At 46.0% G+C, this 144,179-nt stretch overlaps 3 protein-coding genes across 3 annotated transcripts; 1 reads left to right on the top strand and 2 right to left on the bottom strand.

Annotated features, from left to right (window-relative positions):
* Positions 1-24,475: 24,475 nt before the first annotated feature.
* LOC116374103 (EF-hand and coiled-coil domain-containing protein 1-like) lies at positions 24,476-79,649 on the bottom strand. Its single transcript, XM_031823892.1, has 7 exons — positions 79,475-79,649; positions 79,334-79,402; positions 79,153-79,219; positions 78,697-78,910; positions 67,184-67,294; positions 39,133-39,271; positions 24,476-25,519 (listed from the first exon to the last, which is right to left on the bottom strand). Exons 3-7 carry the CDS (start codon positions 79,191-79,193, stop codon positions 25,314-25,316), a joined length of 711 nt encoding a protein of 236 aa, XP_031679752.1. The 5' UTR covers positions 79,194-79,219; positions 79,334-79,402; positions 79,475-79,649; the 3' UTR covers positions 24,476-25,313.
* A 13,205-nt stretch (positions 79,650-92,854) lies between these two features.
* On the bottom strand, positions 92,855-94,566 carry LOC116374102 (EF-hand and coiled-coil domain-containing protein 1-like). Its single transcript, XM_031823891.1, has 2 exons — positions 93,791-94,566; positions 92,855-93,548 (listed from the first exon to the last, which is right to left on the bottom strand). The coding sequence occupies exons 1-2, from the start codon at positions 94,508-94,510 to the stop codon at positions 92,931-92,933; spliced, it is 1,338 nt and encodes a 445-aa protein (XP_031679751.1). The 5' UTR covers positions 94,511-94,566; the 3' UTR covers positions 92,855-92,930.
* Positions 94,567-96,099: 1,533 nt separating this feature from the next.
* On the top strand, positions 96,100-142,735 carry LOC116374131 (uncharacterized protein KIAA1257-like). The gene is made up of 5 exons (XM_031823932.1): positions 96,100-96,426; positions 114,520-114,737; positions 137,010-137,164; positions 138,675-138,736; positions 142,725-142,735. Exons 1-5 carry the CDS (start codon positions 96,114-96,116, stop codon positions 142,733-142,735), a joined length of 759 nt encoding a protein of 252 aa, XP_031679792.1. The 5' UTR covers positions 96,100-96,113.
* Positions 142,736-144,179: the final 1,444 nt, after the last annotated feature.

Genomic DNA, 144,179 nt, shown 5'->3' with positions numbered 1-144,179 from the left:
GGGTGCCATTAAGTGTTGAGGAGGATCAGTTGAAACTGAAGATTCCCGGTGTCTGTGATGCCCACTGTTTGGTGCGACGGAGACCCGGTGGAGAGCGTGGGGAAACAGAGAAGACATGGTCTACCCTGCTGAGTTTTGACGTAGATTCTTTGCCAGATAAGGTCAAGGTAGGAAGTGTAAGTTCTCTTGAGAGGGTTTGTTCATAAAATACTAGTGTTTTAAGTGTCAAGGTTATGGGCATGTTGCAGCAGTGTGTAGGAGGGAGAATACTAGATGTGAGAAGTGTGCAGGAGGGCATGAGACAAAGGAATGTGTAGTATCAGTGGAGAAAGTTGTGTTTCTTAGCTGTGGGGGTGCCCATGAGACTGGAATGTTGGGTGAGAGAGAGGCAGGTTGAGGTTGGTAGGGTTAGCGTAGTACAGAAAGTGTTCTATGCCGAAGCATTGAAGAGTGGTAGAGGAAGATGGGTACAGGGTGAGGGATCCTGAGAGGATTCCTGTGAGTATGCAGAGATCAAAGAGACAGTGATGGGAAGAATATGTGCTTCAGTAAGCTGGGCTTTTTAGCATTCATAGCCATGGTTGTCAATTGTACTGTAGAAATGGATCAGAAGTCCCTGAAAATATAGGTTGTGGTGGCAATGGCACAAAAGTACTTAGGGTTATGAGGATTTACTGCAGAACAGCTGCAGGGGGTGTTGAGTGGGAGTCTTCTGTCCTCTCAGACCGTTGGTCTGGAGTCGAATTAAATAGGGTTAAATAGTGGAATGGGGTTTTTTTTTTTTAGAGGGATAATAGTTGATAGGGCAATTTTCCTTTTTCCCCAATGTATTACTGTATCAACAAATTTAATGTAGGTAGGCCGTGACTGGCCTCACACACCACCTCTACACACCACCTCTACTTCCGGCGCCGACAGAGATGACCGCCTCGCTTTGCGTTCCTAGGAAACTATGCAGTATTTTGTTTTTTTACGTGTTATTTCTTACATTGGTACCCTAGGTAATCTTAGGTTTCATTACATACAGTCGGGAGGAACTACTGAATATAAGAGCAACGTCAACTCATCATCATTACGACCAGGAATATGACTTTTGGGAAGCGGATCCTTTGTTCTGCCTTCCACCCAGTACAACGGATCGGGTCCCAGCAGGCAATCCAAAACAACGACGTCGTAAAAGAGGCAAACGAAGCGGTCTTCTGGTCAGGCTCCGGAGACGGGCACATTGCGTACCACTCCCTAGCATACTACTCGCCAATGTCCAGTCTCTTGACAACAAGGTTGATGAAATCAACCGGCAGGGTAGCCTAGTGGTTAGAGTGTTGGACTAGTAACCGGAAGGTTGCAAGTTCAAACCCCCGAGCTGACAAGGTACTAATCTGTCGTTCTGCCCCTGAACAGGCAGTTAACCCACTGTTCCTAGGCTGTCATTGAAAATAAGAATTTGTTCTTAACTGACTTGCCTAGTTAAATAAAGGTAAAATAAAAAATATCCGAGCTAGGGTAGCATTCCAGAGAGACAGAGACTGTAGCGTTCTTTGCTTCACGGAAACATGGCTCACTCGAGAGACGCAAACGGAGTCGGTGCAGCCAGCTGGTTTCTTCACGCGTAATGCCAACAGAAACAAACATCTTTCTGGTAAGAAGAGGGGCGGGGGGGTATGCCTTTTGATTAACGAGACGTGGTGTGATCATAAAAACATACAGGAACTCAAGTCCTTCTGTTCACCTGATTTAGAATTCCTCACAATCAAATGTCGACCGCATTATCTACCAAGGGAATTCTCTTCGATTATAATCACAGCGTATATATTCCCCCCCAAGCAGACACATCGATGGCCCTGAACACACTTTATTTGACTCTATGCAAACTGGAAGCCACATATCCTGAGCCTGCATTCATTGTAGCTGGGGATTTTAACAAGGCTAATCTGAAAACAAGACTTTTAGCAGCATATCGATTGCGCAACCAGGGCTGGTAAAACCCTGGATCATTGTTATTCTAACTTCCGCAACGCATATAAGGCCCTCCCCCACCCTCCTTTCGGAAAAGCTGACCACGACTCCATTTTGTTGCTCTCTGCCTACAGACAGAAACTAAAACAAGAAGCTCCCGCGCTCAGGTTTGTTCAACGCTGGTCCAACCAATTTGATTCCACGCTTCAAGACTGCTTCGATCACGTGGATTGGGATATGTTACGCATTGCTTCCAACAACAACATTGACGAATACGCTGATTCAGTGAGCGAGTTCATTAGAAAGTGCATTGACCGATGTCATACCTATAGCAACGATTAAAACATTCCCAAACCAGAAACCGTGGATTGATGGCAGCATTCGCGTGAAACTGAAAGCATGAACCACTGCTTTTAACCAGTGCAAGGTGAACGGAAACATGACCGAATACAAACAGTGTAGCTATTCCCTCCGCAAGGCAATCAAACAAGCTAAGCGTCAGTATAGAGACAAAGTAGAGTCGCAATTCAATGGCTCAGACACGAGAGGTATGTGGCAGGGTCTACAGTCAACGGCTCCCAGATAGACTAAATAACTTTTTTTACCTGCTTTGAGGACAATACAGTGCCACTGACACGGCCCGCAACCAAAACCTGCGGACTCTCCTTCACTGCAGCTGACGCAAGTAAAACATTTAAACGTGTTAACCCTCGCAAGGCTACAGGCCCAGACGGCATCCCCAGCCGCGTCCTCAGAGCATGCGCAGACCAGCTGGCTGGTGTGTTTACGGACACATTCAATCAATCCTTATCCCAGTCTGCTGTTCCCACATGCTTCAAGAGGGCCACCATTGTCCCTGTTCCCAAGATATCTAAGGTAACTGAGCTAAATGACTACCGACTCGTAGCACTCACTTCAGTCATCATGAAGTGCTTTGAGAGACTAGTCAAGGACCATATCACCTCCACCCTACCTGAAACCATAGACCCACTCCAATTTGCTTACCGCCCAAATAGGTCCACAGACGACGCAATCGCAACCACACTGCCCTAACCCATCTGGATAAGAGGAATACCTATGTGAGAATGCTGTTCATCGACTACAGCTCAGCATTTAACACCATAGTACCCTCCAAACTCGTCATCAAGCTTGAGGCCCTGGGTCTTTACCCCGCCCTGTGCAACTGGGTACAGGACTTCCTGACGGGCCACCCCCAGGTGGTGAAGGTAGGTAACAACATCTCCACCCCTTTGATCCTCAACACTGGGGCCCCACAAGGGTGTGTTCTGAGCCCTCTCCTATACTCCCTGTTCACCCACGACTGCGTGGCCATGCACGCCTCCATCTCAATCATCAAGTTTGCGGACGACACTACATTGGTAGGCTTGATTACCAACAACGACGAGACGGCCTACAGGGAGGAGGTGAGGGCCCTCGGAGTGTGGTGTCAGGAAAATAACCACACACTCAACGTCAACAAAACGAGATGATTGTGGACTTCAGGAAACAGCAGAGGGAGCACCCCCATATCCACATCGATGGGACAGTAGTGGAGAGGGTAGTACGTGAAGTTCCTCGGTGTACACATCACGGACAAACTGAATTAGTCCACCCACACAGACAGCATCGTGAAGAAGGCGCAGCAGCGCCTCTTCAACCTCAGGAGGCTGAAGAAATTCGGCTTGTCACCAAAAGCACTCACAAACTTCTACAGATGCACAATCGTGAGCATCCTGTCGGGTTGTATCACCGCCTGGTACAGCAACTGCTCCACCCACAACCGTAAGGCTCTCCAGAGGGTAGAGGTCTGCACAATGCATCACCGGGGGCAAACTACCTGCCCTCCAGGACACCAACACCACCCGATGTCACAGGAAGGCCATAAAAACATTTTTTAAATGTTAAAATTTCACCTTAATTTAACCAGGTAGGCTAGTTGAGAACAAGTTCTCATTTGCAACTGCAACCTGGCCAAGATAAAGCATAGCAGTGTGAACAGACAACAGAGTTACACATGGAGTAAACAATTAACAAGTCAATAACACAGTAGAAAAAAAAGCGAGTCTATATACATTGTGTGCAAAAGGCATGAGGAGGTAGGCAAATAATTACAATTTTGCAGATTAACACTGGAGTGATAAATTATCAGATGGTCATGTACAGGTAGAGATATTGGTGTGCAAAATAGCAGAAAAGTAAATAAATATAAACAGTATGGGGATGAGGTAGGTAAAATTGGGTGGGCTATTTACCGATAGACTGTGTACAGCTGCAGCGATCGGTTAGCTGCTCAGATAGCAGATGTTTGAAGTTGGTGAGGGAGATAAAAGTCTCCAACTTCAGCGATTTTTGCAATTCGTTCCAGTCACAGGCAGCAGAGAACTGGAACGAAAGGCGGCCAAATTAGGTGTTGGCTTTAGGGATGATCAGTGAGATACACCTGCTGGAGCGCATGCTACGGGTGGGTGTTGCCATCGTGACCAGTGAACTGAGATAAGGCGGAGCTTTACCTAGCATGGACTTGTAGATGACCTGGAGCCAGTGGGTCTGGCGACGAATATGTAGCGAGGACCAGCCGACTAGAGCATACAGGTCGCAGTGGTGGGTGGTATAAGGTGCTTTAGTAACAAAACGGATGGCACTGTAATAAACTGCATCCAGTTTGCTGAGTAGAGTGTTGGAAGCTATTTTGTAGATGACATTGCCGAAGTCGAGGATTGGTAGGATAGTCAGTTTTACTAGGGTAAGTTTGGCGGCGTGAGTGAAGGAGGCTTTGTTGCGGAATAGAAAGCCGACTCTAGATTTGATCTTAGATTGGAGATGTTTGATATGAGTCTGGAAGGAGAGTTTACAGTCTAGCCAGACACCTAGGTACTTATAGATGTCCACATATTCTAGGTCGGAACCATCCAGGGTGGTGATGCTAGTCGGGCGTGCGGGTGCAGGCAGCGAACGGTTGAAAAGCATGCATTTGGTTTTACTAGCGTTTAAGAGCAGTTGGAGGCCACGGAAGGAGTGTTGTATGGCATTGAAGCTCGTTTGGAGGTTAGATAGCACAGTGTCCAAAGACGGGCCGAAGGTATATAGAATGGTGTCGTCTGCGTAGAGGTGGATCAGGGAATCGCCCGCAGCAAGAGCAACATCATTGATATACACAGAGAAAAGAGTCGGCCCGAGAATTGAACCCTGTGGCACCCCCATAGAGACTGCCAGAGGACCAGACAGCATGCCCTCCGATTTGACGCACTGAACTCTGTCTGCAAAGTAATTGGTGAACCAGGCAAGGCAGTCATCCGAAAAACCGAGGCTCCCGAGTCTGCCGATAAGAATATGGTGATTGACAGAGTCGAAAGCCTTGGCAAGGTCGATGAAGACGGCTGCACAGTACTGTCTTTTATCGATGGCGGTTATGATATCGTTGAGTACCTTGAGTGTGGCTGAGGTGCACCCATGACCGGCTCGGAAACCAGATTGCACAGCAGAGAAGGTGCGGTGGGATTCGAGATGGTCAGTGACCTGTTTGTTGACTTGGCTTTCGAAGACCTTAGATAGGCAGGGCAGGATGGATATAGGTCTGTAACAGTTTGGGTCCAGGGTGTCTCCCCCTTTGAAGAGGGGGATGACTGCGGCAGCTTTCCAATCCTTGGGGATCTCAGACGATATGAAAGAGAGGTTGAACAGGCTGGTAATAGGGGTTGCGACAATGGTGGCAGATAGTTTCAGAAATAGAGGGTCCAGATTGTCAAGCCCAGCTGATTTGTACGGGTCCAGGTTTTGCAGCTCTTTCAGAACATCTGCTATCTGGATTTGGTTAAAGGAGAACCTGGAGAGGCTTGGGCAAGGAGCTGCGGGGGGGGCGGAGCTGTTGGCCGAGGTTGAAGTAGTCAGGCGGAAGGCATGGCCAGCCATTGAGAAATGCTTATTGAAGTTTTCGATAATCATGGATTTATCAGTGGTGACCGTGTTACCTAGCCTCAGTGCAGTGGGCAGCTGGGAGGAGGTGCTCTTGTTCTCCATGGACTTCACGGTGTCCCAGAACTTTTTGGAGTTGGAGCTACAGGATGCAAACTTCTGCCTGAAGAAGCTGGCCTTAGCTTTCCTGACTGACTGCGTGTATTGGTTCCGGACTTCCCTGAACAGTTGCATATCACGGGGACTATTCGATGCTATTGCAGTCCGCCACAGGATGTTTTTGTGCTGGTCGAGGGCAGTCAGGTCTGGGGTGAACCAAGGGCTGTATCTGTTCTTAGTTCTGCATTTTTTGAACGGAGCATGCTTATCTAAAATGGTGAGGAAGTTACTTTTAAAGAATGACCAGGCATCCTCAACTGACGGGATGAGGTCAATGTCCTTCCAGGATACCCGGGCCAGGTCGATTAGAAAGGCCTGCTCACAGAAGTGTTTTAGGGAGCGTTTGACAGTGATGAGGGGTGGTCGTTTGACTGCGGCTCCGTAGCGGATCCAGGCAATGAGGCAGTGATCGCTGAGATCCTGGTTGAAGACAGCGGAGGTGTATTTGGAGGGCCAGTTGGTCAGGATGACGTCTATGAGGGTGCCCTTGTTTACAGAGTTAGGGTTGTACCTGGTGGGTTCCTTGATGATTTGTGTGAGATTGAGGGCATCTAGCTTAGATTGTAGGACTGGCGAGGTGTTAAGCATATCCCAGTTTAGGTCACCTAACAGAACAAACTCTGAAGCTAGATGGGGGGCGATCAATTCACAAATGGTGTCCAGGGCACAGCTGGGAGCTGAGGGGGGTCGGTAGCAGGCGGCAACCGTGAGAGACTTATTTCTGGAGAGAGTCATTTTCAAAATTAGTAGTTCGAACTGTTTGGGTATGGACCTGGAAAGTATGACATTACTTTGCGGGCTAACTCCGCCCCCTTTGGCAGTTCTATCTTGACGGAAGATGTTATAGTTGGGTATGGAAATCTCTGAATTTTTGGTGGCCTTCCTGAGCCAGGATTCAGACACAGCAAGGACATCAGGGTTAGCAGAGTGTGCTAAAGCAGTGAGTAAAACAAACTTAGGGAGGAGGCTTCTGATGTTGACATGCATGAAACCAAGGCTTTTTCGATCACAGAAGTCAACAAATGAGGGTGCCTGGGGACATGCAGGGCCTGAGTTTACCTCCACATCACCCGCGGAACAGAGAAGGAGTAGTATGAGGGTGCGGCTAAAGGCTATCAAAACTGGTCGCCTAGAGCGTTGGGGACAGAGAATAAGAGGAGCAGGTTTCTGGGCATGGTAGAATATATTCAGGGCATAATGCACAGACAGGGGTATGGTGGGGTGCGGGTACAGCGGAGGTAAGCCCAGGCACTGGGTGATGATGAGGGAGGTTGTATCTCTGGACATGCTGGTAGTAATGGGTGAGGTCACCGCATGTGTGGGAGGTGGGACAAAGGAGTTATCAGGGGCGTGAAGAGTGGAACTAGGGGCTCCATTGTGAACTAAAACAATGATAACTAACCTGAACAACAGTATACAAGGCATATTGACATTTGAGAGAGACATACAGCGAGGCATACAGTAATCACAGGTGTTGAATTGGGAAAGCTAGCTAAAACAGTAGGTGAGACAACAGCTAATCAGCTAGCACAACAACAGCAGGTAAAATGGCGTAGACTAGGCAACGGGGCCAACAGATAGAACAAACAAGCAGAATGGAGTACCGTGATTAATGGACAGTCCAGCGTGCATCAGCTATGTAGCCAAGAGATCAGTGTCCAGGGGGCAGCAGTGGATGGGGCAGGGAAGCTGGCCTGGCGAGTGTTATCCAGGTAAAAAAAAAACTAACAATGACTAAATAGCTTGTAGCTAGTTAGCTGGTTAGCTTCTGGAGGTTCTTGAGTGTGTTCTAAAAAAAAATAAAAAAAATAGCGATTCCGTATCACATTGGGTGAGGCAGGTTTCCGGAAGGTATAAACAAATTAAAAGTCAAAAGAGATAGAAAGTAAATATGGGTCCGGTGAGCGTTTGAGACGCGGCGATTCAGGCGGTTAGCAGGCCTGTGCTAACAAGCTAACAGTTTGTAGGCCCGGGCTAGACAAGGTAGCAGTTAGCGGGCCGGAGCTGGACAAGCTAGCAGTTAGCAGGCCGAATTAGCAAGCAGGGAGATAGCGAGGGCTAGAGAGTTAGCCTTTGGGGGACGTCGCGATGGGGTGAGTCTGTTTATTCCTCTTCATGCGATGACATCGGTAGACCGGTCATGGGCCCGGGTATTGTAGCTCAGGAGTATGCTACGGTGGTAGCGCAGGTGCTACGGCCTGGCTAGCTTCAAGCTAAGTGGGTGGAAACGCTAGCCAGGAGTAATCCGAGGTTGCGGTTTAGCTAGATAGCTAGTTGCTGAAAAATCCAGCTGAAAGATGTTCCGTTTGCAGGGTGGGAATCCGGGGATGAAAAATAAATAGGTCCGTTGTGCTCTGGTTAAAGTCGCGTTGTACGAACAGGCGAGAGCTTTCCGAACTACAGGTTAGCTGATGACCGGTTAGCTGGAGACCGCTAGCATACCCGCTGGTTAGCTGGCTAGCTTCAGTTGAGGGGTCCCGAAGTAAATATAAATACTTTAGGAAAAATAGCTACATTGGGTGAGTCGGGTTGCAGGAGAGTATTTGGAAGCTTAGGGTTTAGCAAAATGTTTTCAAAGAGATATGTGGAGAAAATATGTAAAAAACGAAAAATAAACGATATATACAGGGACACGACAGGACAGGACGACCTACTGCTACGCCATTAACATCTGCTAACCATGTGTATGTGACCAATACACTTGATTTGATTTGATTTAAAGTAGGTGGCGGTGTATGCACCTAAAAGTTGGATGCAATCAATTCCTAAAGAAGAAGCCCAGGTGCCAGCAGTGGGAGAAGATGGAGCGAAATTCTGCACATTTTCCTATTAATGAAACATTTGATTTCCATACAGTTTCTGTTCCCAAAACTAGAATCTGTTACGAACAGTGGACTGCGTTTTGTAGACTTTACCTTTTCCCAAAGTTTCTAAAAAGTGAGATGTTTAGAAGGTGTGCATGGGCAAATTGAGTTATTTAACACGCACATTTCACAGAGTAGGCGTTCCCTAACAGAAATATGCAAATACATGATAGAACACGTCAATACGATCTCGCTAGCTCGTGCTTGGCTCTCCCCATTTCCTTGCTTGTTCTGCCCAGTCTACATTGGGTTAGGTATTAAAAAAAATCTTTGCCTGTACTCCTGCCTTGTCTTCTCTGAGTTTGCTCCTCCAACCCAAAGGGTTGCCAAAGGCAGTTTAACAAAGTACTGACTAAAGGGTCGGAATACTTATGTACATGTGATATGTTTTTTATTTCTTATTTGCAAAAAAAAATCCTAAAACCTGTTTTTGCTTTTTCATTATGGGGTATTGTATGCATTTCTGCTGTTTCCCTGTTAAATGTTTATTTAAATAATATCACCAGCTTTTCTGCTGTTTCCCCTGTTGATGTTTATTTAAATAATATCACCAGCTTTTCTGCTGTTTCCCCTGTTGATGTTTATTTAAATAATATCACCAGCTTTTCTGCTGTTTCCCCTGTTGATGTTTATTTAAATAATATCACCAGCTTTTCTGCTGTTTCCCTGTTGATGTTTATTTAAATAATATCACCAGCTTTTCTGCTGTTTCCCCTGTTGATGTTTATTTAAATAATATCACCAGCTTTTCTGCTGTTTCCCCTGTTGATGTTTATTTAAATAATATCACCAGCTTTTCTGCTGTTTCCCCTGTTGATGTTTATTTAAATAATATCACCAGCTTTTCTGCTGTTTCCCTGTTGATGTTTATTTAAATAATATCACCAGCTTTTCTGCTGTTTCCCTGTTGATGTTTATTTAAATAATATCACCAGCTTTTCTGCTGTTTCCCTGTTGATGTTTATTTAAATTCACCACTTTTCTAATTCTATATTTTCATTCTTAATGTTGTATATTAAACAAAACAATTGAATAGCATAAATATATCCTTCTGTTTTCTTTAAAAAAATGAGTTGAATTATTTCCGTTTGTTTAACATTGTGTGGTTTACATAATAATACAGACAGCAGTACTGTGATGCTTTATTGGAAGTGTTTTTGACAGGTATTTTATGACATTAACAACAAAACAAATGCATCATATAGCAAGTGAAACAAAGTACTACGATGTCCTTACTGTCAGTACTGTAGATAACATCAGAAACAGATGTCTTCAACTAGCAGGTTCTGTATATTTCACCGTATCTGAAGGCTAAGACTCAATCAGATCAAATATTAACCGACATGCCACCAGAGGTCTCTTCACAGTCCCCATGTCCAGAACAGACTATGGAAGGCACACAGTACTACATAGAGCCATGACTACATGGAAACTCTATTCCACTTCAAGTAACTGATGCAAGCAGTAAAATTAGATTTAAAAAACAGATACAAATGCACCTTATGGAACACCGGGGACTGTGAAAAAACACAAACATAGGCACAGACATGCATACACACATACGATAACATACGCACTATACACACACATACACATGGATTTTGTGTTGTAGATATGTGGTAGTAGAGTAGGGACCTGAGGGCACACAAGGTGTTGAAAATTAAGACAGTTATACAATTGTAAAAATATATTAGAATATATTCAAAACAGATTTCACCTGGACCCCAGGAAGAGTAGCTGCAAATATAAACCGGGCCAAGCTTCCTGTCGTCCAGGACCTCTATACTAGGCGGTGTCAGAGGAAGGCCCTAAATATTGTCAAAGACTCCAGCCTGCCAAGTCCTAGGCTGTTCTCTCTGCTATCGCATGGCAAGCGGTACAGGAGCACCAAGTCTAGGTCCAAAAGGCTCCTTAACAACTTCTACCCCCAAGCCATTAGACTGCCGAGCAGAGACTCAAGTTGCTACAAGGAATATTTGCATTCACCCCCTTTTTTAAGCTGCTGCTACTGGCTGTTTATTATCATCTATGCATAGACAATTTACCCCTACCTACATGTACATATTACCTCAACTACCTCGACTAACCTGTACCCCCGCACATTGTACCTATACCTCCTGTATATAGCCTCGTTATGGTTATTTTATTGTACCTATACCTCCTGTATATAGCCTCGTTATGGTTATTTCATTGTACCTATACCTCCTGTATACAGCCTCGTTATGGTTATTTTATTGTGTTACTTTATTTGATTTTTTTATGTATTTTTGTAGCAAATATTTTCTTACTTAAAAACTGCATAGTTGGTTACGGGCTTGTAGGTAAGCATTTCATAGTAAGGTCTGCACCTGTTGTATTCAGCACATCGTTGGTTACGGGCTTGTAGGTAAGCATTTCATGGTAAGGTCTGCACCTGTTGTATTCAGCACATCGTTGGTTACGGGCTTGTAGGTAAGCATTTCATGGTAAGGTCTGCACCGGTTGTATTCAGCACATCGTTGGTTACGGGCTTGTAGGTAAGCATTTCATGGTAAGGTCTGCACCTGTTGTATTCAGCACATCGTTGGTTACGGGCTTGTAGGTAAGCATTTCATGGTAAGGTCTGCACCTGTTGTATTCAGCACATCGTTGGTTACGGGCTTGTAGGTAAGCATTTCATGGTAAGGTCTGCACCGGTTGTATTCAGCACATCGTTGGTTACGGGCTTGTAGGTAAGCATTTCATGGTAAGGTCTGCACCTGTTGTATTCAGCACATCGTTGGTTACGGGCTTGTAGGTAAGCATTTCATGGTAAGGTCTGCACCTGTTGTATTCAGCACATCGTTGGTTACGGGCTTGTAGGTAAGCATTTCATGGTAAGGTCTGCACCTGTTGTATTCAGCACATCGTTGGTTACGGGCTTGTAGGTAAGCATTTCATGGTAAGGTCTGCACCTGTTGTATTCAGCACATCGTTGGTTACGGGCTTGTAGGTAAGCATTTCATGGTAAGGTCTGCACCTGTTGTATTCAGCACATCGTTGGTTACGGGCTTGTAGGTAAGCATTTCATGGTAAGGTCTGCACCTGTTGTATTCAGCACATCGTTGGTTACGGGCTTGTAGGTAAGCATTTCATGGTAAGGTCTGCACCGGTTGTATTCAGCACATAGTTGGTTACGGGCTTGTAGGTAAGCATTTCATGGTAAGGTCTGCACCTGTTGTATTCAGCACATCGTTGGTTACGGGCTTGTAGGTAAGCATTTCATGGTAAGGTCTGCACCTGTTGTATTCAGCACATCGTTGGTGACGGGCTTGTAGGTAAGCATTTCATGGTAAGGTCTGCACCGGTTGTATTCAGCACATCGTTGGTTACGGGCTTGTAGGTAAGCATTTCATGGTAAGGTCTGCACCTGTTGTATTCAGCACATCGTTGGTGACGGGCTTGTAGGTAAGCATTTCATGGTAAGGTCTGCACCGGTTGTATTCAGCACATCGTTGGTTACGGGCTTGTAGGTAAGCATTTCATGGTAAGGTCTGCACCGGTTGTATTCAGCACATCGTTGGTTACGGGCTTGTAGGTAAGCATTTCATGGTAAGGTCTGCACCTGTTGTATTCAGCACATCGTTGGTTACGGGCTTGTAGGTAAGCATTTCATGGTAAGGTCTGCACCTGTTGTATTCAGCACATCGTTGGTTACGGGCTTGTAGGTAAGCATTTCATGGTAAGGTCTGCACCTGTTGTATTCAGCACATCGTTGGTTACGGGCTTGTAAGTAAGCATTTCATGGTAAGGTCTGCACCTGTTGTATTCAGCACATAGTTGGTTACGGGCTTGTAGGTAAGCATTTCATGGTAAGGTCTGCACCTGTTGTATTCAGCACATCGTTGGTGACGGGCTTGTAGGTAAGCATTTCATGGTAAGGTCTGCACCGGTTGTATTCAGCACATCGTTGGTTACGGGCTTGTAGGTAAGCATTTCATGGTAAGGTCTGCACCTGTTGTATTCAGCACATCGTTGGTGACGGGCTTGTAGGTAAGCATTTCATGGTAAGGTCTGCACCGGTTGTATTCAGCACATCGTTGGTTACGGGCTTGTAGGTAAGCATTTCATGGTAAGGTCTGCACCGGTTGTATTCAGCACATCGTTGGTTACGGGCTTGTAGGTAAGCATTTCATGGTAAGGTCTGCACCTGTTGTATTCAGCACATCGTTGGTTACGGGCTTGTAGGTAAGCATTTCATGGTAAGGTCTGCACCTGTTGTATTCAGCACATCGTTGGTTACGGGCTTGTAGGTAAGCATTTCATGGTAAGGTCTGCACCTGTTGTATTCAGCACATCGTTGGTTACGGGCTTGTAGGTAAGCATTTCATGGTAAGGTCTGCACCGGTTGTATTCAGCACATCGTTGGTTACGGGCTTGTAGGTAAGCATTTCATGGTAAGGTCTGCACCGGTTGTATTCAGCACATCGTTGGTTACGGGCTTGTAGGTAAGCATTTCATGGTAAGGTCTGCACCTGTTGTATTCAGCACATCGTTGGTTACGGGCTTGTAGGTAAGCATTTCATGGTAAGGTCTGCACCTGTTGTATTCAGCACATCGTTGGTTACGGGCTTGTAGGTAAGCATTTCATGGTAAGGTCTGCACCTGTTGTATTCAGCACATCGTTGGTTACGGGCTTGTAAGTAAGCATTTCATGGTAAGGTCTGCACCTGTTGTATTCAGCACATAGTTGGTTACGGGCTTGTAGGTAAGCATTTCATGGTAAGGTCTGCACCTGTTGTATTCAGCACATCGTTGGTGACGGGCTTGTAGGTAAGCATTTCATGGTAAGGTCTGCACCTGTTGTATTCAGCACATCGTTGGTTACGGGCTTGTAGGTGAGCATTTCATGGTAAGGTCTGCACCTGTTGTATTCAGCACATCGTTGGTGACGGGCTTGTAGGTAAGCATTTCATGGTAAGGTCTGCACCTGTTGTATTCAGCACATCGTTGGTTACGGGCTTGTAGGTGAGCATTTCATGGTAAGGTCTGCACCTGTTGTATTCAGCACATCGTTGGTTACGGGCTTGTAGGTAAGCATTTCATGGTAAGGTCTGCACCGGTTGTATTCAGCACATTGTTGGTTACGGGCTTGTAGGTAAGCATTTCATGGTAAGGTCTGCACCGGTTGTATTCAGCACATAGTTGGTGACGGGCTTGTAGGTAAGCATTTCATGGTAAGGTCTGCACCTGTTGTATTCAGCACATAGTTGGTGACGGGCTTGTAGGTAAGCATTTCATGGTAAGGTCTGCACCGGTTGTATTCAGCACATCGTTGGTTACGGGCTTGTAGGTAAGCATTTCATGGTAAGGTCTGCACCGGTTGTATTCAGCACATCGTTGGTTACGGGCTTGTAGGTAAGCATTTCATGGTAAGGTCTGCACCTGTTGTATTCAGCACATAGTTGGTGACGGGCTTGTAGGTAAGCATTTCATGGTAAGGTCTGCACCTGTTGTATTCAGCACATCGTTGGTGACGGGCTTGTAGGTAAGCATTTCATGGTAAGGTCTGCACCGGTTGTATTCAGCACATCGTTGGTTACGGGCTTGTAGGTAAGCATTTCATGGTAAGGTCTGCACCGGTTGTATTCAGCACATCGTTGGTTACGGGCTTGTAGGTAAGCATTTCATGGTAAGGTCTGCACCTGTTGTATTCAGCACATCGTTGGTTACGGGCTTGTAGGTAAGCATTTCATGGTAAGGTCTGCACCTGTTGTATTCAGCACATCGTTGGTTACGGGCTTGTAGGTAAGCATTTCATGGTAAGGTCTGCACCTGTTGTATTCAGCACATCGTTGGTTACGGGCTTGTAAGTAAGCATTTCATGGTAAGGTCTGCACCTGTTGTATTCAGCACATAGTTGGTTACGGGCTTGTAGGTAAGCATTTCATGGTAAGGTCTGCACCTGTTGTATTCAGCACATCGTTGGTGACGGGCTTGTAGGTAAGCATTTCATGGTAAGGTCTGCACCTGTTGTATTCAGCACATCGTTGGTTACGGGCTTGTAGGTGAGCATTTCATGGTAAGGTCTGCACCTGTTGTATTCAGCACATCGTTGGTGACGGGCTTGTAGGTAAGCATTTCATGGTAAGGTCTGCACCTGTTGTATTCAGCACATCGTTGGTTACGGGCTTGTAGGTGAGCATTTCATGGTAAGGTCTGCACCTGTTGTATTCAGCACATCGTTGGTTACGGGCTTGTAGGTAAGCATTTCATGGTAAGGTCTGCACCGGTTGTATTCAGCACATTGTTGGTTACGGGCTTGTAGGTAAGCATTTCATGGTAAGGTCTGCACCGGTTGTATTCAGCACATAGTTGGTGACGGGCTTGTAGGTAAGCATTTCATGGTAAGGTCTGCACCTGTTGTATTCAGCACATAGTTGGTGACGGGCTTGTAGGTAAGCATTTCATGGTAAGGTCTGCACCGGTTGTATTCAGCACATCGTTGGTTACGGGCTTGTAGGTAAGCATTTCATGGTAAGGTCTGCACCGGTTGTATTCAGCACATCGTTGGTTACGGGCTTGTAGGTAAGCATTTCATGGTAAGGTCTGCACCTGTTGTATTCAGCACATAGTTGGTGACGGGCTTGTAGGTAAGCATTTCATGGTAAGGTCTGCACCTGTTGTATTCAGCACATCGTTGGTGACGGGCTTGTAGGTAAGCATTTCATGGTAAGGTCTGCACCTGTTGTATTCAGCACATCGTTGGTTACGGGCTTGTAGGTGAGCATTTCATGGTAAGGTCTGCACCTGTTGTATTCAGCACATCGTTGGTGACGGGCTTGTAGGTAAGCATTTCATGGTAAGGTCTGCACCTGTTGTATTCAGCACATCGTTGGTTACGGGCTTGTAGGTGAGCATTTCATGGTAAGGTCTGCACCTGTTGTATTCAGCACATCGTTGGTTACGGGCTTGTAGGTAAGCATTTCATGGTAAGGTCTGCACCGGTTGTATTCAGCACATTGTTGGTTACGGGCTTGTAGGTAAGCATTTCATGGTAAGGTCTGCACCGGTTGTATTCAGCACATAGTTGGTGACGGGCTTGTAGGTAAGCATTTCATGGTAAGGTCTGCACCTGTTGTATTCAGCACATAGTTGGTGACGGGCTTGTAGGTAAGCATTTCATGGTAAGGTCTGCACCGGTTGTATTCAGCACATCGTTGGTTACGGGCTTGTAGGTAAGCATTTCATGGTAAGGTCTGCACCGGTTGTATTCAGCACATCGTTGGTTACGGGCTTGTAGGTAAGCATTTCATGGTAAGGTCTGCACCTGTTGTATTCAGCACATAGTTGGTGACGGGCTTGTAGGTAAGCATTTCATGGTAAGGTCTGCACCTGTTGTATTCAGCACATCGTTGGTTACGGGCTTGTAAGTAAGCATTTCATGGTAAGGTCTGCACCTGTTGTATTCAGCACATCGTTGGTTACGGGCTTGTAGGTGAGCATTTCATGGTAAGGTCTGCACCGGTTGTATTCAGCACATCGTTGGTGACGGGCTTGTAGGTAAGCATTTCATGGTAAGGTCTGCACCTGTTGTATTCAGCACATCGTTGGTTACGGGCTTGTAGGTAAGCATTTCATGGTAAGGTCTGCACCGGTTGTATTCAGCACATTGTTGGTTACGGGCTTGTAGGTAAGCATTTCATGGTAAGGTCTGCACCGGTTGTATTCAGCACATTGTTGGTTACGGGCTTGTAGGTAAGCATTTCATGGTAAGGTCTGCACCGGTTGTATTCAGCACATCGTTGGTTACGGGCTTGTAGGTAAGCATTTCATGGTAAGGTCTGCACCTGTTGTATTCAGCACATCGTTGGTTACGGGCTTGTAGGTAAGCATTTCATGGTAAGGTCTGCACCTGTTGTATTCAGCACATCGTTGGTTACGGGCTTGTAGGTAAGCATTTCATGGTAAGGTCTGCACCGGTTGTATTCAGCACATTGTTGGTTACGGGCTTGTAGGTAAGCATTTCATGGTAAGGTCTGCACCGGTTGTATTCAGCACATTGTTGGTTACGGGCTTGTAGGTAAGCATTTCATGGTAAGGTCTGCACCTGTTGTATTCAGCACATCGTTGGTTACGGGCTTGTAGGTAAGCATTTCATGGTAAGGTCTGCACCTGTTGTATTCAGCACATCGTTGGTTACGGGCTTGTAGGTAAGCATTTCATGGTAAGGTCTGCACCGGTTGTATTCAGCACATTGTTGGTTACGGGCTTGTAGGTAAGCATTTCATGGTAAGGTCTGCACCGGTTGTATTCAGCACATAGTTGGTTACGGGCTTGTAGGTAAGCATTTCATGGTAAGGTCTGCACCGGTTGTATTCAGCACATCGTTGGTGACGGGCTTGTAGGTAAGCATTTCATGGTAAGGTCTGCACCTGTTGTATTCAGCACATCGTTGGTTACGGGCTTGTAGGTAAGCATTTCATGGTAAGGTCTGCACCGGTTGTATTCAGCACATCGTTGGTTACGGGCTTGTAGGTGAGCATTTCATGGTAAGGTCTGCACCTGTTGTATTCAGCACATAGTTGGTTACGGGCTTGTAAGTAAGCATTTCATGGTAAGGTCTGCACCTGTTGTATTCAGCACATAGTTGGTTACGGGCTTGTAAGTAAGCATTTCATGGTAAGGTCTGCACCTGTTGTATTCAGCACATAGTTGGTTACGGGCTTGTAAGTAAGCATTTCATGGTAAGGTCTGCACCTGTTGTATTCAGCACATCGTTGGTTACGGGCTTGTAAGTAAGCATTTCATGGTAAGCTCTGCACCTGTTGTATTCAGCACATCGTTGGTTACGGGCTTGTAGGTAAGCATTTCATGGTAAGGTCTGCACCTGTTGTATTCAGCACATCGTTGGTTACGGGCTTGTAGGTAAGCATTTCATGGTAAGGTCTGCACCTGTTGTATTCAGCACATCGTTGGTTACGGGCTTGTAAGTAAGCATTTCATGGTAAGGTCTGCACCTGTTGTATTCAGCACATAGTTGGTTACGGGCTTGTAAGTAAGCATTTCATGGTAAGGTCTGCACCTGTTGTATTCAGCACATCGTTGGTTACGGGCTTGTAAGTAAGCATTTCATGGTAAGGTCTGCACCTGTTGTATTCGGTGCATGTAACAAATACAATTGGATTTGATTTGATAGCCGACACCCGCATAGCTGATGTTTTGGTGGTGTTTGAGGTGGAGTTGCATTGGAGCTGTCAAATCGGTGAGCAGCTGCTCTTGTGTTCAATGTGGGAATTTGATTAATCTGGCTCGGGCGCCTGGGTACTGTAGCTGTTTTTTGCACCGGATGAAAGTTGATTGCATTCATTCTGGGAACCAGGCTGCCTCCCGGGCATGAACCAGGTGCCCCATTCAAAGCCCATGGCAAAGACGGCGCAAAACAAAACTGAAGTAAATCATTTCATTAATTAATGGAGGAGTAAGTGATTGCTTTTGATGAAAACGCTTTATCTGCCTTCCCAATGAAAACCAGTTTGAAAAATCAATCCTACATTTATATTTGATGTTAAATAGATGTTTCTGGACAATGCACCATGCTGCCTTGTTGACTGAGTGGCACAGATTACTGTTCCATTTGAGAAGGGCTCTCCTCCCTCATTTCTTTTGCCCGTTGACATCACGGGCCATAGACCGGTGCCCCACGGCTCAGCATTATCAAATCCTCCCATTGTCACCAAGCCACACCCGTCCCACTTGCGTTAGAAGTTCAGAAGGAGAAAGTGTAGGCTATATAGAAATAATGACGCTCAAATTGAAAATCATGAAACTAAATAATGAGGATTTCTAACATCCTAATGGAGGTGTAGATTACATCTCACATTATAGTGTTGGAACTACTTGTAAACAAGACTGCATGAGGAATATCTCAATTGACTCTGCAGCAAATGGCAATGTCTGCTTTAGGTATAATGCCGGGAGTCGTTTTGGATTTGACAGCTCTAATGCAGTTCCATCTTCAACACCGTCAAAACATCAGCTAAAGTGAATCTGATTGAAATGGGCCTGAAGGTTCTAATGAGAATGCTGTAGTTAAAGAAAGAAAATCAACAGTTCTATAACTTCTCTTAACAGAGGCATAGAAAGGAACATGACAGATATACGGTACACTATATATACACCCCTTCAAATGAGTGGATTTGGCTATTTCAGCCACACCCGTTGCTGACAGGTGTATAAAATCGAGCACACAGCCATGTAATCTCCATAGACAAACATTATCAGTAGAAGGGTCTTACTGAAGAGCTCAGTGACTTTCAACGTGGCACCGTCATAGGATGCCACCTTTCCAACAAGTCAGTCGGTCAACTGTAAGGGCTGTTATTTTTTTACAAATTATTATTATTATTATTTTTTGATAATTACTTATTACAAAAAACACAGGGAAGGGGGAACATTAAAGTATTAGAACATGAAGGACAACCAATACAGCATCAAGACACTATCAAACATGTATCAGTCTTTCTGCAGCAGAGCCATCCTTATGTGTGAGGGTGCATGTGCATGATAGTGATATAAAATAAATGTCATATGTCATTTCCTTTTTCATGATCACAATCTGTGAAACCCAAACCCTCCAAGATCCCCCCCACAGTTCCAATAGCTGTCCCTCAACCATTCCAGACCCCTCCCACAGTCCACCCCAGAAGAAGAAAAAATATATACAATTGATTCCATTCCCCACCCCCAATAACCCCCCAATGCACCAACAACCAAGAGAATGAACTAAAGAGAAAAAAGGAAAAGACAGAAGAAAACAGCGAACAACAATGCAAAATAAAACAAAATAATTCATTTAAAACAAAGGACATCAAGGACAACTGAAATCATAACAGCAATGCCTACTTTATATGTTTGTGTGCATGTCTGGCACTATTACATGTATGTGTGTGTTCTTACATGTGTTTATTTGAATGAGAGTGTGTGTATATGCATGTGTACACCACCTGCACTGCATCAGCCTCAGGCAAACCGGCATTAGTTGTAAAAACTCTGCCCCTCAGTGTCATTCAAATGCACTTTTATTATGTTTATTTAGACTTTTCCCCCTTTATCTTTTGACCATCATTCTCTCTCTCACACAGCAATTCCACTCCCACTTGTCTCCAATTCCACATACCAACCCTCAGCCCATCTCATTTATCTCTGTTGGTGTCCCACTTCGTGTTTCTACGCAACACATATCTTTCAACAATGCTATAATGTTTAACGCACAATTTCAATCGAATTGAATAGAATCTACAGATTGCGTGTTGAAGATAAATACTTTAACTAAGAGTATTAGTATATTAGTAATTAACTGACCCGGTCTCTCCCGATCTCTTAACAGTACTGTTTCCAGGGTCAATTTTAGATCAGCCATTCCTGAACCAGAGACCAGAAACAGTCTACCTGGGAGCAATACCAAAATAAATGGTCTATTGATTCTGTATCCTCACAACAAAATATGCAGAGCTTCAATGATTTTATGCCCCAAATATTCAACATTTTGTTGGTGGCAAGAATTCTATGTAATAATTTTAGCTGAAAAGCATGAAGTCTTAAATCTTGCGTTTCATATATCAACTCATACACCCTGTACCATGAAATCGGTACATCAAATCTCTTCCCAACTATTTTGCAATCTGTTTGGCACAGTTGTCAACATCCTGGTCCTCATATGGAACTGGTATACTTTCCTATTTATGCTATTATTATTCCTCCGCCAGTTCGATCCTTTATATTGGGCAGACAGACCAGTTCCCCACCTCCTCCCACTACCACCCGCCTCCTCCATTTTTGGGGCAATGCTGTACTCAATTGGTTGTACTCTTGGATTGAGCAGACCTTCCTGTACAATTCTGATAACTCCATGAAGGACATAACTCTTCCATTCCAATATTATTTAAGAACAAAATACCCTTTTCAAACATCTTTCCCATAAATACAGGTATTTTATCAACCAGCGCATTTGAGTTCAGCCATAATATTTGTTGTAATATTTGTTCTGTCTTTTCAGGGGGAGGAAATTGAAATTGTAGCCAGCTCTGCAATGCTTGTTTGAAAAAGACAGATACTTTGAAAAGTATCATTTTCAATGAATCGAAAATGAGACATGGCAATCTGCACAAAGACAAAAAGGCAATTTTTAAACAATGGATGAGCTTTTCTTATTAATCTACTTGAGAATTTAGGGTTCAAATAAAACTTTTGAATGACTGAAGCTTTCAGAGAGAGGTTTAGTGCTTGAATATATTTAATAATCTCAACCCACCCAATTCATATTCATTATACAGATAGGCACGTTATATTTTGTCTAGTTTAGCGTCCCAGATAAAGTGAAATATGTTTTGCTCATATGATTTGAAAAAACGAATCAGGAGTAGGCAGCGCCATAAGTAAGTGAGTAAACTGAGATATGACTAAGGAGTTAATCAGGGCAATTTTTCCATAAATAGACAGGTATTTACCTCTCCATGGTTGCAGGATCTTGTCTATTTTTACAAGGTTTCTATTGAAATTCATTGTGGAGAGCTTATTTATATTTTTTGTGATATGAATACCGAGTATGTCTACTTCACCATCAGCCCATTTTGTAGGTAAACTGCAGGGTAATGTAAAAGTTGTATTTTTTAAGGATCCAATACGTAATATTGCACACTTATCATAATTAGGTTTTAGTCCAGAGAGTACAGAAAAGTTATCTAGATCTTTAATGAGACATTGCAGGGATCTAACTTAAGGACTCAACATAAAACTTGAGTCATCAGCATACATGGACACCTTTGTTTTTAAGCCTTGGATTTCTAATCCTCTAATGTCGTTCTTGGATCTGATTTTAATGGCTAGCATTTCGATGGCCATTAACGAATAGATATGGTGACAGCGGACACCCTTGTTTAACTCCTCTTGACAATTCAAAACTCTGAGAAGTAGCCATTATTTACTATTTTACACCTGGGGTTGCTATACATTATTTTCACCCATTTTATAAGAGAATTACGGAAATTGAAAAAAATCTAGGCATTTATAAATAAAATCCAGTCTTAATTTATCAAATTCCTTTTCAAAATCTGCTATAAATACCATTCCTGGCTTCTTATGTTTCATGATGTTCTATGATTTCTAGTAGATTTCTAGTAGTTGTCGTATATTATACCATGATCTTCATTCAGTGGGAGAGGATGAGACGAAAAAGAGAACATCTGCCTAAAATAATTAGCTTCCTCTTTTAAAATATAATTCAGAGAATTATAGATGACTCCGCCTTCAGTAACGAGTTTCTGTGTTACGGTTTTCTTCCATCTCCTCCTCTGAAGATGAGGTGTAGTAAGGATCGGACCAAAATGCAGCGTGGTAATTTTCATACATGTTTAATAACGAATAAACACGAACAATACAAAAACATACCGTGAAAACCAACCCAGCCTATACTGGCGCAAACTAACACAGAGACAGGAACAATCACCCACGAAACACTCAAAGAATATGGCTGCCTAAATATGGTTCCCAATCAGAGAAAACGATAAACACCTGCCTCTGATTGAGAACCACTCCAGACAGCCATAGACTATACTAGATAACCCCACTAAGCCACAATCCCAATACCTCAAAAAAAAACAAGACAAAACACACCACATAATAAACCCATGTCACACCCTGGCCTGACCAAAATAATAAAGAAAACACAAAATACTTAGACCAGGGCGTGACATTCTGCAAATTCTTTTTGTGAGCGTTCCTGTATTGGAGATTCAGGAAGAATTTTGTGCATTTGTCACGCCAAATTTGACAAATTTATTCCGTACAATATGTTATTATTCCACAATGCCCCTATTCTGATATCTTCCCCTTGCTTGTTGTAAACATTAATAAACTTGTAGACAAATACATCAAAAAGATAGACAAACAATAAACACGTTAAATTATAAAACAATTCTCGACAATAGAGAGGAAGAGAAGAGAGAAAGAGCGAGTGAGAGAAGAGAGCGAGATCAGGTGTGTGTGTATGTATAAGTCTGTATGTGTCAGCAAGCAAGTTGAGTACGTGTGTATTCATATTCACTTCATAATGTTCTGATATTTTAAACATTTCCCATACCTTTTTTTCATAACCTGAAGTGCCTGTAGAATTTAGTACAGCCATGGTGTTATGGAGCTGTCTCAGAACAGCTGTCCATCTATAAAGAGTTTGTCCACAATGATAAAGGCACGCCGACCATCCTTCCTTTGTTGCCTTTGTTCCGGATACAGTCTCTTACGACGTTCATTTATCTCCTTTGGAAATTGGTCATTGAGACTGAATTTGGTCCCTTGAAGCTCCCTTCCTCTGCTTTTGATCAGCTCCTTTTGTTGGTAGTGTTCAAATTTTGCGATGATCGGTCGGGGACCCTTGGTCTTGTAGCTCCGAGCTCCAAGTCTGTACCCGGTGAAAAGCCACCTTGTTTACAGTCTCTATAGGAAGTTTCAATGCGGATTTCATGAATTCTCTGATTGCGCCCTCTGGATTATTGGATGCGTCCTCAGGAATACCAGAAAAAAATAGATTTTCACGCTACTACTTTGTATGTCTAGTAGCGTCTCCTTCATCACCCTGTTTTCCCTGAGTAGACAATCCATGTTGGAATCGTGGATTTTTACCTTGGCTGTGAGTGTCTTGTTTTCTCTTTGGAGCCTGAGAATTTCACCGTGCCTGAACTCCAAACTCCCCCTCAGCTCTGCTACATCCTCACACAACTTTTCCATTGTTGCATAGATTCCAGCCAGAGCACTAGCCTCTACCTCAATGGTAAGTAAATCTTCCGTGTCTGCAGATTAATCTGTTTTTCTTTGTTTTGTTGGGTTAAAGTTATTTTGTGAGGTGGTCGGATCTTTCCACGAAGGAGTATGTTGTTCCTCCATAGCGTAAAGCTGTTGGTACTCGTAGATTCCCCCAGGATCTGCTTGGTATCCAGATTGGCTCTATACTGCAACCAGTTGTTTTACGAGAAGATAACAGTGAGTCTTTCCCACGATGACGACAGGTGTCTGTAGTACAGCCAGCTAGCACTCGCGGAATCCACGCAAAAAAAAGGAACACAAACTTGCAGTCCGTTAGCTAAGGCTAACTGCGTTGTAGAATCCTTAGTAACAAAACTTTAGTTCGGATTAAAATCAATTTAATGACAAAGTTTTAATGTAAACAACAAACTGAGTGTAGACAGTACAGTGTCCTGTTGCGCGCTCTGATGACGTTTCTCTCTCATCAGCTAAGTGCTGTTATTGTGAAGTGGAAACATCTAGGAGCAATCATGGCATTAACAGAAGTGATAGACCACACAAACTCACAGAACGGAACTGCAAAGTGCTGAAGGGCATAAAAATTGTCTGTCCTCAGTTGCAACACTCACCACCAAATTCCAAATTTCCTCTGGAAGCAACGTCAGCACAATAACTAATGCTAATAACTAATAACTTAATGCTATAGCATACAATTACATTTTAGACGATTCTGTGCTTTCAACTTTGTGTCAACAGTTTGGGGAAGGCCCTTTCCTGTTTCAGCATGACAATACCCCCATGCACAAAGCAAGGTCCATACAGAAATGATTTGTCGATAACGGAAGAACTTGACTGACCTGCACAGAACCCTGATCTCAACCCCATCGAACACCTTTGGGATGAATTGGGACAAAGACTGCAAACCAGGCCTAACATCAGTGCCCGATCTCACTAATGCTCTTGTGGCTGAATGGAAGTGAGTCCTTGCAGCAATGTTCCAACATCTAGTGGAAAGCCTTCCCAGAAAAGTGGATGCTGTTATGGCAGTAAAGGGAGTACCAACTCCATACGGATGTCCATGATTTTGGAATGAGATGTTTGATGAGCAGGTGTCCACATACTTTTGGCCATGTAGTGTAAATAATGCTGTACATTATGGTCTGACCAGGAACCAATTGTAGTTACTGAAGTTCCCCTGGGCGCTGACGTGAGAAGGCTTGGACCCTGGCATGGGGAACATCTCAATTGCATACTCTCTCGTCTCCTTCTCAAAACCTACTTGAGGAAAAGGTCAGAGGGGAGGGACATCTGGGTTTGTCAATCAATGGGTTTTGAGAAGGAGATGAGGAGAGAGGACGCAAGGAGTATGCAATTTAAATGTTTCCCATGCCAGGGTCCAAGCCTCTTCACCTCACCGCCCAGGGGAACTTCAGTAACTACTAGGGTTGTTCAGTAATTACTAGGGTTGTTGAGGGACTGTGTTCTCTAAAGAAGGATGCTGAGGGACTGTGTTCTCTCCAGAGGGTTGCTGAGGTAATGCGTTTTCTCCAGAGGGTTGCTGAGGGACTGTGTTCTCTCCAGAGGGTTGCCGAGGGACTGTGTTCTCCCCAGAGGGTTGCCGAGGGACTGGGTTCTCTCCAGAGGATTGCCGAGGGACTGTGTTCTCTACAGAGGGTTGCCGAGGGACTGAGTCTTCGCCAGAGGGTTGCCGAGGGACTGAGTTCTCGCCAGAGGATTGCAGAGGGACTGTGTTCTCTCCAGAGGGTTGCTGAGGGATTGTGTTCTCTCCAGAGATCCGCTGGTGGTCAAGACCTCAAAGGCAGCCAGCTCGTGGTACAGAGCATTCAGAACCTCCAGAATGTGGTCTTTCCCTGAGAGAGAGGAGATAGATGGTTTATATCTATGTTATTGGTTAAAGAGACTCTGAGAGAGAGGGGAGATAAAAACACATGTATATATCTCTCCTAAGGCAGTCTCTTTATCCAATAAAACATACAGTACTAGTCAAATGTTTCGACAAACCTACACATTCAAGGGTTCATTTTTTATTTGTACTATTTTATACATTGTAGAATAATTGTGAAGACATCAAAACTATGAAATAACACATATGGAATCATATCGCAACCAAAAAAGAAACAGACAGAACCTCACCCAGAGAGCTGTGCATGTCAGTGTGTTTGACAGACAGAACCTCACCCAGAGAGCTGTACATGTCAGTGTGTTAGACAGACAGAACCTCACCCAGAGAGCTGTATATGTCAGTGTGTTAGACAGACAGAACCTCACCCAGAGAGCTGCACATGTCAGTGTGTTAGACAGACAGAACCTCACCCAGAGAGCTGTGCATGTCAGTGTGTTAGACAGACAGAACCTCACCCAGAGAGCTGTGCATGTCAGTGTGTTAGACAGAACCTCACCCAGAGAGCTGTGTACCTTTAACCACACTGCTAACCCTAATGCCTAACCCTAACCCTAATGCCTAACCCTAACCCTAATGCCTAACCCTAACCCTAATGCCTAACCCTAATGCCTAACCCTAACCTTAAATTAAGACCAAATAGCAAATGTTTGTTTTAATAATCAATTACCATTTTGACTTTGCAGCTGGCCCGTCTAGCGGAAATCGCTCAGTTCTGCCTCAAGGACAAGACTCATCCCAATAAACGTCAACCTGTGTATATTTGACTGTAACGTCCCACCTAGCCATCTTAAGATGAATGCACTAACTGGAAGTTGCTCTAGATAAGAGCATATGCTAAATTACAAAAATGTCAAATATTAATATTTTACATATTGATCTCATATTACTGTATTGAATACTGTATTGAATACATTTTTTATTTAAAACAATATTAACGTCACAAAGTATCATTTCTACAGTTCTTTATCAAAAATGTAGTGCAGGCGGATAAATAGCATTTAGCAAAAAAAACAATTATTTTACTCTGAAATGAAACTATCAATTATAAACAAATACATGTCTGTCATTGGAAACCCCATGCCATGATTAATTAGTGAAAAAACACACTAATCCATTTCACAAGTTAGGGGAAACCCCATGCCATGATTAATTAGTGAAAAAACACACTAATCCATTTCACAAGTTAGGGGAAACCCCATGCCATGATTAATTAGTGAAAAAACACACTAATCCATTTCACAAGTTAGGGGAAACCCCATGCCATGATTAATTAGTGAAAAAACACACTAATCCATTTCACAAGTTAGGGGAAACCCCATGCCATGATTAATTAGTGAAAAAACACACTAATCCATTTCACAAGTTAGGGGAAACCCCATGCCATGATTAATTAGTGAAAAAAACACACTAATCCATTTCACAAGTTAGGGGAAACCCCATGCCATGATTAATTAGTGAAAAAACACACTAATCCATTTCACAAGTTAGGGGAAACCCCATGCCATGATTAATTAGTGAAAAAACACACTAATCCATTTCACAAGTTAGGGGAAACCCCATGCCATGATTAATTAGTGAAAAAACACACTAATCCATTTCACAAGTTAGGGGAAACCCCATGCCATGATTAATTAGTGAAAAAACACACTAATCCATTTCACAAGTTAGGGGAAACCCCATGCCGTGATTAATTAGTGAAAAAACACACTAATCCATTTCACAAGTTATTTAAACAATAAAAGCAAATTGACCAAATATACCATATTTCCATTCTGAAAATGGATATATAGATTTTCTGGGACAAAACGCAATTTATAGTCAGTCCCTCCAGGATTTTTTTGATATCTGCGTGCTAAAATGCTTGATTTTACTGCTGCAATTATGCCATTTTGCATGGCAATAAGCAATGATTTTGTCCAAATTGTCACGAAAATGTGCTGATGAGGGAAAAAGTTAGTTGCCGTGTACCCTGATTGAACCATATTTTGCGGTAATGTGGGTTGATTGGTTGAAATTGCGAGCCCTCTTTTTGTACTGTGGTGATGGGTCATGCAATAAAATTGCGATGATTAGACTCCTTTATGCTGAAATAGTTCGGTGATTGGTCAAATATGCCCTTTCATAATATACGGGGAATTGTTGATTTTGTAAAAAACTTGTCAATCACAGAGTCCTGGAGGAGTTCACTGCTTGTAAAGTATTTCTCTTATTCTTGATGATTCACATTGTAACGGCGTTCTTCGTTTGTCGAAAGAGAGTCGGACCGAAATGCAGCGTGGTGGTTACTCATGATCTTTAATGAAGAAAAAAGTGACGATACATGAAATAACTAATAAATACAAAACAACAAACGGAACGTGAAACCTAATACAGCCTATCTGGTGAAACTACACAGAGACAGGAACAATCACCCACCAACCTAATTACAGCCTATCTGGTGAAACTACACAGAGACAGGAACAATCACCCACGAAAGACCAAGTGAACTCAGGCTACCTAAATACGGTTCCCAATCAGAGGCAACGAGAAGCACCTGACTGCTGATTGAGAACCGCCTCAGGCAGCCAAGCCTATACAACACCCCTAATCAGCCGCGATCCCAAATACTACAAACCCCAATACGAAACACAACACACAAACCCATGTCACACCCTGGCCTGAACAAATAATTAAAGAAAACACAAAAATACTAAGACCAAGGCGTGACAGAACCCCCCCCCCCCAAAAAAACATAGGGAGGGTCCGGGTGGGCGTCTGTCCATGGTGGCGGCTCCGGCTCGGGACGTGGACCCCACTCCATAAATGTCATAGTTCCTCCCCTTCGCGTCCTGGGATAATCCACCCTCGCCGCCGACCATGGCCTAATAGTCCTCACCCAGAACCCCACAGAACTGAGGAGCAGCTCGTGACTGAGGGGCATCTCGGGACTGAGGGACAGCTCGGAACTGAGGGACAGCTCGGGACTGAGGGGCAGCTCGGGACTGAGGGGCAGTTCGGGACTGAGGGGCAGCCCGGAACTGAGGGGCAGCTCGGGACTGAGGGGCAACTCGGGACTGAGGGACAGCTCGGGACTGAGGGGCAGCTCGGGACTGAGGGGCAGCTCGGGACTGAGGCAGCTCGGGACTGAGGGGCAGCTCGGGACTGAGGGGCAGCTCGGGACTGAGGGGCAGCTCGGGACTGACAGGCAGCCCGGAACTGAGGGGAAGCCCAGTACTGAGATGAAGCTCAGGTAGGTAGTAGGCTCCGGTAGATCCTGGCTGGCTGGCGGATCTGGAAGATTCAGGTTGACTAGCAGATCTGGAAGAATCTGGTTGACTGGCAGATCTAGAAGATCATGGCTGACTGGCGGATCTAGCTGCTCTATGCAGACTGACAGCTCTGACTGCTCCATGCAGGCTGACAGCTCCTTGCAGACTGGCTGCTTCATGCAGACTGACAGCTCTGACTGCTCCATGCAGGCTGACAGCACACTGCAGACTGGCAGCTCCTTGCAGACTGACAGCTCCTTGCAGACTGACAGCTCCCTGCAGACTGGCAGCTCCTTGCAGACTGACAGCTCCTTGCAGACTGACAGCTCTGACTGCTCCATGCAGGCTGACAGCTCCTTGCAGACTGACAGCTCTGACTGCTCCATGCAGGCTGACAGCTCCTTGCAGACTGGCAGCTCCTTGCAGACTGGCAGCTCCTTGCAGACTGACAGCTCTGGCTGCTTCATGCAGACTGACAGCTCTGACTGCTCCATGCAGGCTGACAGCACCCTGCAGACTGGCAGCTCCTTGCAGACTGACAGCTCCCTGCAGACTGGCAGCTCCTTGCAGACTGACAGCACCCTGCAGACTGGCAGCTCAGGCTGCTTCAAACAGGCAGGAGGCTCCGGCAGCGCTGTAGAGAATGAAGGCTCTGATAGCGCTGAACAGGCGGGAGACTCCGACAGCGCAGGAGAGGAGGAAAACGCTGGCTGCGCTGAACAGGCGGGAGACTCCGACAGCGCAGGAGGGAAGGAAGGCTCTGGCTGTGCTGAACAGGCGGGAGACTCCGACAGAGCAGGAGAGGTGAGGCGCACTGTAGGCCTGATGCGTGGTGCGGGCACTGGTGATACTGGAGCGAGGACACGCACAGGAAGCCTGGTGCGGGGAGCTGCTACCGGAGGACTGGTGTGTGGAGGTGGCTCTGGATAGACCGGACCGTGAAGGCGCACTGGAGCTCTTGAGCACCGAGCCTGCCCAAGCTTACCTGGCTCGATGCCCACTCTAGCCCGGCAAATACGAAGGGCTGGTATGAACCGTACCGGGCTATGCACCCGCACTGGAGACACCGTGCGCTCCATAGCATAACACGGTGTCTGCCCGGTCTCTCTAGCCCACCGGAAAGCACAGGGAGTTTGCGCAGGTCTCCTACCTGGCATAGCCATACTCCCTGTAAGCCCCCCCCCCCAATAATTTTTTGGGGTTGCTTCTCGGGCTTCCTTGCCAACCGTGTTCCCTCGTATCGCCGGCTCCGATCTCCTGCTGCCTCTGCTTCCTCCTTGGGGCGGCGATATTCACCAGGCTGAGCCCAGGCTCCTCTTCCGTCTAATATCATCTCCCAAGACCAGAAGTCCTTATATCGCTGCTCCTCCTGATTAACAGGGAGAGTTGGCTCAGGTCTGACTCCTGACTCTGCCACTCTCTCCCTGAGCCCCCCCCAATACATTTTTTGGGGTGACTTTCGGGTTTCGCTCTGCGCCGCCGTGTTTTCCTTTTCGACTCCATTTGCCTATAGCCTTCTTCGCACTGCTCAAGCGAATCCCATGCGGGCTCCTGCACTCTCTCTGGGTCGGCCGCCCACCTGTCGATTTCTTCCCACGTCGTATACTCCATTCCATTGCTGTCCATAACGTCCTCCTTTCGCTTTTCCTGCGGTCGCTGCCTGTAACCACGCCGCTCGGTCCGTGTGTGGTGGGTGATTCTGTAACGGCATTCTTCGTTTGTTGAAAGAGAGTCGGACCGAAATGCAGCGTGGTGGTTACTCATGTCTTTAATGAATGAAAAGTGACGATACATTAAATAACTAATAAATACAAAAACAACAAACGGAACGTGAAACCTAATTACAGCCTATCTGGTGAAACTACACAGAGACAGGAACAATCACCCACGAAAGACAAAGCGAACTCAGGCTACCTAAATACGGTTCCCAATCAGAGGCAACGAGAAGCACCTGACTGCTGATTGAGAACCGCCTCAGGCAGCCAAGCCTATACAACACCCCTAATCAGCCGCGATCCCAAATACTACAAACCCCAATACGAAACACAACACACAAACCCATGTCACACCCTGGCCTGTGACATGGAAAGAAAACATGGAAAGAAAACACAAAAATACTAAGACCAAGGCGTGACACACATGTTGTTATTGGTGTGTAGTGATGTTTCACATGTTGTTATTGGTGTGTAGTGATGTTTCACATGTTGTTATTGGTGTGTAGTGATGTTTCACATGTTGTTATTGGTGTGTTGTGATGTTTCACATGTTGTTATTGGTGTGTAGTGATGTTTCACATGTTGTTATTGGTGTGTAGTGATGTTTCACATGTTGTTATTGGTGTGTAGTGATGTTTCACATGTTGTTATTGGTGTGTAGTGATGTTTCACATGCTAATCATCTACATAACATAAAAGGGGTACTTCAAACAACTGCTATGCCATTTAAATAAACTAATGCACTGTTAAAAGGCTGAATATGAGAACAAACATCCCCAACATTGCAAAACACTGTACAGTGTGTTTGGGACTAGGACCATGCCCCAGGACTACCTGACATGATGACTCCTTGCTGTCCCCAGTCTACCTGGCCATGCTGCTGCTCCAGTTTCAACTTCCACCTGACTGTGCTGCTGCTCTAGTTTCAACTGTTCTGCCTTATTATTATTCGACCATGCTGGTCATTTATGAACATTGAACATCTTGACCATGTTCTGTTATAATCTCCACCCGGCACAGCCAGAAGAGGACTGGCCACCCCACATAGCCTGGTTCCTCTCTAGGTTTCTTCCTAGGTATTGGCCTTTCTAGGGAGTTTTTCCTAGCCACTGTGCTTCTCCACCTGCATTGCTTGCTGTTTGGGGTTTTAGGCTGGGTTTCTGTACAGCACTTTGAGATATCAGCTGATGTACGAAGGGCTATATAAATAAATTTGATTTGATTTGATTTTGTTATTGGTGTGTAGTGATGTTTATGTTTCACATGTTGTTATTGGTGTGTAGTGATGTTTATGTTTCACATGTTGTTTTTGGTGTGTAGTGATGTTTCACATGTTGGTATTGGTGTGTAGTGATGTGTGTTCCAATGGTACGTTGTGTTAGCTAATGCAAGTTTATCATTTTAAAAGGCTAATTGATCATTAGAAAACAATTTTGCAATTATGTTAGCACAGCTGAAAACTGTTTTCCTGATTAAAGAAGCAATAAGAAGAAGCTACTGTTGGCCTCCTGGGTCATATACAGCGTTCCTCACTGAATTCCCTGAATTCCTATCGGACCTTGTAGTCATAGCAGATAATATTCTAATCTTTGGTGACTTTAATATTCACATGGAAAAGTCCACAGACCCATTCCAAAAGGCTTTCGGAGCCATCATCGACTCAGTGGGTTTTGTCCAACATGTCTCTGGACCCACTCACTGTCACAGTCATACGCTGGACCTAGTTTTGTCCCATGGAATAAATGTTGTGGATCTTAATGTTTTTCCTCATAATCCTGGACTATCGGACCACCATTTTATTACGTTTGCAATTGCAACAAATAATCTGCTCAGACCCCAACCAAGGAATATCAAAAGTCGTGCTATAAATTCACAGACTACACAAAGATTCCTTGATGTCCTTCCAGATTCCCTCTGTCTACCCAAGGACGCCAGAGGACAAAAATCAGTTAACCACCTAACTGAGGAACTCAATTTAACCTTGCGCAATACCCTAGATGCAGTTGCACCCCTAAAAACTAAAAACATTTCTCATAAGAAACTAGCTCCCTGGTACACAGAAAATACCCGAGCTCTGAAGCAAGCTTCCAGAAAATTGGAACGGAAATGGCGCCACACCAAACTGGAAGTCTTCCGACTAGCTTGGAAAGACAGTACCGTGCAGTACCGAAGAGCCCTTACTACTGCTCGATCATCCTATTTTTCAAACTTAATTGAGGAAAATAAGAACAATCCGAAATTCCTTTTTGATACTGTCGCAAAGCTAACTAAAAAGCAGCATTCCCCAAGAGAGGATGACTTTCACTTAAGCAGTGATAAATTCATGAACTTCTTTGAGGAAAAGATTATGATTATTAGAAAGCAAATTCTGCTTTCTGCTTTAAATCTGCGTATTCCTTCAAAGCTCAGTTGTCCTGAGTCTGCACAACTCTCCCAGGACCTAGGATGAAGAGAGACGCTCAAGTGTTTATTAATATATCTCTTGACACAATGCTGAAAATAATCATGGCCTCTAAACCTTCAAGCTGCATACTGGACCCTATTCCAACTAAACTACTGAAAGAGCTGCTTCCTGTGCTTGGCCCTCCTATGTTGAACATAATAAACGGCTCTCTATCCACCGGATGTGTACCAAACTCACTAAAAGTGGCAGTAATAAAGCCTCTCTTGAAAAAGCCAAACCTTGATCCAGAAAATATAAAAAACTATCGGCCTATATCGAATCTTCCATTCCTCTCAAAAATGTTAGAAAAGGCTGTTGCGCAGCAACTCACTGCCTTCCTGAAGACAAACAATGTATACGAAATGCTTCAGTCTGGTTTTAGACCCCATCATAGCACTGAGATGGCACTTGTGAAGGTGGTAAATGACATTTTAATGGCATCGGACCGAGGCTCTGCATCTGTCCTCGTGCTCCTAGACCTTAGTGCTGCTTTTGATACCATCGATCACGACATTCTTTTGGAGAGATTGGAAACCCAAATTGGTCTACACAGACAAGTTCTGGCCTGGTTTAGATCTTATCTGTCGGAAAGATATCAGTTTGTCTCTGTGAATGGTTTGTCCTCTGACAAATCAACTGTAAATTTCGGTGTTCCTCAAGGTTCCGTTTTAGGACCACTATTGTTTTCACTATATATTTTACCTCTTGGGGATGTTATCTGAAAACATAATGTTAACTTTCACTGCTATGCGGATGACACACAGCTGTACATTTCAATGAAACATGGTGAAGCCCCAAAATTGCCCTCGCTAGAAGCATGTGTTTCAGACATAAGGAAGTGGATGGCTGCAAACTTTCTACTTTTAAACTCGGACAAAACAGAGATGCTTGTTCTAGGTCCCAAGAAACAAAGAGATCTTCTGTTGAATCTGACAATTAATCTTAATGGTTGTACAGTCGTCTCAAATAAAACTGTGAAGGACCTCGGCATTACTCTGGACCCTGATCTCTCTTTTGAAGAACATATCAAGACCATTTCAAGGACAGCTTTTTTCCATCTACGTAACATTGCAAAAATCAGAAACTTTCTGTCCAAAAATGATGCAGAAAAATTAATCCATGCTTTTGTCACTTCTAGGTTAGACTACTGCAATGCTCTACTTTCCGGCTACCCGGATAAAGCACTAAATAAACTTCAGTTGGTGCTAAATAAAGCTGCTATAATCCTGACTAGAACCAAAAAGTTGATCATATTACTCCAGTGCTAGCCTCTCTACACTGGCTTCCTGTCAAAGCAAGGGCTGATTTCAAGGTTTTACTGCTAACCTACACAGCATTACATGGGCTTGCTCCTACCTATCTCTCTGATTTGGTCCTGCCGTACATACCTACACGTACGCTGCGGTCACAAGACGCAGGCCTCCTAATTGTCCCTAGAATTTCTAAGCAAACAGCTGGGGGCAGGGCTTTCTCCTATAGAGCTCCATTTTTATGGAACGGTCTGCCTACCCATGTCAGAGACGCAAACTCGGTCTCAACCTTTAAGTCTTTACTGAAGACTCATCTCTTCAGTGGGTCATATGATTGAGTGTAGTCTGGCCCAGGAGTGGGAAGGTGAACGGAAAGGCTCTGGAGAAACGAACCGCCCTTGCTGTCTCTGCCTGGCCGGTTCCCCTCTTTCCACTGGGATTCTCTGCCTCTAACCCTATTACAGGGGCTGAGTCACTGGCTTACTGGGGCCCTCTCAAGCCGTCCCTGGAAGGGGTGTGTCACCTGAGTGGGTTGATTCACTGATGTGGTCATCCTGTCTGGGTTGGCGCCCCCCCTTGGGTTGTGCCATGGCGGAGATCTTTGTGGGCTATACTCGGCCCTGTCTCAGGATGGTAAGTTGGTGGTTGAAGATATCCCTCTAGTGGTGTGGGGGCTGTGCTTTGGCAAAGTGGGTGGGGTTATATCCTTCCTGTTTGGCCCTGTCCGGGGGTGTCCTCGGATGGGTCCACAGTGTCTCCTGACCCCTCCTGTCTCAGCCTCCAGTATTTATGCTGCAGTAGTTTATGTGTCAGGGGGCTAGGGTCAGTTTGTTATATCTGGAGTACTTCTCCTGTCCTATTCGGTGTCCTATGTGAATCTAAGTGTGCGTTCTCTAATTCTCTCCTTCTCTCTCTCGGGGGACCTGAGCCCTAGGACCATGCCCCAGGATTACCTGACATGATGACTCCTTGCTGTCCCCAGTTCACCTGGCCGTGCTGCTGCTCCAGTTTCAACTGTTCTGCCTTCTTATTATTCGAACATGCTGATCATTTATGAACATTTGAACATCTTGGCCATGTTCTGTTTTAATCTCCACCCGGCACAGCCAGAAGAGGACTGGCCACCCCACATATGCTCTCTCTAATTCTCTCTTTTTTTCTCTCTCTCTCGGAGGACCTGAGCCCTAGGACCATGCCCCAGGACTACCTGACATGATGACTCCTTGCTGCCCCCAGTCCATCTGACTGTGCTGCTGCTCCAGTTTCAACTGTTCTGCCTTATTATTATACGACCATGCTGGTAATTTATGAACATTTGAACATCTTGGCCATGTTCTGTTATAATCTGCACCCGGCAAAGCCAGAAGAGGACTGGCCACCCCACATAGCCTGGTTCCTCTCTAGGGTTCTTCCTAGGTTTTGGCCTTTCTAGGGAGTTTTTCCTAGCCACCGTGCTTCTACACCTGCATTGCTTGCTGCTTGGGGTTTTAGGCTGGGTTTCTGTACAGCACTTTGAGATATCAGCTGATGTACGAAGGGCTATATAAATAAATTTGATTTGATTTGATTTGAATAAAACTGGTCTTCTTCAGACTAGTGGAGTATCTGGAGCATCAGCATTTGTGGTTTCGACCACAGGCTCAAAAAGGCCAGAAAGAAAGTATTTTCTTCTGAAACTCGTCACTCTATTCTTGTTCTGAGAAATGAAGGCTATTCCAAGTGAGAAACTGCCAAGAAACTGAAGATCTCACCAACATCTTTCACAGAACAGAGCAAAGTGGCTCTAACCAGAATAGAAAGAGGAGTGGGGGGCCCCGGTGTACATCTGAGCAAGAGGAAAAGTACATTAGAGTGTCTAGTTTGAGAAACGGACACCTCACAAGTCCTCAATATCTCAGACTGGCCAATAAAATGGGGCGGCAGGGTAGTCTAGTGGTTAGAGCGTTTGACTAGTAACCGGAAGGTTGCAAGTTCAAACCCCCGAGCTGACAAGGTACAAATCTGTCATTCTGCCCCTGAACAGGCAGTTAACCCACTGTTCCTAGGCCGTCATTGAAAATAAGAAATTGTACTTAACTGACTTGTCTAGTTAAATAAAGGTAAAAGAAAAAAAGAAGAAGAAAAAAAGAAAAGATTAAGATGGGCAAAAGAACACAGACACTGGACAGAGGAACTCAACTCCCGGAGTTGCCTCTTCACTGTTGACGTTGAGCCGTTTCCAAATACAATAGTAATTTACAACATTAACAATGTCTACTCTGTACACATTTCTAAGTGACCCCAAACTTATGAACGGTAGTGCACCTGTGATGGGTGTCACCCTGGTAGTAGTTGTACGTTGTTATACAGTACCCAGTAGTAGTTGTAGGTTGTTATACAGTACCCAGTAGTAGTTGTAGGTTGTTATACAGTACCCAGTAGTAGTTGTAGGTTGTTATACAGTACCCAGTAGTAATTGTATTTCCACCATTCCCGTGGATTACCAGGTCCTCCGGGAGGTGTTCAGTAGAGCCCGGGCTACTTCGCGGCTCCCGCACCGACCATATGACTGCGGGATTGATCTTCTGCCAGGCACCACTCCGCCCTGGGGATGACTGTACCCTCTGTAGGGTCCGGAGACCAAGGCTATGGAGACCTATATTGAGGACTCCCTAGCTGCTGGGTTCATCCGTTGTTCTGCCTCTCCAGCCGGCACAGGGTTCTTCTTTGTGGAGAAGAAGGACAAAACCCTGCGCCCGTGCATCGACTACTGAGGTCTCAACGACATCATGGTGAAGAACCGCTACCTGCTGCCTCTCATCTCCTCGGCCTTCGAGCTACTCCAGGGAGCCACTATGTTCTCCAAGCTGGACCTACAGAACGCCTACCACCTGGTGTGGAGATGGGAAGGGGATGAGTGGAAAACTGCCTTCAACGTGGCCAGTGGTCACTAAGAGTATCTGGTCATGCTTTTTGGCCTCACCAACGCCCCTGCTGTGCTCCAGGCTGGTTAATGATGTTCTCCGCGACATGTTGAACCGTTTCGTCTTCGTCTACCTCGATGACAACCTCGTCTTCTCCCGCTCCACCCAAGAACACTTCCGACAGGTTCTCCAACATCTCCTGGAGAACCAGCTTTTTGGAAAAGCAGAAAAATGCGAATTCCATCGCTCCACCATCCCCTTCCTTGGTTACATCATCGCTGCAGGGAATGTACAGATGGATCCCAGGAAGGTGAGAGCAGTAGTTAGTGGATTGGCCCCAGCCTACATTCAGAGTACAGCTGCAGCGTTTCCTGGGATTTACAACTTTTACAGCCGCTTTATCCGGGGTTACAGACCCTGGCGTCTCCCCTGTCTGCACTCACCTCTCCTAAGGTTCTGTTCACATGGTCCCCAGCTGCTGAACGGTCATTCTGGCATCTAAAACACCGCTTCACCACAGCTCCCATCTTAGTTCATCCTGACCCGTCCCACCGGTTAGTGGTGGAACCGATGCTTCGAATGTCGGAGTGGGGGCTGTCCTGTCCCAGCAGGCAGCCCTGGACCTCAAGTTACTTCCCTGCACCTTCTTCTCCCACCACCTTAACGCCACGGGGAGGAACTACAATATGGGGAATCGTGAGCTTCTCGCAGTGAAGATGGCGTTGGAGGAGTGGAGGCACTGGCTGGAGGGGGAGGAACATCCTTTCATTGTGTGGACCAGCCACAAGAACCTGGAATATCTCTGCATTGCCAAGCGCCCCAATTCCAGGCAAGCTAGGTGGGCCCTACTGTTCACCTGGTTCAACTTCTCCCTCTCATACTGGCCGGGATCCAAGAATGTCAAGCCGGATGCGCTGTCATGCCGCTATAGCCCCACGGCTACTACCTCTGAACCATCTGTCCCACTTTGTGCCTGGCAACGGCACTCAGCTGGGGAATAGGGAAGCACGTTCGTGAGGCGCAGCGTTCCCAGCCGAACCCTGAGGGGGCCTTGATAACCTGACGCGGTCCCACTCCTCCAGACTTGGGGAATAGGGAAGCATGTTCGTGAGGTGCAGCGTTCCCAGCCGAACCCTGAGAGGGCCTTGATAACCTGACGCGGTCCCACTCCTCCAGGCTTGGGGAATAGGGAAGCATGTTCGTGAGGCGCAGCGTTCCCAGCCGAACCCTGAGGGGGCCTTGATAACCTGACGCGGTCCCACTCCTCCAGGTTTGCCTGCCACCCGGGCTCCAGTCACACCCTTGCTTTTGTGCGACAACGCTTTTGGTGGCCTACCATGGTCCCTGACATCTCGTATTCATCGCCGCTTGCATGGTTTGTGATCAAAACAAGACTCCTCAGCAAACTCCGACTGGTCTCCTCCAACCTCTGCCGGTCGCTCACCGTCCCTGGTCTCATATCCCCCTGGACTTTGTCACGGGTCTTCTCCCACCTGATGGCATCACCACCATCCTGACTGTGGTGGATCGGTTTTCCAAAACCGCCCACTTCATTCCTCTCCAAAACTACCCTCTGCCAAAGAGACGGCCCAGTTCATGGTGCAGTACGTCTTCCGGATCTGAGTTAATTTGGGGTTCTATTTAATCCGTATCGCTGAAATGTTACAATTTAAAGGGAATTTCTGATTGAGCCGATATGCATCATTTCCCGTGAATGCAGTCTACTCTAATGCTGGAACATTTTCTCAAATGTCAATCAGGCTACAATGCAGAACTTCAGCTTTACAGATTGAATTGAGTCCCAGTAGAAAATGTGCCCAACTAGCCCGGGTGCCCAAAAAGATATGGTCTACTGGCCTGGCTGGCCAGTAGGTTCCATCTAGGTTCCATCTGTGGTATAGTAACTACAGTATAACTCATGTTACTACATCATGGTCACTTCCTGATTTCAATGGGCAGTACTACTGCGTTGAGGGCTGTGGTATAGTAACTACTACTCACCATGTTGTGGGTCGCTGCAGGACTCCAAGGTGCTCAGTAAGATCTTCCCCAGGGAGCGTCGGGACACGTTGAGGTCTCTGAGCTGGTGGAGGAGCTGTAGAACATCACGCAACTTCTCCTCCACTAGGGACAGACACACCTATAGGACCAACACAACAATAAAATATATGATATGTATGATGGACATAAACATATCAATATGTTATAACAACAATATAAAGCATGTATACTAGACCTGTCTCCTCAGCTTATATACAGTGGGGCAAAAAAGTATTTAGTCAGCCACCAATTGTGCAAGTTCTCCCACTTAAAAAGATGAGAGAGGCCTGTAATTTTCTTCATAGGTACACTTCAACTATGACAGACAAAATGAGGAAAAAAATCCGGAAAATCACATTGTAGGATTTTTTATGTATTTATTAGTAAATTATGGTGGAAAATAAGTACCAGTCAAAAGTTTGGACACACCTAGTCATTCCAGAGTTTTTCTTTATTGTGTCTTTGTGAGACGCAGAGCAAGTGAAAGGATGATCTCTGCATGTGTCGTTCCAACCGTGAAGCATGGAGGGGGAGGTGTGATGGTGTGAGGGAGCTTTGCTGGTGACACTGTGGGTGATTTATTTAGAATTCAAGGCACACTTAACCAGCATGGCTACCACAGCATTATGCAGCGATACGTCGTACCATCTGGTTTGCACTTAGAGGGACTATCATATGATTTTCAACAGGACAATGACCCAACACACCTCCAGGCTTTTTGACCAGGAAGGAGAGCAATGAAGTGCTGCATCAGATCACCTGGACTCCACAATAATCTGACCTCAACCCAATTGAGATGGTTTGGGATGAGTTGGAACGCACAGTGAAGGAAAAGCAGCCAACAAGTGTTCAGCATATGAGGGAACTCCTTCCAGACTGTTGAAGCTGGTTGAGAAAATACCAAGAGTGTGCAAAGCTGTCATCAAGGCGGCTATTTTGAAGAATATAACATATAAAATGTATTTTGATTTGTTTAATTAACACTTTTTTGGTTACTATATTTGATTTGATTTATACCACCTTTAGTTAACCAGGTAGGCTAGTTGAGAACAAGTTCTCATTTACAACTGCGACCTGGCCAAGATAAAGCTGCTGCGCCTTCTTCACGATGCTGTCTGTGTGAGTGGACCAATTCAGTTTGTCTGTGATGTGTATGCCGAGGAACTTAAAACTTGCTACCCTCTCCACTACTGTTCCATCGATGTGGATAGGGGGGTGTTCCCTCTGCTGTTTCCTGAAGTCCACAATCATCTCCTTAGTTTTGTTGACGTTGAGTGTGAGGTTATTTTCCTGACACCACACTCCGAGGGCCCTCACCTCCTCCCTGTAGGCCATCTCGTCGTTGTTGGTAATCAAGCCTACCACTGTTGTGTCGTCCGCAAACTTGATGATTGAGATGGAGGCGTGCGTGGCCATGCAGTCGTGGGTAAGCAGGGAGTACAGGAGAGGGCTCAGAACGCACCCTTGTGGGGCCCCAGTGTTGAGGATCAGCGGGGAGGAGATGTTGTTGCCTACCCTCACCACCTGGGGGCGGCCCGTCAGGAAGTCCAGTACCCAGTTGCACAAGGCGGGGTCGAGACCCAGGGTCTCGAGCTTGATGACGAGCTTGGAGGGTACTATGGTGTTGAATGCCGAGCTGTAGTCGATGAACAGCATTCTCACATAGGTATTCCTCTTGTCCAGATGGGTTAGGGCAGTGTGCAGTGTGGTTGAGATTGCATCGTCTGTGGACCTATTTGGGCGGTAAGCAAATTGGAGTGGGTCTAGGGTGTCAGGTAGGGTGGAGGTGATATGGTCCTTGACTAGTCTCTCAAAGCACTTCATGATGATGGAAGTGAGTGCTACGGGGCGGTAGTCGTTTAGCTCAGTTACCTTAGCTTTCTTGGGAACAGGAACAATGGTGGCCCTCTTGAAGCATGTGGGAACAGCAGACTGGTATAGGGATTGATTGAATATGTCCGTAAACACATCGGCCAGCTGGTCTGCGCATGCTCTGAGGGCGCGGCTGGGGATGCCGTCTGGGCCTGCAGCCTTGCGAGGGTTAACACGTTTAAATGTCTTACTCACCTCGGCTGCAGTGAAGGAGAGACCGCATGTTTTCGTTGCAGGCCGTGTCAGTGGCACTGTATTGTCCTCAAAGCGGGCAAAAAAGTTATTTAGTCTGCCTGGGAGCAAGACATCCTGGTCCGTGACTGGGCTGGATTTCTTCCTGTAGTCCGTGACTGACTGTAGACCCTGCCACATGCCTCTTGTGTCTGAGCCGTTGAATTGAGATTCTACTTTGTCTCTGTACTGACGCTTAGCTTGTTTGATAGCCTTGCGGAGGGAATAGCTGCACTGTTTGTATTCGGTCATGTTACCAGACACCTTGCCCTGATTAAAAGCAGTGGTTCGCGCTTTCAGTTCCACACGAATGCTGCCATCAATCCACGGTTTATGGTTAGGGAATGTTTTAATCGTTGCTATGGGAACGACATCTTCAACGCACGTTCTAATGAACTCGCACACCGAATCAGCATATTCGTCAATATTGTTATCTGGCGCAATATGAAACATGTCCCAGTCCACGTGATGGAAGCAGTCTTGGAGTGTGGAGTCAGCTTGGTCGGACCAGCGTTGGACAGACCTCAGCGTGGGAGCCTCTTGTTTTAGTTTCTGTCTGTAGGCAGGGATCAACAAAATTGAGTCGTGGTCAGCTTTTCCGAAACGGGGGCGGGGCAGGGCCTTATATGCGTCGCGGAAGTTAGAGTAACAATGATCCAAGGTCTTTCCACCCCTGGTGGAACTAGGCCATGGTGGCGAAGTAATATAGCAATTACAATATAGCAATTAAACACTGGAATGGTAGATGTGCAGAAGAAGAATGTGCAAGGAGAGATACTGGGATGCAAAGGAGCAAGATAAATAAATAAATACAGTATGGGGTGGAGGTAGATTGGATTGGCTATTTACAGATGAGCTATGTACAGGTGCAGTGATCGGTGATCTGCTCTGACAGCTGGTGCTTAAAGCTAGTGAGGGAGGTAAGAGTCTCCAGCTTCAGAGATTTTTGCAGTTCGTTCCAGTCATTGGCAGCAGAGAACTGGACGGAGAGGTGGCCAAAGGAAGAATTGGCTTTGGGGGTGACCAGTGAGATATACCTGCTGGAGTGTGTGCAACTATTGTGACCAGTGAGCTGAGATAAGGCTGGGCTTTACCTAGCAGAGACTTGTAGATGACCTGGAGCCAGTGGGTTTGGCGATGAGTATGAAGCGAGGGCCAGTCAACGAAAGCATAAAGGTCACAGTGGTGGGTAGTATATGGGGCTTTGGTGACAAAACGGATGGCACTGTGATAGACTGCATCCAATTTGTGAGTAGAGTGTTGGAGGCTATTTTGTAAATGACATCGCCAAAGTCGAGGATCGGTAGGATGATCAGTTTTACGAGGGTATGTTTGGCAGCATGAGTGAAGGATGCTTTTTTTGCGAAATAGGAAGCCGATTTTAGATTTCATTTTTGATTGGAGATGTTTAATGTGAGTCTGGAAGGAGAGTTTACAGTTAACCAGACATCTAGGTATTTGTAGTTGTCCACATATTCTGGGGCAGCAGCATAGCCTAGTGGTTAGAGCATTGGACTAGTAACTGAAAGGTTTTAAGATTAAATCCCCGAGCTGACAAGGTACAAATCTGTTGTTCTGCCCCTGAACGAGGCAGTTAACCTACTGTTCCTAGGCCATCATTGAAAATAAGAATTTGTTCTCAACTGACTTGCCAAGGTAAATACAATTTTAAGTCAGAACTGAGTCTGTGTAGTGATGCTGGACGGGCAGGTGCGGTTGAAGAGCATGCATTTAGTTTTACGGAATGAGAGTTGTATGGCATTGAAGCTCATCTGGCGGTTAGTTAACACAGTGTCCAAAGAAGGGCCAGAGGTATACAGAATGGTGTCGTCTGCATAGAGGTGGATCAAAGAATCACCATCAGCGAGAGCGACATCATTGATGTATACAGAGAAGAGAGTCGGCCTGGTTCTACATTTTTTGAATGGAGCATGCTTATTTATTTACTTTTAAAGAATAACCAGGCATCCTCTACTGACGGGAAGAGGTCAATGTCATTCCAGGATACCCCGGCCATGTCAATTAGAAAGGCCTGTTCGCTGAAGTGTTTTAGGGAGTGTTTGACAATGATGAGGGGTGCTCGTTTGACCGCAGACCCATTACAGACGCAGGCAATGAGGCAGTGATCGCTGAGATCCTGTTTGAAGACAGCAGAGGTGTATGTAGAGGGCAGGTTGGTCAAGATGATGTCTATGAGGGTGCTCAGGGTTACAGATTTGTGTGCAGAGGGTCCCTGGTTCGAGCCCGGGTATGGGCGAGGGGACGGTCTAAAGTTATACTGTTACACTAGCACTAGAGATGCAGTGTCTTAGACCACTGCACCACTTGGGAGCAGTACCACATAAGGACAAAGAAAAAACTGGCTTTTAGACATTTTTCCAAATGTAACAACACATCCACCACGCTAATCCTCACCAAAATACGTCATGAAGAGGGCACGACAACTCATCTTCCCCTTAGGAGGCTGAAAAGATTTGGCATGGGCCCTCAGATCCTCAAAAAGTTCTACAGCTGTGCCATTGAAAATATCTTGACTGGCTGCATCACCACTTGGTATGGCACTACATACGCTGCTCTCTCACACACACACACACACACACACACACACACACACACACACACACACACACACACACACACACACACACACACACACACACACACACACACACACACACACACACACACACACACACACTACATACGCTGCTCACACACACACACATGCATATTGGTGCCACACACACTCACACAGACACATCTGTTTATTATCTATCCTGATTGTCTAGTCACTTTACCCCTACCTACATGTACATATTACCTACCCTACTACCAACACTGCTGTTACTCTGCCGGGGCGGCAGGGTAGCCTAGTGGTTAGAGCGTTGGACTAGTAACCGGAAGGTTGTGAGTTCAAACCCCTGAGCTGACAAGGTACAAATCTGTCGTTCTGCCCCTGAACAGGCAGTTAACCCACTGTTCCCAGGCCGTCATTGAAAATAAGAATGTGTTCTTAACTGACTTGCCTGATTAAATAAAGGTAACACATTATCTATCCTGATTGTCTAGTCACTTTACCCCTACCTACATGTACATATTACCTACCCTACTACCAACACTGCTGTTACTCTGTTTATTATCTATCCTGATTGTCTAGTCACTTTACCCCTACCTACATGTACATATTACCTCAACTACCAACACTGCTGTTACTCTGTTTATTATCTATCCTGATTGACTAGTCACTTTACCCCTACCTACATGTACATATTACCAACACTGCTGTTACTCTGTTTATTATCTATCCTGATTGTCTAGTCACTTTACCCCTACGTACATGTACATATTACCTCAACTACCAACACTGCTGTTACTCTGTTTATTATCTATCCTGATTGTCTAGTCACTTTACCCCTACCTACATGTACATATTACCTCAACTACCAACACTGCTGTTACTCTGTTTATTATCTATCCTGATTGACTAGTCACTTTACCCCTACCTACATGTACATATTACCTCAACTACCAACACTGCTGTTACTCTGTTTATTATCTATCCTGATTGACTAGTCACTTTACCCCTACCTACATGTACATATTACCAACACTGCTGTTACTCTGTTTATTATCTATCCTGATTGTCTAGTCACTTTACCCCTACCTACATGTACATATACCTCGTACCCCTCCACATTGACTCAGTACCGGTACGTTTTGTATATATCCTCATGACTACCTCGTACCCCTCCACATTGACTCAGTACTGGTACTCCTTGTATATATCCTCATGACTACCTCGTACCCCTCCACATTGACTCAGTACCGGTACGTTTTGTATATATCCTCATGACTACCTCGTACCCCTCCACATTAACTCAGTACTGGTACTCCTTGTATATATCCTCATGACTACCTCGTACCCCTCCACATTGACTCAGTACCGGTACGTTTTGTATATATCCTCATTACTACCTCATACCCCTCCACATTGACTCAGTACTGGTACTCCTTGTATATATCCTCATGACTACCTCGTACCCCTCCACATTGACTCAGTACCGGTACGTTTTGTATATATCCTCATGACTACCTCGTACCCCTCCACATTGACTCAGTACCGGTACGTTTTGTATATATCCTCATGACTACCTCGTACCACTCCACATTGACTCAGTACTGGTACTCCTTGTATATATCCTCATGACTACCTCGTACCCCTCCACATTAACTCAGTACCGGTACGTTTTGTATATATCCTCATTACTACCTCGTACCCCTCCACATTGACTCAGTACTGGTACTCCTTGTATATATCCTCATTACTACCTCGTACCCCTCCACATTGACTCAGTACCGGTACGTTTTGTATATATCCTCATTACTACCTCGTACCCCTCCACATTGACTCAGTACTGGTACTCCTTGTATATATCCTCATGACTACCTCGTACCCCTCCACATTGACTCAGTACCGGTACGTTTTGTATATATCCTCATGACTACCTCGTACCCCTCCATATTGACTCAGTACTGGTACTCCTTGTATATATCCTCATGACTACCTCGTACCCCTCCACATTGACTCAGTACCGGTACGTTTTGTATATATCCTCATGACTACCTCGTACCCCTCCACATTGACTCAGTACCGGTACGTTTTGTATATATCCTCATGACTACCTCGTACCCCTCCACATTGACTCAGTACCGGTACGTTTTGTATATATCCTCATGACTACCTCGTACCCCTCCACATTAACTCAGTACCGGTACGTTTTGCATATATCCTCATGACTACCTCGTACCCCTCCACATTTACTCAGTACCGGTACGTTTTGTATATATCCTCATTACTACCTCATACCCCTCCACATTGACTCATCACTGGTACTCCTTGTATATATCCTCATGACTACCTCGTACCCCTCCACATTGACTCAGTACCGGTACGTTTTGTATATATCCTCATGACTACCTCGTACCCCTCCACATTGACTCAGTACTGGTACTCCTTGTATATATCCTCATGACTACCTCGTACCCCTCCACATTGACTCAGTACCGGTACGTTTTGTATATATCCTCATGACTACCTCGTACCCCTCCACATTAACTCAGTACTGGTACTCCTTGTATATATCCTCATGACTACCTCGTACCCCTCCACATTGACTCAGTACCGGTACGTTTTGTATATATCCTCATTACTACCTCATACCCCTCCACATTGACTCAGTACTGGTACTCCTTGTATATATCCTCATGACTACCTCGTACCCCTCCACATTGACTCAGTACCGGTACGTTTTGTATATATCCTCATGACTACCTCGTACCCCTCCACATTGACTCAGTACCGGTACGTTTTGTATATATCCTCATGACTACCTCGTACCACTCCACATTGACTCAGTACTGGTACTCCTTGTATATATCCTCATGACTACCTCGTACCCCTCCACATTAACTCAGTACCGGTACGTTTTGTATATATCCTCATTACTACCTCGTACCCCTCCACATTGACTCAGTACTGGTACTCCTTGTATATATCCTCATTACTACCTCGTACCCCTCCACATTGACTCAGTACCGGTACGTTTTGTATATATCCTCATTACTACCTCGTACCCCTCCACATTGACTCAGTACTGGTACTCCTTGTATATATCCTCATGACTACCTCGTACCCCTCCACATTGACTCAGTACCGGTACGTTTTGTATATATCCTCATGACTACCTCGTACCCCTCCACATTGACTCAGTACTGGTACTCCTTGTATATATCCTCATGACTACCTCGTACCCCTCCACATTGACTCAGTACCGGTACGTTTTGTATATATCCTCATGACTACCTCGTACCCCTCCACATTGACTCAGTACCGGTACGTTTTGTATATATCCTCATGACTACCTCGTACCCCTCCACATTGACTCAGTACTGGTACGTTTTGTATATATCCTCATGACTACCTCGTACCCCTCCACATTAACTCAGTACCGGTACGTTTTGCATATATCCTCATGACTACCTCGTACCCCTCCACATTTACTCAGTACCGGTACGTTTTGTATATATCCTCATTACTACCTCATACCCCTCCACATTGACTCATCACTGGTACTCCTTGTATATATCCTCATGACTACCTCGTACCCCTCCACATTGACTCAGTACCGGTACGTTTTGTATATATCCTCATTACTACCTCGTACCCCTCCACATTGACTCAGTACTGGTACTCCTTGTATATATCCTCATGACTACCTCGTACCCCTCCACATTGACTCAGTACCGGTACGTTTTGTATATATCCTCATGACTACCTCGTACCCCTCCACATTGACTCAGTACTGGTACTCCTTGTATATATCCTCATGACTACCTCGTACCCCTCCACATTGACTCAGTACCGGTACGTTTTGTATATATCCTCATTACTACCTCGTACCCCTCCACATTGACTCAGTACTGGTACTCCTTGTATATATCCTCATGACTACCTCGTACCCCTCCACATTGACTCAGTACCGGTACGTTTTGTATATATCCTCATTACTACCTCGTACCACTCCACATTGACTCAGTACTGGTACTCCTTGTATATATCCTCATGACTACCTCGTACCCCTCCACATTGACTCAGTACCGGTACGTTTTGTATATATCCTCATGACTACCTCGTACCCCTCCACATTGACTCAGTACCGGTACGTTTTGTATATATCCTCATTACTACCTCGTACCACTCCACATTGACTCAGTACTGGTACTCCTTGTATATATCCTCATGACTACCTCGTACCCCTCCACATTAACTCAGTACCGGTACGTTTTGTATATATCCTCATTACTACCTCGTACCCCTCCACATTGACTCAGTACTGGTACTCCTTGTATATATCCTCATTACTACCTCGTACCCCTCCACATTGACTCAGTACCGGTACGTTTTGTATATATCCTCATTACTACCTCGTACCCCTCCACATTGACTCAGTACTGGTACTCCTTGTATATATCCTCATGACTACCTCGTACCCCTCCACATTGACTCAGTACCGGTACGTTTTGTATATATCCTCATGACTACCTCGTACCCCTCCACATTGACTCAGTACTGGTACTCCTTGTATATATCCTCATGACTACCTCGTACCCCTCCACATTGACTCAGTACCGGTACGTTTTGTATATATCCTCATGACTACCTCGTACCCCTCCACATTGACTCAGTACCGGTACGTTTTGTATATATCCTCATGACTACCTCGTACCCCTCCACATTAACTCAGTACCGGTACGTTTTGCATATATCCTCATGACTACCTCGTACCCCTCCACATTTACTCAGTACCGGTACGTTTTGTATATATCCTCATTACTACCTCATACCCCTCCACATTGACTCATCACTGGTACTCCTTGTATATATCCTCATGACTACCTCGTACCCCTCCACATTGACTCAGTACCGGTACGTTTTGTATATATCCTCATGACTACCTCGTACCCCTCCACATTGACTCAGTACCGGTACGTTTTGTATATATCCTCATGACTACCTCGTACCCCTCCACATTGACTCAGTACCGGTACGTTTTGTATATATCCTCATGACTACCTCGTACCCCTCCACATTAACTCAGTACCGGTACGTTTTGCATATATCCTCATGACTACCTCGTACCCCTCCACATTTACTCAGTACCGGTACGTTTTGTATATATCCTCATTACTACCTCATACCCCTCCACATTGACTCATCACTGGTACTCCTTGTATATATCCTCATGACTACCTCGTACCCCTCCACATTGACTCAGTACCGGTACGTTTTGTATATATCCTCATTACTACCTCGTACCCCTCCACATTGACTCAGTACTGGTACTCCTTGTATATATCCTCATGACTACCTCGTACCCCTCCACATTGACTCAGTACCGGTACGTTTTGTATATATCCTCATGACTACCTCGTACCCCTCCACATTGACTCAGTACTGGTACTCCTTGTATATATCCTCATGACTACCTCGTACCCCTCCACATTGACTCAGTACCGGTACGTTTTGTATATATCCTCATTACTACCTCGTACCCCTCCACATTGACTCAGTACTGGTACTCCTTGTATATATCCTCATGACTACCTCGTACCCCTCCACATTGACTCAGTACTGGTACTCCTTGTATATATCCTCATGACTACCTCGTACCCCTCCACATTGACTCAGTACCGGTACGTTTTGTATATATCCTCATGACTACCTCGTACCCCTCCACATTGACTCAGTACTGGTACTCCTTGTATATATCCTCATGACTACCTCGTACCCCTCCACATTGACTCAGTACCGGTACGTTTTGTATATATCCTCATTACTACCTCGTACCCCTCCACATTGACTCAGTACTGGTACTCCTTGTATATATCCTCATGACTACCTCGTACCCCTCCACATTGACTCAGTACCGGTACGTTTTGTATATATCCTCATTACTACCTCGTACCACTCCACATTGACTCAGTACTGGTACTCCTTGTATATATCCTCATGACTACCTCGTACCCCTTCACATTGACTCAGTACCGGTACGTTTTGTATATATCCTCATGACTACCTCGTACCCCTCCACATTGACTCAGTACCGGTACGTTTTGTATATATCCTCATTACTACCTCGTACCACTCCACATTGACTCAGTACTGGTACTCCTTGTATATATCCTCATGACTACCTCGTACCCCTCCACATTAACTCAGTACCGGTACGTTTTGTATATATCCTCATGACTACCTCGTACCCCTCCACATTGACTCAGTACTGGTACTCCTTGTATATATCCTCATTACTACCTCGTACCCCTCCACATTGACTCAGTACCGGTACGTTTTGTATATATCCTCATTACTACCTCGTACCCCTCCACATTGACTCAGTACTGGTACTCCTTGTATATATCCTCATGACTACCTCGTACCCCTCCACATTGACTCAGTACCGGTACGTTTTGTATATATCCTCATGACTACCTCGTACCCCTCCACATTGACTCAGTACTGGTACTCCTTGTATATATCCTCATGACTACCTCGTACCCCTCCACATTGACTCAGTACCGGTACGTTTTGTATATATCCTCATGACTACCTCGTACCCCTCCACATTGACTCAGTACCGGTACGTTTTGTATATATCCTCATGACTACCTCGTACCCCTCCACATTAACTCAGTACCGGTACGTTTTGCATATATCCTCATGACTACCTCGTACCCCTCCACATTTACTCAGTACCGGTACGTTTTGTATATATCCTCATTACTACCTCATACCCCTCCACATTGACTCATCACTGGTACTCCTTGTATATATCCTCATGACTACCTCGTACCCCTCCACATTGACTCAGTACCGGTACGTTTTGTATATATCCTCATGACTACCTCGTACCCCTCCACATTGACTCAGTACCGGTACGTTTTGTATATATCCTCATGACTACCTCGTACCCCTCCACATTGACTCAGTACCGGTACGTTTTGTATATATCCTCATGACTACCTCGTACCCCTCCACATTAACTCAGTACCGGTACGTTTTGCATATATCCTCATGACTACCTCGTACCCCTCCACATTTACTCAGTACCGGTACGTTTTGTATATATCCTCATTACTACCTCATACCCCTCCACATTGACTCATCACTGGTACTCCTTGTATATATCCTCATGACTACCTCGTACCCCTCCACATTGACTCAGTACCGGTACGTTTTGTATATATCCTCATTACTACCTCGTACCCCTCCACATTGACTCAGTACTGGTACTCCTTGTATATATCCTCATGACTACCTCGTACCCCTCCACATTGACTCAGTACCGGTACGTTTTGTATATATCCTCATGACTACCTCGTACCCCTCCACATTGACTCAGTACTGGTACTCCTTGTATATATCCTCATGACTACCTCGTACCCCTCCACATTGACTCAGTACCGGTACGTTTTGTATATATCCTCATTACTACCTCGTACCCCTCCACATTGACTCAGTACTGGTACTCCTTGTATATATCCTCATGACTACCTCGTACCCCTCCACATTGACTCAGTACCGGTACGTTTTGTATATATCCTCATTACTACCTCGTACCACTCCACATTGACTCAGTACTGGTACTCCTTGTATATATCCTCATGACTACCTCGTACCCCTCCACATTGACTCAGTACCGGTACGTTTTGTATATATCCTCATGACTACCTCGTACCCCTCCACATTGACTCAGTACCGGTACGTTTTGTATATATCCTCATTACTACCTCGTACCACTCCACATTGACTCAGTACTGGTACTCCTTGTATATATCCTCATGACTACCTCGTACCCCTCCACATTAACTCAGTACCGGTACGTTTTGTATATATCCTCATTACTACCTCGTACCCCTCCACATTGACTCAGTACTGGTACTCCTTGTATATATCCTCATTACTACCTCGTACCCCTCCACATTGACTCAGTACCGGTACGTTTTGTATATATCCTCATTACTACCTCGTACCCCTCCACATTGACTCAGTACTGGTACTCCTTGTATATATCCTCATGACTACCTCGTACCCCTCCACATTGACTCAGTACCGGTACGTTTTGTATATATCCTCATGACTACCTCGTACCCCTCCACATTGACTCAGTACTGGTACTCCTTGTATATATCCTCATGACTACCTCGTACCCCTCCACATTGACTCAGTACCGGTACGTTTTGTATATATCCTCATGACTACCTCGTACCCCTCCACATTGACTCAGTACCGGTACGTTTTGTATATATCCTCATGACTACCTCGTACCCCTCCACATTAACTCAGTACCGGTACGTTTTGCATATATCCTCATGACTACCTCGTACCCCTCCACATTTACTCAGTACCGGTACGTTTTGTATATATCCTCATTACTACCTCATACCCCTCCACATTGACTCATCACTGGTACTCCTTGTATATATCCTCATGACTACCTCGTACCCCTCCACATTGACTCAGTACCGGTACGTTTTGTATATATCCTCATTACTACCTCGTACCCCTCCACATTGACTCAGTACTGGTACTCCTTGTATATATCCTCATGACTACCTCGTACCCCTCCACATTGACTCAGTACCGGTACGTTTTGTATATATCCTCATGACTACCTCGTACCCCTCCACATTGACTCAGTACTGGTACTCCTTGTATATATCCTCATGACTACCTCGTACCCCTCCACATTGACTCAGTACCGGTACGTTTTGTATATATCCTCATGACTACCTCGTACCCCTCCACATTGACTCAGTACTGGTACTCCTTGTATATATCCTCATGACTACCTCGTACCCCTCCACATTGACTCAGTACCGGTACGTTTTGTATATATCCTCATGACTACCTCGTACCCCTCCACATTGACTCAGTACCGGTACGTTTTGTATATATCCTCATGACTACCTCGTACCCCTCCACATTAACTCAGTACCGGTACGTTTTGCATATATCCTCATGACTACCTCGTACCCCTCCACATTTACTCAGTACCGGTACGTTTTGTATATATCCTCATTACTACCTCATACCCCTCCACATTGACTCATCACTGGTACTCCTTGTATATATCCTCATGACTACCTCGTACCCCTCCACATTGACTCAGTACCGGTACGTTTTGTATATATCCTCATTACTACCTCGTACCCCTCCACATTGACTCAGTACTGGTACTCCTTGTATATATCCTCATGACTACCTCGTACCCCTCCACATTGACTCAGTACCGGTACGTTTTGTATATATCCTCATGACTACCTCGTACCCCTCCACATTGACTCAGTACTGGTACTCCTTGTATATATCCTCATGACTACCTCGTACCCCTCCACATTGACTCAGTACCGGTACGTTTTGTATATATCCTCATTACTACCTCGTACCCCTCCACATTGACTCAGTACTGGTACTCCTTGTATATATCCTCATGACTACCTCGTACCCCTCCACATTGACTCAGTACCGGTACGTTTTGTATATATCCTCATTACTACCTCGTACCACTCCACATTGACTCAGTACTGGTACTCCTTGTATATATCCTCATGACTACCTCGTACCCCTCCACATTGACTCAGTACCGGTACGTTTTGTATATATCCTCATGACTACCTCGTACCCCTCCACATTGACTCAGTACTGGTACTCCTTGTATATATCCTCATGACTACCTCGTACCCCTCCACATTAACTCAGTACCGGTACGTTTTGTATATATCCTCATGACTACCTCGTACCCCTCCACATTGACTCAGTACCGGTACGTTTTGTATATATCCTCATGACTACCTCGTACCCCTCCACATTGACTCAGTACTGGTACTCCTTGTATATATCCTCATGACTACCTCGTACCCCTCCACATTGACTCAGTACTGGTACTCCTTGTATATATCCTCATGACTACCTCGTACCCCTCCACATTGACTCAGTACTGGTACTCCTTGTATATATCCTCATGACTACCTCGTACCCCTCCACATTAACTCAGTACCGGTACGTTTTGTATATATCCTCATGACTACCTCGTACCCCTCCACATTGACTCAGTACCGGTACGTTTTGTATATATCCTCATGACTACCTCGTACCCCTCCACATTGACTCAGTACCGGTACGTTTTGTATATATCCTCATGACTACCCTCGTACCCTTCCACATTAACTCAGTACCGGTACGTTTTGTATATATCCTCATGACTACCTCGTACCCCTCCACATTGACTCAGTACCGGTACGTTTTGTATATATCCTCATGACTACCTCGTACCCCTCCACATTGACTCAGTACCGGTACGTTTTGTATATATCCTCATTACTACGTCGTACCCCTCCACATTGACTCAGTACTGGTACTCCTTGTATATATCCTCATGACTACCTCGTACCCCTCCACATTGACTCAGTACCGGTACGTTTTGTATATATCCTCATGACTACCTCGTACCCCTCCACATTAACTCAGTACCGGTACGTTTTGTATATATCCTCATGACTACCTCGTACCCCTCCACATTGACTCAGTACCGGTACGTTTTGTATATATCCTCATGACTACCTCGTACCCCTCCACATTGACTCAGTACCGGTACGTTTTGTATATATCCTCATGACTACCTCGTACCCCTCCACATTGACTCAGTACTGGTACTCCTTGTATATATCCTCATGACTACCTCGTACCCCTCCACATTGACTCAGTACTGGTACTCCTTGTATATATCCTCATTACTACCTCGTACCACTCCACATTGACTCAGTACTGGTACTCCTTGTATATATCCTCATGACTACCTCGTACCCCTCCACATTGACTCAGTACTGGTACTCCTTGTATATATCCTCATGACTACCTCGTACCCCTCCACATTAACTCAGTACCGGTACGTTTTGTATATATCCTCATGACTACCCTCGTACCCCTCCACATTGACTCAGTACCGGTACGTTTTGTATATATCCTCATGACTACCTCGTACCCCTCCACATTGACTCAGTACCGGTACGTTTTGTATATATCCTCATGACTACCTCGTACCCTTCCACATTAACTCAGTACCGGTACGTTTTGTATATATCCTCATGACTACCTCGTACCCCTCCACATTGACTCAGTACCGGTACGTTTTGTATATATCCTCATGACTACCGTCGTACCCCTCCACATTGACTCAGTACCGGTACGTGTTGTATATATCCTCATTACTACGTCGTACCCCTCCACATTGACTCAGTACTGGTACTCCTTGTATATATCCTCATGACTACCTCGTACCCCTCCACATTGACTCAGTACCGGTACGTTTTGTATATATCCTCATGACTACCTCGTACCCCTCCACATTGACTCAGTACCGGTACGTTTTGTATATATCCTCATGACTACCTCGTACCCCTCCACATTGACTCAGTACCGGTACGTTTTGTATATATCCTCATGACTACCTCGTACCCCTCCACATTGACTCAGTACCGGTACGTTTTGTATATATCCTCATGAATACCTCGTACCCCTCCACATTGACTCAGTACCGGTACGTTTTGTATATATCCTCATGACTACCTCGTACCCCTCCACATTAACTCAGTACCGGTACGTTTTGTATATATCCTCATTACTACCTCGTACCCCTCCACATTGACTCAGTACTGGTACTCCTTGTATATATCCTCATGACTACCTCGTACCCCTCCACATTGACTCAGTACCGGTACGTTTTGTATATATCCTCATGACTACCTCGTACCCCTCCACATTGACTCAGTACTGGTACTCCTTGTATATATCCTCATGACTACCTCGTACCCCTCCACATTGACTCAGTACTGGTACTCCTTGTATATATCCTCATGACTACCTCGTACCCCTCCACATTGACTCAGTACTGGTACTCCTTGTATATATCCTCATGACTACCTCGTACCCCTCCACATTGACTCAGTACTGGTACTCCTTGTATGTATCCTCATGACCTACCTCGTACCCCTCCACATTGACTCAGTACCGGTACGTTTTGTATATATCCTCATGACTACCTCGTACCCCTCCACATTGACTCAGTACCGGTACGTTTTGTATATATCCTCATGACTACCTCGTACCCCTCCACATTGACTCAGTACCGGTACGTTTTGTATATATCCTCATGACTACCTCGTACCCCTCCACATTGACTCAGTACTGGTACTCCTTGTATATATCCTCATGACTACCTCGTACCCCCTCCACATTGACTCAGTACCGGTACGTTTTGTATATATCCCTCTACGACTACCCTCGTACCCCCTCCATACATTGACTCAGGTACCGGTACGTTTGGGTATATACCTACATGACTACCGTCGTTACCCCCTCCACATTACTCAGTACCGGTACGTGTTTGGTATATTACCTCCATGACTTACCTTCGTACCCCTCCACATTGAACTCAGTACTGTGTACTCCTTGTATATATCCTCATGGACTAACCTCGTACCCCTCACATTGCTCAGTATCTGGTATTCCTTGTATATATCCTCATGACTTACCTCGTACCCTCCACATTTGACTCAGTAGCCGGTACGTTTTGGTAAATCCTCATGACTACCTCGTACCCCTCCACATTGACTCAGTACCGGGTACGTTTTTGTATATATCGCTCATTACTACCTCGTACCACTCCACATTGATCTCAGTACTGGTACTCCTTGGTATATACGCTCATGACCACCTCAGTTACCCCTCCACATTAACTCAGTACCGGTACGTTTTGTATATTCCTCATTACTACCTCGTACCCCTCCACATTGACTCAGTACTGGTACTCCTTGTATATATCCTCATGACTACCTCGTACCCCTCCACATTAACTCAGTACCGGTACGTTTTGTATATATCCTCATGACTACCTCGTACCCCTCCACATTGACTCAGTACTGGTACTCCTTGTATATATCCTCATGACTAACCTCGTACCCCTCCACATTGACTCAGGATCCTGTACTCATTGTATCTATCCTCCAGGACTACCGCGTACCCCTCCACATTGACTCAGTACCGGTACGTTTTGTATATATCCTCATGACTACCTCGTACCCCTCCACATACTGCTCAGTACCTGGTACCATTTGTATATATCCTCATGGACTACCTCTTACCCCTCCACATTGACTCAGTACCCGGTACGTTTTGCTAGTGATATCCTCACTGACTACCACCTCGTACCCCTGCCACATTGACTCAGTACCCGGTACGTTTTGTAATTATCCTCATGACTACCTCAGTACCCCTCCACATTGAACTCAGTACCTGGTACGTCCTTTGCATATCCTCATGACTACCTCGTACCCCTCCACATTTACTCAGTACCGGTACGTTTTGTATATATCCTCATTACTACTCGATACCCCTCCACATTGATCATCACTGGTACTCCTTGTATATATCCTCATGACTACCTCGTACCCCTCACATTGACTCAGTACCAGGTACGTTTGTATATATCCTCATACTACCTCGTACCCTCCAACATTGACTCAGTACTGGTACTCCTTGTATATATCCTCATGACTACCTCGTACCCCTCCACATTGACTCAGTACCGGTACGTTTTGTATATATCCTCATGACTACCTCGTACCCCTCCACATTGACTCAGTACTGGTACTCCTTGTATATATTCCTCATGACTACCTCGTACCCCTCCACATTGACTCAGTACCGGTACGTTTGTATATATCCTCATTACTACCTCGTACCACTCCACATTGACTCAGTACTGGTACTCCTTGTATATATCCTCATGACTACCCCTCGTACCCCTCCACATTGACTCAGTACCGGTACGTTTTGTATATATCCTCATTACTTACCGTCGTACCCTTCCACATTGACTCAGTACTGGTACTCCTTGTATATATCCTCATGATACCTCGTACCCCTCCACATTGACTCAGTACGGTACGTTTTGTATTATCCTCATTACTACCTCGTACCCCTCCACATTGACTCAGTACTGGTACTCCTTGTATATATCCTCATGACTTACCCTCGTATCCCCTCCAACATTAACTCAGTACCGGTACGTTTTTATTATATCACTCATGACTACCTTCTTACCCCTCCCACATTGACTTCAGTACTGGTACTCCTTTGTCATATATCCTCATGACTACCTCGTACCCCTCCACATTAACTCAAGTACCGCGTACGTTGTATATATCCTCATGAACTACCTCGTACCCCTCCACATGACTCAGTTACCGGTACGTCTTTGTCATATATCCTCGATGGACTACCTCGTACCCTCCACGATTTTGAGCTCAGTACTTGGTACTCCTTGTATATTATCCTCATGACTACCTCTTACCCTCCACATTGACTCAGTACTGGTACTCCTTGTATATTCTCATGATATGCCTCGTACACCTCAACATTGACTCTCCCAGTACTGGTACTCCTTGATATATCCTATGACTACCTCGTACCCCTCCACATGACTCATTATGGACTCTTGTATATATCTAATGACTACCTCGTACCCCTCCACATTTAACTCAGTACCGGTACGTTTTGTATATATCCTCATGACTACCTCGTACCCTCCACATTGACCTCAGTACCGGTACGTTTCTGTATATAATCCTCATGACTACCTCGTACCCTCCACATTGACTCAGTACCGGTACGTTTTGTATATTCCTCAGACTACTCGTACCCTTCCACATTAACTCAGTACCGGACGTTTTGTATATATCCTCATGACTACCTCGTACCCCTCCACATTGACTCGTACCGGTACGTTTTGTATATATCCTCATGACTACCTCGTACCCCTCCACATGACTCAAGTACCGGTACGTTTTGTAATATCCTCATTACTACGTCGTACCCCTCCACATTGACTCAGTACTGGTACTCCTTGTATATATCCTCATGACTACCTCGTACCCCTCCACATGACTCAGTACGGTACGTTTTGTATATATCCTCATGACTACCTCGTACCCCTCCACATTAACTCAGTACCGGTACGTTTTGTATATATCCTCATGACTACCTCGTACCCCTCCACATTGACTCAGTACCGGTACGTTTTGTATATATCCTCATGACTACCTCGTACCCCTCCACATTGACTCAGTACCGGTACGTTTGTATATATCCTCATGACTACCTCGTACCCCTCCACATTGACTCAGTACTGGTACTCCTTGTATATATCCTCATGACTACCTCGTACCCCTCCACATTGACTCAGTACTGGTACTCCTTGTATATATCCTCATTACTACCTCGTACCCCTCCACATTGACTCAGTACTGGTACTCCTTGTATATATCCTCATGACTACCTCGTACCCCTCCACATTGACTCAGTACTGGTACTCCTTGTATATATCCTCATGACTACCTCGTACCCCTCCACATTAACTCAGTACCGGTTACGTTTTGTATATATCCTCATGACTACCTCGTACCCCTCCACATTGACTCAGTACCGGTACGTTTTGTATATATCCTCATGACTACCTCGTACCCCTCCACATTGACTCAGTACCGGTACGTTTTGTATATATCCTCATGACTACCTCGTACCCTTCCACATTAACTCAGTACCGGTACGTTTTGTATATATCCTCATGACTACCTCGTACCCCTCCACATTGACTCAGTACCGGTACGTTTTGTATATATCCTCATGACTACCTCGTACCCCTCCACATTGACTCAGTACCGGTACGTGTTGTATATATCCTCATTACTACGTCGTACCCCTCCACATTGACTCAGTACTGGTACTCCTTGTATATATCCTCATGACTACCTCGTACCCCTCCACATTGACTCAGTACCGGTACGTTTTGTATATATCCTCATGACTACCTCGTACCCCTCCACATTGACTCAGTACCGGTACGTTTTGTATATATCCTCATGACTACCTCGTACCCCTCCACATTGACTCAGTACCGGTACGTTTTGTATATATCCTCATGACTACCTCGTACCCCTCCACATTGACTCAGTACCGAGTACGTTTTGTATATATCCTCATGAATACCTCGTACCCCTCCACATTGACTCAGTACCGGTACGTTTTGTATATATCCTCATGACTACCTCGTACCCTCCACATTAACTCAGTACCGGTACGTTTTGTATATATCCTTCATTACTACCTCGTACCCCTCCACATTGACTCAGTACTGGTACTCCTTGTATATATCCTCATGACTACCTCGTACCCCTCCACATTGACTCAGTACCGGTACGTTTTGTATATATCCTCATGACTACCTCGTACCCCTCCACATTGACTCAGTACTGGTACTCCTTGTATATATCCTCATGACTACCTCGTACCCCTCCACATTGACTCAGTACTGGTACTCCTTGTATATATCCTCATGACTACCTCGTACCCCTCCACATTGACTCAGTACTGGTACTCCTTGTATATATCCTCATGACTACCTCGTACCCCTCCACATTGACTCAGTACTGGTACTCCTTGTATGTATCCTCATGACTACCTCGTACCCCTCCACATTGACTCAGTACCGGTACGTTTTGTATATATCCTCATGACTACCTCGTACCCCTCCACATTGACTCAGTACCGGTACGTTTTGTATATATCCTCATGACTACCTCGTACCCCTCCACATTGACTCAGTACCGGTACGTTTTGTATATATCCTCATGACTACCTCGTACCCCTCCACATTGACTCAGTACTGGTACTCCTGTATATATCCTCATGACTACCTCGTACCCCTCCACATTGACTCAGTACCGGTACGTTTTGTATATATCCTCACGACTACCTCGTACCCCTCCACATTGACTCAGTACCGGTACGTTTTGTATATATCCTCATGACTACCTCGTACCCCTCCACATTGACTCAGTACCGGTACGTTTTGTATATATCCTCATGACTACCTCGTACCCCTCCACATTGACTCAGTACTGGTACTCCTTGTATATATCCTCATGACTACCTCGTACCCCTCCACATTGACTCAGTACTGGTACTCCTTGTATATATCCTCATGACTACCTCGTACCCCTCCACATTGACTCAGTACCGGTACGTTTTGTATATATCCTCATGACTACCTCGTACCCCTCCACATTGACTCAGTACCGGTACGTTTTGTATATATCCTCATTACTACCTCGTACCACTCCACATTGACTCAGTACTGGTACTCCTTGTATATATCCTCATGACTACCTCGTACCCCTCCACATTAACTCAGTACCGGTACGTTTTGTATATATCCTCATTACTACCTCGTACCCCTCCACATTGACTCAGTACTGGTACTCCTTGTATATATCCTCATGACTACCTCGTACCCCTCCACATTAACTCAGTACCGGTACGTTTTGTATATATCCTCATTACTACCTCGTACCCCTCCACATTGACTCAGTACTGGTACTCCTTGTATATATCCTCATGACTACCTCGTACCCCTCCACATTGACTCAGTACCGGTACATTTTGTATATATCCTCATTACTACCTCATACCCCTCCACATTGACTCAGTACTGGTACTCCTTGTATATATCCTCATGACTACCTCGTACCCCTCCACATTGACTCAGTACCGGTACGTTTTGTATATATCCTCATTACTACCTCGTACCCCTCCACATTGACTCAGTACTGGTACTCCTTGTATATATCCTCATGACTACCTCGTACCCCTCCACATTGACTCAGTACCGGTACGTTTTGTATATATCCTCATGACTACCTTGTACCCTCCACATTGACTCAGTACTGGTACTCCTTGTATATATCCTCATGACTACCTCGTACCCCTCCACATTGACTCAGTACCGGTACGTTTTGTATATATCCTCATGACTACCTCGTACCCCTCCACATTGACTCAGTACCGGTACGTTTTGTATATATCCTCATGACTACCTCGTACCCCTCCACATTGACTCAGTACCGGTACGTTTTGTATATATCCTCATGACTACCTCGTACCCCTCCACATTAACTCAGTACCGGTACGTTTTGCATATATCCTCATGACTACCTCGTACCCCTCCACATTACTCAGTACCGGTACGTTTTGTATATATCCTCATTACTACCTCATACCCCTCCACATTGACTCAGTACTGGTACTCCTTGTATATCCTCATGACTACCTCGTACCCCTCCACATTGACTCAGTACCGGTACGTTTTGTATATATCCTCATTACTACCTCGTACCCCTCCACATTGACTCAGTACTGGTACTCCTTGTATATATCCTCATGACTACCTCGTACCCCTCCACATTGACTCAGTACCGGTACGTTTTGTATATATCCTCATGACTACCTCGTACCCCTCCACATTGACTCAGTACTGGTACTCCTTGTATATATCCTCATGACTACCTCGTACCCCTCCACATTGACTCAGTACCGGTACGTTTTGTATATATCCTCATTACTACCTCGTACCCCTCCACATTGACTCAGTACTGGTACTCCTTGTATATATTCTCATGACTACCTCGTACCCCTCCACATTGACTCAGTACCGGTACGTTTTGTATATATCCTCATTACTACCTCGTACCACTCCACATTGACTCAGTACTGGTACTCCTTGTATATATCCTCATGACTACCTCGTACCCCTCCACATTAACTCAGTACCGGTACGTTTTGTATATATCCTCATTACTACCTCGTACCCCTCCACATTGACTCAGTACTGGTACTCCTTGTATATATCCTCATGACTACCTCGTACCCCTCCACATTAACTCAGTACCGGTACGTTTTGTATATATCCTCATTACTACCTCGTACCCCTCCACATTGACTCAGTACTGGTACTCCTTGTATATATCCTCATGACTACCTCGTACCCCTCCACATTGACTCAGTACCGGTACATTTTGTATATATCCTCATTACTACCTCATACCCCTCCACATTGACTCAGTACTGGTACTCCTTGTATATATCCTCATGACTACCTCGTACCCCTCCACATTGACTCAGTACCGGTACGTTTTGTATATATCCTCATTACTACCTCGTACCCCTCCACATTGACTCAGTACTGGTACTCCTTGTATATATCCTCATGACTACCTCGTACCCCTCCACATTGACTCAGTACCGGTACGTTTTGTATATATCCTCATGACTACCTTGTACCCCTCCACATTGACTCAGTACTGGTACTCCTTGTATATATCCTCATGACTACCTCGTACCCCTCCACATTGACTCAGTACCGGTACGTTTTGTATATATCCTCATGACTACCTCGTACCCCTCCACATTGACTCAGTACCGGTACGTTTTGTATATATCCTCATGACTACCTCGTACCCCTCCACATTGACTCAGTACCGGTACGTTTTGTATATATCCTCATGACTACCTCGTACCCCTCCACATTAACTCAGTACCGGTACGTTTTGCATATATCCTCATGACTACCTCGTACCCCTCCACATTTACTCAGTACCGGTACGTTTTGTATATATCCTCATTACTACCTCATACCCCTCCACATTGACTCAGTACTGGTACTCCTTGTATATATCCTCATGACTACCTCGTACCCCTCCACATTGACTCAGTACCGGTACGTTTTGTATATATCCTCATTACTACCTCGTACCCCTCCACATTGACTCAGTACTGGTACTCCTTGTATATATCCTCATGACTACCTCGTACCCCTCCACATTGACTCAGTACCGGTACGTTTTGTATATATCCTCATGACTACCTCGTACCCCTCCACATTGACTCAGTACTGGTACTCCTTGTATATATCCTCATGACTACCTCGTACCCCTCCACATTGACTCAGTACCGGTACGTTTTGTATATATCCTCATTACTACCTCGTACCCCTCCACATTGACTCAGTACTGGTACTCCTTGTATATATTCTCATGACTACCTCGTACCCCTCCACATTGACTCAGTACCGGTACGTTTTGTATATATCCTCATTACTACCTCGTACCACTCCACATTGACTCAGTACTGGTACTCCTTGTATATATCCTCATGACTACCTCGTACCCCTCCACATTGACTCAGTACCGGTACGTTTTGTATATATCCTCATTACTACCTCGTACCACTCCACATTGACTCAGTACTGGTACTCCTTGTATATATCCTCATGACTACCTCGTACCCCTCCACATTAACTCAGTACCGGTACGTTTTGTATATATCCTCATGACTACCTCGTACCCCTCCACATTGACTCAGTACTGGTACTCCTTGTATATATCCTCATGACTACCTCGTACCCCTCCACATTAACTCAGTACCGGTACGTTTTGTATATATCCTCATGACTACCTCGTACCCCTCCACATTGACTCAGTACCGGTACGTTTTGTATATATCCTCATGACTACCTCGTACCCCTCCACATTGACTCAGTACCGGTACGTTTTGTATATATCCTCATGACTACCTCGTACCCCTCCACATTGACTCAGTACTGGTACTCCTTGTATATATCCTCATGACTACCTCGTACCCCTCCACATTGACTCAGTACTGGTACTCCTTGTATATATCCTCATTACTACCTCGTACCACTCCACATTGACTCAGTACTGGTACTCCTTGTATATATCCTCATGACTACCTCGTACCCCTCCACATTGACTCAGTACCGGTACGTTTTGTATATATCCTCATTACTACCTCGTACCCCTCCACATTGACTCAGTACCGGTACATTTTGTATATATCCTCATGACTACCTCGTACCCCTCCACATTGACTCAGTACTGGTACTCCTTGTATATATCCTCATGACTACCTCGTACCCCTCCACATTGACTCAGTACCGGTACGTTTTGTATATATCCTCATTACTACCTCGTACCCCTCCACATTGACTCAGTACCGGTACGTTTTGTATATATCCTCATGACTACCTCGTACCCCTCCACATTGACTCAGTACCGGTACATTTTGTATATATCCTCATGACTACCTCGTACCCCTCCACATTGACTCAGTACCGGTACATTTTGTATATATCCTCATGACTACCTCGTACCCCTCCACATTGACTCAGTACCGGTACGTTTTGTATATATCCTCATGACTACCTCGTACCCCTCCACATTGACTCAGTACCGGTACGTTTTGTATATATCCTCATGACTACCTCGTACCCCTCCACATTGACTCAGTACCGGTACGTTTTGTATATATCCTCATGACTACCTCGTACCCCTCCACATTGACTCAGTACTGGTACTCCTTGTATATATCCTCATGACTACCTCGTACCCCTCCACATTGACTCAGTACTGGTACTCCTTGTATATATCCTCATTACTACCTCGTACCACTCCACATTGACTCAGTACTGGTACTCCTTGTATATATCCTCATGACTACCTCGTACCCCTCCACATTGACTCAGTACCGGTACGTTTTGTATATATCCTCATTACTACCTCGTACCCCTCCACATTGACTCAGTACCGGTACATTTTGTATATATCCTCATGACTACCTCGTACCCCTCCACATTGACTCAGTACTGGTACTCCTTGTATATATCCTCATGACTACCTCGTACCCCTCCACATTGACTCAGTACCGGTACGTTTTGTATATATCCTCATGACTACCTCGTACCCCTCCACATTGACTCAGTACCGGTACGTTTTGTATATATCCTCATGACTACCTCGTACCCCTCCACATTGACTCAGTACCGGTACATTTTGTATATATCCTCATGACTACCTCGTACCCCTCCACATTGACTCAGTACCAGTACGTTTTGTATATATCCTCATTACTACCTCGTACCCCTCCACATTGACTCAGTACCGGTACGTTTTGTATATATCCTCATTACTACCTCGTACCCCTCCACATTGACTCAGTACCGGTACGTTTTGTATATATCCTCATTACTACCTCGTACCCCTCCACATCGACTCAGTACCGGTACGTTTTGTATATATCCTCATGACTACCTCGTACCCCTCCACATTGACTCAGTACTGGTACTCCTTGTATATATCCTCATGACTACCTCGTACCCCTCCACATTGACTCAGTACCGGTACGTTTTGTATATATCCTCATGACTACCTCGTACCCCTCCACATTGACTCAGTACCGGTACGTTTTGTATATATCCTCATTACTACCTCGTACCCCTCCACATTGACTCAGTACCGGTACGTTTTGTATATATCCTCATTACTACCTCGTACCCCTCCACATTGACTCAGTACCGGTACATTTTGTATATATCCTCATGACTACCTCGTACCCCTCCACATTGACTCAGTACCAGTACGTTTTGTATATATCCTCATTACTACCTCGTACCCCTCCACATTGACTCAGTACCGGTACGTTTTGTATATATCCTCATTACTACCTCGTACCCCTCCACATTGACTCAGTACCGGTACGTTTTGTATATATCCTCATTACTACCTCGTACCCCTCCACATTGACTCAGTACCGGTACGTTTTGTATATATCCTCATGACTACCTCGTACCCCTCCACATTGACTCAGTACTGGTACTCCTTGTATATATCCTCATGACTACCTCGTACCCCTCCACATTGACTCAGTACCGGTACGTTTTGTATATATCCTCATGACTACCTCGTACCCCTCCACATTGACTCAGTACCGGTACGTTTTGTATATATCCTCATTACTACCTCGTACCCCTCCACATTGACTCAGTACCGGTACGTTTTGTATATATCCTCATTACTACCTCGTACCCCTCCACATTGACTCAGTACCGGTACATTTTGTATATAGCCTCATTATTGGTTTTACTGTGTTACTATTTCCTTTTTATTTAGCAAATGTATTTTTTTTTTTTTTAACTCTGCGTTGTTGGGAAAGGGCTTGTAAAGTAAGTATTTCACTGTAAAGTCTACACCTGTTGTATTCGGCGCATGTGATCAATAAAATTGGATTTGATTTCTTAACACACTCAAACTGTTGCGCATGGCAGTTACTACCATACCCCGTTCAAAGTAACTTAAATCTATTGTCTTGCCCATTTAACCACTGAATGGCAGACACACACAATCCATGTCTCTATTGTCTCCAGGCTTAACAATCCTTCAACCCATCTCCCCCCTTCATCTACACTGATTGACATCAATAAGGGATCATAGCTTTCACCTGGTCACTCTATGTCATGGAAAGTGCAGGTGTTCCTAATGTTTTGTACACTCAGTGTATATAACATATATCCAACCTATAGATAACACAAAACAATGTACGTACTCTTTCTGTCTCCAGCATCTGTAGTTCTGTCTGTAGCAGCTGTAGTTCTGTCTGTAGCAGCTCTGCCTCCTCAGCTTTCTGTTGTAACACCTGGACCAGACTGTCTTTCATCTGGAAAATACATACATTTTACATTACATAGTGTACTAATTGCTTACTAAGCACCTAGTAGAACAGCTCCTATACTACATGGCCAGGTCTGAACCAATCATGTCAAATAAAGTCTATGGTCCCACCTCACATGCAACCTACAATATAGTACCTACAATATAGTACACGTCAACAACCTGCAGTACCTACAGTATAGCACGTCAACAACAAAACTTCCTGTTCAGACTTCTGTTTATGTTAACCAAAGATGTTTATAACTAACCCAAGATAGACCAGAGCCTGTAATTTCCAATGAGAGCAAATTAATCATAGCAAGGTGGGCAGAGTCAAGCACGAGCTAATGAGATCCTATTGGTGCGTTCTAGCATTTATTTGCATATTTCCATTAGGGAATGCCTACTCTGTCAAGTGCACCCGTGCATAACTCAATTTGCCCTTGCACTCCTTCTAAACAACCCAATTTTTTTGAAACATTTACAATGAGTAAAGTCTACAAAACGCAGTCCACTTGGTTAGTTTACATATTTTACATTTTAGTCATTTAGAAGTTGCTCTTATCCAAAGCGACTTACAGTTAGTGTGTTTATCATATGATATACTATATATACACAAATGTATGTGGACTCCCCTTCAAAGGATTGGATTCTGCTATTTCAGACACACCCATTGCTGACAAGTGGAAAAATCGAGCACATAGCCATGCAATCTCCTTAGACAAACATTGGCAGTGGAATGGCCTTACTGAAGAGCTCAGTGGCTTTCAATGTGTTACCGTCATAGGATGACACTTTTCCAACAAGTCAGTTCGTCAAATATCTCCCCTGCCAGAGCTGCCCTGGTCAACTGTAATTGCTGTTATTGTGAAGTGGAAATGTCTAAGAGCAACAACGGTTCAGCCGTGAAGTGGTAGGCCACACAAGCTCACCGAGTGCTCACCGAGTGCTGTAGCAAGTATGTAGCATGTAAAAAATCTTCTGTCCTCGGGTTGCAACACTAACTAACAAGTTCCAAACTGCCTCTGGAAGGAAAATCAGCACAAGAACTGTTCGACGGGAGCGTCATGAAATGAGTTTCCATGGCCAAGCAGCTGCACACAAGCCTAAGATCCCCATACGCAATGCCAAGCGTTGGCTGGTGGTGTAAAGCTCGCCGCCAATGGACTCTGGGGCGTTGGAAAGACATTATCTGGAGGGATGAATCACACTTCACCATCTGGCAGTCCAATGGACAAATCTGGGTTTGGTGCCAGGACAATGCTACCTGCCTCAATGCATAGTGCCAACTGTAAAGTTTGGTAGAGGAGGAATAATTGTCTGGAGCTGTTTTTCATGGTTCGGGCTAGGCCCCTTAGTTCCAGTGAAGGGATATCTTAATGCCACAGCACACAATGACAGTCCAGATGATTCTTTGCTTCCAACTTTGTGGCAACAGTTTGGCGAAGCCCCTTTCCTGTTTCAGCATGACATTGCCCCCATGCAGAAATGGTTTGTCGAGATCGGTGTGGAAGCACTTGACTGGCCTGCACAGAACCCTGACCTCAACCCCATCGAACACCTTTGACTATTTTTGACCACTTTAACGATGTCAACTATAACTATAGCAGAACCTTAAGTTTTATCGGGAAAGTGCCTCACGTACTTGGTTCTCATTCCCCAGATGAGTGCAGCCACCAGACACAAGGTAGGAAGGATGGTCTCGGGGTCCGAGGGTGTAGCAGCATGGCAATAGCGGCGTGAAAGCGCATCCGTCTTAACATTCGGGGGGGGAGAAGATGGTAACATTGAACCGAGTGAAAAGCAGGGCCCATCGAGCTTGCCTGGAGTTGAGATGCTTGGCAGTGCAGAGATATTCCAGGTTCTTGTGATCTGTCCACACAATGAATGGATGTTCCGCCCCCTCTAACCAGTGCCTCCACTCCTCCAATGCCATCACCGTGAGTAGTTCTCGATTTCCCACATCATACTTCCTTTCCGTGGCGTTAAGACGATAGGAAAAGAAGATGCAGGGATGCAGCTTTAGGTCCAGGGCAGAATGCTGGGACAGGACAGCCCCCACTCCCGATGACCGAAGCGTCGACCTCCACCATGAACTGACAGGACAGGTCCGGATGGATTATTATGGAAGCTGTGGTGAAGCGGTGCTTTAGGTCCAGGAACGCCCGGTCAGCCACGTGAACAGGAATTTAGGAAAGGTGAGTGCTGAAAGGGGGAAAGCTAGGGTGCTGTAACCCTGGATAAAACAGAGATAGAAATGGGAAAATCCCCTGAAGAGTTGTAGCTGCACTTTGGAAGTGGGTTGAGGCCAATCCACCACCGCTCGCACCTTTCCGGAATCCATCTGCACATTACCAGCAGCGATGATGTTGTGGCGAAATCCTGCACGGAGCCTTCACTGTGCACTGCCACTTTAAGAGCGCATCAGTAGTAAAGAATGAGGAAATAAAGACAGCTTTTTCATCTCTTTGGGGAGGAGCTCTTGGTTGGCGTGACAGTTTGATTGTGTGTGCTATGCTGCAGAAGTTTGGTTTATTTTCAGAGTGTGTAGTTTATAAAGTATTTAACTCAATCATCGGTGTGACAGTTCTAGGTCGTGGTTGTTATCGTTTGGGATTGCGGCAGTTATGGATTACATGGATTAGCATTGTTGCGAAGCTTTGACATACAAACCAACAAACCATCGGACGGTCAGACAGTACACCTACACGCCTGAAGACCACAGCTAAGATCTCTCTTGGTCTCTTTCTCTCTTTCTCTTCCCGCTATTGTTCCAGTGCTTTACCCTGCAACAGACTTTCTATTTTTTCAAATGCACTTCCCATTGAAGTTCATTAGAGCTGGACTATTATTGCCCTGCCAGAAGTATTTGGACATTTTAGTTAAAAGTGAGGTTGCTTGCCAGTTGTGTATTATTATTTTAACTGTATTGAGGTGGGGTGTACTAATGACATGTGGCCGAGAAGATTGTGGACATTTTTAAGGCCTTTGTTGTGTCTATGAACACCCCCCACATTCATACCCTCTGCACTCCTCCACTGGACGATAATACAGATTATTGCAAATCCTATGTTGATGACTGGGTTCTTTCTTGTATGAAGTTGCTGTTCAATTGCTCTGCCATTATTAGTATTATTATTATTGTATGAGGTATTCTTGTTGGGGTTACCCCTGTGCTGTGATGTGGGTTTTATAGGGTGTGTATTCTCTTTTCTCTTCACTGGCTATCTGGTAAACAGGCTACACTTTAGGCAGTCTCTTCTGCTGATGTGTGTGGATCTGGTAGTGGTACTCTCTCTATTCTACTATTTTCCTTTCGGCATGGTTAATACCTGCCCGAACAAAATCTTTATCTTTACCCCTCTCAAATAAATACCGCTACAATGTATCCTAGGAAGGAGGTGATGGAGCGATGGAATTTGTATTTTTCTGCTTTTACCCAGCTCTGATACCAGGTTAGTGTCCATGAAACTCTCATCGACCCGAGTCAATGAGTACCCGGAGAGATTTCAACTGGTTGTCCCACAGCTGGACTAGCAGAATATTTGTTCTTCTTTCACAACTCTGACGAGCCCGAGGTGGAGGATATACGGCTCCTTCGGGAACAGGCCCCAAGCCCCGTGATCTGAGTGAAGGGGAGGTGGAGAAAGAGAGGCCAGAGAGCAGGCTGCCTGCTGAGAAGTCGGAGGCGATTGAATAAACCCCCACTTCTCTCAATTCTGCTAGCAAACATGCAATTTTTGGACAATAAAATGGAAGAGTTTTTGGGAAGATTAAACTACCAACTGGACATTAAAAACTGTAACATCTTATGCTTCATGGAGTTGTGGCTAAACGACGACAATACCAACATACAGCTGGCTGGTTATACGATGTACCTGCAGCATAGAACAGCAGCATCTGGTAAGACAAGGGGCTGTGGTCTATGTATTTTTGTAAACAACAGCTGGTGCACGATATCTAAGGAAGTCTCGAGCTATTGCTCGCCTGAGGTAGAGTTTCTCATGATAAGCTGCAGATCACATTACCTACCGAGTGTTTTCATCTATATTCTTTGTAGCTGTTTACATACCACCACAGTCAGAGGCTGGCACCAAGATAGCATTGAATGAGCTGTATTCCGCCATAGGCAAACAATAAAATCCTCACCCAGAGACGGCGCTCCTAGTAGCCGGGGACTTTAATGCAGGGAAACTTAAACCAGTTTTACCAAATTTCTATCAGCATGTTAAATGTGCAACCAGGGAAAATAACTCTGGCCCACCTATACTCCACACACAGAGACGCATATAAATCTCTCCCTCGCCCTCCATTTGGCAAATCTGACCATAATTCCATCCTCCTGATTCCTGCTTACAATCAAAAATTTAAGCAGGAATCACCAGTGATTAAATCAATAAAAAAGTGGTCAGATGAAGCAGGTGCTAAGCTACAGGACTGTTGTATGTTACAGACTGGAATATGTTCCGGGATTCCTCAAATGACATTGAGGAGTACACCACATCTATCACTGGCTTCATCAATGAGTGCACCGATGACGTTGTCCCCACAGTGACTGTACGTACATACCCCAACCAGAAGCCATGGATTACAGGCAGCACCCGCACTGACCTAAAGGGTAGAGCTGCCGATTTCAAAGAGCGGGACTCTAACCCGGAAGCTTATAAGAAATCCCGGTAAGCCCTCCGACGAACCATCAAACAGGCAAAGCAATACAGGACTAAGATCGAGTTGTACTACACCGGCTCTGATGCTTGTCGGATGTGGCAGGGGCTGCAAACCATTACAGACTACAAAGGGAAGCACAGCTGAGAGCTGAGAACTACTTCTATGCTCGCTTTGAGGCAAATGACACTGAAACATGCATGACAACACCAGCTGTACCGGAAGACTGTGTGATCACCCTCTCCGCAGCCGATGTGAGTATGACCTTTAGACAGGTCAACATTCACAAGGCCGCAGGGTCAGACGGATTACCAGGACGTGTACTCAAAGCATGCGCTGACCAACTAGCAAGTGTCTTCACTGACATTTTCAACCACTCCCTGTTCGAGTCTGTAATACCAACATGTTTTAAGCAGACCACTATAGTCCCATGTGCCCAAGAACACAAAGGAAACCTCTCTAAATGACTACTGACCCGTAGCACTCACGTTTGTAGCCATGAAGAGCTTTGAAAGGCTGGTCATGGCTCACATTAACACCAACATCCCAGAAACCCTAGACCCACTCCAATTTGCATACCGCCCCAACAGATCCACAGATGATGCAGTCTCTATTGCACTCCACACTGCCCTTTCCCACCTGGACAAAAGGAACACCTATGTGAGAATGCTATTCATAAACTACAGCTCAGCGTTCAACAACATACAGTAGTTCCCTCAAAGCTCATCAATAAGCTAAGCACCCTGGGACAAAACACCTCCCTATGCAACTGGATTCTGGACTTCCTGACGTGCTGCCCCCAGGTGGTAAGGGTAGGCAACACATCCACCACACTGATCCTCAACACAGGGGCCCCTCAGGGGTGCGTGCTCAGCCCCCTCCTGTACTCCCTGTTCGCTCATGACTGAATGGCCAGGCACGACTCCAATACCATCATTACATTTGCAGATGACACAACAGTGGTTGGCCTGATCACCCACAATAACGAGACCGCCTATAGGGAGGAGGTCAGAGACATGGCTGTGTGGTGCCAGGACAACAACCTCTCCCTCAACGTGATCAAGACAAAGGGGAGGATTGTGGACTACAGGAAAAAGAGGACTGAGCACGCCCCCATTCTCATCGACGAGACTGCAGTGGAGCAGGTTGAGAGCTTCCAGTTCCTTGGTGTCCACATCACCAACAAACTAACATGGTCCAAGCTCACCATGACAGTCGTGAAGCGGCACGACAAAACCTATTCCCCTTCAGGAGACTGAAAAGATTTGGCATGGGTCCTCAGATCCTTTAAAGGTTCTACAGCTGCACCATCGAGAGCATCCTGATTGGTTGCATCACTACCTGCTATGGCAACAGCTCGGCCTCCGACCGCAAGGCACTACAGAGGGTAGTGCGAATGGCCAAGTGCATCACCAGGGCCAAGCTTCCTGCCATCCAGGACCTCTATACCAGGCGGTGTCAGAGGAAGGCCCTACAAATTGTCAAAGACTCCAGCCACCCTAGTCATAGACTGTTCTCTCTGCTACCACACGGCAAACGGTACCGGAGCACCAAGTCTAGGTCCAAGTGGCTTCTAAACAGCTTCTACCCCCAAGCCAGCTTCTACTCCTGAACATCTAGTCAAATGGCTACCCAGAATATTTGCATTGCCCCCCCTCCCCTCTCCACACCACTGCCACTCTCTGTTGTCATCTCTGCATAGTCACTTTAATCAACTCTACCGACATGTACCTCAACTAACCGGTGCCCCTGCACATTGACTCTGTACCGGCACCCCCTGTATATATTGTTAATTTTTACTGCTACTCTTTAATTACTTTAAAACGGCACTCTTGGTTAGGGACTCATAAATAAGCATTTCACTGTGAGGTCCACATCTGTTATATTCGGCGCATGTGACTAATAAAATGCGATTTGAATTGATTGCCCCGTCTATAACTGTCTGCTCCCCCATTTGATCCCTGTGTCTGCATTAATGTCGTTATAGGTTCTGGTCCAGACGCTGTCCTGTTCCATGTCCGTTGATAATTAAATGTTCCAGAAGGACAACCACCAATCAGGCCTTTATTGTAGAGTGGCCAGATGGAAGCCACGCCTCAGTAAAAGGCACATGACAGCCCTCTTGGAGTGTGCCAAAAGGCATCTAAATGACTCTCAGACCATGTGAATCAAGATTCTCTGGTCTGATGAAACCAAGATTGAACTCTTTGGCCTGAATGTCAAGCGTCACTCGGGAGGCCCATAGTTGACATAGTTTACGTGCTATAGTTGACAGAGTTGACATAATTCATGAGCTGTAGTGGACATAGTTAATCTGCTATAGTTGACATCGTTCATATGCTATAGTTGACATAGTTAATGTGCTATAGTTGACATAATTTACGTGCTATGATTGACATCCTTAATCTGCTATAGTTGACATAGTTAATTTTCTATAGTTGACGTAGTTAATTGACTATAGTTAACATGCTATAGTTAAAGTGCTATAGTTGACATCGTTAACTATGTCAATTGTAGCAGATTAACTATGTCAACTCTAGCAGATCTATATCAGCAATATCTCATGAACTATGTCAACTATAGCACATTAACTATGTCAACTATAGCGCGTTAACTATAGTCAATGAACTACATCAACTATAGCAAATTAACTATGTCAACTATAGCAGATTAAGGATGTCAATCATAGTTTACGTGCTATGTCAATTCTAGCAGATTAACTTTGTCAACTATAGCAGATTAACTATGTCAACTATAGCAGATTAACTATGTCAACTATGCAGATTACCTATGTCAACTATAGCAGATTAACTATGTCAACTATAGCAGATTACCTATGTCAACTATAGCAGATTAACTATGTCAACTATAGCAGATTAACTATGTCAACTATAGCATATGAACAATGTCAACTATAACAGATTAACTATGTCAACTATAGCAGATTAACTATGTCAACTATAGCATATGAACAATGTCAACTATAGCAGATTAACTATGTCAACTATAGCAGATTAACTATGTCAACTATAACAGATTAACTATGTCAACTATAGCAGATTAACTATGTCAACTATAACAGATTAACTATGTCAACTGTAAACAGATTAACTATGTCAACTGTAAACAGATTAACTATGTCAACTATAACACATTAACTATGTCAACTATAGCAGATTAACTATGTCAACTATAGCAGATTAACTATGTCAACTATAACACATTAACTATGTCAACTATAGCAGATTAACTATGTCAACTGTAAACAGATTAACTATGTCAACTGTAAACAGATTAACTATGTCAACTATAACACATTAACTATGTCAACTGTAAACAGATTAACTATGTCAACTATAACACATTAACTATGTCAACTGTAGCAGATTAACTATGTCAACTATAGCAGATTAACTATGTCAACTATAACACATTAACTATGTCAACTATAGCAGATTAACTATGTCAACTATAACACATTAACTATGTCAACTATAGCAGATTAACTATGTCAACTATAGCACATTAACTATGTCAACTATAGCAGATTAACTATGTCAACTGTAAACAGATTAACTATGTCAACTGTAAACAGATTAACTATGTCAACTATAACACATTAACTATGTCAACTGTAAACAGATTAACTATGTCAACTATAACACATTAACTATGTCAACTATAGCAGATTAACTATGTCAACTGTAAACAGATTAACTATGTCAACTATAACACATTAACTATGTCAACTATAGCAGATTAACTATGTCAACTGTAAACAGATTAACTATGTCAACTGTAAACAGATTAACTATGTCAACTATAACACATTAACTATGTCAACTGTAAACAGATTAACTATGTCAACTATAACACATTAACTATGTCAACTGTAGCAGATTAACTATGTCAACTATAGCAGATTAACAATGTCAACTATAGCAGATTAACTATGTCAACTATAACAGATTAACTATGTCAACTATAGCAGATTAACTATGTCAACTATAACAGATTAACTATGTCAACTATAACAGATTAACTATGTCAACTATAACACATTAACTATGTCAACTATAGCAGATTAACTATGTCAACTATAGCATATGAACAATGTCAACTATAGCAGATTAACAATGTCAACTATAGCAGATTAACTATGTCAACTATAACAGATTAACTATGTCAACTATAGCAGATTAACTATGTCAACTATAACAGATTAACTATGTCAACTATAACAGATTAACTATGTCAACTATAGCAGATTAACTATGTCAACTATAGCAGATTAACTATGTCAACTATAACAGATTAACTATGTCAACTGTAGCATATGAACAATGTCAACTATAACAGATTAACTATGTCAACTATAGCAGATTAACTATGTCAACTATAGCAGATTAACTATGTCAACTGCAGCAGATTAACTATGTCAACTGTAGCAGATTAACTATGTCAACTGTAGCAGATTAACTATGTCAACTATAACAGATTAACTATGTCAACTGCAGCAGATTAACTATGTCAACTGCAGCAGATTAACTATGTCAACTGTAGCAGATTAACTATGTCAACTGTAGCAGATTAACTATGTCAACTGTAGCAGATTAACTATGTCAACTATAGCTGTCACGTTCTGACCTTAGTTCTTTTAGTATGTCTTTGTTTTAGTATGGTCAGGGCGTGAGTTGGGTGGGTTGTCTATGTTCCTTTTCTATGTTGTGTTTGTGTGTTTGGCCTGGTGTGGTTCTCAATCAGAGGCAGGTGTCGTTAGTTGTCTCTGATGGAGAATCATACTTAGGTAGCCTTTTCCCAATTGTGTTTTGTGGGTGTTTATTTTCTGTCTAGTGTGTTTTGTCACTTTACAGAACTGTTTCGGTTTAGTTTCTTTATCTTTATTATTTTGTTTAGTGTTCTGAGTTTAAATAAATATCATCATGAACACATACCACGCTGCGCTTTGGTCCTCACCTCATTCCAACGACGATCGTTACAATAGCAGATTAACTACGTCAACTATAGCAGAATAACTATGTCAACTATAGCAGATTATATATGTCAATTTTAGCACTGAACTTGTTCTTAAAAAGTGGTCACCACTCACAGCAGATGGTTAACATGAACAGATGTTTAGGGTTGTTGCCTGTAGGTACTATAGACCTCAGAGATCAAATGTAAAGAACGCCTCATTTTCTCCAACATGTTGGGTGAAAACTCCAACAGGCTCTAACCAGCAGGAATCATTCTGCTCTAGCAGAAGGGTTTGAAGGGTGTTTGAAGGGTGAAGGGTGTTTGTGGTCAACACACACAGGGAACCAGCTGTCCTTCAGTCAGGGTGGCTCAGTTCACTACTGGCTGGGGTTAGGGATGGGGTTTAAGGGTCAGGCTGGGAGGCTGAGGCTGGGTAGCTGGGAGCTGGGCTGAGGCTGGGGGCTGGGCTGAGGCTGGGTGTCTGGGTGCTGGGCTGGGGCTGGGTGGTTGAGAGCTGGGAGCTGGGCTGGGGCTGGGGCTGGGTGTCTGGGAGCTGGGAGCTGGGAGCTGGGCTGGGGCTGGGTGTCTGGGAGCTGTTCTGAGGCTGGGTGGCTGAGAGCTGGGAGCTGTTCTGAGGCTGGGTGACAAAGAGCTGGGCTGAAGATGTGTGGATGAGAGCTGGTCTTAGGCTGGGGAGCTTGGAGTTGGGCTAAGGCTGGGTGGCTGGGAGCTGGGCTGAGGCTGGGTGGCTGGGAGCTGGGCTGAGGTTGGGTGGCTGGGAGCTGGGCTGAGGTTGGGTGGCTGGGAGCTGGGCTGAGGTTGGGTGGCTGGGAGCTGGGCTGGGGTTGGGTGGCTGGGAGCTGGGCTGAGGTTGTGTGGCTGGGAGCTGGGCTGAGGTTGGGTGGCTGGGAGCTGGGCTGAGGTTGGGTGGCTGGGAGCTGGGCTGAGGTTGGGTGGCTGGGAGCTGGGATGAGGTTGGGTGGCTGAGAACTGGGTTGAGGCTGGGTGGCTGAGGGCTGGGTGGCTGAGAACTGGGTTGAGGCTGGGTAGCTGAGACCTGGGTGGCTGAGAGCTGGGCTGAGGCTGGAGCTTGGTGCTATTTGGAAGGAGGGCTGTGCCACTCTCTGCAGTCTTCTCCTCTTTGAAGCCCAAATCTTTCATATCAACCTCCAGCAGGTTGTTTAGTTCCCAGTCTTTCATATTAACCTCCAGAAGGCTGTTTAGTTCCCAGTCTTTCATATCAACCTCCAGCAGGTTGTTTAGTTCCCAGTCGTACATATCAACCTCCAGCAGGCTGTTCAGTTCCCAGTCTTTCATATCAACCTCCAGCAGGCAGTTCAGTTCCCAGTCTTTCATATCAACCTTCAGGAGGTTGTTTAGTTCCCAGTCTTTCATATTAACCTCCAGCAGGTTGTTCAGTTCCCAGTCTTTCATATCAACCTCCAACAGGCTGTTCAGTTCCCAGTCTTTCATATCAACCTCCAGCAGGCTGTTCAGTTCCCAGTCTTTCATATCAAACTCCAGCAGGCTGTTTAGTTCCCAGTCTTTCATATCAACCTCCAGCAGGCTGTTCAGTTCCCAGTCTTTGCCTCCTCCTCTAGTCTTTAATACATTTTACACCAGAACCAACAGTCCTCAGAATGATGACAACGAACTGAGAGTCAAAACATCATGTATGACGTATTTTGGTTGTTCACGTCAGTGGCTCCAGTTGTAGCTCACCACACATGTTCTGCTTTGAGTGTGTGTACGTGCACGTGTGTGTACCTGGCCCATGTCCATCTGTAACTGTTGTGCCTGGGTCTCCTTCTGCTCCAACTTGTTATTCAGCCTCGTCACCTTCTCTAAGAGCTCTACCACCACACTCCTCCTCTCCTCACTCCTCTCCTCCTCCTCCTCTCCTCCTCCTCTTGTGCTCTCCTCACTCCTCCTGGAACCACTGAAGTGGGACAGCAGTTTCTTCATAGCCTTGTCATCACACCTAAGGGACAGGAGAGACAGAGGCAGGTCAATTACATACAGGTTAGGGTTATGGTCCCCATTTTTCACATAAACATGTGTGTGTGAGAGGCTAATGCGTGTGTGTGCATACCTATGTGTGAGTGCATGTGTCTATGCGTCTGTGTGTGCTTCTCTCTCTCTGTGTGTGTGTGTGTGTGTGTGTGTGTGTGTGTGTGTGTGTGTGTGTGTGTGTGTGCATTATCCTGTGTGTGTACTGTGTACCTGTCTCCGCAGCAGGACAGTCTGGTGCGGATCCTCTTCATTTCGTCCACCTGTCTCTGTTGTTCACCTGTCCCCAACACACATCAACATCAATTAACATGAATTAATACACGTTTACATTTAACACATGTTCATGTGAAAAGCCATCCCAAACATGCACACACACTAAACCTGTTCTCACCTGTCCACTTTTCCTCGTCGTCGTCTGATGCTGCTTGGCCTTCTACTGACCGGAACAACTGCTCCTGACCTGGAGGACAGAACACACACATTAACACACATAGACGTCAGAAAAACAAACAAACCCCTCGTGGTGTCTTACTGTTATCTGGAGTTGTCTCAGAGCGGCCGGTGGGGGACCGGCGGTCCTGTTGGTTGTCTAGGCAACACCTCTGGACTGGTCCGCAGGCTCCGCCCACCTGCTTATTTGCCCTTGTGCACCCTGAGAGCTGTAATTTAGACACCTCCGACCTGGGAGAGAACAGTCAAAGAGATATAATATATATACAGAACAAAAATAGAAATGCATTTTACTGACTTACAGTTCATATAAGTAAATCAGTCAATTGAAATAAATAAATTAGGCCCTAATCTATGGATTTCACATGACTGGGAATACATTCATTAGGACCTAATCTATGGATTTCACATGACTGAGAATACAGATATGCATCTGTTGGTCACAGATACCTTGTTTAAAAAGGTAGGGGTAAAGATCAGAAAACCAGTCGGTATCTGGTGTGATCACCATTTGCCTCCTGCAGCACGACACATCTCCTTCTCATATTGATCAGGCTGTTGATTGTGGCCTGTGAAATGTTGTCCCACTCCACCTCAATGGCTGTGTGAAGTGCTGGTAGGTGGTGGGAACTGGAACACTCTGTCGAACACATCGATCCAGAGCATCCCGAACATGCTCAATGGGTGACATGTCTGGTGAGTATGCAGGCCATGGAAGAACTGGGACATTTTCAGCTTCCAGGAATTATGTACAGATGCTTGTGACATGGGTCCATGCATTATCATGCTGAAACATGAGGTGATGGTGGCGGATGAATGGCACAACAATGGGCCTCAGGATCTTGTCACAATATCTCATTCAAATTGCCATCAATAAAATGCAATTGTGTTTGTTGTCCATATCTTATGCCTGCCCATACCATAACCACACCATCACCCTGAGGCACTCTGTTCACAACGTTGATATCAGCAAACCACTCGCACGACGCCATACATGCTGTTTGCCATCTACCCGGTACAGTTGAAACCAGGATTCATCCGTGAAGTGCACACTTCTCCAGCGTGACAGTGGCCATCGAAGGTGAGCATTTGCCCAATGAAGTCGGTTACGACGCAAACTACATTCAGGTCAAGACCCTGGTGAGGACAACGAGCACCCAGATGAGCTTCCCTGAGACGGTTTCTGACAGTTTGTGTGTGAAATTCTTCAGTTGTGCAAACCCACAGTTTCATCAGCAGTCTGGGTGGCTGGTCTCAGACGATCCCGCAGGTGAAGAAGACAGACGTGGAGGTCCTGGGCTGGAGTAGTTACAGGTGGTGGAGGAGGCTTATGGTAGAGAAATTAACATTCATGGAGATTCCTGCAGTCAGCATGCCAGTTGCACATTCCCCCAAAACTCATTGTGTTGTGTGACAAAACAGCACATTGTGCACCTGTGTAATGATCACGCTGTTTCATCAGCTTCTTGATATGCCACACCTGTCAGATAATGCTCACTAACAGGGATGTAAACACATTTTGTGCATACTTTACGTGTTGCGGTTTTATTTTTGTTCAGTATAAATATACACAGTGTAAATATATTCTGATTCTATTGCCACTTAGAATCAGGCTAGTACCTGCAGCTAAACAGATCTCCATGGAGCCATGGACCACCATAGGCCCATTAGTATCTGCAGCTGAACAGATCTCCATGGAGCCATTGACTTACCACAGGCCCATTGGGCACAGTGAAGGAGAAAACATTGAAATTTTTCTTGTAAAAAACAAGGGCTCCATATACATCGACACAATCAATCCAAGACATTACCTGACATCAAAGAGGGTATTCCGTAACATGAGCATCTACAATCACCATCATCCTTTAATAGGAGCTGTGATATACTTAGCTCTTTATAGGGCTGTCTGTGATATACTGTAGCTAGCTAGTTGATCTGGGTGGAGTACTATAATTGGGATAAGGTTTTCATCTTTAGTTGAAGGCGTTTTAGAAACTTTGTCCGCTAGAATAGTTTTGCTGAGGAAGACTGAGAGTTGTGAGGTTAAAAACAATGACATGAACTGGATCAAACTGAAAACCAGGAGAACACACAGACAACATGATGGTCAATCCAACCGTCCATAAGGCTCTGTTTTAGTCTAACATGAAAACAACTTATCCAGCTAACAACCATTTAACCATCTAGTTGTTTTTCTTTACATTTAAAATCCAAATTCAAAGTGTCTTATTCAGAACACATTCCCACTACAGTTCTCTAGCAGATCTATCATTCAGCATTTATTTACATTTTCCAGTTCTTTCTCTTTCTCTCTCTCCTTCTGTCTGGTGTTCTGTGTCGGAGGAAATCCGATAGGGGGCCAGGGAGAATCACTGTAAGTGTTTCCAGATGTCAACGTCCTGCCGCGTGTGTGTGTGTCGGTGGGTGTGCATGTATGTGTCTTGCCAAGAACAAAATCAGAGAAAGCTGTTTCTCAGAAGCTTGGATATACAGCCTCCAGCCAGTTACCCAGCAAGCCAGTTACCCAGCAAGCCAGTAACCCAGCCAGACAGTTACCCAGCCAGACATTACCCAGCCAGACAGTTACCCAGGCAGCCAGTAACCCAGCAAGACAGTTACCCAGCAAGCCAGTAACCCATCCAGACAGTTACCCAGCCATCCAGCCTGTAACAAGGCCAGACATTTACCCAGACAGACAGTTACCCAGCCAGCCTGTAACCCAGCCAAACTGCCAGACAGGAACCCAGCTGGCCAGCCTGTAACACAGCCAAAAAGCCAGACAGTTACCCAGCCAGCCAGCCTGTAACACAGCCAGACACTTACCCAGCAACACAGACAGCCAGACAGTTACCCAGCCAGACAGCCTGTAACACAGCCAGACAGTTACCCAGCAACACAGACAGCCAGACAGTTACCCAGCCAGACAGCCTGTAACACAGCCAGACAGTTACCCAGCCAGCCAGCCTGTAACAGAGCCAGACAGTTACCCAGCCAGCCAGCAACACAGACAGCCAGACAGTTACCCAGCCAGCCTATAACACAGCCAGACAGTTACCCAGCCAGCCAGTTACCCACCCAGCCAGCCAGCCAGCCAGTTACCCAGCCATTCAGCAACACAGACAGCCAGCAACACAGACAGCCAGACAGTTACCCAGCCAGCAAGCCTGTAACCCAGCCAAACAGACAGACAGTTACCCAGCCAGCCAGTAACCCAGCCTGCCATCCAGTAACCCAGAAAGTAATCCAGACAGCTAGACAGTTACCCAGCCAGCAAGCCTGTAACCCAGAAAGTAACCCAGCCAGCAAGCCTGTAACCCAGAAAGTAACCCAGCCAGCTAGACAGTTACCCAGCCTGCCATCCAGTAACCCAGAAAGTAACCCAGCCAGCTAGACAGTTACCCAGCCAGCCAGCCAGTAACACAGGCAAACAGCCAGGCAGTTACCCAGCCAGCCAGTAACCCAGCCAAACAGCCAGACAGTTACCCAGCCTGCCATCCAGTAACCCAGAAAGTAACCCAGCCAGCTAGACAGTTACCCAGCCAGCCAGCCAGTAACACAGGCAAACAGCCAGGCAGTTACCCAGCCAGCCAGTAACCCAGCCAAACAGCCAGACAGTTACCCAGCCTGCCATCAAGTAACCCAGAAAGTAACCCAGCCAGCTAGACAGTTACCCAGCCAGCCAGCCAGCAACCCAGCCAAACAGCCAGGCAGTTACCCAGCCAAACAGCCAGGCAGTTACCCAGCCTGCCATCCAGTAACACAGGCAAATAGCCATACAGTTACCCAGCCTGCCAGATCAATCATTCAGCATTTATTCAAATGTTCCAGTTCTTTCTCTTTCTCTCGCTCTCGCCTTTCATCTGGTGTTCGATGTCAGAGGAAATACGATAGGGGAGCTGGGAGAATCCAGATGTCAACGTCCTGCCGCGTGTGTGTATGTTGGTGAGTGTATGTGTCTTGCCAAGAACAAAATCAGAGAAAGCAGTTTCTCAGCAGCTTGGCTATACAAACACCAGTCTGTAACACAGCCAGACAGTTACCCAGCCACCCAGCATGTAATTTTACTTACCTATTGTTCACCTAATACATTTTTTGCGCTATTGGTTAGAGCCTGTAAGTAAGCATTTCACTGTAAGGTTACCCTGCCAGCCACCAACAGGGTTTGGACCAGGCTGACTCTATGCTGTAGGATCAGCCACAGTACAGAAACAGCCTGACTCTATACTGTGGGAACAACTAGGGAAAGTTGTACAACTGAATGCATTCAACTGAAATGTGTCTTCCAGATTGAACCCAACCCATCTGAATCAGAGAGGTGCGGGGGGCTGCCTTAATCGACATCCACATCTTCGCCACCCGGGGAACAGTGGGTTAACTGCCTTGCTTAGGGGCAGAACGATAGACTTTTACCTTGTCAGCTCTGGGATTCGATCCAGCAATCTTTTGGTTACTGGCCCAACGCTCTAACCACTAGGCTACCTGCCACCCCTACTGTACAGCCACAGGGTTAGGGTTATATCCTGTTGGAACCAGACTGATTGTATGCTGTAGGATCAACTACAGTTGAAGTTGACTCTGTGGATATAAAACATTTTAATGTGTAATTTAGAGCTAGGGCTCTGTGGATATAAAACAGCATAGTGATGTGTAGTTTAGAGATAGGGCTCTGTGGATATAAAACAGCATAGTGATGTGTAGTTTAGAGATAGGGCTCTGTGGGTATAAAACATAGCATAGTGATGTGTAGTTTAGAGCTAGGGCTCTGTGGATATAAAACAGCATAGTGATGTGTAATTTAGAGCTAGGGCTCTGTGGATATAAAACAGCATAGTGATGTGTAGTTTAGAGATAGGGCTCTGTGGATATAAAACAGCATAGTGATGTGTAGTTTAGAGATAGGGCTCTGTGGATATAAAACAGCATAGTGATGTGTAGTTTAGAGATAGGGCTCTGTGGATATAAAACAGCATAGTGATGTGTAGTTTAGAGCTAGGGCTCTGTGGATATAAAACAGCATAGTGATGTGTAGTTTAGAGCTAGGGCTCTGTGGATATAAAACAGCATAGTGATGTGTAATTTAGAGCTAGGGCTCTGTGGATATAAAACAGCATAGTGATGTGTAGTTTAGAGATAGGGCTCTGTGGATATAAAACAGCATAGTGATGTGTAGTTTACAGATAGGGCTCTGTGGGTATAAAACATAGCATAGTGATGTGTAGTTTAGAGCTAGGGCTCTGTGGGTATAAAACATAGCATAGTGATGTGTAGTTTAGAGCTAGGGCTCTGTGGATATAAAACAGCATAGTGATGTGTAGTTTAGAGATAGGGCTCTGTGGGTATAAAACACAGCATAGTGATGTGTAGTTTAGAGCTAGGGCTCTGTGGATATAAAACATAGCATAGTGATGTGTAGTTTAGAGATAGGGCTCTGTGGATATAAAACAGCATAGTGATGTGTAGTTTAGAGCTAGGGCTCTGTGGGTATAAAACATAGCATAGTGATGTGTAGTTTAGAGCTAGGGCTCTGTGGGTATAAAACATAGCATAGTGATGTGTAGTTTAGAGATAGGGCTCTGTGGATATAAAACAGCATAGTGATGTGTAGTTTAGAGATAGGGCTCTGTGGGTATAAAACATAGCATAGTGATGTGTAGTTTAGAGATAGGGCTCTGTGGGTATAAAACATAGCAGAAAAACCTACTGATATTTCCAACTACTTTCAACTACTTTAATCACTCATTTTCATTAGGATGGCAGGTAGCCTAGTGGTTAGAGGGGGGAGGCAGGTAGCCTAGTGGTTAGAGGGGGGAGGCAGGTAGCCTAGTGGTTAGAGGGCGGAGGCAGGTAGCCTAGTGGTTAGAGGGGGGGGGGGGGCAGGTAGCCTAGTGGCTACCTGCCACTACACCAGACTCCTATAGAGGCCACCCCACCGCCACCACTACACCAGACTCCTATAGAGGACACCCCACCACCACTACACCAGACTCCTATAGAGGCCACCCCACCACCACTACACCAGACTCCTATAGAGGCCACCCCACCACCACCACTACACCAGACTCCTATAGAGGCCACCCCACCATCTCTACACCAGACTCCTATAGAGGCCGCCCCACCACCACTACACCAGACTCCTATAGAGGACACCCCACCACCACTACACCAGACTCCTATAGAGGACACCCAACCACCACTACACCAGACTCCTATAGAGGCCACCCCACCACCACTACACCAGACTCCTATAGAGGACACCCCACCACCACCACTACACCAGACTCCTATAGAGGACACCCCACCACCACTACACCAGACTCCTATAGAGGACACCCCACCACCACCCCACCACCACTACACCAGACTCCTATAGAGGACACCCCACCACCACCACTACACCAGAATCCTATAGAGGACACCCCACCACCACTACACCAAACTCCTATAGAGGCAACCCCACCACCACTACACAGACTCCTATTGAGGATACCGCACCACCACCCCACCACTCTACACCAGACTCATATAGAGGCCACCCCACCACCACTACACCAGACTCCTATAGAGGACACCCCACCACCACTACACCAGACTCCTATAGAGGACACACCACCACCACTACACCAGACTACTATAGAGGCCACCCCACCACCACTACACCAGACTCCTATAGAGGCCACCCCACCAGCTCTACACCAGACTCCTATAGAGGCCACCCCACCACCTCTACACCAGACTCCTATAGAGGCCACCCCACCACCACTACACCAGACTCCTATAGAGGCCACCCCACCACTACTACACCAGACTCCTATAGAGGACACCCCACCACCACTACACCACCTCTACACCAGACTCCTATAGAGGTCACCCCACCACCACTACACCAGACTCCTATAGAGGCCACCCCACCACCTCTACACCAGACTCCTATAGAGGCCACCCCACCACCACTACACCAGACTCCTATAGAGGCCACCCCACCACTACTACACCAGACTCCTATAGAGGACACCCCACCACCACTACACCACCACTACACCAGACTCCTATAGAGGACACCCCACCACCACTACACCAGACTCCTATAGAGGACACCCAACCACCACTACACCAGACTCCTATAGAGGCCACCCCACCACCACTACACCAGACTCCTATAGAGGACACCCCACCACCACCACTACACCAGACTCCTATAGAGGACACCCCACCACCACTACACCAGACTCCTATAGAGGACACCCCACCACCACCCCACCACCACTACACCAGACTCCTATAGAGGACACCCCACCACCACCACTACACCAGAATCCTATAGAGGACACCCCACCACCACTACACCAGACTCCTATAGAGGCAACCCCACCACCACCCCACCACTCTACACCAGACTCATATAGAGGCCACCCCACCACCACTACACCAGACTCCTATAGAGGACACCCCACCACCACTACACCAGACTCCTATAGAGGACACACCACCACCACTACACCAGACTACTATAGAGGCCACCCCACCACCACTACACCAGACTCCTATAGAGGCCACCCCACCAGCTCTACACCAGACTCCTATAGAGGCCACCCCACCACCTCTACACCAGACTCCTATAGAGGCCACCCCACCACCACTACACCAGACTCCTATAGAGGCCACCCCACCACTACTACACCAGACTCCTATAGAGGACACCCCACCACCACTACACCACCTCTACACCAGACTCCTATAGAGGTCACCCCACCACCACTACACCAGACTCCTATAGAGGCCACCCCACCACCTCTACACCAGACTCCTATAGAGGCCACCCCACCACCACTACACCAGACTCCTATAGAGGCCACCCCACCACTACTACACCAGACTCCTATAGAGGACACCCCACCACCACTACACCACCTCTACACCAGACTCCTATAGAGGTCACTCCACCACCACTACACCAGACTCCTATAGAGGACACCCCACCACCACTACACCACCTCTACACCAGACTCCTATAGAGGTCACCCCACCACCACTACACCAGACTCCTATAGAGGCCACCCCACCACCTCTACACCAGACTCCTATAGAGGCCACCCCACCACCACTACACCAGACTCCTATAGAGGCCACCCCACCACTACTACACCAGACTCCTATAGAGGACACCCCACCACCACTACACCACCTCTACACCAGACTCCTATAGAGGTCACTCCACCACCACTACACCAGACTCCTATAGAGGACACCCCACCACCACTACACCAGAATCCTATAGAGGCCACACCACCACCTCTACACCAGATTCCTATAGAGGCCACCCCACCACTACTACACCAGACTCCTATAGAGGCCACCCCACCACCACTACACCAGACTCCTATAGAGGCCACTCCACCACCACTACACCAGACTCCTATTGAGGCCACCCCACCACCACTACACCACCACCACTACACCAGACTCCTATAGAGGCCACCCCACCACCACTACACCAGACTCCTATAGAGGCCACCCCACCACCACTACACCACCACCACTACACCAGACACCTATAGAGGACACCCCACCACCACTACACCAGACTCCTATAGAGGCCACCCCACCACCTCTACACCAGACTCCTATAGAGGACACCCCACCACCACTACACCAGACTCCTATAGAGGACACCCCACCACCACTACACCAGACTACTATAGAGGACACCCCACCACCACTACACCACCTCTACACCAGACTACTATAGAGGACACCCCACCACCACTACACCAGACTCCTATAGAGGCCACCCCACCACCACTACACCAGGCTCCTATAGAGGACACCCCACCAGCACTAAACCAGACTCCTATAGAGGCCACCCCACCACCACTACACCAGACTCCTATAGAGGCCACCCCACCACTACTACACCAGACTCCTATAGAGGACACCCCACCACCACTATACCACCTCTACACCAGACTCCTATAGAGGTCACCCCACCACCACTACACCAGACTCCTATAGAGGTCACTCCACCACCACTACACCAGACTCCTATAGAGGACACCCCACCACCACTACACCAGACTCCTATAGAGGCCACCCCACCACCTCTACACCAGATTCCTATAGAGGCCACCCCACCACTACTACACCAGACTCCTATAGAGGCCACCCCACCACCACTACACCAGACTCCTATAGAGGCCACCCCACCACCACTACACCACCACCACTACACCAGACTCCTATAGAGGCCACCCCACCACCACTACACCAGACTCCTATAGAGGCCACCCCACCACCACTACACCACCACCACTACACCAGACACCTATAGAGGACACCCACCACCTCTACACCAGACTCCTATAGAGGACACCCCACCACCACCCCACCACCACTACACCAGAATCATATAGAGGCCACCCCACCACCACTACACCAGACTCCTATAGAGGACACCCCACCACCACTACACCAGACTACTATAGAGGACACCCCACCACCACTACACCAGACTACTATAGAGGACACCCCACCACCACTACACCAGACTCCTATAGAGGACACCCCACCACCACCACACCACCTCTACACAAGACTACTATAGAGGCCACCCCATCACCTCTACACCAGACTCCTATAGAGACCACCCCACCACCTCTACACCAGACTCCTATAGAGGCCACCCCACCACAACTACACCAGGCTCCTATAGAGGCCACTCCACCACCACTATACCAGAATCCTATAGAGGCCACCCCACCGCAACCACTACACCAGGCTCCTATAGAGGCCACCCCACCGCCACCACTACACCAGAATTCTATATGGGCCACCACTACACCAGGCTCCTATAGAGGCCACCCCACCACCTCTACACCAGATTCCTATAGAGGCCACCCCACCACTACTACACCAGACTCCTATAGAGGCCACCCCACCACTTCTACACCAGACTCCTATAGAGGCCACCCCACCACCACTACACCACCACCACTACACCAGGCTCCTATAGAGGCCACCCCACCACCACTACACCAGACTCCTATAGAGGCCACCCCACCACCACACCACCACCTCTACACCAGACTACTATAGAGGCCACCCCACCACCTCTACACCAGACTCCTATAGAGGCCACCCCACCACCACTACACCACCACCACTACACCAGACTCCTATAGAGGACACCCCACCACCACTACACCAGAATCCTATAGAGGCCACCCCACCACCACTACACCAGACTCCTATAGAGACCACCCCACCACCTCTAAACCAGACTCCTATAGAGGACACCCCACCACCACTACACCAGACTCCTATAGAGGACACCCCACCACCACTACACCAGACTACTATAGAGGACACCCCACCACCACTACACCAGACTCCTATAGAGGACACCCCACCACCACCACACCACCTCTACACAAGACTACTATAGAGGCCACCCCATCACCTCTACACCAGACTCCTATAGAGACCACCCCACCACCTCTACACCAGACTCCTATAGAGGCCACCCCACCACAACTACACCAGGCTCCTATAGAGGCCACTCCACCACCACTATACCAGAATCCTATAGAGGCCACCCCACCGCCACCACTACACCAGGCTCCTATAGAGGCCACCCCACCGCCACCACTACACCAGAATTCTATATGGGCCACCACTACACCAGGCTCCTATAGAGGCCACCCCACCACCTCTACACCAGATTCCTATAGAGGCCACCCCACCACTACTACACCAGACTCCTATAGAGGCCACCCCACCACTTCTACACCAGACTCCTATAGAGGCCACCCCACCACCACTACACCACCACCACTACACCAGACTCCTATAGAGGCCACCCCACCACCACTACACCAGACTCCTATAGAGGCCACCCCACCACCACTACACCACCACCACTACACCAGACACCTATAGAGGACACCCCACCACCTCTACACCAGACTCCTATAGAGGACACCCCACCACCACCCCACCACCACTACACCAGAATCATATAGAGGCTACCCCACCACCACTACACCAGACTCCTATAGAGGACACCCCACCACCACTACACCAGACTACTATAGAGGACACCCCACCACCACTACACCAGACTACTATAGAGGACACCCCACCACCACTACACCAGACTCCTATAGAGGCCACCCCACCACCACTACACCAGGCTCCTATAGAGGACACCCCACCACCACTAAACCAGACTCCTATAGAGGACACCCCACCACCACCACACCACCTCTACACCAGACTACTATAGAGGCCACCCCATCACCTCTACACCAGACTCGTGTAGAGACCACCCCACCACGTCTACACCAGACTCCTATAGAGGCCACCCCACCACAACTACACCAGGCTCCTATAGAGGCCACTCCACCACCACTATACCAGAATCCTATAGAGGCCACCCCACCGCCACCACTACACCAGGCTCCTATAGAGGCCACCCCACCCCACCGCCACCACTACACCAGAATTCTATATGGGCCACCACTACACCAGGCTCCTATAGAGGCCACCCCACCACCACTACACCAGACTCCTATAGAGGCCACCCCACCACCACACCACCACCTCTACACCAGACTACTATAGAGGCCACCCCACCACCTCTACACCAGACTCCTATAGAGGCCACCCCACCACCACTACACCACCACCACTACACCAGACTCCTATAGAGGACACCCCACCACCACTACACCAGAATCCTATAGAGGCCACCCCACCACCACTACACCAGACTCCTATAGAGGACACCCCACCGCCACCACTACACCAGACTCCTATAGAGGACACCCCACTACCACCACTACACCAGGCTCCTATAGAGGCCACCCCACCACCACTACACCAGACTCCTATAGAGGACACCCCACCACCACTACACCAGACTCCTATAGAGGCCACCCCACCACCATTACACCAGACTCCTATAGAGGCCACCCCACCACCACTACACCAGACTCCTATAGAGGCCACCCCACCACCACTACACCAGACTCCTATAGAGGACACCCCACCACCACCCCACCACCTCTACACCAGATTACTATAGAGGCCACCCCACCACCACCTCTACACCAGACTACTATAGAGGCCACCCCACCAACTCTACACCAGACTCCTATAGAGGCCACCCCACCACCACTACACCACCACCACTACACCAGACTCCTATAGAGGACACCCCACCACCACTACACCAGACTCCTATAGAGGCCACCCCACCACCTCTACACCAGACTCCTATAGAGGACACCCCACCACCACTACACCAGACTCCTATAGAGGACACCCCACCACCACTACACCAGACTCCTATAGAGGACACCCCACCGCCACCACTACACCAGACTCCTATAGAGGCCACCCCACCACCACTACACCAGACTCCTATAGAGGACACCCCACCGCCACCACTACACCAGACTCCTATAGAGGCCACCCCACCACCACTACACCAGGCACCTATAGAGGACACCCCACCACCACTACACCAGACTCCTATAGAGGCCACCCCACCACCACCCCACCACCTCTACACCAGACTACTATAGGCCACCCCACCACCTCTACACCAGACTCCTATAGAGGCCACCCCACCACGACTACACCACCACCACTACACCAGACACCTATAGAGGCCCTCCCACCACCTCTACACCAGACTCCTATAGAGGCCACCCCACCACCTTTACACCAGACTCCTATAGAGGACACCCCACCACCACTACACCAGACTCCTATAGAGAGGCCACCCCACCACCTCTACACCAGACTCCTATAGAGGCCACCCCACCACCACTACACCAGACTCCTATAGAGGCCACCCCACCACCACTACACCAGACTCCTATAGAGGACACCCCACCACCACTACACCAGACTCCTATAGAGGCCACCCCACCACCACTACACCAGACTCCTATAGAGGCCACCCCACCACCACTACACCAGACTCCTATAGAGGACACCCCACCACCACTACACCAGACTCCTATAGAGGACACCCACCACCACCCCACCACCTCTACACCAGACTACTATAGAGGCCACCCCACCAACTCTACCCCAGACTCCTATAGAGGCCACCCCACCACCACTACACCACCACCACTACACCAGACTCCTATAGAGGACACCCCACCGCCACCACTACACCAGGCTCCTATAGAGGCCACCCCACAACCACTACACCAGACTCCTATAGAGGACACCCCACCGCCACCACTACACCAGGCTCCTATAGAGGCCACCCCACCACCACTAAACCAGACTCCTATAGAGGCCACCCCACCACCACTACACCAGGCTCCTATAGAGGACACCCCACCACCACTACACCAGACTCCTAGAGTCCACCCCACCACCACTACACCAGACTTCTATAGATGCCACCCCACCACCTCTACACCAGACTCCTAGAGGCCACCCCACCACCACTACACCAGACTTCTTTAGAGGTCACTCCACCACCACTACACCAGACTTCTATAGAGGTCACTCCACCACCACTACACCAGACTCATGCACCTATGTAGAACTGGACCTATAGTAGAGGAATAACATGTAGAGTAACTGAAGTTTTTTTCCTGAAGGTACAGTCGTGTTAACCTGTAGTAGAGGATCTCCTGCTCCAGCTGCTGGATGTGTCTCTGTAGGACTGGTACTCTGCTGGCTTTAGCCTCCAGCTCTTTGACCTTCCCCATTCCACTGACCAGCGCCTGACGGGCATCCTCCACCTTCTTCCTCATGTCCCCCTGCTCCACCTGCAGTGCCCTGTTACACCCCTCTAACTCCGACACTGCCTCCCGCGACGACCTCAGCTCTTGCTCCAGCTTTTTATTAAACAGAATGGCCTCCTCCACCTGCCCATTCCGAGAGCTGTGAATCGGGTCAATCTCATGGAGGAGGCTCCGCAGGCTAGTGTACTGGCTACTGGTCTTCAAGCTAGAGTACTGGCTGGTGTCATGCTGGCTGCTGGGATTGCTGCTGTGGGTCGTCTTGATGTGGCTGAGGTTGTTCCCATGGCAGTTGTTGCTGCTGTGGGTCGTCCGGACAGATAGTTTGTGATGAGTGATGAAGCAGCCGCCCTCTGATTCATGTTTGGAGTGGCTCTTCAACAGTCCTACCTGGGAGGGGACAGACAGACAACAGTAGGCTATGGCCAGTTCAGTGATGGGGGGATAATAGCCTGCTAAAACATAGCTTTTCCAATGCCAACTTTCCCATAAACATATTCATTTGAAAGTGTCAGTGTCTCTATTCTAAAACTTCATGATCCTTTACAGGGTTATGTTTTGTTACAGACTCAAAGCCTCCCATCAACACATAATAATAACAATACCACTGATGCCCATCTGGATACCCTTACCTGTAGTGCCAGGGAGCGGGCATCACTGCTCTGTAGAGCCGCCCTCATATCCTCCACCAGCTCCCTCAGACTGGCATTCTCATCCTGTAGTTTAGTTATCCTTTCCTCTGCTTCCTCCAGAGCCACAATCTCCTCGTAACACTCCCGGGTGCAGGAGGCGTGCAGCTGCCGACAGCCCGGCAAATGTCTATCTGAGTTCGGTGACGATCCCCGGCTCTCTCTCCCACCGGTCCCCAGAGATAGCATCTTCTTTCGCCGCCTCAGAGGGATCCTCAGGCGGATCTGAGTCTCTATATGCTCGCTGTCTTCCCCGACCAGTAACCTCCCGTTCTCATACTGGGACCCAGCCTTGGTGCTGAAGTATCCGCAGAGTTTAGCGTGGAACTGCCTGAAGGTAAACTCACTGGGCAGATTATCCAGGACCCCCACACACTCCTCCGACTCAGAGTCTTTGTTCAACCCCAAGATCTCACACAGAATATTAAAGTCCTCCATAGATATCTTCCCATCTCCTGTACAGTCCATGTGGTGGAAGATCTCCTGCAGATACTGGTCCAGTCCGGTTGCCAGAACTATAATTTCGTTCTCTACTCCCCGATCCAGTCCGTAGTGGTAAGCCAGGGTACTCGCTATCCATTGTGTCCTGCGGGCGGGTCGGCCGTACAGATCACAACTATCTTTAACCAATATTTTATCCATTCTTTTCAAATCAGTACACATCCATTGATGAGAAGAAAACAAGTTGTGTATCAGTGATCATGTTGTAGCATCCTGTGTCCATGTTCTCTTTTCCGTGACTGAATAAAAGTGTATTTCTGCAGAGGAGCTCTCTGTGCGCGCAGGGCGTTTCTTTGAAGCGAGTTTTGGCTCAGCCCCTCAACACATATAAACTGGGGCGACATTTGAAATGGTTTCCTGGAAAGTAGAGAAAGAAAATGTTTTCACGTTCACATCTTTCTAACGCAGGCTAGCCTACATTACACTATATTACAGTTAGAGTAGAACACATCATATTTTATAGAATAGAAAGCAAAATTAAATAAAATAATGGGATAGAATGCAATACAATGTGCAATATCATATTGCGACCTGATAATAACGGTCCTGACATGTAGCTTATTTGAAATAATAGGGTTTAAACCAATCAACTGCTGTTCTATTGAGTTAGACCAGTTGATTAGCAGTTAGGACCTGATGTCTGGTCGACCAACAGATATCAATACGGCTTCATTGTTCTGTAATTGAGTCCGTGAGTGGGGTAATGGTTTGAAAAGCCTAGGTGGTATTCATGCACGAAACAAAATATTGAATGATTTAAAGATTTTGTTATAATAGTTTCTAACAGGTTGAAAAAAGTCATTGCTGAAAATAATGACAGTCTTAAATTACTAAAATATTGTGTGGGTTGTTTGTATTTTTTGTAAAAACATTGTTTGTTTTAGCATCAGAATAGTCTACAATCTTTTATCTAGTTCATAATTATCAGGATAATAGCAATGCTTGATTCTTCTAATCTAATCGGGCTTTCAAAGTTTCAGTTCGTTCCGGATTGGCCATTGTGATAAATAATAGCCATTTATTATGATATATTATGTCACAATGTAACTTTAACTCACCGCAACATTGTTACAAACAACTTGTGACACTGGCGATTGTAACGTTATCACGTTGTTGTCGCAACACTGGTTGCTAAGGTGACGTAAACAGTTCATGTGACATCCTACCGCATTTGATGTTATTCCGCCAAAGATGAAACCGTGATTCTACGTAATTATGAAAATAATTAGGCTATATACCATGTATCAGTGATGATATTGGTAAAAGATTTAAGGTACACAAACGGAAATATCTGCCGAACTGCACCTCCAGTCTACCAAAGAGCTAAGGACTATTTCGTGTAGCGGTAAGTAGGAAGGTGATTCACAGAAAAGTTGACATGTAATTTTACTTAGATGATGTGAAAATTATGTGCCTGAAGGATCGGTAGGATCACCAACCCACACAGGCAAGCAGGACAGTAAACGGTAGGCTTGTGCATTGTGAATTATGATTTTAAAAGTTGCATAATAATGTAGAGCTGTATCTTGTATTGTTGTATGCGTAGCATTTACACATTGTTGTTAGGAGTGTAGAGCATGACATTTGTTATTTTAAGAATAAAATTATGAACATTTACTTTGTTTGGCTGCAACGTAATTTATTATATTTATTTATATTTATTTTTGACGAAGTTAGAAATAACAATGTTTGTTCCCTTGGCAGGTATGTTATTCAGTCAGTAACGTTACATTGTCTATTAACCAGAAAAAGCTGTGACTGAACCATGGAGTCCAGATCACTGTGTGAGGAACCAGACTCCAAGAGCTCTCTACCCTTTCCCTCTCCACCAGACTCTGATTTGGGGGAGGACACAGAGACAGAAGGGTGTGGGAGAGACAGGGACAGGGAGGACATGTTCCCAGGGGGACAAGAACATAGAGACCAGGACAGGTCATATTCGGAGTCCAGCTCACCTGTGGATGTCATCGTTACGACAGACAGCAAAGACATACCCGATGACCTGACTAGTACAAACAGCAAAGATGGCTCCCATGTCGTCAAATGGACTGTCAGCATTGTTATAGCCATTCCTAAAGGTACACTACCATATGTTGGGACTATACATATTACAACAGGCAAGCACATTATAAACAGAAATGTCAACACAAAATACAGTAGAACCCACAAACACATTGGCAAACAGCAGAATTGCGCAGCATTTGAATTCACAAACATACATTTTATAGAAAACAGAGAAGAAAATGAATGTTACTTGTTTATAGTTACTAAAACTATAGCATACACACAAAAGTCCTTGACATAACCCCTAACTGTCCCCTATATCATAGAGCTACATTACCCCTATATGTATATCACCCCTATCTGTCCCCTATCTGTCCCCTATATAGTAGAGATACATTACCCCTATATGTATATCACCCCTATCTGTCCCCTATATCATAGAGCTACATTACCCCTATATGTATATCACCCCTATCTGTCCCCTATCTGTCCCCTATATAGTAGAGATACATTACCCCTATATGTATATCACCCCTATCTGTCCCCTATATCATAGAGCTACATTACCCCTATATGTATATCACCCCTATCTGTCCCCTATCTGTCCTCTATACCATAGCGCTACATTACCCTCTATGTCCTCTATACCATAGAGCTACATTACCCCATATGTATATCACCCCTATCTGTCCCCTATATCATAGAGCTGCATCACCCTATCTGTCCTCTATACCATAGAGCTACACTACCCCTATAAGTATATCACCCCTATCTGTCCCCTAACTGTCCCCTATACCATAGAGCTACATTACCCCTATATGTATATCACCCCTATCTGTCCCCTATCTGTCCTCTATACCATAGAGCTACATTACCCTCTCTGTCCTCTATACCATAGAGCTACATTACCCCATATGTATATCACCCCTACCTGTCCCCTATCTGTCCCCTATATCATAGAGCTGCATCACCCTATCTGTCCTCTATAACATAGAGCTACATTACCCCTATATGTATATCACCCCTATCAGTCCCCTATCTGTCCCATATATCATAGAGCTACATTACCCCTATATATATCACCCCTATCTGTCCCCTAACTGTCCCCTATATCATAGAGCTACATTACCCCTATATATCACCCCTATCTGTCCCCTAACTGTCCCCTATCTGTCCTCTATACCATAGAGCTACATTACCCTCTCTGTCCTCTATACCATAGAGCTACATTACCCCATATGTATATCACCCCTATCTGTCCCCTATCTGTCCCCTATATCATAGAGCTGCATCACCCTATCTGTCCTCTATACCATAGAGCTACATTACCCCTATATGTATATCACCCCTATCTGTCCCCTATCTGTCCCCTATATCATAGAGCTACATTACCCCTATATGTATATCACCCCTATCTGTCCCCTATCTGTCCTCTATACCATAGAGCTACATTACCCTCTATGTCCTCTATACCATAGAGCTACATTACCCCATATGTATATCACCCCTATCTGTCCCCTATATCATTGACCTACATCACCCTCTCTGTCCTCTATACCATAGAGCTACATTACACCATATGTATATCACCCCTATCTGTCCCCTATATCATAGAGCTGCATCACCCTATCTGTCCTCTATACCATAGAGCTACACTACCCCTATAAGTATATCACCCCTATCTGTCCCCTAACTGTCCCCTATATCATAGAGCTACATTACCCCTATATGTATATCACCCCTATCTGTCCCCTATATCATTGACCTACATCACCCTCTCTGTCCTCTATACCATAGAGCTACATTACCCTATATGTATATCACCCCTATCTGTCCCCTATCTGTCCCCTATATCAGAGAGCCACATCACCCTATCTGTCCTCTATACCATAGAGCTACATTACCCCTATATGTATATCACCCCTATCTGTCCCCTATATCATAGAGCTGCATCACCCTATCTGTCCCCTATATCATAGAGCTGCATAACCCCTATCTGTCCTCTATATCATAGAGCTGCATCACCCTATCTGTCCTCTATATCATAGAGCTGCATCACTCTATCTGTCCTCTATATCATAGAGCTACATTACCCCTATATGTATGTCACCCCTATCTGTCCCCTATATCATTGACCTACATCACCCTCTCTGTCCTCTATACCATAGAGCTACATAACCCCATATGTATATCAGCCCTATCTGTCCCCTATCTGTCCCCTATACCATGGAGCTACATCACCCCCATCTGTCTCCTATACCATGGAGCTACATAACCCCTATCTGTCCCCTATAACATGGAGCTACATTACCCCTATCTGTCCCCTATACCATGGAGCTAAACTACCCCTATCTGTCCCCTATACCATAGAGATACATCACCCCTCTATCCTCTATCTGTCCTCTATCCCATAGAGATAATCACCCCTCTGTCCTCTATCCCATAGAGATACATCACCCCTCTGTCCTCTATCCCATAGAGATACATCACCCCTCTGTCCTCTATCTGTCCTCTATCCCATAGAGATACATCACCCCTCTGTCCTCTATCCCATACAGATACATCACCCCTCTGTCCTCTATCCCATACAGATACATCACCCCTCTGTCCTCTATCTGTCCTCTATCCCATACAGATACATCATCTCTCTGTCCCCTTTCTGTCCTCTATCTGTCCTCTATCCCATAGAGATACATCACCCCTCTGTCCTCTATCCCATACAGATACATCACCCCTCTGTCCCCTTTCTGTCCTCTATCCCATACAGATACATCACCCCTCTGTCCTCTATCCCATAGAGATACATCACCCCTCTGTCCTCTATCTGTCCTCTATCCCATAGAGATACATCATCTCTCTGTCCTCTATCCCATACAGATACATCATCTCTCTGTCCCCTTTCTGTCCTCTATCCCATACAGATACATCACCCCTCTGTCCTCTATCTGTCCTCTATCCCATAGAGATACATCACCCCTCTGTCCTCTATCCCATACAGATACATCACCCCTCTGTCCTCTATCCCATACAGATACATCACCCCTCTGTCCTCTATCTGTCCTCTATCCCATACAGATACATCATCTCTCTGTCCCCTTTCTGTCCTCTATCTGTCCTCTATCCCATAGAGATACATCACCCCTCTGTCCTCTATCCCATACAGATACATCACCCCTCTGTCCCCTTTCTGTCCTCTATCCCATACAGATACATCACCCCTCTGTCCTCTATCCCATAGAGATACATCACCCCTCTGTCCTCTATCTGTCCTCTATCCCATAGAGATACATCATCTCTCTGTCCTCTATCCCATACAGATACATCATCTCTCTGTCCCCTTTCTGTCCTCTATCCCATAGAGATACATCACTCCTCTGTCCTCTATCTGTCCTCTATCCCATAGAGATACATCATCTCTCTGTCCTCTATCCCATAGAGATACATCACCCCTCTGTCCTCTATCCCATAGAGATACATCATCTATCTGTCCTCTATCCCATAGAGATACATCACCCCTCTGTCCTCTATCCCATAGAGATACATCACCCCTCTGTCCTCTATCTGTCCTCTATCCCATAGAGATACATCACCTCTCTGTCCTCTATCCCATATAGATACATGACCCCTCTGCCCTCTATACCATAGAGATACATCACCTCTCTGTCCTCTATCTGTCCTCTATCCCATAGAGATACATCACCCCTCTGTCCCCTATCCCATATTGACACATCACCCCTCTGTCCTCTATCCCATAGAGATACATCACCCCTCTGTCCTCTATCCCATACAGATACATCACCCCTCTGTCCTCTATCTGTCCTCTATTCCATAGAGATACATCACCCCTCTGTCCTCTATCTGTCCTCTATCCCATACAGATACATCATCTCTCTGTCCTCTATCCCATACAGATACATCATCTCTCTGTCCTCTATCCCATAGAGATACATCACCCCTCTGTCCTCTATCCCATAGAGATACATCACCCCTCTGTCCTCTATCTGTCCTCTATCCCATAGAGATACATCACCCCTCTGTTCTCTATCTGTCCTCTATCCCATACAGATACATCATCTCTCTGTCCCCTTTCTGTCCTCTATCTGTCCTCTATCCCATAGAGATACATCACCCCTCTGTCCTCTATCCCATACAGATACATCACCCCTCTGTCCCCTTTCTGTCCTCTATCCCATACAGATACATCACCCCTCTGTCCTCTATCCCATAGAGATACATCACCCCTCTGTCCTCTATCTGTCCTCTATCCCATAGAGATACATCATCTCTCTGTCCTCTATCCCATACAGATACATCACCCCTCTGTCCTCTATCCCATAGAGATACATCACCCCTCTGTCCTCTATCTGTCCTCTATCCCATAGAGATACATCATCTCTCTGTCCTCTATCCCATAGAGATACATCACCCCTCTGTCCTCTATCCCATAGAGATACATCATCTATCTGTCCTCTATCCCATAGAGATACATCACCCCTCTGTCCTCTATCCCATAGAGATACATCACCCCTCTGTCCTCTATCTGTCCTCTATCTGTCCTCTATCCCATAGAGATACATCACCTCTCTGTCCTCTATCTGTCCTCTATCTGTCCTCTATCCCATAGAGATACATCACCCCTCTGTCCTCTATCCCATAGAGATACATCACCCCTCTGTCCTCTATCTGTCCTCTATCCCATAGAGATACATCACCCCTCTATGTCCTCTATCTGTCCTCTATCCCATAGAGATACATCACCTCTCTGTCCTCTATCCCATATAGATACATGACCCCTCTGCCCTCTATACCATAGAGATACATCACCTCTCTGTCCTCTATCTGTCCTCTATCCCATAGAGATACATCACCCCTCTGTCCTCTATCCCATATTGACACATCACCCCTCTGTCCTCTATCCCATAGAGATACATCACCCCTCTGTCCTCTATCCCATACAGATACATCACCCCTCTGTCCTCTATCTGTCCTCTATTCCATAGAGATACATCACCCCTCTGTCCTCTATCTGTCCTCTATCCCATACAGATACATCATCTCTCTGTCCTCTATCCCATACAGATACATCATCTCTCTGTCCTCTATCCCATAGAGATACATCACCCCTCTGTCCTCTATCCCATAGAGATACATCACCCCTCTGTCCTCTATCTGTCCTCTATCCCATAGAGATACATCACCCCTCTGTCCTCTATCTATCCTCTATCCCATAGAGATACATCACCCCTCTGTCCTCTATCCCATAGAGATACATCACCCCTCTGTCCTCTATCCCATAGAGATACATCACCCCTCTGTCCTCTATCTGTCCTCTATCCCATAGAGATACATCACCCCTCTGTCCCCTTTCTGTCCTCTATCCCATAGAGATACATCACCCCTCTGTCCCCTTTCTGTCCTCTATCCCATAGAGATACATCACCCCTCTGTCCTCTATCCCATACAGATACATCACCCCTCTGTCCTCTATCCCATACAGATACATCACCCCTCTGTCCTCTATCTGTCCTCTATCCCATACAGATACATCATCTCTCTGTCCCCTTTCTGTCCTCTATCTGTCCTCTATCCCATAGAGATACATCACCCCTCTGTCCTCTATCCCATACAGATACATCACCCCTCTGTCCCCTTTCTGTCCTCTATCCCATACAGATACATCACCCCTCTGTCCTCTATCCCATAGAGATACATCACCCCTCTGTCCTCTATCTGTCCTCTATCCCATACAGATACATCATCTCTCTGTCCCCTTTCTGTCCTCTATCCCATACAGATACATCACCCCTCTGTCCTCTATCTGTCCTCTATCCCATACAGATACATCATCTCTCTGTCCCCTTTCTGTCCTCTATCCCATACAGATACATCACCCCTCTGTCCTCTATCTCTCCTCTCCCATACAGATACATCATCTCTCTGTCCTCTATCCCATACAGATACATCACCCCTCTGTCCTCTATCCCATAGAGATACATCACCCCTCTGTCCTCTATCTGTCCTCTATCCCATAGAGATACATCACCCCTCTGTCCTCTATCTGTCCTCTATCCCATACAGATACATCACCCCTCTGTCCTCTATCCCATAGAGATACATCACCCCTCTGTCCTCTATCTGTCCTCTATCCCATAGAGATACATCATCTCTCTGTCCTCTATCCCATACAGATACATCATCTATCTGTCCTCTATCCCATAGAGATACATCACCCCTCTGTCCTCTATCCCATAGAGATACATCATCTATCTGTCCTCTATCCCATAGAGATACATCACCCCTCTGTCCTCTATCCCATAGAGATACATCACCCCTCTGTCCTCTATCTGTCCTCTATCCCATACAGATACATCATCTCTCTGTCCCCTTTCTGTCCTCTATCCCATACAGATACATCATCTCTCTGTCCCCTTTCTGTCCTCTATCCCATACAGATACATCACCCCTCTGTCCTCTATCTCTCCTCTCCCATACAGATACATCATCTCTCTGTCCTCTATCCCATACAGATACATCACCCCTCTGTCCTCTATCCCATAGAGATACATCACCCCTCTGTCCTCTATCTGTCCTCTATCCCATAGAGATACATCAACCCTCTGTCCTCTATCTGTCCTCTATCCCATAGAGATACATCACCCCTCTGTCCTCTATCCCATACAGATACATCACCCCTCTGTCCTCTATCCCATACAGATACATCACCCCTCTGTCCTCTATCTGTCCTCTATCCCATACAGATACATCATCTCTCTGTCCCCTTTCTGTCCTCTATCTGTCCTCTATCCCATAGAGATACATCACCCCTCTGTCCTCTATCCCATACAGATACATCACCCCTCTGTCCTCTATCCCATAGAGATACATCACCCCTCTGTCCTCTATCTGTCCTCTATCCCATAGAGATACATCATCTCTCTGTCCTCTATCCCATACAGATACATCATCTCTCTGTCCCCTTTCTGTCCTCTATCCCATACAGATACATCACCCCTCTGTCCTCTATCTGTCCTCTATCCCATAGAGATACATCACCCCTCTGTCCTCTATCCCATACAGATACATCACCCCTCTGTCCTCTATCCCATACAGATACATCACCCCTCTGTCCTCTATCTGTCCTCTATCCCATACAGATACATCATCTCTCTGTCCCCTTTCTGTCCTCTATCTGTCCTCTATCCCATAGAGATACATCACCCCTCTGTCCTCTATCCCATACAGATACATCACCCCTCTGTCCCCTTTCTGTCCTCTATCCCATACAGATACATCACCCCTCTGTCCTCTATCCCATAGAGATACATCACCCCTCTGTCCTCTATCTGTCCTCTATCCCATAGAGATACATCATCTCTCTGTCCTCTATCCCATACAGATACATCATCTCTCTGTCCCCTTTCTGTCCTCTATCCCATAGAGATACATCACCCCTCTGTCCTCTATCTGTCCTCTATCCCATAGAGATACATCATCTCTCTGTCCTCTATCCCATAGAGATACATCACCCCTCTGTCCTCTATCCCATAGAGATACATCATCTATCTGTCCTCTATCCCATAGAGATACATCACCCCTCTGTCCTCTATCCCATAGAGATACATCACCCCTCTGTCCTCTATCTGTCCTCTATCCCATAGAGATACATCACCTCTCTGTCCTCTATCCCATATAGATACATGACCCCTCTGCCCTCTATACCATAGAGATACATCACCTCTCTGTCCTCTATCTGTCCTCTATCCCATAGAGATACATCACCCCTCTGTCCCCTATCCCATATTGACACATCACCCCTCTGTCCTCTATCCCATAGAGATACATCACCCCTCTGTCCTCTATCCCATACAGATACATCACCCCTCTGTCCTCTATCTGTCCTCTATTCCATAGAGATACATCACCCCTCTGTCCTCTATCTGTCCTCTATCCCATACAGATACATCATCTCTCTGTCCTCTATCCCATACAGATACATCATCTCTCTGTCCTCTATCCCATAGAGATACATCACCCCTCTGTCCTCTATCCCATAGAGATACATCACCCCTCTGTCCTCTATCTGTCCTCTATCCCATAGAGATACATCACCCCTCTGTTCTCTATCTGTCCTCTATCCCATACAGATACATCATCTCTCTGTCCCCTTTCTGTCCTCTATCTGTCCTCTATCCCATAGAGATACATCACCCCTCTGTCCTCTATCCCATACAGATACATCACCCCTCTGTCCCCTTTCTGTCCTCTATCCCATACAGATACATCACCCCTCTGTCCTCTATCCCATAGAGATACATCACCCCTCTGTCCTCTATCTGTCCTCTATCCCATAGAGATACATCATCTCTCTGTCCTCTATCCCATACAGATACATCACCCCTCTGTCCTCTATCCCATAGAGATACATCACCCCTCTGTCCTCTATCTGTCCTCTATCCCATAGAGATACATCATCTCTCTGTCCTCTATCCCATAGAGATACATCACCCCTCTGTCCTCTATCCCATAGAGATACATCATCTATCTGTCCTCTATCCCATAGAGATACATCACCCCTCTGTCCTCTATCCCATAGAGATACATCACCCCTCTGTCCTCTATCTGTCCTCTATCTGTCCTCTATCCCATAGAGATACATCACCTCTCTGTCCTCTATCTGTCCTCTATCTGTCCTCTATCCCATAGAGATACATCACCCCTCTGTCCTCTATCCCATAGAGATACATCACCCCTCTGTCCTCTATCTGTCCTCTATCTGTCCTCTATCCCATAGAGATACATCACCCCTCTATGTCCTCTATCTGTCCTCTATCCCATAGAGATACATCACCTCTCTGTCCTCTATCCCATATAGATACATGACCCCTCTGCCCTCTATACCATAGAGATACATCACCCCTCTGTCCCCTTTCTGTCCTCTATCCCATACAGATACATCACCCCTCTGTCCTCTATCCCATAGAGATACATCACCCCTCTGTCCTCTATCTGTCCTCTATCCCATAGAGATACATCATCTCTCTGTCCTCTATCCCATACAGATACATCACCCCTCTGTCCTCTATCCCATAGAGATACATCACCCCTCTGTCCTCTATCTGTCCTCTATCCCATAGAGATACATCATCTCTCTGTCCTCTATCCCATAGAGATACATCACCCCTCTGTCCTCTATCCCATAGAGATACATCATCTATCTGTCCTCTATCCCATAGAGATACATCACCCCTCTGTCCTCTATCCCATAGAGATACATCACCCCTCTGTCCTCTATCTGTCCTCTATCTGTCCTCTATCCCATAGAGATACATCACCTCTCTGTCCTCTATCTGTCCTCTATCTGTCCTCTATCCCATAGAGATACATCACCCCTCTGTCCTCTATCCCATAGAGATACATCACCCCTCTGTCCTCTATCTGTCCTCTATCTGTCCTCTATCCCATAGAGATACATCACCTCTCTGTCCTCTATCTGTCCTCTATCTGTCCTCTATCCCATAGAGATACATCACCCCTCTGTCCTCTATCCCATAGAGATACATCACCCCTCTATGTCCTCTATCTGTCCTCTATCCCATAGAGATACATCACCTCTCTGTCCTCTATCCCATATAGATACATGACCCCTCTGCCCTCTATACCATAGAGATACATCACCTCTCTGTCCTCTATCTGTCCTCTATCCCATAGAGATACATCACCCCTCTGTCCTCTATCCCATATTGACACATCACCCCTCTGTCCTCTATCCCATAGAGATACATCACCCCCTCTGTCCTCTATCCCATACAGATACATCACCCCTCTGTCCTCTATCTGTCCTCTATTCCATAGAGATACATCACCCCTCTGTCCTCTATCTGTCCTCTATCCCATACAGATACATCATCTCTCTGTCCTCTATCCCATACAGATACATCATCTCTCTGTCCTCTATCCCATAGAGATACATCACCCCTCTGTCCTCTATCCCATAGAGATACATCACCCCTCTGTCCTCTATCTGTCCTCTATCCCATAGAGATACATCACCCCTCTGTCCTCTATCTATCCTCTATCCCATAGAGATACATCACCCCTCTGTCCTCTATCCCATAGAGATACATCACCCCTCTGTCCTCTATCCCATAGAGATACATCACCCCTCTGTCCTCTATCTGTCCTCTATCCCATAGAGATACATCACCCCTCTGTCCCCTTTCTGTCCTCTATCCCATAGAGATACATCACCCCTCTGTCCCCTTTCTGTCCTCTATCCCATAGAGATACATCACCCCTCTGTCCTCTATCCCATACAGATACATCACCCCTCTGTCCTCTATCCCATACAGATACATCACCCCTCTGTCCTCTATCTGTCCTCTATCCCATACAGATACATCATCTCTCTGTCCCCTTTCTGTCCTCTATCTGTCCTCTATCCCATAGAGATACATCACCCCTCTGTCCTCTATCCCATAGAGATACATCACCCCTCTGTCCTCTATCTGTCCTCTATCCCATACAGATACATCATCTCTCTGTCCCCTTTCTGTCCTCTATCCCATACAGATACATCACCCCTCTGTCCTCTATCTGTCCTCTATCCCATACAGATACATCATCTCTCTGTCCCCTTTCTGTCCTCTATCCCATACAGATACATCACCCCTCTGTCCTCTATCTCTCCTCTCCCATACAGATACATCATCTCTCTGTCCTCTATCCCATACAGATACATCACCCCTCTGTCCTCTATCCCATAGAGATACATCACCCCTCTGTCCTCTATCTGTCCTCTATCCCATAGAGATACATCACCCCTCTGTCCTCTATCTGTCCTCTATCCCATACAGATACATCACCCCTCTGTCCTCTATCCCATAGAGATACATCACCCCTCTGTCCTCTATCTGTCCTCTATCCCATAGAGATACATCATCTCTCTGTCCTCTATCCCATACAGATACATCATCTATCTGTCCTCTATCCCATAGAGATACATCACCCCTCTGTCCTCTATCCCATAGAGATACATCATCTATCTGTCCTCTATCCCATAGAGATACATCACCCCTCTGTCCTCTATCCCATAGAGATACATCACCCCTCTGTCCTCTATCTGTCCTCTATCCCATACAGATACATCATCTCTCTGTCCCCTTTCTGTCCTCTATCCCATACAGATACATCACCCCTCTGTCCTCTATCTGTCCTCTATCCCATACAGATACATCATCTCTCTGTCCCCTTTCTGTCCTCTATCCCATACAGATACATCACCCCTCTGTCCTCTATCTCTCCTCTCCCATACAGATACATCATCTCTCTGTCCTCTATCCCATACAGATACATCACCCCTCTGTCCTCTATCCCATAGAGATACATCACCCCTCTGTCCTCTATCTGTCCTCTATCCCATAGAGATACATCACCCCTCTGTCCTCTATCTGTCCTCTATCCCATAGAGATACATCACCCCTCTGTCCTCTATCCCATACAGATACATCACCCCTCTGTCCTCTATCCCATACAGATACATCACCCCTCTGTCCTCTATCTGTCCTCTATCCCATACAGATACATCATCTCTCTGTCCCCTTTCTGTCCTCTATCTGTCCTCTATCCCATAGAGATACATCACCCCTCTGTCCTCTATCCCATACAGATACATCACCCCTCTGTCCCCTTTCTGTCCTCTATCCCATACAGATACATCACCCCTCTGTCCTCTATCCCATAGAGATACATCACCCCTCTGTCCTCTATCTGTCCTCTATCCCATAGAGATACATCATCTCTCTGTCCTCTATCCCATACAGATACATCATCTCTCTGTCCCCTTTCTGTCCTCTATCCCATACAGATACATCACCCCTCTGTCCTCTATCTGTCCTCTATCCCATAGAGATACATCACCCCTCTGTCCTCTATCCCATACAGATACATCACCCCTCTGTCCTCTATCCCATACAGATACATCACCCCTCTGTCCTCTATCTGTCCTCTATCCCATACAGATACATCATCTCTCTGTCCCCTTTCTGTCCTCTATCTGTCCTCTATCCCATAGAGATACATCACCCCTCTGTCCTCTATCCCATACAGATACATCACCCCTCTGTCCCCTTTCTGTCCTCTATCCCATACAGATACATCACCCCTCTGTCCTCTATCCCATAGAGATACATCATCTCTCTGTCCTCTATCCCATACAGATACATCATCTCTCTGTCCCCTTTCTGTCCTCTATCCCATAGAGATACATCACCCCTCTGTCCTCTATCTGTCCTCTATCCCATAGAGATACATCATCTCTCTGTCCTCTATCCCATAGAGATACATCACCCCTCTGTCCTCTATCCCATAGAGATACATCATCTATCTGTCCTCTATCCCATAGAGATACATCACCCCTCTGTCCTCTATCCCATAGAGATACATCACCCCTCTGTCCTCTATCTGTCCTCTATCCCATAGAGATACATCACCTCTCTGTCCTCTATCCCATATAGATACATGACCCCTCTGCCCTCTATACCATAGAGATACATCACCTCTCTGTCCTCTATCTGTCCTCTATCCCATAGAGATACATCACCCCTCTGTCCCCTATCCCATATTGACACATCACCCCTCTGTCCTCTATCCCATAGAGATACATCACCCCTCTGTCCTCTATCCCATACAGATACATCACCCCTCTGTCCTCTATCTGTCCTCTATTCCATAGAGATACATCACCCCTCTGTCCTCTATCTGTCCTCTATCCCATACAGATACATCATCTCTCTGTCCTCTATCCCATACAGATACATCATCTCTCTGTCCTCTATCCCATAGAGATACATCACCCCCTCTGTCCTCTATCCCATAGAGATACATCACCCCTCTGTCCTCTATCTGTCCTCTATCCCATAGAGATACATCACCCCTCTGTTCTCTATCTGTCCTCTATCCCATACAGATACATCATCTCTCTGTCCCCTTTCTGTCCTCTATCTGTCCTCTATCCCATAGAGATACATCACCCCTCTGTCCTCTATCCCATACAGATACATCACCCCTCTGTCCCCTTTCTGTCCTCTATCCCATACAGATACATCACCCCTCTGTCCTCTATCCCATAGAGATACATCACCCCTCTGTCCTCTATCTGTCCTCTATCCCATAGAGATACATCATCTCTCTGTCCTCTATCCCATACAGATACATCACCCCTCTGTCCTCTATCCCATAGAGATACATCACCCCTCTGTCCTCTATCTGTCCTCTATCCCATAGAGATACATCATCTCTCTGTCCTCTATCCCATAGAGATACATCACCCCTCTGTCCTCTATCCCATAGAGATACATCATCTATCTGTCCTCTATCCCATAGAGATACATCACCCCTCTGTCCTCTATCCCATAGAGATACATCACCCCTCTGTCTTCTATCTGTCCTCTATCTGTCCTCTATCCCATAGAGATACATCACCTCTCTGTCCTCTATCTGTCCTCTATCTGTCCTCTATCCCATAGAGATACATCACCCCTCTGTCCTCTATCCCATAGAGATACATCACCCCTCTGTCCTCTATCTGTCCTCTATCTGTCCTCTATCCCATAGAGATACATCACCCCTCTATGTCCTCTATCTGTCCTCTATCCCATAGAGATACATCACCTCTCTGTCCTCTATCCCATATAGATACATGACCCCTCTGCCCTCTATACCATAGAGATACATCACCTCTCTGTCCTCTATCTGTCCTCTATCCCATAGAGATACATCACCCCTCTGTCCTCTATCCCATATTGACACATCACCCCTCTGTCCTCTATCCCATAGAGATACATCACCCCTCTGTCCTCTATCCCATACAGATACATCACCCCTCTGTCCTCTATCTGTCCTCTATTCCATAGAGATACATCACCCCTCTGTCCTCTATCTGTCCTCTATCCCATACAGATACATCATCTCTCTGTCCTCTATCCCATACAGATACATCATCTCTCTGTCCTCTATCCCATAGAGATACATCACCCCTCTGTCCTCTATCCCATAGAGATACATCACCCCTCTGTCCTCTATCTGTCCTCTATCCCATAGAGATACATCACCCCTCTGTCCTCTATCTATCCTCTATCCCATAGAGATACATCACCCCTCTGTCCTCTATCCCATAGAGATACATCACCCCCTCTGTCCTCTATCCCATAGAGATACATCACCCCTCTGTCCTCTATCTGTCCTCTATCCCATAGAGATACATCACCCCTCTGTCCCCTTTCTGTCCTCTATCCCATAGAGATACATCACCCCTCTGTCCCCTTTCTGTCCTCTATCCCATAGAGATACATCACCCCTCTGTCCTCTATCCCATACAGATACATCACCCCTCTGTCCTCTATCCCATACAGATACATCACCCCTCTGTCCTCTATCTGTCCTCTATCCCATACAGATACATAATCTCTCTGTCCCCTTTCTGTCCTCTATCTGTCCTCTATCCCATAGAGATACATCACCCCTCTGTCCTCTATCCCATACAGATACATCACCCCTCTGTCCCCTTTCTGTCCTCTATCCCATACAGATACATCACCCCTCTGTCCTCTATCCCATAGAGATACATCACCCCTCTGTCCTCTATCTGTCCTCTATCCCATAGAGATACATCATCTCTCTGTCCTCTATCCCATACAGATACATCACCCCTCTGTCCTCTATCCCATAGAGATACATCACCCCTCTGTCCTCTATCTGTCCTCTATCCCATAGAGATACATCATCTCTCTGTCCTCTATCCCATAGAGATACATCACCCCTCTGTCCTCTATCCCATAGAGATACATCATCTATCTGTCCTCTATCCCATAGAGATACATCACCCCTCTGTCCTCTATCCCATAGAGATACATCACCCCTCTGTCCTCTATCTGTCCTCTATCTGTCCTCTATCCCATAGAGATACATCACCTCTCTGTCCTCTATCTGTCCTCTATCTGTCCTCTATCCCATAGAGATACATCACCCCTCTGTCCTCTATCCATAGAGATACATCACCCCTCTGTCCTCTATCTGTCCTCTATCTGTCCTCTATCCCATAGAGATACATCACCCCTCTATGTCCTCTATCTGTCCTCTATCCCATAGAGATACATCACCTCTCTGTCCTCTATCCCATATAGATACATGACCCCTCTGCCCTCTATACCATAGAGATACATCACCTCTCTGTCCTCTATCTGTCCTCTATCCCATAGAGATACATCACCCCTCTGTCCTCTATCCCATATTGACACATCACCCCTCTGTCCTCTATCCCATAGAGATACATCACCCCTCTGTCCTCTATCTGTCCTCTATTCCATAGAGATACATCACCCCTCTGTCCTCTATCTGTCCTCTATCCCATACAGATACATCATCTCTCTGTCCTCTATCCCATACAGATACATCATCTCTCTGTCCTCTATCCCATAGAGATACATCACCCCTCTGTCCTCTATCCCATAGAGATACATCACCCCTCTGTCCTCTATCTGTCCTCTATCCCATAGAGATACATCACCCCTCTGTCCTCTATCTATCCTCTATCCCATAGAGATACATCACCCCTCTGTCCTCTATCCCATAGAGATACATCACCCCTCTGTCCTCTATCCCATAGAGATACATCACCCCTCTGTCCTCTATCTGTCCTCTATCCCATAGAGATACATCACCCCTCTGTCCCCTTTCTGTCCTCTATCCCATAGAGATACATCACCCCTCTGTCCCCTTTCTGTCCTCTATCCCATAGAGATACATCACCCCTCTGTCCTCTATCCCATACAGATACATCACCCCTCTGTCCTCTATCCCATACAGATACATCACCCCTCTGTCCTCTATCTGTCCTCTATCCCATACAGATACATAATCTCTCTGTCCCCTTTCTGTCCTCTATCTGTCCTCTATCCCATAGAGATACATCACCCCTCTGTCCTCTATCCCATACAGATACATCACCCCTCTGTCCCCTTTCTGTCCTCTATCCCATACAGATACATCACCCCTCTGTCCTCTATCCCATAGAGATACATCACCCCTCTGTCCTCTATCTGTCCTCTATCCCATACAGATACATCATCTCTCTGTCCCCTTTCTGTCCTCTATCCCATACAGATACATCACCCCTCTGTCCTCTATCTGTCCTCTATCCCATACAGATACATCATCTCTCTGTCCCCTTTCTGTCCTCTATCCCATACAGATACATCACCCCCTCTGTCCTCTATCTCTCCTCTCCCATACAGATACATCATCTCTCTGTCCTCTATCCCATACAGATACATCACCCCTCTGTCCTCTATCCCATAGAGATACATCACCCCTCTGTCCTCTATCTGTCCTCTATCCCATAGAGATACATCACCCCTCTGTCCTCTATCTGTCCTCTATCCCATACAGATACATCACCCCTCTGTCCTCTATCCCATAGAGATACATCACCCCTCTGTCCTCTATCTGTCCTCTATCCCATAGAGATACATCATCTCTCTGTCCTCTATCCCATACAGATACATCATCTATCTGTCCTCTATCCCATAGAGATACATCACCCCTCTGTCCTCTATCCCATAGAGATACATCATCTATCTGTCCTCTATCCCATAGAGATACATCACCCCTCTGTCCTCTATCCCATAGAGATACATCACCCCTCTGTCCTCTATCTGTCCTCTATCCCATACAGATACATCATCTCTCTGTCCCCTTTCTGTCCTCTATCCCATACAGATACATCACCCCTCTGTCCTCTATCTGTCCTCTATCCCATACAGATACATCATCTCTCTGTCCCCTTTCTGTCCTCTATCCCATACAGATACATCACCCCTCTGTCCTCTATCTCTCCTCTCCCATACAGATACATCATCTCTCTGTCCTCTATCCCATACAGATACATCACCCCTCTGTCCTCTATCCCATAGAGATACATCACCCCTCTGTCCTCTATCTGTCCTCTATCCCATAGAGATACATCACCCCTCTGTCCTCTATCTGTCCTCTATCCCATACAGATACATCACCCCTCTGTCCTCTATCCCATACAGATACATCACCCCTCTGTCCTCTATCTGTCCTCTATCCCATAGAGATACATCATCTCTCTGTCCTCTATCCCATACAGATACATCATCTATCTGTCCTCTATCCCATAGAGATACATCACCCCTCTGTCCTCTATCCCATAGAGATACATCATCTATCTGTCCTCTATCCCATAGAGATACATCACCCCTCTGTCCTCTATCCCATAGAGATACATCACCCCTCTGTCCTCTATCTGTCCTCTATCCCATACAGATACATCATCTCTCTGTCCTCTATCCCATACAGATACATCATCTATCTGTCCTCTATCCCATACAGATACATCACCTCTCTGTCCTCTATCCCATAGAGATACATCACCCCTCTGTCCTCTATCCCATAGAGATACATCACCCCTCTGTCCTCTATCCCATACAGATACATCACCCCTCTGTCCTCTATCCCATACAGATACATCACCTCTCTGTCCTCTATCCCATAGAGATACATCACCCCTCTGTCCTCTATCCCATACAGATACATCACCTCTCTGTCCTCTATCCCATAAAGATACATCACCCCTCTGTCCTCTATCCCATAGAGATACATCACCCCTCTGTCCTCTATCCCATACAGATACATCACCCCTCTGTCCTCTATCCCATAGAGATACATCACCTCTCTGTCCTCTATCCCATAGAGATACATCACCCCTCTGTCCTCTATCCCATAGAGATACATCACCCCTCTGTCCTCTCTGTCCTCTATCCCATACAGATACATCACCTCTCTGTCCCCTTTCTGTCCTCTATCCCATACAGATACATCACCCCTCTGTCCTCTATCTGTCCTCTATCCCATACAGATACATCATCTCTCTGTCCTCTATCCCATAGAGATACATCATCTCTCTGTCCTCTATCCCATACAGATACATCACCTCTCTGTCCTCTATCCCATAGAGATACATCACCCCTCTGTCCTCTATCCCATAAAAATTTATATTGGTGTGTTGTAATGTAATTCTGTCCCCTTTTGTCCCCTAGGTGAGATACATTTATATCACAGCCAGAATTATATTCCCTGTTTTACTATAGGTGAAGAAGCCTGTCCTGTAGGTGAGGCTATGGTCTTAGTGGAGAAGGCCAAGAAGAAGCCCAAACGTGTTCTGTCTGGTGGAGTGGTGGAGGCCCCTAAGGCCCAGACATACTACCGTATAGAGTACAACATGCTGCCTGGTGACCAGGACCCTGTTAAAGTAGATCTGGTGATGTTCGGCCTTGCTGCTAAGATCTACATGGAGAATGAGACCAAGGTAATGCCATCAGTGTGTTAGCCTGCTGAACTGAGACAAGTCTTTATTATGAACTGCACTATTATTTGCTATGCACTTGAGTAGTTCAGTATGTGTGTGTGTGTGTGTGTGTGTGTGTGTGTGTGTGTGTGTGTGTGTGTGTGTGTGTGTGTGTGTGTGTGTTTTACATGCATAGATTTTGTACTAGTGTAACAGAGGAAGCCATGCCAGCTGAGCTGAGTTGGTTTAGATTGACAGTTAATGGTTAATACCTGTCTATCAAATCAAAGTTTATTTGTCACGCACGCCGAATACAGTGAAATGCTTACAGGCTCTAACCAATGGTGCGAAAAAAGTTGTGTGTGTGTGTGTGTGTGTGTGTGTGTGTGTGTGTGTGTGTGTGTGTGTGTGTGTGTGTGTAGGTAAGTAAAGTAATAAAACAGTAAAAAGACATTTGAAAATAAGAGTAGCAAGGCTCTATACAGTAGAGGGGCTATAGAGTAGGAAGGCTCTATACAGTAGAGGGGCCATAGAGTAGGAAGGCTATATACAGTAGAGGGGCTATAGAGTAGCAAGGCTATATACAGTAGAGGGGCTATAGAGTAGGAAGGCTATATACAGTAGAGGGGCTATAGAGTAGGAAGGCTCTATACAGTAGAGGGGCTATAGAGTAGGAAGGCTATATACAGTAGAGGGGCTATAGAGTAGGAAGGCTCTATACAGTAGAGGGGCTTTAGAGTAGGAAGGCTATATACAGTAGAGGGGCTATAGAGTAGGAAGGCTATATACAGTAGAGGGGCTATAGAGTAGGAAGGCTATATACAGTAGAGGGGCTATAGAGTAGGAAGGCTATATACAGTAGAGGGGCTATAGAGTAGGAAGGCTATATACAGTAGAGGGGCCATAGAGTAGCAAGGCTATATACAGTAGAGGGGCCATAGAGTAGGAAGGCTATATACAGTAGAGGGGCTATAGAGTAGGAAGGCTATATACAGTAGAGGGGCTATAGAGTAGCAAGGCTCTATACAGTAGAGGGGCTATAGAGTAGGAAGGCTATATACAGTAGCGAGGCCATAGAGTAGCAAGGCTCTATACAGTAGCGAGGCCATAGAGTAGCAAGGCTATATACAGTAGCGAGGCCATAGAGTAGCAAGGCTATATACAGTAGCGAGGCCATAGAGTAGCAAGGCTATATACAGTAGCGAGGCCATAGAGTAGCAAGGCTATATACAGTAGCGAGGCCATAGAGTAGCAAGGCTATATACAGTAGCGAGGCCATAGAGTAGCAAGGCTATATACAGTAGCGAGGCCATAGAGTAGCAAGGCTATATACAGTAGCGAGGCCATAGAGTAGCAAGGCTATATACAGTAGCGAGGCCATAGAGTAGGAAGGCTATATACAGTAGCGAGGCCATAGAGTAGGAAGGCTATATACAGTAGAGGGGCTATAGAGTAGCAAGGCTCTATACAGTAGCGAGGCCATAGAGTAGCAAGGCTATATACAGTAGCGAGGCCATAGAGTAGGAAGGCTATATACAGTAGCGAGGCCATAGAGTAGCAAGGCTCTATACAGTAGCGAGGCCATAGAGTAGCAAGGCTATATACAGTAGCGAGGCCATAGAGTAGGAAGGCTATATACAGTAGAGGGACTATAGAGTAGGAAGGCTATATACAGTAGCGAGGCCATAGAGTAGCAAGGCTATATACAGTAGCGAGGCCATAGAGTAGCAAGGCTATATACAGTAGCGAGGCCATAGAGTAGCAAGGCTATATACAGTAGCGAGGCCATAGAGTAGCAAGGCTATATACAGTAGAGGGGCTATAGAGTAGGAAGGCTCTATACAGTAGCGAGGCCATAGAGTAGCAAGGCTATATACAGTAGCGAGGCCATAGAGTAGCAAGGCTATATACAGTAGCGAGGCCATAGAGTAGCAAGGCTATATACAGTAGCGAGGCCATAGAGTAGCAAGGCTATATACAGTAGAGGGGCTATAGAGTAGGAAGGCTATATACAGTAGCGAGGCCATAGAGTAGCAAGGCTATATACAGTAAGCGAGGCCATAGAGTAGCAAGGGCTATACAGTAGCGAGGCCATAGCGTCGCATAGGCTATATACAGATCGAGGCCATAGAGTAGGAAGGCTATATACAGTAGAGGGCTATATACAGTAGAGGGGCTATATACAGTAGCGAGGCTATATACAGTAGAGGGGCTATAGAGTAGGAAGGCTATATACAGTAGAGGGGCTATATACAGTAGAGGGGCTATATACAGTAGCGAGGCTATATACAGTAGAGGGGCTATAGAGTAGGAAGGCTATATACAGTAGAGGGGCTATATACAGTAGAGGGGCTATATACAGTAGCGAGGCTATATACAGTAGAGGGGCTATAGAGTAGGAAGGCTATATACAGTAGCGAGGCCATAGAGTAGCAAGGCTATATACAGTAGAGAGGCCCATAGAGTAGGAAGGCTATATACAGTAGCGAGGCCATCGAGTAGCAAGGCTATATACAGTAGCGAGGCCATAGAGTAGGAAGGCTATATACAGTAGCGAGGCCATAGAGTAGCAAGGCTAATACAGTAGAGGGGCTATAGAGTAGGAAGGCTATATACGTAGAGGGGCTATAGAGTAGGAAGGCTATATACAGTAGCGAGGCCATAGAGTAGCAAGGCTATAACAGTAGAGAGGCCATAGAGTAGGAAGGCTATATACAGTAGCGAGGCATAGAGTAGCAAGGCTATATACAGTAGCGAGGCCATAGAGTAGGAAGGCTATATACAGTAGCGAGGCCATAGAGTAGCAAGGCTATATACAGTAGAGGGGCTATAGAGTAGGAAGGCTATATACAGTAGCGAGGCCATAGAGTAGCAAGGCTATATACAGTAGCGAGGCCATAGAGTAGCAAGGCTATATACAGTAGAGGGGCTATAGAGTAGGAAGGCTATATACAGTAGCGAGGCCATAGAGTAGGAAGGCTATATACAGTAGCGAGGCCATAGAGTAGCAAGGCTATATACAGTAGCGAGGCCATAGAGTAGGAAGGCTATATACAGTAGCGAGGCCATAGAGTAGCAAGGCTATATACAGTAGCGAGGCCATAGAGTAGCAAGGCTATATACAGTAGCGAGGCCCATAGAGTAGGAAGGCTATATACAGTAGCGAGGCCATAGAGTAGGAAGGCTATATACAGTAGCGAGGCCATAGAGTAGCAAGGCTATATACAGTAGCGAGGCCATAGAGTAGGAAGGCTATGTACAGTAGCGAGGCCATAGAGTAGCAAGGCTATATACAGTAGCGAGGCCATAGAGTAGCAAGGCTATATACAGTAGCGAGGCCATAGAGTAGGAAGGCTATATACAGTAGCGAGGCCCATAGAGTAGCAAGGCTATATACAGTAGCGAGGCCATAGAGTAGGAAGGCTATATACAGTAGCGAGGCCATAGAGTAGCAAGGCTATATACAGTAGCGAGGCCATAGAGTAGCAAGGCTATATACAGTAGAGGGGCTATAGAGTAGGAAGGCTATATACAGTAGCGAGGCATAGAGTAGCAAGGCTATATACAGTAGCGAGGCATAGAGTAGCAAGGCTCTATACAGTAGCGAGGCCATAGAGTAGCAAGGCTATATACAGTAGCGGCGGCCCTAGAGTAGCAAGGCTCTATACAGTAGCGAGGCCATAGAGTTAGGCAAGGCTATACTACAGTCGCGAGGCCATAGGTAGAGCAAGGCTATATACAGTAGCGAGGCCTATAGAGTGGAAGGCATCATACGTAGCGAGGCCCATCGAGGTTAGCACGGCTATCTATCAGGTAGCGGGGCCTATAGCGTAGGAAGTCCTATGTACAGTAGCGAGGCCATAGCGTAGCCAGGCTCTATTACAGGTAGCGAGGCCATAGACGTAGCAAGGCTATATACAGTAGCGAGGCCATAGAGTAGGAAGGCTATATACAGTAGCGAGGCCATAGAGTAGCAAGGCTATATACAGTAGCGAGGCCATAGAGTAGCAAGGCTATATACAGTAGCGAGGCCATAGAGTAGCAAGGCTATATACAGTAGCGAGGCCATAGAGTAGCAAGGCTATATACAGTAGCGAGGCCATAGAGTAGGAAGGCTATATACAGTAGCGAGGCCATAGAGTAGGAAGGCTATATACAGTAGCGAGGCCATAGAGTAGCAAGGCTATATACAGTAGCGAGGCCATAGAGTAGCAAGGCTATATACAGTAGCGAGGCCATAGAGTAGCAAGGCTCTATACAGTAGCGAGGCCATAGAGTAGGAAGGCTATATACAGTAGCGCAAGGCCATAGAGAGTAGCAAGGCTATATACAGTAGCGAGGCCATAGAGTAGGAAGGCTATATACAGTAGCGAGGCCATAGAGTAGCAAGGCTATATACAGTAGCGAGGCCATAGAGTAGCAAGGCTATATACAGTAGCGAGGCCATAGAGTAGCAAGGCTATATACAGTAGCGAGGCCATAGAGTAGCAAGGCTATATACAGTATAGAGGCAAGGCTATAGAGTAGGAAGGCTATATACAGTAGCGAGGCCATAGAGTAGCAAGGCTATACAGTAGTAGCGAGGCCATAGAGTAGGAAGGCTAAGTATACAGTAGCGAGGCCATAGAGTAGGAAGGCTATATACAGTAGCGAGGCCATAGAGTAGCAAGGCTATATACAGTAGCGAGGCCATAGAGTAGCAAGGCTATATACAGTAGCGAGGCCATAGAGTAGCAAGGCTACATACAGTAGCGAGGCCATAGAGTAGCAAGGCTATATACAGTAGCGAGGCCATAGAGTAGGAAGGCTATATACAGTAGCGAGGCCATAGAGTAGCAAGGCTATATACAGTAGAGAGGCCATAGAGTAGGAAGGCTATATACAGTAGCGAGGCCATAGAGTAGGAAGGCTATATACAGTAGAGAGGCCATAGAGTAGGAAGGCTATATACAGTAGCGAGGCCATAGAGTAGGAAGGCTAAATACAGTAGCGAGGCCATAGAGTAGGAAGGCTATATACAGTAGCGAGGCCATAGAGTAGGAAGGCTAAATACAGTAGCGAGGCCATAGAGTAGGAAGGCTATATACAGTAGCGAGGCCATAGAGTAGGAAGGCTATATACAGTAGCGAGGCCATAGAGTAGGAAGGCTATATACAGTAGCGAGGCCATAGAGTAGGAAGGCTATATACAGTAGCGAGGCCATAGAGTAGGAAGGCTATATACAGTAGCGAGGCCATAGAGTAGCAAGGCTATATACAGTAGCGAGGCCATAGAGTAGCAAGGCTATATACAGTAGCGAGGCCATAGAGTAGGAAGGCTATATACAGTAGCGAGGCCATAGAGTAGGAAGGCTATATACAGTAGCGAGGCCATAGAGTAGGAAGGCTATATACAGTAGCGAGGCCATAGAGTAGGAAGGCTATATACAGTAGCGAGGCCATAGAGTAGGAAGGCTATATACAGTAGCGAGGCCATAGAGTAGCAAGGCTCTATACAGTAGCGAGGCCATAGAGTAGCAAGGCTATATACAGTAGCGAGGCCATAGAGTAGCAAGGCTATATACAGTAGAGGGGCTATAGAGTAGGAAGGCTCTATACAGTAGCGAGGCCATAGAGTAGCAAGGCTAAATACAGTAGAGGGGCTATAGAGTAGGAAGGCTATATACAGTAGCGAGGCCATAGAGTAGCAAGGCTCTATACAGTAGCGAGGCCATAGAGTAGCAAGGCTATATACAGTAGCGAGGCCATAGAGTAGCAAGGCTACATACAGTAGCGAGGCCATAGAGTAGGAAGGCTATATACAGTAGCGAGGGCCATAGAGTAGGAAGGCTACATACAGTAGCGAGGCCATAGAGTAGGAAGGCTATATACAGTAGCGAGGCCATAGAGTAGCAAGGCTATATACAGTAGCGAGGCCATAGCGTAGCAAGGCTATATACAGTAGCGAGGCCATAGAGTAGGAAGGCTATATACAGTAGCGAGGCCATAGAGTAGCAAGGCTATATACAGTAGCGAGGCCCATAGAGTAGGAAGGCTATATACAGTAGCGAGGCCATAGAGTAGCAAGGCTATATACAGTAGCGAGGCCATAGAGTAGCAAGGCTATATACAGTAGCGAGGCCATAGAGTAGGAAGGCTATATACAGTAGCGAGGCCATAGAGTAGCAAGGCTATATACAGTAGCGGGGCCATAGAGTAGGAAGGCTATATACAGTAGCGAGGCCATAGAGTAGCAAGGCTATATACAGTAGAGGGGCCATAGAGTAGGAAGGCTATATACAGTAGCGAGGCCATAGAGTAGCAAGGCTATATACAGTAGCGAGGCCATAGAGTAGCAAGGCTATATACAGTAGCGAGGCCATAGAGTAGCAAGGCTATATACAGTAGCGAGGCCATAGAGTAGCAAGGCTATATACAGTAGAGGGGCATAGAGTAGGAAGGCTCTATACAGTAGCGAGGCCATAGAGTAGCAAGGCTAAATACAGTAGAGGGGCTATAGAGTAGGAAGGCTATATACAGTAGCGAGGCCATAGAGTAGCAAGGCTCTATACAGTAGCGAGGCCATAGAGTAGCAAGGCTATATACAGTAGCGAGGCCATAGAGTAGCAAGGCTATATACAGTAGCGAGGCCATAGAGTAGCAAGGCTATATACAGTAGCGAGGCCATAGAGTAGGAAGGCTATATACAGTAGCGAGGCCATAGAGTAGGAAGGCTATATACAGTAGCGAGGCCATAGAGTAGCAAGGCTATATACAGTAGCGAGGCCATAGAGTAGCAAGGCTATATACAGTAGCGAGGCCATAGAGTAGCAAGGCTATATACAGTAGCGAGGCCATAGAGTAGGAAGGCTATATACAGTAGCGAGGCCATAGAGTAGCAAGGCTATATACAGTAGCGAGGCCATAGAGTAGCAAGGCTATATACAGTAGCGAGGCCATAGAGTAGGAAGGCTATATACAGTAGCGAGGCCATAGAGTAGCAAGGCTATATACAGTAGCGAGGCCATAGAGTAGCAAGGCTATATACAGTAGCGAGGCCATAGAGTAGCAAGGCTATATACAGTAGCGAGGCCATAGAGTAGGAAGGCTATATACAGTAGCGAGGCCATAGAGTAGCAAGGCTATATACAGTAGCGAGGCCATAGAGTAGCAAGGCTATATACAGTAGCGAGGCCATAGAGTAGCAAGGCTATATACAGTAGAGGGGCTATAGAGTAGGAAGGCTATATACAGTAGCGAGGCCATAGAGTAGCAAGGCTATATACAGTAGAGGGGCTATAGAGTAGGAAGGCTATATACAGTAGCGAGGCCATAGAGTAGCAAGGCTATATACAGTAGCGAGGCCATAGAGTAGCAAGGCTATATACAGTAGCGAGGCCATAGAGTAGCAAGGCTATATACAGTAGCGAGGCCATAGAGTAGCAAGGCTATATACAGTAGCGAGGCCATAGAGTAGGAAGGCTATATACAGTAGCGAGGCCATAGAGTAGCAAGGCTATATACAGTAGAGAGGCCATAGAGTAGGAAGGCTATATACAGTAGCGAGGCCATAGAGTAGGAAGGCTATATACAGTAGCGAGGCCATAGAGTAGGAAGGCTATATACAGTAGCGAGGCCATAGAGTAGGAAGGCTATATACAGTAGCGAGGCCATAGAGTAGGAAGGCTATATACAGTAGCGAGGCCATAGAGTAGGAAGGCTATATACAGTAGCGAGGCCATAGAGTAGGAAGGCTATATACAGTAGCGAGGCCATAGAGTAGGAAGGCTATATACAGTAGCGAGGCCATAGAGTAGGAAGGCTAAATACAGTAGCGAGGCCATAGAGTTTGAAGGCTATATACAGTAGCGAGGCCATAGAGTAGGAAGGCTTATACAGTAGCGAGGCCATAGAGTAGAAGGCTATATACAGTAGCGAGGCCATAGAGTAGCAAGGCTATATACAGTAGCGAGGCCATAGAGTAGCAAGGCTATAATACAGTAGCGAGGCCATAGAGAGGAAGGCTATATACAGTAGCGAGGCCATAGAGTAGGAAGGCTATATGACAGTAGGGCCGAGGGGCATAGAGTAGCGAGGGCATAGAGTAGGAAGGCTATATACAGTAGCGAGGCCATAGAGTAGGAAGGCTATATACAAGTAGCGAGGCCATAGAGTAGCAAGGCTCTATACAGTAGCGAGGCCATAGAGTAGCAAGGCTATATACAGTAGCGAGGCCATAGAGGTAGCAAGGCTATATACAGTAGAGGGGCTATAGAGTAGGAAGGCTCTATACAGTAGCGAGGCCATAGAGTAGCAAGGCTAAATACAGTAGAGGGGCTATAGAGTAGGAAGGCTATATACAGTAGCGAGGCCATAGAGTAGCAAGGCTCTATACAGTAGCGAGGCCATAGAGTAGCAAGGCTATATACAGTAGCGAGGCCATAGAGTAGCAAGGCTACATACAGTAGCGAGGCCATAGAGTAGGAAGGCTATATACAGTAGCGAGGCCATAGAGTAGGAAGGCTACATACAGTAGCGAGGCCATAGAGTAGGAAGGCTATATACAGTAGCGAGGCCATAGAGTAGCAAGGCTATATACAGTAGCGAGGCCATAGCGTAGCAAGGCTATATACAGTAGCGAGGCCATAGAGTAGGAAGGCTATATACAGTAGCGAGGCCATAGAGTAGCAAGGCTATATAAAATAGCGAGGCCATAGAGTAGGAAGGCTATATACAGTAGCGAGGCCATAGAGTAGCAAGGCTATATACAGTAGCGAGGCCATAGAGTAGCAAGGCTACATACAGTAGCGAGGCCATAGATTAGGAAGGCTACATACAGTAGCGAGGCCATAGAGTAGGAAGGCTATATACAGTAGCGAGGCCATAGAGTAGCAAGGCTATATACAGTAGCGAGGCCATAGAGTAGCAAGGCTATATACAGTAGCGAGGCCATAGAGTAGGAAGGCTATACAGTAGCGAGGCCATAGAGTAGCAAGGGCTATATACAGTAGCGAGGCCATAGAGTAGGAAGGCTATATACAGTAGCGAGGCCATAGAGTAGCAAGGCTATATACAGTAGCGAGGCCATAGAGTAGGAAGGCTATATACAGTAGCGAGGCCATAGAGTAGCAAGGCTATATACAGTAGCGAGGCCATAGAGTAGCAAGGCTCTATACAGTAGCGAGGCCATAGAGTAGGAAGGCTATATACAGTAGCGAGGCCATAGAGTAGCAAGGCTATATACAGTAGCGAGGCCATAGAGTAGCAAGGCTATATACAGTAGCGAGGCCATAGAGTAGCAAGGCTATATACAGTAGCGAGGCCAATAGAGTAGGAAGGCTATATACAGTAGCGAGGCCATAGAGTAGGCAAGGCTATATACAGTAGAGAGGCCATAGAGTAGGAAGGCTATATACAGTAGCGAGGCCATAGAGTAGCAAGGCTATATACAGTAGTGAGGCCATAGAGTAGCAAGGCTATATACAGTAGCGAGGCCATAGAGTAGCAAGGCTATATACAGTAGCGAGGCCATAGAGTAGGAAGGCTATATACAGTAGCGAGGCCATAGAGTAGCAAGGCTATATACAGTAGAGAGGCCATAGAGTAGGAAGGCTATATACAGTAGCGAGGCCATAGAGTAGCAAGGCTATATACAGTAGCGAGGCCATAGAGTAGGAAGGCTATATACAGTAGCGAGGCCATAGAGTAGCAAGGCTATATACAGTAGCGAGGCCATAGAGTAGGAAGGCTATATACAGTAGCGAGGCCATAGAGTAGGAAGGCTAATACAGTAGCGAGGCCATAGAGTAGAAGGCTATATACAGTAGCGATGCCATAGAGTAGAAGGCTAATACAGTAGCGAGGCCATAGAGTAGGAAGGCTATATACAGTAGCGAGGCCATAGAGTAGGAAGGCTATATACAGTAGCGAGGCCATAGAGTAGGAAGGCTATATACAGTAGCGAGGCCATAGAGTAGGAAGGCTATATACAGTAGCGAGGGCCATAGAGTAGCAAGGCTATATACAGTAGCGAGGCCCATAGAGTAGGGAAGGCTATATACAGTAGCGAGGCCATAGAGTAGAAGGCTATATACAGTAGGAGGCCATAGAGTAGGAAGGCATATACAGTAGCGAGGGCCATAGAGTAGGAAGGCTATATACAGTAGCGAGGCCATAGAGTAGGAAGGCTATATACGTAGCGAGGCCATAGAGTAGGAAGGCTATATACAGTAGCGAGGCCATAGAGTAGCGAAGGCTATATACAGTAGCGAGGCCATACGAGTAGCAGGTATATACAGTAGGAGGCCATAGAGTAGGAAGGCTATATACAGTAGCGAGGCCATAGAGTAGGAAGGCTATATACAGTAGCGAGGCCATAGAGTAGCAAGGCTATATACAGTACGAGGCCATAGAGTAGAAGGCTATATACCGTAGCGAGGCCATAGAGTAGGAAGGCTATATACAGTACGAGGCCATAGAGAGGAAGCTATATACAGTAGCGAGGCCATAGAGTAGGCAAGGCTATATACAGTAGCGAGGCCATAGAGTAGGAAGGCTATATACAGTAGCGAGGCCATAGAGTAGGAAGGCTATATACAGTAGCGAGGCCATAGAGTAGGAAGGCTATATACAGTAGCGAGGCCATAGAGTAGCAAGGCTATATACAGTAGCGAGGCCATAGAGTAGGAAGGCTATATACAGTAGCGAGGCCATAGAGGTAGCAAGGCTATATACAGTAGCGAGGCCATAGAGTAGGAAGGCTATATACAGTAGCGAGGCCATAAGTTAGGAAGCTATATACAGTAGCGAGGCCATAGAGTAGGAAGGCTATAATACAGTAGCGAGGCCATAGAGGAGGAAGGCTATATACAGTAGCGGAGGCCCATAGAGTAGGAAGCTATATACAGTCAGCGAGCCATAGAGGTGGCAAGGCTATATACAGTAAGCCGGGCCATAGAGTAGGAAGGCCTATATACAGTAGCGGAGGGCTATTAGAGTAAGCAAGGCTATATACAGCTAGCGAGGCCATTAGAGTAGGGAAGGCTATATACCAGTAGCGGAGGCCATAGAGTAGCAAGGCTATATACAGTAGCGAGGCCATAGAGTAGGAAGGCTATATACAGTAGCGAGGCCATAGAGTAGCAAGGCTATATACAGTAGCGAGGCCATAGAGTAGGAAGGCTATATACAGTAGCGAGGCCATAGAGTAGGAAGGCTATATACAGTAGCGAGGCCATAGAGTAGGAAGGCTATATACAGTAGCGAGGCCATAGAGTAGCAAGGCTATATACAGTAGCGAGGCCATAGAGTAGGAAGGCTATATACAGTAGCGAGGCCATAGAGTAGGAAGGCTATATACAGTAGCGAGGCCATAGAGTAGGAAGGCTATATACAGTAGCGAGGCCATAGAGTAGGAAGGCTATATACAGTAGCGAGGCCATAGAGTAGGAAGGCTATATACAGTAGCGAGGCCATAGAGTAGGAAGGCTATATACAGTAGCGAGGCCATAGAGTAGGAAGGCTATATACAGTAGCGAGGCCATAGAGTAGGAAGGCTATATACAGTAGCGAGGCCATAGAGTAGGAAGGCTATATACAGTAGCGAGGCCATAGAGTAGGAAGGCTATATACAGTAGCGAGGCCATAGAGTAGAAGGCTATATACAGTAGCGAGGCCATAGAGTAGCAAGGCTATATACAGTAGCGAGGCCATAGAGTAGGAAGGCTATATACAGTAGCGAGGCCATAGAGTAGCAAGGCTATATACAGTAGCGAGGCCATAGAGTAGGAAGGCTATATACCGTAGCGAGGCCATAGAGTAGAAGGCTATATACAGTAGCGAGGCCATTAGAGTAGGAAGGCTATATACAGTAGCGAGGCCATAGAGTAGGAAGGCTAGTATACAGTAGCGAGGCCATAGAGTAGGAAGGGCTATATACAGTAGCGATGGCCAAGAGTAGCAAGGCTATATACAGTAGCGAGGCCATAGAGTAGGAAGGCTATATACAGTAGCGAGGCCATAGAGTAGCAAGGCTTATACAGTAGCGAGGCCATAGAGTAGGAAGGCTATATACAGTAGCGAGGCAATAGAGTAGCAAGGCTATATACAGTAGCGAGGCCATAGAGTAGGAAGGCTATATACAGTAGCGAGGGCCATAGAGTAGCAAGGCTATATACAGTAGCGAGGCCATAGAGTAGGAAGGCTATATACAGTAGCGAGGCCATAGAGTAGGAAGGCTATATACAGTAGCGAGGCCATAGAGTAGAAGGTATCTACAGTAGCTAGGCTAATAGAGTAGCCAAGGCTTATCAGTAGCGAGGCCATAGAGTAGGAAGGCTATATACAGTAGCGAGGCCATAGAGTAGCAAGGCTATATACAGTAGCAGAGCCATAGAGTAGGAAGGCTATATACAGTAGCGAGGCCATAGAGTAGCAAGGCTATATACAGTAGCGAGGCCATAGGTAGGAAGGCTATATACAGTAGCGAGGCCATAGAGTAGCAAGGCTATATACAGTAGCGAGTCCAATAGAGTAGAAGGCTTTAATAAGAGTAGCGAGGCCATAGAGTAGGAAGGCTATATACAGTAGCGAGGCCATAGAGTAGGAAGGCTATATACCGTAGCGAAGGCCATTAGAGTAGCAAGGCTATATACAGTAGCGAGGCCATAGAGTAGGAAGGCTATATACAGTAGCGAGGCCATAGAGTAGGAAGGCTATATACAGTAGCGAGGCCATAGAGTAGCAAGGCTATATACAGTAGCGAGGCCATAGAGTAGCAAGGCTATATACAGTAGCGAGGCCATAGAGTAGGAAGGCTATATACAGTAGCGAGGCCATAGAGTAGCAAGGCTATATACAGTAGCGAGGCCATAGAGTAGCAAGGCTATATACAGTAGCGAGGCCATAGAGTAGGAAGGCTATATACAGTAGCGAGGCCATAGAGTAGGAAGGCTATATACAGTAGCGAGGCCATAGAGTAGGAAGGCTATATACAGTAGCGAGGCCATAGAGTAGGAAGGCTATATACAGTAGCGAGGCCATAGAGTAGGAAGGCTATATACAGTAGCGAGGCCATAGAGTAGGAAGGCTATATACAGTAGCGAGGCCATAGAGTAGGAAGGCTATATACAGTAGCGAGGCCATAGAGTAGGAAGGCTATATACAGTAGCGAGGCCATAGAGTAGGCAAGGCTATTACCAGTTAGCGAGGCCATAGAAGGTAAGGAAGGCTATATAAGTAACGAGGCCATAGAGTAGGAAGGCTATATACAGTAGCGAGGCCATAGAGTAGCAAGGCTAATATACAGTAGCGAGGCCATAGTAGCAAGGCTAATACAGTAGCGAGGCCATAGAGTAGCGAAGGCTATATACAGTAGCGAGCCATAGAGTAGGAAGGCTAATACAGTAGCGAGGCCATAGAGTAGCAAGGCTATATACAGTAGCGAGCCATAGAGTAGGAAGGCTATATAACAGTAGCGAGGCCATAGAGTAGCAAGGCTATATACAGTAGCGAAGGCCATAGAGTAGCAAGGCTATATACAGTAGCGAGGCCATAGAGTAGGAAGGCTATATACAGTGTAGCGAGGCCATAGAGTAGGAAGGCTATATACAGTAGTCGGAGGCCATAGAGTAGGAAGGCTATATACAGTAGCGAGGGACATAGAGTAGCAGGCTATATACAGTAGCGAGGCCATAGAGTAGCAAGGCTATATACAGTAGCGAGGCCATAGAGTAGGAAGGCTATATACAGTAGCGAGGCCATAGAGTAGGAAGGCTATATACAGTAGCGAGGCCATAGAGTAGGAAGGCTATATACAGTAGCGAGGCCATAGAGTAGGAAGGCTATATACAGTAGCGAGGCCATAGAGTAGGAAGGCTATATACAGTAGCGAGGCCATAGAGTAGGAAGGCTATATACAGTAGCGAGGCCATAGAGTAGCAAGGCTATATACAGTAGCGAGGCCATAGAGTAGCAAGGCTATATACAGTAGCGAGGCCATAGAGTAGGAAGGCTATATACAGTAGCGAGGCCATAGAGTAGCAAGGCTATATACAGTAGCGAGGCCATAGAGTAGGAAGGCTATATACAGTAGCGAGGCCATAGAGTAGCAAGGCTATATACAGTAGCGAGGCCATAGAGTAGGAAGGCTATATACAGTAGCGAGGCCATAGAGTAGCAAGGCTATATACAGTAGCGAGGCCATAGAGTAGCAAGGCTATATACAGTAGCGAGGCCATAGAGTAGGAAGGCTATATACAGTAGCGAGGCCATAGAGTAGGAAGGCTATATACAGTAGCGAGGCCATAGAGTAGCAAGGCTAAATACAGTAGCGAGGCTATAGAGTAGCAAGGCTATATACAGTAGCGAGGCCATAGAGTAAGGAAGGCTATATACAGTAGCGAGAGCCATAGAGTAGGAAGGCCTATATACAGTAGCGAGGCCATAGAGTAGGAAGGCATATACAGTAGCGAGGCCATAGAGTAGGAAGGCTATATACAGTAGCGAGGCCATAGAGTAGGGAAGGCTATATACAGTAGCGAGGGCCATAGAGTAGGAAGGCTATATACAGTAGGCGAGGCCATAGAGTAGGAAGGCTATATACAGTAGCGAGGCCATAGAGTAGGAAGGCTATATACAGTAGCGAGGCCATAGAGTAGGAAGGCTATATACAGTAGCGAGGCCATAGAGTAGCAAGGCTATATACAGTAGCGAGGCCATAGAGTAGCAAGGCTATATACAGTAGCGAGGCCATAGAGTAGGAAGGCTATATACAGTAGCGAGGCCATAGAGTAGCAAGGGCTATATACAGTAGCGAGGCCATAGAGTAAGCAAGGCTATATACAGTAGCGAGGCCATAGAGTAGGAAGGCTATATACAGTAGCGAGGCCATAGAGTAGGAAGGGCTATATACAGTAGCGAGGCCATAGAGTAGGAAGGCTATATACAGTAGCGAGGCCATGAGTAGGAAGGCTATATACAGTAGCGAGGCCATAGAGTAGGAAGGCTATATACAGTAGCGAGGCCATAGAGTAGGAAGGCTATATACAGTAGCGAGGCCATAGAGTAGGAAGGCTATATACAGTAGCGAGGCCATAGAGTAGGAAGGCTATATACAGTAGCGGAGGCCATAGAGTAGGAAGGCTATATACAGTAGCGAGGCCATAGAGTAGCAAGGCTATATACAGTAGCGAGGCCATAGAGTAGGAAGGCTATATACAGTAGCGAGGCCATAGAGTAGCAAGGCTAATATACAGTAGCGAGGCCATAGAGTAGGAAGGCTATATACAGTAGCGAGGCCATAGAGTAGGAAGGCTATATACAGTAGCGAGGCCATAGAGTAGGAAGGCTATATACAGTAGCGAGGCCATAGAGTAGGAAGGCTATATACAGTAGCGAGGCCATAGAGTAGCAAGGCTATATACAGTAGCGAGGCCATAGAGTAGGAAGTCTATATACAGTAGCGAGGCCATAGAGTAGCAAGGCTATATTACAGTAGCGAGGCCATAGAGTAGCAAGGCTATATACAGTAGCGAGGCCATAGAGTAGGAAGGCTATATACAGTAGCTGAGGCCATAGAGTAGGAAGGCTATATACAGTAGCGAGGCCATAGAGTAGGAAGGCTATATACAGTAGCGAGGCCATAGAGTAGCAAGGCTATATACAGTAGCGAGGCCATAGAGTAGGAAGGCTATATACAGTAGCGAGGCCATAGAGTAGGAAGGCTATATACAGTAGAGGGGCTATAGAGTAGGAAGGCTATATACAGTAGCGAGGTCATAGAGTAGGAAGGCTATATACAGTAGCGAGGCCATAGAGTAGCAAGGCTATATACAGTAGCGAGGCCATAGAGTAGGAAGGCTATATACAGTAGCGAGGCCATAGAGTAGGAAGGCTATATACAGTAGCGAGGCCATAGAGTAGGAAGGCTATATACAGTAGCGAGGCCATAGAGTAGGAAGGCTATATACAGTAGCGAGGCCATAGAGTAGCAAGGCTAAATACAGTAGCGAGGCTATAGAGTAGCAAGGCTATATACAGTAGCGAGGCCATTAGAGTAGGAAGGCTATATACAGTAGCGAGGCCATAGAGTAGGAAGGCTATATACAGTAGCGAGGCCATAGAGTAGGAAGGCTATATACAGTAGCGAGGCCATAGAGTAGGAAGGCTATATACAGTAGCGAGGCCATAGAGTAGGAAGGCTATATACAGTAGCGAGGCCATAGAGTAGGAAGGCTATATACAGTAGCGAGGCCATAGAGTAGCAAGGCTATATACAGTAGCGAGGCCATAGAGTAGCAAGGCTATATACAGTAGCGAGGCCATAGAGTAGGAAGGCTAATACAGTAGCGAGGCCATAGAGTAGCAAGGCTATATACAGTAGCGAGTCCATAGAGTAGGAAGGCTAAATACAGTAGCGAGGCCATAGAGTAGCAAGGCTATATACAGTAGCGAGGCCATAGAGTAGGAAGGCTATATACAGTAGCGAGGCCATAGAGTAGCAAGGCTATATACAGTAGCGAGGCCATAGAGTAGCAAGGCTATATACAGTAGCGAGGCCATAGAGTAGGAAGGCTATATACAGTAGCGAGGCCATAGAGTAGGAAGGCTATATACAGTAGCGAGGCCATAGAGTAGCAAGGCTAAATACAGTAGCGAGGCTATAGAGTAGCAAGGCTATATACAGTAGCGAGGCCATAGAGTAGGAAGGCTATATACAGTAGCGAGGCCATAGAGTAGGAAGGCTATATACAGTAGCGAGGCCATAGAGTAGGAAGGCTATATACAGTAGCGAGGCCATAGAGTAGGAAGGCTATATACAGTAGCGAGGCCATAGAGTAGGAAGGCTATATACAGTAGCGAGGCCATAGAGTAGGAAGGCTATATACAGTAGCGAGGCCATAGAGTAGGAAGGCTATATACAGTAGCGAGGCCATAGAGTAGGAAGGCTATATACAGTAGCGAGGCCATAGAGTAGCAAGGCTATATACAGTAGCGAGGCCATAGAGTAGCAAGGCTATATACAGTAGCGAGGCCATAGAGTAGGAAGGCTATATACAGTAGCGAGGCCATAGAGTAGCAAGGCTATATACAGTAGCGAGGCCATAGAGTAGCAAGGCTATATACAGTAGCGAGGCCATAGAGTAGGAAGGCTATATACAGTAGCGAGGCCATAGAGTAGGAAGGCTATATACAGTAGCGAGGCCATAGAGTAGGAAGGCTATATACAGTAGCGAGGCCATAGAGTAGGAAGGCTATATACAGTAGCGAGGCCATAGAGTAGGAAGGCTATATACAGTAGCGAGGCCATAGAGTAGGAAGGCTATATACAGTAGCGAGGCCATAGAGTAGGAAGGCTATATACAGTAGCGAGGCCATAGAGTAGGAAGGCTATATACAGTAGCGAGGCCATAGAGTAGGAAGGCTATATACAGTAGCGAGGCCATAGAGTAGCAAGGCTATATACAGTAGCGAGGCCATAGAGTAGGAAGGCTATATACAGTAGCGAGGCCATAGAGTAGCAAGGCTATATACAGTAGCGAGGCCATAGAGTAGGAAGGCTATATACAGTAGCGAGGCCATAGAGTAGGAAGGCTATATACAGTAGCGAGGCCATAGAGTAGGAAGGCTATATACAGTAGCGAGGCCATAGAGTAGGAAGGCTATATACAGTAGCGAGGCCATAGAGTAGCAAGGCTATATACAGTAGCGAGGCCATAGAGTAGGAAGTCTATATACAGTAGCGAGGCCATAGAGTAGCAAGGCTATATACAGTAGCGAGGCCATAGAGTAGCAAGGCTATATACAGTAGCGAGGCCATAGAGTAGGAAGGCTATATACAGTAGCGAGGCCATAGAGTAGGAAGGCTATATACAGTAGCGAGGCCATAGAGTAGGAAGGCTATATACAGTAGCGAGGCCATAGAGTAGGAAGGCTATATACAGTAGCGAGGCCATAGAGTAGGAAGGCTATATACAGTAGCGAGGCCATAGAGTAGCAAGGCTATATACAGTAGCGAGGCCATAGAGTAGGAAGGCTATATACAGTAGCGAGGCCATAGAGTAGGAAGGCTATATACAGTAGCGAGGCCATAGAGTAGGAAGGCTATATACAGTAGCGAGGCCATAGAGTAGGAAGGCTATATACAGTAGCGAGGCCATAGAGTAGCAAGGCTATATACAGTAGCGAGGCCATAGAGTAGGAAGGCTATATACAGTAGCGAGGCCATAGAGTAGCAAGGCTATATACAGTAGCGAGGCCATAGAGTAGGAAGGCTATATACAGTAGCGAGGCCATAGAGTAGCAAGGCTATATACAGTAGCGAGGCCATAGAGTAGGAAGGCTATATACAGTAGCGAGGCCATAGAGTAGGAAGGCTATATACAGTAGCGAGGCCATAGAGTAGGAAGGCTATATACAGTAGCGAGGCCATAGAGTAGGAAGGCTATATACAGTAGCGAGGCCATAGAGTAGGAAGGCTATATACAGTAGCGAGGCCATAGAGTAGCAAGGCTATATACAGTAGCGAGGCCATAGAGTAGGAAGGCTATATACAGTAGCGAGGCCATAGAGTAGGAAGGCTATATACAGTAGCGAGGCCATAGAGTAGGAAGGCTATATACAGTAGCGAGGCCATAGAGTAGGAAGGCTATATACAGTAGCGAGGCCATAGAGTAGCAAGGCTATATACAGTAGCGAGGCCATAGAGTAGGAAGGCTATATACAGTAGCGAGGCCATAGAGTAGCAAGGCTATATACAGTAGCGAGGCCATAGAGTAGGAAGGCTATATACAGTAGCGAGGCCATAGAGTAGCAAGGCTATATACAGTAGCGAGGCCATAGAGTAGGAAGGCTATATACAGTAGCGAGGCCATAGAGTAGGAAGGCTATATACAGTAGCGAGGCCATAGAGTAGGAAGGCTATATACAGTAGCGAGGCCATAGAGTAGGAAGGCTATATACAGTAGCGAGGCCATAGAGTAGGAAGGCTATATACAGTAGCGAGGCCATAGAGTAGGAAGGCTATATACAGTAGCGAGGCCATAGCGTAGGAAGGCTATATACAGTAGCGAGGCCATAGAGTAGGAAGGCTATATACAGTAGCGAGGCCATAGAGTAGGAAGGCTATATACAGTAGCGAGGCCATAGAGTAGGAAGGCTATATACAGTAGCGAGGCCATAGAGTAGGAAGGCTATATACAGTAGCGAGGCCATAGAGTAGCGAGGCTATATACAGACACCAGTTAGTCAGGCTTATTGAGGTAGTATGTACATGTAGATATGGTTAAAGTGACTATGCATATATGATGAACAGAGAATAGCAGTAGCGTAAAAGAGGGGTTAGAGGGGGTGGTGGGACACAATGCAGATAGCCCGGTTAGCCAATGTGGTTGGTCAGCCCAATTGAGGTAGTATGTACATGTAGATATGGTTAAAGTGTCTATACATATATGATAAACAGAGAGTAGCAGCAGCGTAAAACAGGGGGGGCACACAATGCAAATAGTCCAGGTAACCATCTGGTTACCTGTTCAGGAGTCTTATGGCTTGGGGGTAAAAACTGTTGAGAAGCCTTTTTGTCCTAGACTTGGCACTCCGGTACCACTTGCCATGTGGTAGTAGAGAGAACAGTCTATGACTGGGGTGGCTGGGGTCTTTTACAATTTTTACGTCCTTCCTCTGACACCGCCTGGTGTAGAGGTCCTGGATGGCAGGAAGCTTAGCCCCAGTGATGTACTGGGCCGTACGCACTACCCTCTGTAGTGCCTTGCGGTCAGAAGCCGAGCAATTGCTGTACCAGGCAGTGATGCAACCAACATGCTCTCGATGTTGCAGCTGTAGAACCTTTTGAGGATCTCAGGACCCATGCCAAATCTTTTCAGTTTCCTGAGGGGGAATAGGCTTTGTCATGCCCTCTATACGTGCCCTCTACATCTACACCTGTCAGTCTGGGGTAATACCTGTCTATAAATAACTGTCAGTCTGGGTTAATACCTGTCTATCTACACCTGTCAGTCTGGATTAATACCTGTCAGTCTGGATTAATACCTGTCAGTCTGGATTAATACCTGTCTATCTACACCTGTCAGTCTGGATTAATACCTATCAGTCTGGGTTAATACCTGTCTATCTATACCTGTCAGTCTGGGGTAATACCTGTCTATAAATAACTGTCAGTCTGGGTTAATACCTGTCTATCTACACCTGTCAGTCTGGATTAATACCTATCAGTCTGGGTTAATACCTGTCTATCTACACCTGTCAGTCTGGATTCATACCTATCAGTCTGGGTTAATACCTGTCTATCTATACCTGTCAGTCTGGGTTAATACCTGTCAGTCTGGATTAATACCTGTCTATCTACACCTGTCAGTCTGGATTAATACCTGTCAGTCTGGATTAATACCTGTCAGTCTGGATTAATACCTGTCTATCTACACCTGTCAGTCTGGATTAATACCTATCAGTCTGGGTTAATACCTGTCTATCTATACCTGTCAGTCTGGGGTAATACCTGTCTATAAATAACTGTCAGTCTGGGTTAATACCTGTCTATCTACACCTGTCAGTCTGGGTTAATACCTGTCTATCTACACCTGTCAGTCTGGATTCATACCTATCAGTCTGGGTTAATACCTGTCTATCTATACCTGTCAGTCTGGGTTAATACCTGTCAGTCTGGATTAATACCTGTCTATCTATACCTGTCAGTCTTGGTTAATACCTGTCAGTCTGGGATAATACCTGTCAGTCTGGGGTAATACCTGTCAGTCTGGGATAATACCTGTCAGTCTGTGTTAATACCTGTCTATCTATACCTGTCAGTCTGGGTTAATACCTGTCAGTCTGTGTTAATACCTGTCTATCTATACCTGTCAGTCTGGGTTAATACCTGTCTATCTATACCTGTCAATTGGGGTTAATACCTGTTAGTCTGGGTTAATACCTGTCTATCTGGTTTAATACCTGTCTATCTGGTTTAATACCTGTCTGTCTTGGTTCATACCTGTCTGTCTTGGTTCATACCTGTCTGTCTGGGTTAATACCTGTCAGTCTGGGTTAATACCTGTCAGTCTGGGTTAATACCTGTCAGTCTGGATTAATACCTGCCAGTTTGGGTTAATACCTGTCTATCTACACCTGTCAGTCTGGGTTAATACCTGTCTATCTATACCTGTCTGTCTACACCTGTCTGTCTGGGTTAATGTCTGTCTGTCTGTCTGTCTGTCTGTCTGTCTGTCTGTCTGTCTGTCTGTCTGTCTGTCTGTCTGTCTGTCTGTCTGTCTGTCTGTCTGTCTGTCTGTCTGTCTGTCTGTGTTAAGGTGCTTTGTGTTGCTACTTCCTCCACTCTGACAGACAGACAGACAGACAGACAGACAGACAGACAGACAGACAGACAGACAGACAGACAGACAGGTATTGTCAAAGACAGGTATTAACCCAGACAGACAGACAGACAGACAGTTATTACCCCAGACAGACAGTTATAGACAGACAGACATGTATGAACACAGAAAGACCGGTATAGACAGACAGACGGATATTAAGCCAGAGAGACCGGTATAGACAGACAGACTGGTTTTAAGCCAGCCAGCCAGCCAGACAGACAGACAGCCAGACAGACAGACAGACAGACAGACAGACTGGTTTTAAGCCAGCCAGCCAGACAGACAGACAGACAGACAGACAGACAGACAGCTCAAATCTACATGTAGAATGAGAGGAAGTTAGTGTGTGTGTGAGAGAGACCAAGATAATGCCGTGATTGTGTTAGCCTGCTGAGCTAAAGCGAAGTTAAACGGACGGACGGACAGACCAAGGTAATGCCATGATTGTATTAGCCATGACACTACCGGTACACTCTATATATAGCCTCGCTATTGTTATTTTACTGCTTCTGTCTAATTATTTGTTACTTGTTATTTTTAGTTTAACACTTATTTTTTCTTAAAACGTCTTAAAGTATTGTTGGTTAAGGGCTTGTAAGTAAGCATTTCACTGTAAGGTCTAAACCTATTGTATTCAGCGCATGTGATTTGATTTTCTGAGTAAAGCCAAGGCAGACAAACAAACAGACCAAGGTAATGCCATGATTGTGTTAGCCTTCTGAGCTAAAGCTAAAGCAGACAAACGGAAAGACAGGCATGGCATGGCATGGCATGGGCATGTAATCCCACTCAATCTTAACACAATGACACACCCTCCTTTTCTCTCATTGAATATAATGGTACTCAATGTAGAGTCCTCAAACTGACCAGGCACATTATGTCCAACAGGTGTATAACGGACCATGTGGTGTGTGTATGTATCTCCCCAGGTGTTGAAGCCGTGGCTTGAAGGGGACCAGGTGTGGTTAGGCTGGTCTCAGTCTGTAAAGGTTAGAGTCACCAGAGAGCTGCTCATTAAACTGGTGTCTCATAAAATCACCTTCAAAATCTGGGACACCAAGGACAGGGTCTCTGCTAAAGCCAGGTATTGTACCACTCACACAGATTACAGACTAAAGACAGGCATTGTACCACTCACACAGATTACAGACTAAGGAATTGTAGCACATATTACAGACAAGGCCAGGCATTGTACCACTCACACAGATTACAGACTAAAGCCAGGTATTGTACCACAGATTATAGACTAAAACCAGGTATTATACCGCAGATTATAGACTAAGGCCATAAAATTGTACCACCGATTATAGACTAAGGCCAGGTATTGTACCACAGATTATAGACTAAAACCAGGTATTGTACCGCAGATTATAGACTAAGGCCATAAAATTGTACCACCGATTATAGACTAAGGCCAGGTATTGTACCACAGATTATGGACTAAAGCCAGGCATTGTACCACATATTAGAGACTAAAACCAGGTATTGTACCACAGATTATAGACTAAGGCTAGGTATTGTACCACAGATTATAGACTAAGGCCAGGTATTGTACCACAGATTATAGACTAAGGCCAGGTATTGTACCAGATATTATAGACTAAGGCCAGGTATTGTAACACAGATTATAGACTAAGGCCAGGTATTGTACCACAGATTATAGACTAAAGCCAGGTATTGTACAACAGATTATGGACTAAAGCCAGTTATTGTACCACAGATTATAGACTAAGGCCAGGTATTGTACCACAGATTATAGACTAAGGCCAAGAATTGTACCACAGATTATGGACTAAAGACAGGTATTGTACCACAGATTATAGACTTTGGCCAGGTATTGTACCACAGATTATAGACTAAAGCCAGGTATTGTACCATAGATTATAGACTAAAGCCAGGTATTGTACCACAGATTATAGACTAAAACCAGGTATTTTACCACAGATTATAGACTAAAACCAGGTATTTTAACACAGATTACAGACTAAGACCAGGAATTGTACCACAGATTATGGACTAAAGCCAGGTATTGTACCACAGATTATAGACTAAGGCCAGGTATTGTACCACAGATTATGGACTAAAACCAGGTATTTTACCACAGATTATAGACTAAGGCCAGGTATTGTACCACAGATTATAGACTAAAGCCAGGTATTGTACCACAGATTATGGACTAAAGCCAGGTATTGTACCACAGATTATAGACTAAGGCCAGGTATTGTACCACAGATTATAGACTAAAGCCAGGTATTGTACCACACATTATGGACTAAAGCCAGGTATTTTACCCCAGATTAGAGACTAAAACCAGGTATTGTACCACAGATTGTGGACTAAAGGCTCAATTGAATCTAGAGTACTGAAGAACTCCATTAACAGCGCGTTAGAAATGTTAAATCAACGTTCCTGGTTCAGTGGTAAATGCTGCATATCTCGGCTCAATCTGATATTAACTTTAGATTTCAGTAGTGATATAATGCTGAACCTCAGCGATACGGATTGAACTGAGCCCCAACAATGAATAAGTATGTAAACCTGTTGTTCAATGTAAGTGTGGATCAAAGTGTCTGCTTGCTTATTTATTGATCCAGATATGACCGACCCAAAACCTTCCGGCTGCCACAGGCCAAACCAGGGGAAGACAATGATCTAGGTAAGAGCTGCGGTTTTAACCTGTTTTAACTTCTAATAACATCACTGGGAATAATTTACATTTCCCAAACTCAGATAGTTGTGTGTTAGATTTGTTTTGGCCTACCCAGACTTTCAACAGTGTTTTAGTGTTCAGTTGTCAATAGTATTTTATACTGATGTTGTGCTACATTAATATAAGTGTGCTGGAGAATGTGTTCATGTTAATAACTGTCTTGAGGTATCTATCTGATAACTAGCTGGAGAATCAGAATGTGTTCATGTTAATAACTTCCATGAGGTATCTATCTGATGTCTAGGAGTAAATCTAGACTGAGGCAGCCAGAAGTAATCAAATAAACAATCTCCATCTGTGACCTGAGATCTGGGCTGGGGCAGTGTACTGGGCTTAGCTAAGCATAGACATAATACAATCTCCATCTGTGACCTGAGATCTGGGCTGGGGCAGTGTACTGGGCTTAGCTAAGCATAGACATAATACAATCTCCATCTGTGACCTGAGATCTGGGCTGGGGCAGTGTACTGGGCTTAGCTAAGCATAGACATAATACAATCATAATACAATCTCCATCTGTGACCTGAGATCTGGGCTGGGGCAGTGTACTGGGCTTAGCTAAGCATAGACATAATACAATCTCCATCTGTGACCTGAGATCTGGGCTGGGGCAGTGTACTGGGCTTAGCTAAGCATAGACATAATACAATCTCCATCTGTGACCTGAGATCTGGGCTGGGGCAGTGTACTGGGCTTAGCTAAGCATAGACATAATACAATCATAATACAATCTCCATCTGTGACCTGAGATCTGGGCTGGGGCAGTGTACTGGGCTTAGCTAAGCATAGACATAATACAATCATAATACAATCTCCATCTGTGACCTGAGATCTGGGCTGGGGCAGTGTACTGGGCTTAGCTAAGCATAGACATAATACAATCATAATACAATCTCCATCTGTGACCTGAGATCTGGGCTGGGGCAGTGTACTGGGCTTAGCTAAGCATAGACATAATACAATCTCCATCTGTGACCTGAGATCTGGGCTGGGGCAGTGTACTGGGCTTAGCTAAGCATAGACATAATACAATCTCCATCTGTGACCTGAGATCTGGGCTGGGGCAGTGTACTGGGCTTAGCTAAGCATAGACATAATACAATCATAATACAATCTCCATCTGTGACCTGAGATCTGGGCTGGGGCAGTGTACTAGGCTTAGCTAAGCATAGACATAATACAATCATAATACAATCTCCATCTGTGACCTGAGATCTGGGCTGGGGCAGTGTACTGGGCTTAGCTAATTGGCGGGTTGCTTTAACCAGGACACTGCGGAGCAGGAGTGTGATATTGGTCTCAAAATCTACCCCAATTTAGGAATGGGAGATTGCCTTGTACTCCTAATTGACCCATTATTCAAAATACTACATAAAGAAGACTGAAATACATCAAGTTTTTCATAAAACTGCCCTTTTCATCCTCGTGCGAACTAGTAGAAGCAACAGCAGACAGCAGACATTTTGGCAGTTGCATTTAACAACTAAGGATAGTCAGCCAATCAGGTCCTTTGATGTTCAATGCGATGTGCCATTCCATAATGGCTGCTGTGCCTAAGTTATCTATCATGAGGACAGTTTACTAAAAAATAGCAGTATTTCAATCTTCTCGTGTTGCATTTTGGATAATGGGTGAATTAGGAGTACAACGCCATCTCCCATCACTGGATTGAGGTACGTTTTCAGACCCATATCTCACACCGGCTCCGCGGTGTCCTGATCAAAGCCTTACAGGGAAGCATACTTACAATGACCATAAGGTCAGAAACTTATCATGGCTAAGCACTGGAAAACTGTCCCTGCCTGGTCTCCTCCTAATGCAGTGTTTCCCACTCATCTCCTGTAGCACCCCAGACAATTCCACTTATTAGGTCCAGAACTAGCACACCTGTTTCAACTAATCAAGGGCTTGATGATTGGTTGACCAGTTTAATCAGGTCTGCTGGTATTGGGGAAGATAAGTGAAAGGTCGGTTGGTTGTAGAGGAGAGGTTTGGGAAACACTTTCTCTACTGCAGGCATTTTATTTTGATGATAGCTACACAACTACATTTCTTAATAGCGATGTGCGTAGCTAGCTAATTCAGCCTCAAAACATGCAGGTGTCTTAGAATCCTAATAGAAGTTTTATTGAAATGTAAACAAACATTCTCACTGTGGCGATTCTTTAAACAAATGTTTAGGCCCTAGATTCAGTCAGTTACTGATGTGGTGATAAATCAAATCAAATTTGATTGCACACATACACATATGTAGCAGATGTTATTGCGGGTGCGGCAAAATGCTTGTGTTCCTAGCTCCAACAGTGAACTAGTATCTAACAGTACAGAGCTGGTGTAACTGAGTCAGGTTTGTAGGCCTCCTTGCTCACACACACTTATTCAGTTCTGCCCACAAATTGTCTATAGGATTGAGGTTAGGGCTTTGTGATGGCCACTCCAATACCTTGACTTTGTTGTCCTTAAGTCATTTTGACACAACTTTGGAAGTATGCTTGGGGTCATTGTCCATTTGGAAGACCCATTTGCGACCAAGCTTTACCTTCCTGACTGATGTCTTGAGATGTTGCTTCAATATATCCACATAATTTTCCTACCTCATGAAGCCATCTATTTTGTGAAGTGCACCAGTCTCTCCTGCAGCAAAGCACCCCCACAACATGATGCGGCCAACCATGCTTCATGGTTGGAATAGTGTTCTTTGGCTTGCAATCCTTCCCCTTTTTCCTCCAAACATAACAATGGTCATTATGTCCAAACTGTTCTATTTTGTTTCAGTAGACCAGAGGACATTTCTCCAGTAGGATCTTTGTCCCCATGTGCAGTTGCAAACCGTAGTCTGGCTTTTTTTGTGGCGGTTTTGGAGCAGTGGCTTCTTCCTTGCTGAGCGGCCTTTCAGGTTATGTCGATATAGGACTCGTTTTACTGTGGATATAGATACTTTTGTACCTGTTTCCTCCAGCATCTTCACAAGGTCCTTTGCTGCTGTTCTGGGATTTATTTGCACTTTTCGCACCAAAGTACGTTCATCTCTAGGAGACAGAACGCGTCTCCTTCCTGAGCAGTATGACGGCTGCGTGGTCCCATGGTGTTTATACTTGCGTACTATTGTTTGTACAGATGAATGTGGTACCTTCAGGCATTTTGAAACTGCTCCCAAGGATAAACCAGACTTGTAGAGGTCTACAATTTTTTTTCTGAGGTCTTGGCTGATTTCTTTTGATTTTCTCATGATTTCAAGCAAGGAGGCACTGAGGTTGAAGGTATGCCTTGAAATACATCCATAGGTACACCTCCAATTGACTCAAATGATGTCAATTAGCCTTCTAAAGCCATTACATAATTTTCTCGAATTTTCCAAGCTGTTTAAATGCACAGTCAAGTGAGTGTATGTATACTTCTGACCCACTGGAATTGGAATATAGTGAATTCTATGTTAAATCATCTGTCTGTAACAATTGTTGGAAAAATTACTTGTGTCATGCACAAAGTATATGTCCAAACCGACTTGCCAAAACTACAGTTTGTTAAACAGAAATGTGTGGAGTGATTGAAAAATGAGTTTTAATGACTCCAACCTAAGTGTATGTAAACTTCCGACTTCAACGGGACATATGAGATTAGTAAAGCAGTATGTAAACATTATTAAAGTGACTAGTATTCCATTATTAAAGTGGCCAGTGATTCCATGTCTATGTATATAGGGCAGCAGCCTCTAAGGTACAGGGTTGAGTAGCCAGGTGGTAGCCATCTAGGGATGGATATTGAACAGTCTGATGGCCTTGAGATAGAAGCTGTTTTCAGTCTCTCGGTCCCAGCTTTGATGCACCTGTACTGACTTTGCCTTCTAGATGATAGTGGGGTGAACCGGCAGTGGCTCAGGTGGTTGATGTTCTTGATGATCTCTTTGGCCTTCCTGTGACATTGGGTGCTGTAGGTGTCCCGTAGGGCAGGCAGTGTGACTTCAGGGATGCGTTGTGCAAACTGTACCACCCTCTGTAGAGCCCTGCGATTGCGGGCGGTGCAGTTTCCGTACTAGGTGGTTAAACAGCCCGACATGATGCTCTCAATTGTGCATCTGTAAAAGTTTGAGGGTCTTAGGGGCCCAACCAAATTTCTTCAGCCTCCTGAGGATGAAGATGGGCTCTTGTGCCTTCTTCTTCCCCATACTGTCTGTGTGGGTGGACCATTTCAGATCATCAGTGATGTGTACGCCGAGGAACTTAAAGCTCTTCACCTTCTCCACTTCGGTCCTGTCGATGTGGATAGGGGCATGCTCCCTCTGGTGTTTACTGAAGTCCACAATCAGCTCCTTTGTTTTGTTGACTTTGAGAGAGAGGTTATTTTCCTGGCCCCACTCTTCCAGCGCCCTCACCTCCTCCCTGTAGGTTGTCTCGTCATTGTTGGTAATCATGCTTACTACTGTTATGTCGTCTGCAAACTTGATGATTGAGTTGGAGGCGTGCGTGGCCACGCAGTCATGGGTGAACAGGAAGTACAGGAGAGGGCTGAGCACCCTTGTGGGGACTCTGTGTTGAGGATCAGCGAAGTGGAGGTGTTGTTTCCTACCTGCACCAACTGAGGGCGACCCGTCAGGAAGTCCAGGACCCAGAGGCACATGGTGGGGTTCAGACCCAGGGCCCAGAGCTTAATGATGAGCTTGGAGGGTACTATGGTATTGAAGGCTGAGCTATAGTCAATGAGCAGCATTCTGACATATAGGTCCTCTTGTCCAGATGGGATAGGGCAGTGTGCATTGTGATGGTGATTGCATCGTCTGTGGATCTTTTGGGTCGGTAAGCAAATTGAAGTGGGTCTAGGGAGGCAGATAAGATGTGGTTGATATGATCCATAACTAGCCTCTCAAAGCACTTCATGATGACAGAATTGAGTGCTACGGGGCAATAGTCATTTAGTTCAGTTGCCTTTGCTTTCTTGGGTACAGGAACAATGGTGGATATCTTGAAACAAGTGCGGACAGTAGACTGGGATAGGGAGAGATTGAATATGTCTGTAAACAATCCAGCCAGCTGGTCTGCACATGCTCTGAGGACGCGTCTAGGGATGCCACTTTAGCCTTGCGAGAGTTAACACGCTTAAATGTCTTACTCATATCCCATAGTCCTTTGGGATTGGGCTGCGTCGGTGCCGCTGTGTTATCTTCAAAGCGTGCAAAGGTGTTTAGCTTGTCTGGGAGCAAGACATAGGTGTCCGCGACGGGGCTGGTTTTCCCTTTAATCCGTGATTGTCTGTAGACCCTGCCACATACGTCTCGTGTCTGAGCCGTTGAATTGCGACTCTACTTTGTCTCTGACGTTTTGCCTGTTTGACTGCCTTACGGAGGGAATAACTACACTGTTTGTATTTGACCATATTCCCCAGTCACCTAACC

The sequence above is a fragment of the Oncorhynchus kisutch genome, linkage group LG5 (genome assembly GCF_002021735.2).
Source record: "Oncorhynchus kisutch isolate 150728-3 linkage group LG5, Okis_V2, whole genome shotgun sequence".
Taxonomy (NCBI): domain Eukaryota; kingdom Metazoa; phylum Chordata; class Actinopteri; order Salmoniformes; family Salmonidae; genus Oncorhynchus; species Oncorhynchus kisutch.
Note: the sequence above shows the minus strand (reverse complement) of the source record. Positions and strands in the feature narration are given on the sequence as shown.

Excerpts from the sequence above, each read along its gene's own strand:
- LOC116374102 (XM_031823891.1), bottom strand. The coding sequence starts at position 94,510 with ATGTGTACTGATTTGAAAAGAATGGATAAAATATTGGTTAAAGATAGT. Across the intron at positions 93,549-93,790 it reads CCCGCTCCCTGGCACTACAG|GTAGGACTGTTGAAGAGCCA; the intron begins GTAAGGGTATCC and ends GTCCCCTCCCAG.
- LOC116374131 (XM_031823932.1), top strand. The coding sequence starts at position 96,114 with ATGGAGTCCAGATCACTGTGTGAGGAACCAGACTCCAAGAGCTCTCTA. Across the intron at positions 96,427-114,519 it reads TGTTATAGCCATTCCTAAAG|GTGAAGAAGCCTGTCCTGTA; the intron begins GTACACTACCAT and ends GTTTTACTATAG. Across the intron at positions 114,738-137,009 it reads ACATGGAGAATGAGACCAAG|GTGTTGAAGCCGTGGCTTGA; the intron begins GTAATGCCATCA and ends GTATCTCCCCAG.
- LOC116374103 (XM_031823892.1), bottom strand. The coding sequence starts at position 79,193 with ATGAAGAGGATCCGCACCAGACTGTCCTGCTGCGGAGACAG. Across the intron at positions 78,911-79,152 it reads CTGTCCTGCTGCGGAGACAG|GTGTGATGACAAGGCTATGA; the intron begins GTACACAGTACA and ends CCTGTCCCTTAG. Across the intron at positions 39,272-67,183 it reads AGATGCTGGAGACAGAAAGA|GTGTGTCTGTCCCTAGTGGA; the intron begins GTACGTACATTG and ends TTGGTCCTATAG.